Source organism: Oncorhynchus mykiss, chromosome 32 (genome assembly GCF_013265735.2).
Source record: "Oncorhynchus mykiss isolate Arlee chromosome 32, USDA_OmykA_1.1, whole genome shotgun sequence".
Lineage (NCBI taxonomy): Eukaryota > Metazoa > Chordata > Actinopteri > Salmoniformes > Salmonidae > Oncorhynchus > Oncorhynchus mykiss.
The window spans coordinates 35,740,709-35,884,375 of record NC_050572.1 but is presented as its reverse complement, the minus strand read 5'-3'; the positions used below and the strand labels follow the sequence as shown (position 1 = coordinate 35,884,375).

The following is a 143,667-nucleotide window of genomic DNA, read 5'->3' as shown; positions in this document are numbered from 1 at the left end:
GGCAGGAGAGGTAGCAACCGGAAGCGTAGTCGCATTTACATTTAAAGTTTGGGCTGCAGTTGTGTTCTAGTGTGATGGGTTAATTAATTTTGGAGTGTGTGTGGGCGCAGCGCATTTGCACCTCTTCATGTGGGAGAAAGACGTCGGTTTTGTGTGTTACGTTCTCGTGAATGACTTCACCTCCTCACCCTGCAGGCAGAGAACTCCTTACTCATTTCCTGGTCATAGAATTTCAAAAAAAAATGTCTTTGTATCTCCTCTCTCTCCCTTTGATAAGTGTCTGTCTGCCTGTCTGTGTGGAACCCCTAATGAGAAGTTATGGGCTAGGTGAGGCTTCAGCGACCGCCAAAATGAATTGAGTCATCAAGTGGCTTTTTCATGGCTGATGCCCTGCCACATAAGACGCTTTGTCAGTCAGTGATGAGAATTTTAATTGGTTAGCCTGGCTGGTTTATCATTGGGCTCGATGGGCACATATTTTATTATTCGCCGGTATAGTACTTTGAATTGATGTTTTTGGCCAAACCAACACACACACAGAAGACAAACGCACACACAGTCACAGGCTGTGACAAGCACGCGAAGACACAGGCACCCTTGGTTAATCAGGGGGCTCATTTTGAACAGAGGTCTCCACAGAAAAGTGTCTCTGAGCGAGAGAGGTGAAAACATGTCTTTCATCTGCATAAAAGGAGAGCAAATGTGAAGTTGTTCCCCTCAATCCCTCCTCCTCTCTCCCCTCAATCCCTCCTCCTCTCTCCTCTCAATCCCTCCTCCCCTCTCCCCTCAATCCCTTCTCCTCTCCCCCCTCAATCCCTCCTCATCTCTCCCCCCAATCCCTCCTCTCTCCTCTCAATCCCGTCTCCCCTCAATCCCTCCTCCTCTCTCCTCTCAATCCCTCCTCCTCTCTCTCCTCTCTCCTCTCAATCCCTCCTCCTCTTTCCCCTCAATCCCTCCTCCTCTCTCCTCTCAATCCCTCCTCCTCTCTCCTCTCAATCACTCCTCCTCTCCCCCCTCAATCCCTCCTCATCTCTCCCCCCAATCCCTCCTCTCTCCTCTCAATCCCGTCTCCTCTCTCCCCTCAATCCCTCCTCCTCTCTCCTCTCAATCCCTCCTCCTCTCTCCCCTCAAACCCTCCTCTCTCCACTCAATCCCTCATCCTCTCTTTCATTTTCTCCTCCTCACAACTGTTGAGATCTTCATTGTGCAACTAGCTGTCAAGGGTGTGTGTGGTGTGTGGGGTGTGTGTGTGTGTGTGTGTCTCCGGTGGTTTGTTGATGAGCTCAACTGTCTGTGTCACCCTCCTGCTGGTCTGTCAGACACAACAGTGACAGGCCTAACAGACAGCTGCCTCTCATCACTTAGCTCACACCCACCAAGGTCTAATACAACACAGAAGGAACACACACACACACCTCCCCACTTAGCCTCCACCCCCCCCCCCCGTCTCCCCGTCTCCCCGTCACATTGAGGTCTACTCTGAGCATTCCCGTGTGCGCTTGTGCAGTGTGCGTTCCCAATATACAGTCAGCGTATCCATCGCGTTGTGGCTGTCTTTCTCCTACAATCAGCACTTTATTCTCTCAAACTTCACTCTGCACTCCCCGTGAACTCATCCCCTCTCTAAACATATTTTGTGTCTGTTTGCTGTGTGTGTGTGTGTGTGTGTGTGTGTATGGGTGTGCGTGCGTGGCATTTCCCCTGACTGTGTCCTCTGTCAGGTTGTGTTGAGCTCTCTCGTCGTCTCCTCTGCCAAACCGTGGCGGCAGGCCTGCCTGTCCCGGTATGTGTGGATGTGAGCCCCGCCACAGGCTGCCTGGCTTACAGCAGGTGTCATAATACGGGACATTTGCGAAGACGGAGAAGCACAGGAGCAGCATCGCCCTGCACACAGCTACATTAAGAGATTTGGTTACTGGAGGACTGAGCTGTTTCATTATTCAGGAGCTAGTCTGTCCAACTCACTTACTGGGAAACTGGTCTGAGACCGACACATTTGAGAATGATTTTGGAAACGTGTGTTTTGGATGAATTTGGGTGGGTGGGGGGGGTAAACTTCATGTGCCTCTCTCGTTAACTCACTTTTCTGGCACCCGTCCATCCACCCACAGGCTTACATGTTCAATCATTCTGTCACTCTCCACTGGTTCTCAGTGTACACACACATTCAAACACAGGTGCATGCAAGCACACACATAATGTGCCCACACAGTCTATAATCATGCACTTTAGATGGAAATGTATCTGTGGCATATGTCTACTCTCCACTCTCACCCACCCTCTTCCCGTACAGCAGAATCCTATCTCATACACACACACACACACACACACACACACACACACAGAGGTTCATATGAATGAAAATGACCAACGATAATAGCCTCTATTTGCCGCCCAAATCCTCTGCAATATCTCCTCCTCCTTCCTCCCTCTCTTTCTTCCCCTTTCTCCTCCTTCCTTCATCCCTCTCTTTCTTCTCCTTCCTCTCTCTCTCTTTCTTCCCCTTCCTCTCTCTCTCTTTCTTCCCCTTCCTCCTCCTTCCTTCCTCCCTCTCTTTCTCCTCCTTCCTTCCCCTCTTTCTCCTCCTTCCTCCCTCTCTTTCTCCTCCTTCTCTCTATTTCTTCCCCGTTCCACTCTCTCTTTCTTCCCCTTCCTCCCTCTCTTTCTCTTCCTTCCTCCCCCTCTTTCTCTTCCTTCCTCCCTCTCTTTCTCCTCCTTCCTCCTTCCTCCTTCTCTCTCTTTCTTCCCCTTCCTCTCTCTCTCTTTCTTCCCCTTCCTCCCTCTCTTTCTTCCCCTTCCTCTCTCTCTCTTTCTTCCCCTTCCTCCCTCTCTTTCTTCCCCTTCCTCTCTCTCTCTCTTTCTTCCCCTTCCTCCCTCTCTTTCTTCCCCTTCCTCCCTCTCTTTCTTCCCCTTCCTCCCCCTCTTTCTTCCCCTTTCTCCTCCTTCCTCCTTCTCTCTCTTTCTTCCCCTTCCTCTCTCTCTCTTTCTTCCCCTTCCTCCCTCTCTTTCTTCCCCTTCCTCTCTCTCTCTTTCTTCCCCTTCCTCCCTCTCTTTCTTCCCCTTCCTCTCTCTCTCTTTCTTCCCCTTCCTCCCTCTCTTTCTTCCCCTTCCTCCCTCTCTTTCTTCCCCTTCCTCTCTCTCTCTTTCTTCCCCTTCCTCCTCCTTCCTTCCTCCCTCTCTTTCTCCTCCTTCCTCCCTCCTTCCCTTTCTTCCCCTTCCTCTCTCTCTTTCTTCCCCTCCCTCTCTCTCTTTCTTCCCCTTCCTCTCTCTCTCTTTCTTCCCCTTCCTCCCTCTCTTTCTTCCCCTCCCTCTCTTTCTTCCCCTCCCTCTCTCTTTCTTCCCCTCCCTCTCTTTCTTCCCCTCCCTCTCTTTCTTCCCCTTCCTCTCTCTCTCTTTCTTCCTCTTCCTCCCCCTCTTTCTTCCCCTTCCTCCCCCTCTTTCTTCCCCTTCCTGCCTCTCTTTCTTCCCCTTCCTCCCTCTCTTTCTTCCCCTTCCTCCCCCTCTTTCTCCTCTTTCCTCCCTCTCTCTTTTTCTTACCCTTCCTCTCCCCCTCTTTCTTCCCTTTCCTCCCCCGTCTTCCCGTTCCTCTCTCTCTCTTTCTTCCCCTTCCTCCCTCTTTTTCTTCCCCTCCCTCCCTCTCTTTCTTCTCCTTCCTCCCTCTCTCTCTTTCTTCTCCTTCCTCCCTCTCTCTCTTTCTTCCCCTTCCTCCCTCTCTTTCTTCCCCTCCCTCCCTCTCTTTCTTCTCCTTCCTCCCTCCCTCTCTTTCTTCTCCTTCCTCCCTCTCTCTCTTTCTTCTCTTTCCTCCCTCTCTCTCTTTCTTCCCCTTCCTCTCCCCCTCTTTCTTCCCCTTCATCCCTCTCTTTCTTCCCTTTCCTCCCCCCGTCTTCCCCTTCCTCTCTCTCTCTCTTTCTTCCCCTTCCTCCCTCTCTTTCTTCCCCTCCCTCCCTCTCTTTCTTCTCCTTCCTCCCTCTCTCTATTTCTTCCCTTTCCTCCCCCCGTCTTCCCCTTCCTCTCTCTCTCTTTCTTCCCCTTCCTCCCCCTCTTTCTTCCCCTCCCTCCCTCTCTTTCTTCTCCTTCCTCCCGCTCTCTCTTTCTTCTCCTTCCTCCCTCTCTCTCTTTCTTCCCCTTCCACTCTCTCTCTTTCTTCCCCTTCCACTCTCTCTCTCTTTCTTCCCCTTCCTCTTTCTCTTTCTTCCCCTTCCTCTTTCTCTTTCTTCCCCTTCCTCCCTCTCTTTCTTCCCCTTCCTCCCCCTCTTTCTCCTCCTTCCTCCCTCTCTCTCTTTCTTCCCCTTCCTCTCCCCCTCTTTCTTCCCCTTCCTCCCTCTCTTTCTTCCCCTTCCTCCCCCTCTTTCTCCTCCTTCCTCCCTCTCTCTCTTTCTTCCCCTTCCTCTCCCCCTCTTTCTTCCCCTTCCTCCCTCTCTTTCTTCCCTTTCCTCCCCCCGTCTTCCCCTTCCTCTCTCTCTCTTTCTTCCCCTTCCTCCCTCTCTTTCTTCCCCTTCCTCCCCCCGTCTTCCCCTTCCTCCCTCTCTTTCTTCCCCTTCCTATTTTGGGTAGCCATAGTACCTGTGTAATTGTGAGTTTTTTTATATCTGGGCCGGCGTGGGGCCTGCAGACAGACAGAATGCTGATAGGGCAGATTACACAGGGAGCGGGGGACATCCTGCCAGATAGCGTGCCTCCGCTGGTTTGGCTGATAGACCCAGATTAAAAGTGGGGGCCATTGCCAGATAGTGAGCCCTGGGAGGGGTGATGCACAACACAACATCATTATCGCGGTCTGTCTTTGTGGCTCACACAGATTCTGATTTAAGGCAAAGGGAGAGGGCTATTTTGATGGCAGGGTCTTCTTCAGGTGTTGAATGATTTGTGTTGTGTTGGATTTGGTGAATGTCGTGACTGTCACAGAGGCATTTTAGATGTAGGAGAATTGACACACACTCTACGGGTGGATTTACACACGCGGACACACACACACACACACAATGTAGTGGCATTCAGATCGCAGAAACATTTTTTAAAATTCTACCCTCTCCCCAAAGATGTGTTACTGTCCCCCAGTATCTTAGTGTTTATAGTGGCATTGTTCTGAGCTCATTTGCCTATGCCAAGCCTCCGGGAGACATACACACAAACATATATAAACACATAGGCAGTGCCGGAGATGCATCAGGCAGGGACGGAGATGCATTTGGGCAGGGTGCCGGAGATATATCAGGCAGGGTGCCGGAGATGCATCGGGCAGGGTGCCGGAGATGCATCGGGCAGGGTGCCGGAGATACATCGGGCAGGGTGCCGGAGATACATCGGGCAGGGTGCCGGAGATGCATTGGGCAGGGTTCCGGAGATGCATCGGGCAGGGTGCCGGAAATGCATCGGGCAGGGTGCCGGAGATGCATCGGGCAGGGTGCTGGAGATGCATCGGGCAGGGTGCCGGAGATGCAGGATGCCTCTAACACTACACTCCTTTCCTCCCCAAGTCCGTTTTAACCCAGCTTGTAGATGTTTAGAGTAATGCTGTACACTGTACTTACAGCCTGTTAACTTCCCTATCATGATTGGTTGATACCCGTTGGCTTAATCACTCAAGTCTTTTTTGTGTGTACGTACACACGCGCGCTCGTGAGCGAGAGACAAGTAGAACAAAGAAATCCCTGCATGCTAAGGTGGATGTATTCACTGCAGAGGCATAAACAAGGCTGTAGGGAAGTGCAGTCCCTGGAGAAAGAGACAGGGAGGGAGGGGGAGAGGGAGAGAGGGAGAGATTGATTCATACACACTCTCCTTCTCTGTGGTGGTGCTGAGGGACTACATCTCCACTGCCTGTCTTCAGGGATTGCGAGTAGCAGCGTAGTGCACCTTCACATCAAATCATCAATTCCCATTGTATTGGTCACATACACATGGTTAGCAGATGTTATTGCGAGTGTAGCGAAATGCTTGTGCTTCTAGATCCGACAGTGCAGCAGATTCTAACAGGTAATATCTAACAATTCCACAACAAAACCTAATACACACAATCTAGTAAAGGAATGGAATGAGAATATATAAATATAAAATATATGGATGAGCAGTGACAGAGCGGCTAAGATGCAATAGATAGTAAAGAATAGATAGTGAAGGATACATTATACAGTATATACATATGAGATGAGTAATGCGAGATATGCTAACATTCTTAAGGTGGCATTATTAAAGTGACTAGTGTTCCATTTATTAAAGTGGCCAATGATTTCAAGCCTGTAGGTAGGCAGCCCCATCTCTGTGCTAGTGGTGACTGTTTAACAATCTGATGGCCTTGAGATAGAAGCTGTTTTTCAATCTCTCGGTCCCAGCTGTAATGCACCTGTACTGACCTCGCGGTCCCAGCTGTAATGCACCTGTACTGACCTCGCCTTCTGGGTGGAAGCGGGGTGAACAGGTTGTGGCTCGGGTGGTTATTGACCTTGATTATCTTTTTTGCCTTCCTGTGACATTGGGTGTTGTAGGTGTCCTGCAGGGCAAGTAGTTTGCCCCCGGTAATGCGTTGTGAAGATCTCACTACCCTCTGTAGAGTCCTGCGGTTGTGGGCGGTGCAGTTGCCGTACCAGGCAGATTGTGCACCTGTAAAGTTAGTGAGGGTTTTCGGTGACAAGCCACATGCCAGCTGGTCTGCGCATGCTCCGAGGACGTGGCTAGGGATGCCGTCTGGGCCAGCAGCCTTGCGAGGGTTAACACGTTTAAATGTTTCACTCACGTTGGCCATGGAGAAGGAGAGCCCACTGTCTTTGGTAGCGGGCCGTGTCGGTGGCACTGTATTGTCCTCAAAACACGCAAAGAAGTTGTTTAATTTGTCTGGGAGAAAGACGTTGATGTCCGCAACGGGGCTGGTTTTCTTTTTGTAATCCGTGATTGTCTGTAGACCCTGCCACATATGTCTCGTGTTTGAGCCGTTGATTTGTGACTCCACTTTGTCTCTATAATGACACTTTGCTTGTTTTGATTGCCTTACGGTTTGTATTCGTTCATGTTTCCAGTCGCCTTGCCATGATTAAATGCGGTGGTACGTGCTTTCAGTTTTATGCAAATGCTGCCATCAATCCACAGTTTCTGGTTAGGGAAGGTGTTAATAGTCACAGTGCGTACAACATCTCCTATACACTTGCTGATAAACTCGCTTGCTAATAAACTCAGAACATATCCCAGTCCACGTGATCGAAGCAATCTTGAAGCCTGGAATCCGTTTGGTTAGACCAGCGTTGGATAGACCTAAGCACGGGCCCTTCCTGTTTAAGTTTCTGCCTATAGTAGGGAAGCAACAAGATGGAGTCATGGTCAAATTTGCCAAAAGGAGGGCGTGGGAGGGCCTTGTATGCATCGTGGAAGTTAGAGTAGCAGTGGTCGAGTGTGTTATTCGCTCATGTACTGCAATCGATATGCTGATATAATTAAGGTAGCTCTGTTTGCATAAAGTCCAGTGAAGTTTCTTGGTGGCCGTCTTGGTATCCGCTTGCGGGGGTATATACACGGCAGGGACGATAACCGAGGAGAGATCTGTTGGGAGGTAATACGGTCTGCATTTGATTGTGAGGAATTCTAGGTCAGGTGAACAAAAGGATTTGAGTTCTTGTATGTTGTTACAATTACACCATGAGTCGTTAATCGTGAAACATACACCCCTACCCTTCTTCTTACCAGAGAGATGTTTGTTCCTGTCGGCGCGATGCACTGAAAATCTGTTGGCTGTACGGACACTGACAGCATGTCCCCAGCTTGCCATGTCTCCGTGAAACAGAGTATGTTACAATCCCGGATATCTCTTTGGAAAGCAACTTTTGCCCTAATTTCGTTGACTTTGTTAACTAGGGACTAGACATTAGAGAGTAATATACTTGGAAGCGGTGGGTGGTGTGCGCGGATCCGAAGCCTCACTAGAAGACCGCTCCGGCACCCTCTGCTACGACGGCGTTGTTTTGAGTCGGCCTCTGGAATCAGCTCATGCCCTGGGAGGTGCAGACAAAGGATCAGCTTTGCGAAAGTCGTATTCCTAGTAGTAATGGTTGTGCTGGTAAGTTGTCGTCTCTCTGATATCCAATAGTTCTTCCTGGCTGTATGTAATAACACTTAAGGTTTTCTGGGCTAACAATATAAGAAATAATACATAAAAAATTAAATACTGCACAGTTTCCTAAGGACTTGAAGTGAAGCTGCCATCTCTATCGTCGCCATCTTATTCATGTTTGTTTGCAGCGTCAAGATGGAAGGCACGTGCAACTGTGGAACACGGAGGCCATTTTGTGCCAAATTGTATTAATTACCTGCAATAGAGCCGCCGCCACCACAACGTCTTCTTTGTTTTCACAATATAACATTTTTATACTGCAAGTTGGTTGGTTACGTGAGTATAGAATCCACGTGCAACTGTGGAGGCGGGAGCCATTTTGTGCCACTACCTACCTGTCGCATAGCTGTCTTTTTTTGTCATATTTATACTGCACCTTAGTGTACACCACCTGCGTAGACACCTGCCAGAACTGAGCCACCACACCACGTAGCTTCATTATCTTCCACACCTTGAAAAAATCTGTTAAAATGAAAGGGATTGGATCTGTTTGTCTGTCTTTCCCTCCATGTCATCTTGTGGATGCGATCTATGATGAGGCTGTTAAGGCTGTGGTGTTGCTCATCTGTCTGGCTAGCCATGGGGTTCGGGCCTTGATTACAGTGGAACCCTGAAGGCCATAACCTCAGTCTATTGCCTGTGGAAATGAGGCTTGGTCTGCCGCAGCCAATTCGGTCTCCTGTCAGCATCCATCTCCCTTTCAGACACACACACACACACACACACACACACACACACACTCTCCTCTCAGCATCAATTTCCTTTCATTCAAACAGGGTCAACCCCATGGACACACACCAGCTGCTTTCAGACTGGACGGGAAACTAGATATTAGAGTGCGTTTGTGTTTAGGTGTGTGTGGGGGGGGTCAGTGTGTGTGTGCCGGTGCAAGATGGAATGTGTGCGTCATTTTGTGTGTTTGGGATGTGCATTACTACGTTGGTCTATAGAACTACACCCCTGTCCTTTCCAAGTGTGTGTTTTCTTCACACTCTATATTTCTGTTTTTGCAACTACACTACCAGGGTGTGTAGTGTATTAATGTTCTCCCTTGGAGTGTGTTAGTGGTTTAATGTCCACCCTCAGAGTGTGTTAATGGTTTAATGTCCACCCTCGGAGTGTGTTAGTGGTTTAATGTCCACCCTCGGAGTGTGTTAGTGGTTTAATGTCCACCCTCGGAGTGTGTTAGTGGTTTAATGTTCTCCCTTGGAGTGTGTTAGTGGTTTAATGTCCACCCTCAGAGAGTCTTAGTGGTTTAATGTCCACCCTTGGAGAGTCTTAGTGGTTTAATGTCCACCCTTGGAGTGTGTTAGTGGTTTAATGTCCACCCTTGGAGAGTCTTAGTGGTTTAATATCAGCCCTTGGAGTGTGTTAGTGGTTTAATGTCCACCCTCGGAGTGTGTTAGTGGTTTAATGTTCTCCCTTGGAGTGTGTTAGTGGTTTAATGTCCACCCTCAGAGAGTCTTAGTGGTTTAATGTCAGTCCTTGGAGTGTGTTAGTGGTTTAATGTCCACCCTTGGAGAGTCTTAGTGGTTTAATGTCCACCCTTGGAGTGTGTTAGTGGTTTAATGTCCACCCTTGGAGAGTCTTAGTGGTTTAATGTCCACTCTTGGAGTGTGTTAGTGGTTTAATGTCCACGCTTGGAGAGTCTTAGTGGTTTAATGTCCACCCTTGGAGTGTGTTAGTGGTTTAATATCAGCCCTTGGAGTGTGTTAGTGGTTTAATGTCCACCCTTGGAGAGTCTTAGTGGTTTAATGTCCACTCTTGGAGTGTGTCAGTGGTTTAATGTCCACGCTTGGAGAGTCTTAGTGGTTTAATGTCCACCCTTGGAGAGTCTCAGTGGTTTAATGTCAGCCATTGGAGTGTGTTAGTGGTTTAATGTCCACCCTTGGAGTGTGTTAGTGGTTTAATGTCCACCCTTGGAGAGTCTTAGTGGTTTAATGTCCACTCTTGGAGTGTGTTAGTGGTTTAATGTCCACCCTTGGAGAGTCTTAGTGGTTTAATGTCCACCCTTGGAGTGTGTTAGTGGTTTAATGTCCACCCTTGGAGAGTCTCAGTGGTTTAATGTCAGCCATTGGAGTGTGTTAGTGGTTTAATGTCCACCCTTGGAGTGTGTTAGTGGTTTAATGTCCACCCTTGGAGAGTCTTAGTGGTTTAATGTCCACCCTTGGAATGTGTTAGTGGTTTAATGTCCAACCTTGGAGTGTGTTAGTGGTTTAATGTCTACCCTTGGAGTGTGTTAGTGGTTTAATGTCCACCCTTGGAGTGTGTTAGTGGTTTAATGTCCACCCTCGGAGTGTGTTAGTGGTTTAACGTCCACCCTCGAAGTGTGTTAGTGGTTAATGTTCTCCCTCGGAGTGTGTTAGTGGTTTAACGTCCACCCTCGAAGTGTGTTAGTGGTTAATGTTCTCCCTTGGTGTGTGTTAGTGGTTTAATGTCCACCCTCGGAGTGTGTTAGTGGTTTAATGTCCAGCCTCGAAGTGTGTTAGTGGTTAATGTTCTCCCTTGGTGTGTGTTAGTGGTTTAATGTCCACCCTCGGAGTGTGTTAGTGGTTTAATGTCCACCCTCGAAGTGTGTTAGTGGTTAATGTTCTCCCTTGGTGTGTGTTAGTGTTTTAATGTTCTCCAACCGGTACTACCGCCGCGTTTGGGTATGTGTCCGCAGCTATGATTCTTTCAGATGGAGTTACGCTGTGAGCCCGACCTCATGTGAGCCAGAGGTTTTAAGCAGTCAGTCTCCATGCATAATTCATCACAAAAGAACAGCAAACAATAGCTGAGCGTTTTAGAAGGCAGAGCAAGTTGACAGTGTGTTCTTGGTGTATCTAATACAGCACTTACTGCTTAAAGTAGTGCCTCTCCCTCTTTCTCTCTCTTCCCTGGTGCTATTGGTCTGTTTGTCCATTTGCCTGTTCGTGCCCGTCTCGGTCTGTGTGCCTGCTTATCTGTGTGTGTGTCTCACCATATCATGTATGCCGGTGTGTATATGTTTGTTTGCAATACAGTATACACTGAGTGTACAAAACATTAGGAACACCTGAGCTTGCCATGACAGACCGACCAGGTGAATCCTGGTGAAAGCTGTGATCCCGTATTGGTGTCACTTGTTAAAGCCACTTCAATCGGTGTGGATGAAGAGGAGGAGACGTGTTGAAAATTATTTTTAAGCCTTGAGACGATTGAGACTTGGATTGTGTATGTGTGCCATTCAGAGGGTGAATTGGTGAGACAAAACATGTAAGTGCCTTTGAACAGGGTATGGTATTGGTGTATCAAGAATGGTCCACCACCCAAAGGACATCCAGCCAACTTGACACAACTGTGGCAAGCATTGGAGTCAACATGGGCCAGCATCCCTGTGGAACGCTTTTGACACCTTGTCGAGTCCATGCCCCAATGAATGAATTGAGGCTGTTCTGAAGGCTCAAAGGGATACAACTCAATATTAGAAATGTTTTGTAGACTCTGTGTATATGTTCCTGTGTCTAAAGTTATTTACGTTCAGGTAATCTGTTAAATTATTGTACTGTAATCTGTTGAGGCACTTCTGGGTAGAGACGGCTGCCTTTTACTGAGATGAGAGTAGGTGGAGATGGATACACACATGCGTAAACACGACAATGTATGCTTGCACACACTGTAGAAATACACAAAACACACATGGCAATGCACTCCGATGATTTCTATCCGATGGTTTTCTGTCTTTTACCAGTCCATTTCACTCTTATTGTCTCATGATTGAGTTACTGCCCGTAGTTGTAATTGAACAGGCTGTGTGCAGCCCTCGTTAGCTGCCCGTAAGACACAGACCGATATCAATCAGGTATTCTTCTTTTGTTTCTAAAGAGGAGAGATCAAATTAAAGAAGGGAGGGATACTCAGAAAGACCAGGTCGGCCCTGGCTGTGATCCTCACTTCAGTACGGGTCCTACAGAAAAGGGAGTCTAAGGGGCACGGTCACATGACTTTGGAGCGGATGTGCGACGAACAGGTGTCCACATACTTCTGGTCATGTCGTGTATTGGTTTGATAGAAAGCCATTGTGTTTGTGAGGGGGAAAGGTGACGATCTCGGGAAGATAATAGAAGTGTAATAAGGAATGAGGACAGAAATTCAGACTTGTAAGAATTGACATGGATCTACATGGGAGAGAGTGAAAGAAAGAGATTTGCAAGTATTACCTCGTTAATGACTCCTTAATTATAGCTAGCAAAATATTGATTGTGGTAATGAAATAAGGCTTCAACCATAATGGTCTTTGACTGACAATGAGCAGCACGTTTTAAGGTTTAATTTGACCTTTATTTAACTAGACAAGTCAGATAAGAACAAATTCTTATTTACAATGGCGGCCTACCCCGGCCAAACCCAGACGACGCTGGGCCAATTGTGCGCCGCCCTACGGGACTCCCAATCACGGCCGGATGTGAAACAGCCTGGCTTCGAACCAGGGACTGTAGTGACGCCTCTTGCACTGAGATGCAGTTACTTTACCTCGTTAATGACGCCTTAATTATAGCTTGCCGAGTGGGCGGAGCTTTCAGCTCATCTGCGGTAACAAGGGACGTTTTCCTGCTCACTTCAGGTCATGTGGTAAAGTATTTCTCATAGAATGTGGAAAGGTATTTTTGCAGTCTTTACGTTCAGTGTTCCAACAGTACATGTACTGGATATTATTGAGTCAGAAGCAAGGGTTCTGAGGGCAGAGTCTCAGAGGGAGATAACATCTCCACCCACCCTCCAGCCATCAATAAATACAAAGATGTATCTTCGTCCAGATCTGTATGGAGACCCACTCCACTCACTGCTAACATCATAACCCTTTTATGACTTCAATGAAGTTGTCCCAGACAGAACTTTGACAAATGCATTTCATTATTTATTTTCTTGTCTCCCTTTCACCTTCTCTTTTTCTCACTAGCGCCCTCTCTTGTGAGTGAGTTTCGTGCGGAGAAGATTGAGCAGCGCAGCCTCACCCTGGTGTGGAGGGAACCTAGCTACCCCAACAGCAGCCGCACCGAGTACGAGATCAAGTACTACGAAAAGGTAACGCCGTCACCTCCGTCATATACGGTCACATTTCAACTGTCGTCATATTTGGTCAACTCCGACACTTGGAAAAACTCCATCGCCTTAGATTTTATCTCAAATCCGCTCTTTCGCGCAACGGCTCTTTCATGCAACGGCTCTTTCATGCGTTCACCCTACTCCACTCCGTCGCACTCCCTCTCAATTAAACTCGGTCACACTCTCAACTCGTCTCTTGGCCCTCTCCTTCTTTTAAGCCGTTTCTCTTTCCGTTACATTATTTTGCCCCCGCATTATCTCCCTCCATCACATCCCACTCTCGGGAGCACCATCCATCTCTCAAATCCACCATGTCCACTATTAATGGTCTCTCCACAGGGACTCTCATTGCGTCTGTCAGTCTATCTCGGTGTGCACTTTTCACTCTTCTCTTCTCTCCACACGTACGACAGCGTTAAAGAGCACGCACCTCCAAATCCTAATTTACCGCACGATGACGAGCAAACAGGGGCGCGCGCGCGCACACACTCGCACGCGTTCTAAGACATGCATGCAAGTCATGGGTGCTTTGGCTACCTTAAAGCTTCATGATGGTGATTGGCTAGTTCTCTCCATATACACTATGTTGCTTTGACGCTGACGGTTTATGCGCGTCACATCACTGCCACGCGTTAACCTTTAGAATCAAAGCCATTTTAAATCACGCAAGTCTGCTTTAAAATAGAGCCTATGTAAAAAATAAATAAAAAATTAATACAAAAATATATATACACACACACACACACACACACAGAGTACCAGTCAAAAGTTTGGACACCTACTCATTCAAGGGTTTTTCTTTATTCTTTACTATGTTCTACATTGAAGAATAATAATGAAGACATCAAAACACGTATGAACCCTGTAGTAACCAAAAAAAAAAAAAAAAATCGAGATATATTTTTAGATTCTTCAAATAGTCACCCTTTGCCTTGATGACAGCTTTGCACACTCTTAGCATTCTCTCAGCCAACTTCACCTGGAATGCTTTTCCAACAGTCTTGAAGGAGTTCCCACATATGTCTTGAAGTCTTGAAGGAGTTCCCACACATCTCAATTGGCTTGAGGTCAGGTGTTTGTGGAGGCCAGGTCATCTGATGAAACATCTCTCCTTTTTGGTCAAATAGCCCTTACGCAGCCTGGAGGTGTGTTGGGTCATTGTCCTGTTGAAAAACAAATGATAGTCCCACTAAGCACAAACCATATGGTATGGCGTATCGCTGCAGAATGCTGTGGTAGCTATGCTGGTTAAGTGTGCCTTGAATTCCAAATAAATCACTGACAGTGTCATCAGCAAAGCACCATCACACCCCCTCCTTGCTTCACGGTGGGAACTACACATGCAGAGATCATCCGTTCACATACAGTCCACAAAGACACGGTGGTTGGAACCAAAAATATAACATTTGGACTCATCAGACCAAAGGACAGATTTCCACTTGTCTAATGTCCATTGCTCGTGTTTCTTGGCCCAAGCAAGTCTCTTCTTATTATTGGTGTCCTTTAGTAGTTGTTTCTTTGTCTTCACTATTTTTCTACATTGTAGGTAATAGTAAAAATAAAGAAACCGCCTGGAATGAGTAAGTGTGTCCACACTTTTGTCTGGTACTGTAGATGTTTTATTGTCCCATACACCGGATAGGTGCAGTGAAATGTGTTGTTTAACAGGGTCAGTGCCTTGCTCAAGGGCACTGGCCCAATGCTCTCTGAGTGATCTTATGGCATGTATAGACCCCACTCATGATCATCAAAGAGGAAAAGTTCATTGCTAAAATCTAATCGTGTATGCCATTTTATCCGAAGCGACTTAGTCATGCGTGCGTGCATACATTTTACGGACATGCTAGGCCTGGGAATCTAACCCACTGTCCTGGCTTTGCGAGCGCCTTGCTCTACCCACTGAGCTCCAAATGACAATGTAACAAAATGTTTGTTTTTTTAAGTGTCTTGAAACAGAGCGTACACCCACTTGGTGCTTTCGTAGTTCCAACGTTCCTTCCTGCCACTCTCTCTCCTTCCTCATTCAGGAACAGAAGGACAAGAGCTACTCAACGGTCAAGACGGCCGCCACCCGCATCAGCGTCAACAACCTCAAGGCCGGCACCACCTACGTCTTCCTCATCCGCCCCTTCTCCACCCCGGCCCCCTCCTCCTCCCTCCTCTCCGCCTCTTCCTCCTCCTCTTCCTCCTCCCCCTCTCCCATCGACTACGGAGGCTACAGCGCTCCCCTGGAGCTGCAGACGCTTGGTGAATGTGAGTATGGCCATTCCTCGCTCCTTTTCCTCGACTATCTTGTTCCAACACCGCGAGGCAGCTTAGGATATGGTCGTGGCGGCGTCCGGCCAGCCCACACAATGATGGCCTCGTGTTTGCTAAAGACTGAGGTGTGTGTGTGGAGGGGCTCCGGGATTTTGAAATCAAGCCGTGAAATGGCTCTTCTTTTTGCTCTGTGATAGAGTGTCCCTTTATTGTCATCTGTTTGTGTGTGTGTGTGTGTGTGTGTGTGTGTGTGTGTGTGTGTGTGTGTGTATGTGTGTGTGTGTATTCTCCCATGTGCCTGCTCTTAAACAATATGTCCGTTCCAATCCACAGTGGCGCTGGCGTCCAGTGAGCAGAACCCAGTAATCATCATCGTGGTGGTGTCTGTGGCCGCCCTCATCATGCTGCTCTCTATGGGAGTGGGCCTGCTCCTCTGGAGAAGGTACACACACACACACACACACACACACACACACACACTCATACAGATACACACACACACACACACTCATACCGATACACACACACTCATACAGATATGCACAACGTGCACACACACACACTCATACTGATATACACAACGTGCACACACACACACACACACACACACACACACACACACACACACATACAAACAATCTGAAGAAAGTACACGCACACACAACACACACCGTACAAATGCACTCGTACTAGTAAACACAACATGCACGTACACACACAAACAATTACATCTGAAGAAGGTACACACACACACACACACATAATATGCACACACACACACACACACTTCTAAACACACACTCAGTCACTGCTCATGCCACTCCATCATAATCCTGATTACAATAATCCAATGGCGAGAAGCACTCTGCCTCAAAGCATGTAATCACATTGAGAAGAGCTGTAATGCATGCTCAATCAGCTGTGTTCAGAGCCAATGTAATATAGAGCATTAACAAGCGACATTAGACGGTCTATTGTCAATGCTGGGGTAGCCATGCTAAACGGTTGCATCGTTAAACTCGGGACATTTTCATGATTTCAATTTGACCTATCCTCTTAGGGTAACGTACGGTATACAGCTAAGTCATTTCAATAGAATTTGGCTTGCGCTCTTACTTTGTAACTCGTCGTTTTCTATACAATTATTTACAGTTGTCATGCACAATTGAGGACTTTGGTTACCAATGTAGTAACTACATGACATATGGGCAACTCCATAAGGTCATTGTGTCTCAGGCACACACACGTGACTTTTATTCAGGTCGGTGGAGCCATGGAAAGTGGTTTTCTGCTTGGCGTTCCATCTCTGTGCACTTTCACATCTGTTCAGGTCTATTGAAAAGAAGAAGAAGAAGACAACTCACACGACCACACACACTCCCCCGCACCCTCACACACGTGCCCCGGCGTGTTGGCATGCAGAACCACACTCCCACGCAGTCGCACACAATTACACACGGCCGCAATCAGATGTGACCCATTTGGTTAACTCTCTTATACAGAGCCATTCACAGTCGGTGTGTTTAACATGTCGCCTGAACCTTCACAAAATGTTAGTCTTCTCAGTAAGATAGGAACACGTGATGTGTACACACACACACACACACACACACACACACCCACAGCAGATCTATCACCCTGATCACCCTGATCTGATAGCATTGCTCCTTTCAGACAGTATATTTGTGTTCGAGGAACCGTCTATTTCCTTCTATTTGTCTCCTGCTCCACATGGATCTGGGAGATGGAAATGGATAAGATGGAGGGAGTGTGAAATGTCTCCCGTTCCTTCATTCACGCCAACACCATACGTTGAGGAGGAACTGTCAATCGGGCGCGCGCTTATTTCGCGTACCCATGAGCGCGCGCACACACACACACATAATATGCACACACACACACACACTTCTAAACACACACTCAGTCACTGCTCATGCCACTCCATCATAATCATCATAATCATATGTTGCACCTCGCGGGCGCAATCCCGCCCTCACACCGCCGTGCTTAATGAATCCTTTACACGCTCACCTAGACACGTACGGTACTTTATGGACGCGTGCCCACAGACACGTTTCAAGGACGCAATCCTGCGGACACGACGCCCTGTCCCGAATCCCTACCGGCGTGAACCGATTGTCCTTCATTGAGAATGGATCTATTATCTAACTGTTCATCCAGAACGCTCGCATCATTCGTCAGTCTATGAGAATATGGTTATCAGCCGTCTCTTTATGTCTCGACCACAGGCAAAGACAAATGGGTTGATACCTCAATTACCATGCTTCCTCGTTGGCAAATATGGCTGACCCCCCGACATCCCCGCGGGGCAACAGTTACAGATGACCTGCTCACTGAGACGTGTGCGCACACACACACACACACACACACACACACTCTGTCTGTCCACATAGATTATGTCCAATTGAATGAAATGGCCCTGTCAAATCAAGCGGTTTTAAATTGTTTGGAGTCGGCTAGATGTTTTGCCTAGGGGTCATATGGTGTATACATGAATATCCTCCATCACTCCTTCAAACACTCCCTCCTCCCCCTTCCTCTTAGAGACGAGTTATGGATACATTACTGGAACACACACACACACACACACACACACACACACATATATATATATAGTGGAGATTTTGTCATAGTCATGCACACACCGACACGTGCAGTTATTGCCATACTGCATATAAAAACGGATAGTTTCCTACTTTAATTTAGATAAGCATGAACAGACCGATGCATCACACACACACAGTGCGTTCTTGCTTGACAGAGTTTGATAGTGCCAAGGTTTCAGGGCAGCGGCAGCAGCCCCTAATCTCTCCAGGAAGCTCAGGCTTGGCTGGTCAGAGCACTGATTGTTTACCCTCTGCTGCCTCCGGACAGACACCGTTGGTCACACGGTCAGTTGAAAGGTTGGATCGAGGGAGAAAAAGAAAAAGTAGTATGGAAGGGAAGAAAGAACGATCAGCATAAGTGGAAGGCCCGTGACACAATCTCATACACAAGGGGTGTATGAGACGGAAGGAAGGAAAATAATCCCTTGTCTCGCTTGCTGCACGCCTGGTACACACCAGTGCACCACTACCACTATTTCCTCTTTTTGTTTTGCTCACTTCCTCCTTGCACACCTGACCAATAGTGCCCTATGTCCCTCACTCCCTCAGCTTGGCTCCCCCCTTTCCCTTTTTATGTCAGTACCTGTGAGGCTCTCTATGCTCTTCACAAGGTCAATCCCAGTACTCCCAGAATTTCCCACATGTTGGCAGACTACATGGCAGTCTAATGTGCTACTCACTGGAAGAGATGAGGTATTTTTGCCAATTAAATGTCAAGCCTAGTTTGCCAAACTCTTCGCTGTATCTCGGCTCTGGGTGAAAGCACCGTGCATACCTTCTGGTTTACTTCCAGCCTGTCCTATTACATCATTTGCACCTGTCCTGTAGCCAATGAGGAGAGAGGATGTGACTTAGCCCTGCCCCCTCCCCTTCTTCTCTTCTACCCAGCAGTCTCTCGCCCAGCTCCTCCAACATAGCTCCTACTAGCGTGGTGCTGCTCTCCACCTCCTTCTCCACTCTTCCTCCTCCTCCTCTTTCTCCCTACTGTCAGCTGTCAACCCCCAGGTACAGGCATGTCTGCACTCCTCCCCCGCTCCTCCCTCCTTCCTGTCATCCCTTTGTTTGGACCATTCCTCCTCTCTTTCACCCTCATTCTTTTCCTGCCTGACCCAGTCCCCCCCTCCCCCAGCCCCAGTCTAGACAAAGAGAGGATGACACAATGAAGCTGCCCCCTCCTCTCCTGGAGTGTGTACTTTAAGGTGTTGATGTGTATTGTCTCGGCATTGACTCCCTGTCAGCATCGAGGTTAAATAATCAAATAAAAAGGACCTTGGGCCTGGTTCCATTCGGACCCCTTCCCATTTGGTGTTCCCAGGTGGAAATGTATACACTACAGTGGAGGCTCCACTTGAAATGTTGGAGGGCTAGGTGGAGCTTACACCTGTCTGGGAGAGCTGCAGGTGTCGGGTCACAAATGGAAGCAGGCCGTTGTATGCCTTTTGCTCTCTTGCCCTATCTCTCTCTGCATGTGTCTGCTGGTTGATCCTGACAGATTGGCCCTATAGGCTTGCCTTATTTCCCCCACTCCTCTCTCTCTGGCCCTGCTGGTTAAGAGTCTGTATGTGTCAGGTGTCGTCCCCCCCCCCCCCCCCCCCCTCACACCACCACCACCAAACCGGTCTTTCCCATCACACCGTGTGCATGCACTGGTGATACGGCTTGACGTGCGTATTAACACATTTGAACAAGGACGCTCACACAGACCAGGCATGCACACACACGTGGACAGACACACACATTAACAAGCACACACACACGGCAGACAGCCAGACCACACTTACACGGACATGCCATCACACACTACAGACATATTGTACACACGAATGCACAGTTGCGAGCACACAAAAACAACGACGTGCATTCACAGACTCGTGTATATTGCACACCACAGGCGGCTGGTGGCACCTTAAATGGGGAGGACGGGCTCGTAGTAATGGCTGGAACGGAATAAATGCAATGGTATTAAACACATGGTTTCAATGTGTTGGACACCATTCCATTTACTCTGTTCAAGGCATTATTATGAGACGTCCCTCCCTTCACCAGCCTCCTGTGTTTATTATATATGTATGCACATATTTAGCCTTTAGCTCTGCCTGGCCCCGGTGTCTTTCTTTTGTGTCAAACTGGTGGTGAATTATGGACCACTCAGTCTCTGAATGCTTCCCTTCGACTCGAACTGTAACTTCAATCAAAGGCCTCTGTCCTCATCTTAATCCCTTATTATGCCTGCGTGCACGGTGGCCAATCAGAATGCTTGGCTCTGGCTGTCCCCATTCAGTTCTTAATGTCTCACTCTGGTGGTCTTAACCCTCCTGTTGTGCTCGTTTCATGTTAGTTCATTCTGTGTTCCCGGTCCAAAATGACCGCCCCGTTATAACTGATTATAGATCCATAATAATACATATATTATCACCTAATGTGTTAGATCTTTGTATCAACTTAAGTTCTTGTGAACATTACAAGTTTTGAACTTCTATTGGCTCTGTATGTCCTGTAGGCCTCATTGACCTGAACTCATACAACTTGTTTTTGAGTAAAAACATTTTTTTTAAAAGCATAATGTATGGATTATTTGAACTATAACAAATACTCAGATGAAACATGTTATGCTATTTATCACAGACTACTTCAATGTCAGTTTCCTGACCTCTCTCTCTCTCCTCACCAGTGTCATGATCAAAGATACGATCAAGAGCCTCACATGCAGTATATCGTTTGGTCATTGTGCTGCCACAGAATGAATTGTGAGCAAGGCCTCAAAAAGCTTGATATACCAGAGCTGCGAGAAAAGTTCTATATATTATTGAAACAATGTTGAGATTGTTTGTGAGAATTCCAACAGGTGTGGTTCCCGTGGGGGAAAGATTCTATTGGGGAAAGGTTCCCGTGGGGGAAAGTGTGTATTTATGCAGTGTGTGCCTGTGGAAATGTGCAAACTATGAGTGTTGAGTGTCCACTCAAACAAAGCAGGTTTGATTTCCACAGTAAGATGCCCAGTTTCAAAAGTGAGTTTTGTCCATCCAGTTCCACTGAGCAACAGGGGGGGGGGGGGGGGGGGGGGGGGGGCGCTCTACCATTGATCCAAGTTCCAATTCACTGATGTCCAGAAACCTATTCTCATTTCCAAGAGGGATTGAAGACTTGTATCCATCGATTTCTGCAACGTTAGTGATGTTTTACGTCTGTGTGGCTTTGTTTGCTCCCTCCCCGCAGACAATGTGGATACAGCAAGGCCAGTCAAGAGGGAGACGAAGAGCTCTACTTCCAATGTGAGTAACTGTGGCGACACACTCTCCCTCTCTGTGTGTGTGTGTGTGTTGAGTCTGCACTCTATGGATGGAGGAGGAGTCTGCTAGTGTGCTGTTGCCTGCATGCATGTGACCGAGAGAGATTACTTGTGAGGTATTAACTTGTGCGTGGCCATTAAGGCTTCATTCCGCGGGTGTGTTTAGGCTGCACTGAACACACCGCTCCAGTCCATTAGACGGTGTGTGAGGCGGGATGTGATGGAGAGAGATGGAAATAAATAGAGATGAGGGAGGGAGGAGGATGAGAGGGGGAATGAGGAGAAGGGAATTGATAGATGGAACAAAGGCAACGAGGGAGGAGTAAGAAGACAGAGAGTGGGGGCCCGTCAGATGATTTGCTGTCCCCCGAGAAGGAAGGGTTTGAATGTTTGTCGCAAACTTTTAGAGTTGCCCGTGTCTCTGTTTTTCCACCTATTTGAAGGGCTTTGTTTGACAGATTGTGGGCGGTTTGACATTTTTCGTGTGTGTGTGTGTGTGTGTGTGTGTGTGTGTGTGTGTGTGTGTGTGTGTGTGTGTGTGTGTGTGTAACACGCCATCAGTTGACGAGCTCACACACTTTCTCTCAGACGTGAACAAATGCAGACAGACATCTACACACACTAAAAGCGTGCACACGCTGACACACGTGCTCACTCCCCCACCTCCCCCTTGGTAACAATACATTTGCAGTCTCTCGGGAACCCCTCCAGCACAGTGTTTCCCTACCCTGGACCCCAAGTATCTCCAACAGTACTGTGGTCCTGGACAACACTGTTCTAGCATGCTGTCCTGTATGTTGCTGCCCATCTAACCCATCAGTTAGGACACGAAGCTGTTTCCTCCCCCATTGGTGGGTCTAATTACGTCTGTCTGTGTGCCTTCATGCGTGTGTATCTCTCGTGCAATCATGCAGTGTTTATATCCGTTCATTTCCCCCCCAATCGCTTGTGGCAAAGACATGGTTAACCCTGAAACGAATCAGCTACACAAGAAGCCCAATTAGGAAGGGAGAGAGAGAGAGGGAGAGAGAGGGAGAGAGAGGGAGAGATTGGGAGAGAGAGAGAGAGATGGGGAGAGAGAGAGAGGGGGGGGGGGGGGGGGGGGGAATGAATCAAAACTGGTGTTGGCCTGCTTTAATTAATGTTGTGTGGTTACAAAACCCATTGCTCTGGAAAAGAGGATATTCGATCCTTCCACTTAACACTGGCCAGCTGGAATGGAGAAGTTTTCATTTTCTCTGCCGTGTGTGTGTGTGTGTGTGTGTGTGTGTGTGTGTGTGTGTGTGTGTGTGTGTGTGTGTGTGTGTGTGTGATCAATAAGCTGTTATGAGACAGTGAGTCGAGACCTGGTCGATTTAGAGTTGTAATCACATTTCAGAACCAGTCTGGCCCAAAGGCTTCTGGGAAGGCCCGGCTTCTTAGGTAGAAGTAGGGCCTAAGTACCACTGGTTTTGAATCCTCAGAATAATTAAGTCCAATTTGGGGTTTATCCTGATCCTAGATCTGTTTCTGTTTCTATCTGTTTCCCAGAACTAGTCTTGTACTGCGGGGGTGACTGCGTAAGAGGTCAAAGATTAGGTATTGAAAAGCCCATTGGCTAGTGGCGACAGTGTCATGGGCCATAGTGGGCCACATAGTAGTTAAAGGCTGAGGGGCTAGTCAGGGTTGAATAGGGTTTAGAGACTAGTAATGGACTTACAAGGGAGCATGTTCAGATCAAATCATTTTAACTTTACACCTTTCATAATGGATTACAGGTTAGAAAGCAAGAGTTTACAAGACAGACATTTAGTGGGTTCACAGATACTTGTAGGATAGGAACTGAATATATATTTCTTTGTTGCAGGTAGAGTTTTTAGGTTGCCCTGTGAGGATAGAAACTGATAACAAAGTGACACTCTGAGGCCTTTTACCTCAGGATTTTCTCTTTCCTGACAATTATTTCCTGCCCTAGTTCCTAGTGAATATTCTTATTGTTTTTCCTCAGCAGTTCTGAAGTCATAAGAGACAAACCCCTTGAACTGAGCTACTGTCTCCAGGAAATGTGAGCTGCACAAATAAGACATACAGTGATGTGGTTTATTCCCTTTTTCCCCAAGTAGCACAATAGGTGAGAAGGTGGTGATGGGACAAACAAATTTTAAAACACACCATCCATACAGTGGTTGTCAAACGAAAGACTACACCGGATTGCCACTTATGTCGTGATGTATTTTGCGTGCCTTCAATGCGGTTTTGTGACTCACAAACAGGACTAGCGTGTGTAGTTTCTGTGGTGTTGTGGTAGATTGTTGCAGGTTGTAATCTTGCGTGACTTTCCGTGTCCCACAGTTAAGATCCCGACCCGGAGGACCTACATAGACCCAGAGACGTGTGAGGATCTGGTGCAGGCTGTCCTCACCTTTGCCAAAGAGCTCGACAACTCCAGCATCAAGATAGAGAGAATTGTCCACACAGGTACTGAGACAGTGCTTTGGCTTTTGTATACTCTCATATTATCTTTCTTTGTACTTCTCTCTCTTATCTTTGCCAATTTTCACTCCTCTATCTCCCCTCCCTGTTTGTCCTGTTTTTATTTCCTTCTCTCTCTCTCTCTCTCTGTCCTCATCTCTCTCTCTCCTTATCTCTCTCTCTCTCTCTCCTCATCTCTCTCTCTCTCTCTCTCCTCATCTCTCTCTCTCTCTCCTCATCTCTCTCTCTCTCTCTTTTCATCTCTCTCTCTCTCTCTCTCTCTCTCTCTCTCTCTCTCCTCATCTCTCTCTCTCTCCTCATCTCTCTCTCTCTCTCCTCATCTCTTACTCACCCCCACCTCTCTCTCTGATAAACCAGCACTGCAGTCCGCTATCTAACCCCGTCTCTGTGTCTCCACCTGCAGGTGACTTTGGGGAGGTGTGTCGTGGCTGTCTCAAGCTGCCCAGTAAGCGGGAGCTTCCGGTGGCCATCAAGACGCTGAGGGCCGGCTGCTCAGAGAAACAGAGGCGCTCCTTCCTCAGCGAGGCCGGGATACTGGGACAGTTTGACCACTCCAACATCGTCCGTCTGGAGGGGGTCATCACCAGCGGTGAGCTAGTTACCGAAATCTCAAACGAACCCTTAGCCTCTATGCATTTACACCTAGCTCCTTTTTACTATGCTTTATAGGGGGCAACTGTCTGGGGGGGGGGGGGGGGGGGCATTTACTGAACAGACTGCACAAACCCAAAAAGATTACTCATTGGCAGACGGACAGCAGTTGAATTCCAGCAGAGAAGGGAGAGGGGGGAAAAGGTTAATGGAGAAAGGTAGGTGAGGAGAGTTTCAGAGGGGTAATGTTTCAGAGGGGCAGATGAGGTAGAACCAGGGTTGAAAGGAATGGGACTGGTGCCTGCCTGCCTGAACACACACTGTGCACCGTACGACTGCAGCAGATGTGTTGGATACGGTAATTGGTGCTAGAGACACAGCAGGACTCTGAAACCCACTCTAATCTTCCCCGCCACCTTACACACAACTCACACGTGTGCATGCTCACACACCGGTGTGCATACACACTCATTCAAACTGTCGCACACCACACACACCGCCCTCGGATTGCAAATCACCCCACTAGCCCGCCATTCGACCCCCTTCCACCCCCACAGCCCACCTGTCAGCCCCCACCACCTCTCCCTCCATCAGAGGGCTCCAGCACTACAGAGAGGGTCATTAGAGAGACAGAGACGTGCGGCTAGCTAAACGTCCAGCAGGGGGCACCAGGGGGAGGTGGGGTAGGATACGGGGTAGTGTGTGGTAGGGGGGATCAGCAGGATAGTTGGCCTGGTAGGGAAGAGGTAGTCTTGTGGTGAAGCGTGATAGAGTAGTGAGCCAGAGTAATGATAGTGATTTAGTGAAGCGGTAGTTCTGTATGTTAGTGTTGCATGATAACGTATGATGTGGTAGAACAGAGTGATGGGGTAATGTCATGGTTTTAGTCCTGTCTGCCTCTCCTCCAGTCTGTCTGTTTGGGATAGAGGGTGCCTCAGGGAGGCTGATGGTGTCCATTTATAAGGCACTTAGATCACAGCCAGCAAGAGGTATGTGTGTGTGTGTGCGTGCTCAGTTTCCATGTTACTTTGCTCCATCTCTGTCTGACGTGTACACACACACATACACACACACACACACAGACACACACACACACACACACACACACACACACACTAGCTGGTCACTAAAGGGAGTCTTCTGCTTCGTGTCTTTCTAATGGAGCAGCATCCTTTTCTCCTCAGCTGGCTGCTCTCACCCTCACCATCTCTCCCTCACCATCTCTCCCTCCTTATCCCAGCACTCTTTCTGTCCCCTCTTCTTCTACTTTTTGTGTGTTCTTTCCCTCTCCCGTTCCCTCATTCCTACCCCAGTGCCGTCTCCTACTGTCTTCTCTTTTTCCCCCTCTCAGGTTTCTGTCTTCTCTCCCTTCACTATTTTGATACACTCTGGCCACCTGCACTCAGCGAGTGTGAGAAGTGTGTGTGTGTGTGTGTGTGTGGTGTCATTCAACTTGGTGTGACTGAGAGAGCAGCACACAGGCCATCCTGCTCCTCTCCAGTAGATGAAGAATGGCAGTGCATAATCACTGCTGCCCCCAAGCCAGCTGGACTATAATAATAACGTGTGTGTGTGTGTGTGTGTGTGTGTGTGTGTGTGTGTGTGTGTGTGTGTGTGTGTGTGTGTGTGTGTGTGTGTGTGTGTGTGTGTGTGTGTGTGTGTGTGTGTGTGTGTGTGTGTGTGTGTGTGTGTGTGTGTGTGTAGGTAACACCATGATGATTGTGTTGGAGAGCATGTCCAATGGGCCCCTGGACTCCTTCCTCAGGGTAAGAGTGTGTGCATACTGTAACAGTGTTTACCTCAGCATGACACCTGGTCTACTTTCCAAACGTCACAATAGATGGTTGGTATAAAATAAATCCCGAGGCATGTTGTGTATCCTTATAAATCCACATAACTAACCATCATGTCATTGAATCCTTCATAACGGAGTTTGTTCTCCGTCGGAACTGCAATGTATTATATTACATCTCTATGGTCCTCAACCCACTATCGACCCCCTCCTCCCCCCCTCCAGAAGCACGAGGGCCAGCTCTCCGTGCTCCAGTTGATGGACATGCTGGGGGGCGTGGCTTCTGGGATGAAGTACCTGACAGAGATGGGCTTCGTCCACCGCCGCCTGGCCGCCCACAAGGTACTGGTCAACGCCAGCCTGGGCTGCAAGGTGTCTGGCTTTAGACCCCTCCAAGAGGACAAGATGGAGGCCATCTACAGCACAATGGTGAGACTACTGACTGATATTCTATTACAAGTAAAAAAGTATATTACTAGATATATGTAGATTTTTAACTAGTACTATATATTACAATTATTATAATATTTTTTTTCTATTATATTACTACCTATAGTCTTTACTCTTCACCCATAGAGGTCATCTCCAGCACACTGGTGAAGGGACTGACTGATATTATATTACTACCTATAGTCTTTACTCTTCACCCATAGAGGTCATCTCCAGCACACTGGTGAAGGGACTGACTGATATTATATTACTACCTATAGTCTTTACTCTTGACCCATAGAGGTCATCTACACCACGCTGGTGAGACTACTGACTGATATGTACTGATATTAACATGGTTGAAAACCGTATTGTTTACAACCTTCTTTAGTCTCACTGTGAGAGGTAATACATACTGTATGTACTGGGATATGTACTATATTGTTTACATTGTTTACTACCTTGTTTAGTCTTTACCCATACAGACCACACTGGTGAGAGACCTGGCTGATATCTTCTCCTGTTAAATATATTACTCCTAATAAATACAAAAAATCTCATCTTGTAAAAAAATGCTATAAAAATCATACATTCAAATGACAATGACATCGTTAAAAGAAGGCCATTGAAGCCAGCGGGAGAGGTGAGGGCACGACAACGTCTATTCCCCCTCAGGAAACTAAAAAGATTTGGCATGGGTCCTACTTCTACAGCTGCAACATTGAGCGCATCCTGACTGGTTGCATCACTGCCTGGTACGGCAACTGCTTGGCCTCCGACCGCAAGGCACTACAGAGGGTAGTGCGAACGGCCCAGTACATCACCGGGGCTAAGCTGCCTGCCATCCAGGACCTCTATACCAGGCGGTGTCAAAGGAAGGCCCTAAAAATGTTCAAAGACTCCAACCACCCCAGGCATAGACGGTTCTCTCTGTCCCAGAGCACCAAGTCTAGGACCAAAAGCCCATATCAACAGCTTTTACCCCCAAGCCAAAAGACTCCTGAACAGCTAATCAAATGGCTACACAGACTATGCTCCCCCCGCCAACCCCTTTTTTACGCTGCTGCTACTCTCTGTTTATCATCTATGCATAGTCACTTTAATTCATCCTACATGTACATATTACCTCAAATAGCACGACTAACCGGTGCACCCGCACGTTGACTCTGTACCGGTACCACCACCTGTACATAGCCTCGCTACTGTAATTTTGTACTGTTTTTATTTATTTTTATTTACTTATCTATTGTTTACCTAATACCTGTGTTTTACTTAAACACTGCACTGTTGGTTAAGGGCTTGTAAGTAAGCATTTCACTGTAAGGTCTACACCTTTTGTATTCGGCGCACGTGACAAATAGACTTTGATATGATGTACGTGCAGTACCAGTCAAAAGTTTGGACACGTCTACTCATTCAAGAGTTTTTCTTTAGTTTGACTATTTTCTACATTGTAGAATAATAGTGAACACATCAAAACTATGAAATAACATACAGTGCCTTGCGAAAGTATTCGGCCCCCTTGAACTTTGCGACCTTTTGCCACATTTCAGGCTTCAAACATAAAGATATAAAACTGTATTTTTTTGTGAAGAATCAACAACAAGTGGGACACAATCATGAAGTGGAACGACATTTATTGGATATTTCAAACTTTTGTAACAAATCAAAAACTGAAAAATTGGGCGTGCAAAATTATTCAGCCCCCTTAAGTTAATACTTTGTAGCGCCACCTTTTGCTGCGATTACAGCTGTAAGTCGCTTGGGGTATGTCTCTATCAGTTTTGCACATCGAGAGACTGAAATTTTTTCCCATTCCTCCTTGCAAAACAGCTCGAGCTCAGTGAGGTTGGATGGAGAGCATTTGTGAACAGCAGTTTTCAGTTCTTTCCACAGATTCTCGATTGGATTCAGGTCTGGACTTTGACTTGGCCATTCTAACACCTGGATATGTTTATTTTTGAACCATTCCATTGTAGATTTTGCTTTATGTTTTGGATCATTGTCTTGTTGGAAGACAAATCTCCGTCCCAGTCTCAGGTCTTTTGCAGACTCCATCAGGTTAACTTCCAGAATGGTCCTGTATTTGGCTCCATCCATCTTCCCATCAATTTTAACCATCTTCACTGTCCCTGCTGAAGAAAAGCAGGCCCAAACCATGATGCTGCCACCACCATGTTTGACAGTGGGGATGGTGTGTTCAGCTGTGTTGCTTTTACGCCAAACATAACGTTTTGCATTGTTGCCAAAAAGTTCAATTTTGGTTTCATCTGACCAGAGCACCTTCTTCCACATGTTTGGTGTGTCTCCCAGGTGGCTTGTGGCAAACTTTAAACAACACTTTTTATGGATATCTTTAAGAAATGGCTTTCTTCTTGCCACTCTTCCATAAAGGCCAGATTTGTGCAATATACGACTGATTGTTGTCCTATGGACAGAGTCTCCCACCTCAGCTGTAGATCTCTGCAGTTCATCCAGAGTGATCATGGGCCTCTTGGCTGCATCTCTGATCAGTCTTCTCCTTGTATGAGCTGAAAGTTTAGAGGGACGGCCAGGTCTTGGTAGATTTGCAGTGGTCTGATGCTCCTTCCATTTCAATATTATCGCTTGCACAGTGCTCCATGGGATGTTTAAAGCTTGGGAAATATTTTTGTATCCAAATCCGGCTTTAGACTTCTTCACAACAGTATCTCGGACCTGCCTGGTGTGTTCCTTGTTCTTCATGATGCTCTCTGCGCTTTTAACGGACCTCTGAGACTATCACAGTGCAGGTGCATTTATACGGAGACTTGATTACACACAGGTGGATTGTATTTATCATCATTAGTCATTTAGGTCAACATTGGATCATTCAGAGATCCTCACTGAACTTCTGGAGAGAGTTTGCTGCACTGAAAGTAAAGGGGCTGAATAATTTTGCACGCCCAATTTTTCAGTTTTTGATTTGTTAAAAAAGTTTGAAATATCCAATAAATGTCGTTCCACTTCATGATTGTGTCCCACTTGTTGTTGATTCTTCACAAAAAAATACAGTTTTATATCTTTATGTTTGAAGCCTGAAATGTGGCAAAAGGTCGCAAAGTTCAAGGGGGCCGAATACTTTCGCAAGGCACTGTATATGGAATCATGTAGTAACCAAAAAAGTGTTAAACAAATCAATATATATTTTATATTTGAGATTCTTCAAAGTATCCTCCCTTTGCCTTGATGAAAGCTTTGCACACTCAAGGCATTCTCTCAACCAGCTTCGTGAGGAATGATTTTCCAACAGTCTTGAAGGAGTTCCCACATATGCTGAGCACTCGTTTGGCTGCTTCTCCTTCACTCTGTGGTCCAACTCATCCCAAACCATCTCAATTGGGTTGAGGTCAGGTGACTGTGGAGGCCAGGTCATCTGATGCAGCACAGCCTGGAGGTGTGTTTTGGGTCAGTGTCCTGTTGAAAACAAATGATAGTCCCACTAAACACAAACCAGATGGGATGGCGTATCGCTGCAGAATGCTGTGGTAGCCATGCTGGTTAAGTGTGCCATGAATTCTAAATAAATCGCAGACAGTGTCACCAGTAAAGCAACCCCACACCATCACACCTCCTCCTCCATGCTTCATGGTGGGAACCACACATGCGGAGATCATCCATTCACCTACTCTGCGTCTCACAAAGACACAGCGGTTGGAATAAAAAAATCTCAAATTTGGACTCATCAGACCAAAGGACATATTTCCACCCGTCTAATGTCCATTGCTCGTGTTTCTTGGCCCAAGCAAGTCTCTTCTTATTGGTGTCCTTTAGTAGTTTTTTTTTTTAACAATTCAACCATGAAGGCCTGATTGATGTAGTCTCCTCTGAACAGTTGATGTTGAGATGTGTTTGTTACTTGAACTCTGAAGGAGTTAACTCTGCTGCACAGTATAAATTCATTAGAGGTAACTCTGGGTCTTCCATTCCTGTGGCGGTCCTCATGAGAGCCAGTTTCATCATAGCGCTTGATGGTTTTTACGACTGCACTTGAAGAAACTTTAAAAGTGCTTGACATTTTCCGGATTGACTGACCTTCATGTCTTAAAGCAATGATGGACTGTCATTTCTCTTTGCATATTTTTATAATTTTTTATTTTTATTTAACCTTTATTTAACTAGGTAAGTCAGTTAAGAACATATTCTTATTTACATTTGAGCTGTTCTTGCCATAATATGGACTTGGTCTTTTACCTAATAGGGCTATCTTCTGTATACAGTTCCTACCTTGTCACAACACAACTGATTGACTCAAACAGATTAAGAAGGAAAGAAAATCTACAAATTAACTTTTAACAAGGCACACCTGTTAATCGAAATGCCTTCCAGGTGACAACCTCATGATGCTGGTTGAGAGAATGCCAAGAGTTTGCAAAGCTGTCACCAAGGCAAAGGGTGGTTACTTTAATGAAGCAAATATATAAAATATATGTTTTTTGGTTACTACATGATTCCAAATGTGTTATTTCGTAGTTTTGTTGTCTTCACTATTATTCTACAATGTAGAAAATAAAGAAAAACCCTTGAATAAGTAGGTGTGTCCAAACGTTAGACTGTTACTGTATGTGTTTGCATATCTAAGTATGATCATTTTATTTGTGGGCTGGGCATCCTGATGCATGACACAATAATCAAATAAATACATAGCAAATATATAATAATCATAGTGTAGTATGATGTTTAAATGTAGATTCTAGCATAGGCTACATGAAACATACTCATACAAGATGTCCAGTGTCAAGTGTGGAGTTGAACATGTGAATTGAAAATCTCTCTCTCTGTTTCGGACTGTCTCTCTCTCTCTCTCTCTCTCTCTCTCTCTCAGCATGCGGGGAAGAGTGTGGTGTTGTGGACAGCCCCAGAGGCCATCCAGTACCACCGTTACAGCTCAGCGTCTGACGTCTGGAGCTTTGGCATCGTCATGTGGGAGGTCATGTCCTACGGAGAGAGACCCTACTGGGACATGGGCAACCAGGACGTGAGTAGAGTGACTGTCTCTCTCTCTCCCTCTACACTCGACCTTCTCCTCTCTAGTCTCTTTATCCATCTCATCTCTGTAACTCATCTCTCTCTCTCCCTCTAAACTCGACCTTCTCCTCTCTAGTCTCTTTATCCAACTCATATCTCTCTCTCTCTCTACACTCAATCTTCTCTCCTCTCTAGTCTCTTTATCCATCTCATCTCTAACTCATCTCTCTCTCTCTACACTTGACCTTCTCCTCTCTAGTCTCTTTATCCAACTCATATCTCTCTCTCTCTACACTCGACCTTCTCCTCTCTAGTCTCTTTATCCAACTCATATCTCTCTCTCTACACTCGACCTTCTCCTCTCTAGTCTCTTTATCCAACTCATATCTCTCTCTACACTCAACCTTCTCCTCTCTAGTCTCTTTATCCAACTCATATCTCTCTCTCTCTACACTCAACATTCTCCTCATCTCATCTCTCTCTCGGTTGCTCACGCTCTCTATCTTTCTCTCTGTCTCTCTCTCATTCCCTTTGCTCTTTATCCACATGTGCATCTCTGTCCCCTCCCTCACCCCATTCCCTATGCTGTTTCCTTCTCTACCTATTCATCTCTCTCCTATACTTTATCTTCTCTTGTGCTAGCTCTCTCTCTCTCCCCGTCTTCTCTGTCCCCTCTAAAATGGTGCAAACTTTTTGACTTGGGCTAGCTCAGATCTTATTAGAGGGAAAGCCACGGGTGCTTCTCTAAAAAGTATCTTTGAGCTCTAAGTCCCCAGCATAAGTCCTCTCCGTGACCAATCCTGTTTCTCTTAAGGACACCATGTCGCTTTTTGGTGGCGGTCCCAAAGTGCCACCACGATCCCCGCTCTTAGAGGAAGCCTAAAATCCCGGCAGGAAGCGGCGCTCTCTTTAAGGAAATGTGAAATATAGCTATTTTAGGAGGGTGAGAAGATTTGTCCAATCGCTAGGACCCTGCCGCCGCCAGTTTGTGTCGATGAGGGCGTGTGTTTTGGTTCCCTTCTCCCCTCCCTCTCAATTTTTCAGAGGGATCGCTTATTTTTTTTTTAAAATTCTCGCTTTGGAAGAAAACCCCAAACTTCAGAAGAGTGCAGAAAATGTTGCGTAAGACTTTGTTGAAGAGAAAAGTGAGAGTGCTTTTGAGCCAAAATGCCTTTGATCCAAGGCCGCGTCATGAATGGCATTCAAAGGTATTAGAGTAGATAGAGGGTTAATCAGAGTTCACAAAGTTCACACTTAAGCCAACAGCTTGTTCACGCTAATACGCTGTCTGAATCTTTCCACTAATCCGAACGATAAAAAGGCAAAGTAGACGACCATGAAATGTTGAAATGAATTCCTATGAACCGTCCCTCAGCTAGGACATGAACCGGGACGGTGTATTACTAGCTTACCTTTTCAATATCCAGACTTTGTGTCTACCTCTATGTTCACAGTACTAAACTCTCCAAAAGAAATGTCAAAGGCCAAGCTGGCTGAGCCCTTGAGATATTAATGCATTAAACAAATACATAATTTCACCATTATCTCACGCAGCCCACACGCTGCCCTAACATGCCCTTTTCTTTTTAGCTCTGATTAAATGGAAAATGTCCGCCAATGAAGAAACACTTTAGGAACACTGTTTGGTTAAATCGGAGGTCAGGACAGAACTGAAGAGCACTGTGTTTTTAGGGAATGTGGAACATTTTCAACGTTTTTTTTTCTAAGAGCTTTTTCTAGGGAGCACAGTGTTAGAACACGGTGATTTAAAGGGTTTGAATATATGTTTTGAAGTTTTGCATTTAGAAGTCTTTATGGGGGATAAATCTGCTTGCTGGATTAGCGCTTTTGAAAGAACCTTTGAAGAAAGAGATTGTTTGGGTGTCGTTTTGTTGGCGGAGATCTCCTGAAGCCACTTTAGACTGAGATGGTGTCATCGCTCACTATCAACATTTCTCCCTGTAAAGTTAACACTCCTTTCTCTCCCGCCATCTCCTCTCCGTCTCGTCCAAGGTGATCAAAGCGATAGAGGATGGCTTCCGCCTGCCCGCCCCTATGAACTGTCCACCCCACCTCCACCAGCTGATGTTGGACTGTTGGCAGAAGGAGAGGACCGAGAGACCCACCTTCAGCCAGATCCACTCGGCTCTCAGCAAGAGCATCCGCAGCCCCAACGGCATCGGCTCCTCCACACTGGCACGCAGGTAGGACATAGGCCCCTGCAAACCATGCTTAACACGGGATAAACAAGGGTCAATATACAGGCTAACAGGCAACAGACTTTGCTAGCCAACATGGACTGGCATCGGTAAGGTTTGTTTATGTCGTCCAAGCAGGTCTCCCACTTCCCACTCAGTTTTGATATCAGAGTAGAAATACTACCGCTTATGGTAACAATAGACTCATGCATCCCTTCCTGAAATCTATCTCTGTCTCTCCCCTTCTATCCGTAGAACCCTCCCTCAGCTAGGAACCCTCCCTCTGGGCTCCTCCATCTCCCTGGCAGAGCGGACTCTTCCGTCGTTCCCCTCGTTTAACTCGGTAGGGGAGTGGTTGGATGCGGTGGACATGGGGCGCTACAAGGACAACTTCACCGCGGCAGGATACTGCTACCTGGAGTCTGTGGCCCGTATGACAGTCCAGTGAGTGGCTCTAAGTGTGCGGGCGGGAGGGAGGGAGGGAGAGAGGGAGAGAGGGAGAGAGGGAGAGAGGGAGAGAGAGAGAGGGAGAGAGAGAGAGAGAGAGAGAGAGAGAGAGAGAGAGTTGATGCACAAACAAGTATGTTGCTGGTGCATCTGAATATCATGAGTTGGTATAGTCTAACTGATATCTTTGTGCTGTGGTCGTTCTCCACAGAGATGTATTGAGTCTAGGCATCACCTCTCTGGAGCACCAGAAACAGATCCTGTCTGCCATCCAGACCCTTAGAGCCCAGGTCATCCAGATGCACGGCAGAGGGGTGCAGGTCTGACACACACATACACACACGTGCAAATGGACGGACGGATAGAAGGATTTTCACAGAGGAGCGACTCGTCTCTCATCCAGATGGACAACATGAAGTGGATAGAGAGATCGGCAGAGATATCGCCACACTGCACCCACTCACTCTTCCTCCTCCTCCCTCTCTCTAAGTCCTTGGGAGCGAGGCATCTTCCAGTCATGTGATCAGCGTACTTTGTCGAAAGTCATATGACTTTTGTCTGCACGCTGACCCAAATTGACTGGATGTCCGCTCTGACAACAGGCCCTGGATCAGTAGGTACAGAGACTTAAAACTACCCGGATAGAGAAGTACTGTCCACCTAAAATGTCTGGCACTGCTCTCAAAATATGGGGTAATTACATTTCCTTGATGGAGAAGAACTGTCCCCTCAAGCAGAGTGATACTCTACTGAACCACTTGTCTCAGAACTGAGGTTAAAACCACCCTGGTTGAGAAGTACTGTCCATTGCAGGGCTGCCCCTCTACCACTGGTCTCAGAACAGTGGGATAAGGCACTAATGGCGAAAGTTCTGTCTGTCGAACAGGGCTAAAATGATAAAACTGGTCTCAGTTCAATGGTTAAAACATTACTGTTCCGGCCGCTGAAGTGCGATCGAGTGACTGGTTCCCACAGTGTGGGCGGAGCCCAGGCCGTGTCAAGTCGTACGTCGCCCGACCAATCATGAGGCTGGAAAAAGACTTACCTTCAGAAGGAAACTACTGATTAAAAAACGAAAACTAGAAAACTGTAAATCGAAACAAAGGATTTCCGTGTGTTTGATTGATTGTTAATTTCTATTTAGTCTGTTACACAATTTGTCTTTTTTAAAAGTTTTTCCGTTAACCGTCTCTGCTCTCCCGGTGTTTTCTCAGTGTGTGGAATGGCTAATGTCCCTTAGCCGGGATGTCAGTGGTATCATGTAGCGTCTCGCTAATATATTTCTCCTGTCTAAAAAGCATTTTCCTTACATGGGTATATTGCACTGTTGAGAATAAAGGTCAAGTCTCAAGCTGACGTATCTGAAATGTATTCATATTTATATGTGTTTCCAGTTTACAGACTCTCACACAACCTGACGGGAAGAGGTTACGAGGGTCATACTTCATTTTTTTATTACTAAATAATTTGTGTCATTTTGTGTTTAAGGATGCTGCAAAGCACATGTCCTTTGGTGTCAAGCATATCCCTTCCTAGCCGTTCTGTTTCTTTTGATTACAGTGTGTATCATAAAGTTTTCTTTATTTTTTCTAGTTAGAGGGATTCTGTTACTGAATAAAGGTGTTCTGAACCAGAAGAAGATACTATGAAGAGGACTTACACTATAGTATGTTGACTTTTTTCTTCTCCAGACAGGGGTGTAGAATCATTTTGATACAGTCAACAAATCTACAGTAGTTGATATAGGACTTATACATTTTGAGTCCAGTGTCGCTGGATGTATGGTATCGATGTGTTGCAGTATTGCAGTATTTCAGAATGTCGTAGAGTGATCATGTATGTTTTTTTTCCGGGCCAGCAATTCAAGCTGTCATGCATAGGGCCCTGTGTTTTGGTTAATCATGTCACATGACCTGGATTTGAACCTTTTTGTTTAAAGCTTTTTCATCAAACTGTTCCTTTCTTTTTATGTCAGATGGTCCAAGCGCCATCCTCAGACAATTGCTTACATTTTTGGTCTAATTCTCATTTCTGGAAAATGCTTAAAATCAAGGTTAAGTGGTTAACCAAAACACAGGGCTATACATCATGGTTGTACACTTAACATGTTCTAAATGTTCCTACAAATCCCACAACCCCCCACTGTGCAGTCACAAGCCACTCCCATTTGTTATTATTATGTATTTTTCAAAACAGGTAACATTTAATCGTAGGTAACATGTTATGAGGCATTTTTTGATTTATATCATACTCTTGTAGCTCGCTGCAGTGCATTCGGAAAGTATTCAGACCCCTTCACTTCTTCCAAACTTTGTTACGTTACAGCCTTATTTTAAAATACTTTCTACAAAACTACAAATTTATAAAAAATGAAAAAGATACCATATTTACGCAAGTATACAGATCCTTTGCTATCAGACTTAAAATTGAACTCAGGTACACCCTGTTTCCACTGATCATTCTTGATGGTCCTACAACTTGATTGGGGTCCACCTGTGGTAAATTCAATTGATTGGACATGATTTGGAAAGTAACACACCTGCCTATATAAGGTCCCACAGTTGACAGTGCATGTCAGCAAAAACCGAGCCATGAGGTCGAAGGAATTGTCCATAGTCCTCCGAGAGAGGATTGTGTTGAGGCACAGATCTGGAGAAGGATACCAAAACATTTCTGCAGGATTGAAGGTCCCCAAGAACACAGTGGCCTCCATCATTCTTAAATGGAAAAAGTTTTTGAACCACCAAGATTCTTCCTAGAGCTGGCCGCCAAGCCAAACTGAGCAATCAGGGGAGAAGGGCCTTGGTCAGGGAGATGACCAAGAACCCGATGGTCACTGACCGAGCTCTGGAGTTCCTCTGTGGAGATGGGAGAAACTTCCAGAAGGACAACCATCTCTGCAGCACTCCACCAATCAGTGTCCAGACGGAAGCCACTCCTCAGTAAAAGGCACATGACAGCCCGCTTGGAGTTTGCCAAAAGGCACCTAAAGGACTCTGACCATGAGAAACAAGATTTTGTGGTCTGATGAAACCAAGATTGATCTCTTTGGCCTGATTACCAAGGGTCATGTCTGGAGGAAACCAGGCACCGCTCATCACCTGGCCAATACCATCCCTACGGTGAAGCATGGTGGTGGCAGCATCATGCTGTGGGGATGTTTTTCAGCGGCAGGGACTGGGAGACTAGTTAGGATTGAGGGAAAGATTGTGATGGAAAATGTTATGTTTGTGCTTTTCTAGTAACACATTTCTGTGTTCATGCAAGTGACTGACTGATTGAATGTGCCTGGGAGTAATCCTCACCATCAATATCTGCAATTTTTTAGTACTTCCAGAACCTTGTTTTGAGAATGAAAGGGATATCTCAGTTTCAAGGTCTCAGCTTGGAGAGAAGAGGCCTTGTGAGGTATTGGTCTGTCACATGCATGAACCAGTATTGGTCGGTCACATGCGCGAACCAAACGTTAATGATAAATTAATTATGAATGATGAATTGGCTAAATCATGCAAATGTAACTTGTCTGCATAAGCAGTATGAGATCTAACTGGACTGCCCCAACGGAGCTCACTTCAGACCGGTACTTTATTCATCTAGGTTTGACTGTGACCTCTCCAGCTTGCTGTTAATAAAACGATGATTCATTTAATATTGGCGTTCAGTGTCCCTGTGTAGAATTTCCACGACAAGATGAATGGAACAAAGTACAAGAGAGATCCTTGATGAAAACCTGCTTCAGAGCACTCAGAACCTCAGACTGGGGTGAAAGTTCACCTTTCAACAGGACAATGACCCTAAGCACACGCAGGAGTGGCTTCAGGACAAGTCTCTGAATGCCCTTGAGTGTCCCAGCCAGAGCTCTGGGCTTGAGCCCGATCGAACATTTCTGGAGAGACCTGAAATTAGCTGTGCAGCAACGCTCTCCATCCAACCTGACAGAGCTTGAGAGGATCTGCAGAGAAGAATGGGAGAAACTCCCCAAATACAGGTGTGCCAAGCTTGTAGCGTCATACCCAAGAAGACTCGAGGTTGTAATCGCTGCCAAAGGTGCTTCAACAAAGTACTGAGTAAAGGGTCTGAATACTTATGTAAATGTGATATTTCAGTTTTTTTTTTTTTACATTTGCAAAAAAATCAAAACCTGTTTTTCATTTGTCATAATGGGGTATTGTGTGTAGATTAATCAGGGGGGGGGGGGAGGACTATGCAATCAATTTTAGAATAAGGCTGTAACATAAAGTTTGGAAGAAGTGAAGGTGTCTGAATACTTTCCGAATGCACCGTCCACAATAGATGTTTTATTGGTTCAGTGCGGTTCATAAATGGCATCTTGTAATAGTATCTGGTATGAAAGGACTACCAGTACATTTTCTCTTTTCTTCCCCATGTATTCTCTCTCTCCCCCTCTCTCTGGAGCGATTTTGCCTCAACACCATATATAAACCCATATCATGTTCTGAAAAGATACTCCTATAGACTCACACACACACACACACACACACACACACATAGAAACAGTCTCAACAGCCCTGTATACAGACACCAAACTGGACCTTTTCAGCAAATCAGTCGTTGTTGTCCCCCCCCCCCCCCCCCCCCCCCCCCCCCCCTGTTTGCTCTACCATTACAAAATGTTTACTGTAAATATGTATTTGAAAATGCAATCTATTTTTTTAATTTGTTTGAAGAACAATGTGTTGAAAATATCTGCTCACTGTGTAGGGGTTTTATTGTTTGAATTTAGGGCCATTGCCAATCAACTTGGGTGTTTGGCATTTTAAAACAATTTTTTTTTATTTTTACCTGTTTAGAAAAACAGATGGCTGTTGCAATATTGACATGTGTTATTAAAAAATCTCCAATAAGAGCAAACATTGTCTGCGTATTTGGCGTGCTTCAGGCTCTGAGCTTGATCATCTGTTCATCCTTACCCATGTGCAATTCTGCTTCATTCCCCTTGTGAAAAGATGCAGTCAATCAGTTTACAGAAAACTCAACTCTTTCAGTTCACCTTTTGTTCTGTTCTTCTCAGCAAACATTCTGTTCACAGCCTTTGCCAATGACTCTCCGGATTGAATCAAGGCCTTCATTGAGAAAGAGCCCTGGAATTGTGCTCAGTTGTGAAGCCTCAATCTTGTTCTAAAGGAAGCTCCACCAAAGATGGTGGATAAATGAAGATGTCTTACTCAGGCCGTATACGATTGATAAAATTGGTCTCAGTTCCAGTCTACTGTGACACCAATCAAGCCCCCAAGGACTGGAATTGCTCATCCCTGGCTCAAGGGGTGGTTCTCCCATAGGCAGCAATGCGATAGCAGCTGGGTCTGGTCTGCTTTGTTCATTGACTGTCTCACTTCTTCCTTCTCTGGCTCCACTTCAAGGGCAGAACTAATGTGATTGGTTGGCTGAAAGCTATGGGCACAGCTTGAGGTGACACATCAGTCGGTGGACTTTACAGGTGAGTTAAATTTTTAAAAAGGCCTTATTGTTGGTTGCCAAGAACTCAACCAGAGAGGAAGAGGTGAGGCAAGAGGGATAACTTGGCCCAAACTCTGTCTTCTTGTTCAGCAGTCAATGAGTGTAAAATTTGGTTAACAAAAAATGTAATGGCTTATTTGCTTGAATAGACGTTTTGTAATTATTAGGTTGTTACAAGTGTACTGATATATAGGACACTTGACATCAAATTTGAAAAAGACCTTGCAGTGAAATGCTTACTTAGCCCTTAACCAACAATGCTTTAAAAAAAAAAGTTATGCAGTTCTCTACATTAGACACGTCATTCAAAACTAACAGGTCTTGTGATTACGTTCGGAAAACACTGCCATTCCAAATGCCACACTCATTGACCGATTACCCAGTGCTGACCTGTGGAAGCACTTATAGCTAATGTCTTCACTTAGACATCAGAGCTTGAGCACTATAAATAGGTTTCAGGTTGCCTTTCTTGGTTTGGACAACAATGGAGGCCAATTTTGGAGAGAGAGTTAGAAGGGGACGAGGAGGAGGGGGAGGAAAAGCTTATCTGTTTGTCTTCTGTACTTGTTAATATTCACCTCGAAATCTGTATAAAAATACAATGTTTTGAGAAAGAAACACATGTAATTCCCCCCCCCCCCCCCCTTGCATTTCTGTTTATAGTGTAATATGCATGCATACATACTGTATATATTTGTGTACATACATGTACGTGTGAGTGCCACGACAAACTGCTGTGGACTCCACTGCACACTGAACATGCAAAAGACACAAGATTAACTCAGCAAAAAAAGAAACGTGCTCTCACTGTCAACTGCGTTTATTTTCAGCAAACTTAACATGTGTAAATATTTGTATGAACATAAGATTCAACAACTGAGACATAAACTGAACAAGTTCCACAGACATGTGACTAACAGAAATTGAATAATGTGTCCCTGAACAAATGGGGGGGTCAAAATCAAAAGTAAAAGTCAGTATCTGGTGTGGCCACCAGCTGCATTAAGTACTGCAGTGCATCAGGATGAGCCTGCAGGGAGGGTACCATATGAGGGAGGAGGATGTCTTCTCTGTAACACCTAGCGTTGAGATTGACTTCAATGACAACAAGCTCAGTCTGATGATGCTGTGACACACCAACCCAGACCATGACGGACCCTCCACCTCCAAATCGATCCCGCTCCTGAGTACAGACCTCGGTGTAACGCTCATTCCTTCAACGATGAACGTGAATCTGACCATCATCCCTGGTGAGACAAAACCATGAGTGACGCTGGCCCCCACTGTTCAGGAGAATTGTGGTCTCTCGAACTCCGTAGCCAATGTGAGTAAGACTTTTAAGCGCGTTAACTCTCGCAAGATCCCCAGCTGCGTCCTCAGAGCATGCACAGACCAGCTGGCTGGAGAGTTTACGGACAAATTCAATCTCTCCCTATCCCAGTCTGTTGTCCCCACATGCTTCAAGATGTCCACAATTGTTCCTGTACCCAAATGACTATCACCCAGTAGAACTCACTTCTGTCATCATGAGAGGCTAGTCAAGGATCATATCCACCTTACCATACAACCTAGACCTCTTACAATATGCTTACCGCCCAAACATATCCATGAACAACACACTACCCTATCCCACCTGGACAAGAGGAATACCTATGTGAGAATGCTGTACATCGACTATACAGCTAAGCTTTCAGCACCCTAGTGCCCCCCAAGCTCATCACTAAGCTCTGGGCCATGGGTCTGAATTCATCCCTGTGCAACTGGGTCCTGAACTTCATGACAAGCTGACCCCAGGTGGTGAGGGTAGGCATCAACACCTCCGCCACGTTGACCTTCAACACGGGAACCCCCTAGGGGTGTGTGCTTAACCCCCTCCTGTACTCCCTGTTCACCAATGACTGTGTGGCGACGCACGACTCCAACTCAATAATCAAGTTTGCTGACGACATGACAGAGCCTTATCACCAACAACAACGAGACAGCGTACACAGAGGAGGTTAAAGCCCTGGCCGGGTGGTTCCAGGACAATAACCTTTCCCTCAACATCAACAAAACCAAGAGCTTGATTGTGGACTACAGGAGACCGATCAGAGAGCAAACCCCATCCACATAGACAGGGCCATAGTGGGGATGGTTAAAAGCTTCAAGTTTCTCTGCACACACATCACTGAGGACCTTAAATGGTCCCATCACATCGACACCGGGGTGTAGAAGACACAACAGTGCCTCTTAAACCTTAAATTTCGGCATGGCCCCTAAAAACCTCACAAACCTCCACAGATGCACTATTGAGAACATTCTGTTGGGCTACATCACTGCCTGGTACGGCAACTGCACCCTCCTCAACCACATAGCTCTTCAGGGGGTAGTGCGGTCAGCTTAAGGCACCACGGGAGCATTCTGCGTCTAAGGAAAGCCAGGAAGATCATTGCGGAGCTCAGCCACCCAGGCCATGGACTGTTCACTCTGCTACTGTCTGGCAGACGATACAGGTGCATCAGAGCCGTGACCTGGGGGCTTGGAAACCGCTTCTATCACCAGGCCATCAGACTGTTGAACAGCCGTCACTAGCCATCTTCCTGCCCGGTACTCTGTCCTACACATTAGAGACTTTTTGACACGCATACTCTCACTCACTCACTCACTCACACAAAATACAGACATGCTCACACACCTCATACACACATACAGAGTCCTGCACACATATACACTCACACACACATATTCACCCATACTCACAAACATACACACACAGCCAACGCTGCTGTCCCTTATAAACGCAGCAAAAAAATAAACAGCCCTTTTTCATGACCCTGTCTTTCAAAGATAATTTGTAAAACTCCAAATAACTTCACAGATCTCCATTGTAAAGGGTTTAAACACTGTTTCCCATGCTTGTTCAATGAACCATAAACAATTAATGAACATGCCCCTGTGGAACGGTCGTTAAAACACTAACAGTTTACAGATGGTAGGCAATTAAGGTCACAGTTATGAAAACTTAGGACACTAAAGAGGCCTTTCTACTAACTCTGAAACACACCAAAAAAAAGATGCCCAGGGTCCCTGCTCATCTGCGTGAACATGCCTGCAGATGTGGCCAGGGCAATAAATTGCTATGTCCGTACTGTGAGACGCCTAAGACAGCGCTACAGGGAGACAGGACAGACAGCTGATCATCCTCACAGTGGCAGACCACGTGTAACAACATCTGCACAGGATCGATACATCCGAACATCACACCTGCGGGACAGGTACAGGATGGCAACAACAACTGCCCGGGTTACACCAGGAACGCACAATCCCTCCATCAGGGCTCAGACTGTCCGCAATAGGCTTAGAGAGGCTAGACTGAGGGCTTGTAGGCCTGTTGTAAGGCAGGTCCTCACCAGACATCACCGGCAACAACGTCGCCTATGGGCATAAACCCACCGTCGCTGGACCAGACTGGACTGGCAAATGGGATCTCAATCCTATTGAGCACGTCTGGGACCTGTTGGATCAGAGGGTGAGGGCTAGGGCCATTCCCCCCAGAAATGTCCGGGAACTTGCAGGTGCCTTGGTGGAATTGTGGGGAAACATCTCACAGCAAGAACTGGCAAATCTGGTGCAGTCCATGAGGAGGAGATGCACTGCAGTACTTAATGCAGCTGGTGGCCACACCAAATACTGACTGTTACTTTTTATTTTTGACCCCCCCTTTGTTCAGGGACACATTATTCAATTTATGTTAGCCACATGTCTGTGGAACTTGTTCAGTTTATGTCTCAGTTGTTGAATCTTGTTATGTTCATGCAAATATTTACACATGTTAAGTTTGCTGAAAATAAATGCAGTTGACAGTGAGAGGACATTTCTTTTTTTGCTGAGTTTATATAGAGACATTAAATGATGGACACTTCATTTATCTTGTATACAGTTTTTCACACTGTGTATTTATATAGTGTATTATATAGTGTATTCTAAACCTCAATCCCCAAGCACTGACTTGCCAGGAAAAGTCAACAAGTAAGGAGAGAGAAGCAAGGAAGAGCCTTGGAAGGAAATTTAAAAAGAGGGAAAGAGAAAGAGCCACAGAGATTGAAAGAAAGAGCGAGTGAACAAAAAAGAGAGGGCGAGAGAGGAAGTGCCGTAGTCTTGAGTGACTCCCAGCTGTGCGTCGGTAAGGGACGCCTCTCTCTCACTCAGTAGATTAAAAAGTCCACATAAAGGAGAGAGAAGAGTCCACTTGCAGTTCAATGGTTGAAAGAAAGTGCGCAGGAGCTCAAATCGGCTTTGAGAAATTAATCCCTGTATTGTGGCTGGGCATAAACAAACAGGGGACAGTGTGTGGATCTGAGAGTGTGGGTGTACAGTGAGCTAAGGGCCACCCTGGCAATTCTAGGTGAAAATGTGCGCACACACTCGCTCACTGGGGAGGATAGAGACGTTGAGGCTTTAAAGAAAGTGTAAGAGAGAGAATGCTAAAGTATGGTTATTGGTTGGATAGATGTGAAAAATGAAGGAAATGAGGCAGAAAAAAGACTGAACTATCCTCCTGTACCTCCAGGGGGAAAAGACTGAACTATCCTCCTGTATCTCCAAGGAGAAAAGACTGAACTATCCTTCTGTATCTCCAAGGAGAAAAGACTGAACTATCCTCCTGTATCTCCAGGGAGAAAAGACTGAACTATCCTGTATCTCCAGGGAGAAAAGACTGAACTATCCTCCTGTACCTCCAGGGGGAAAAGACTGAACTATCCTCCTGTACCTCCAGGGGGAAAAGACTGAACTATCCTCCTGTATCTCCAAGGAGAAAAGACTGAACTGTCCTCCTGTATCTCCAAGGAGAAAAGACTGAACTATCCTCCTGTATCTCCAGGGAGAAAAGACTGAACTGTCCTCCTGTATCTCCAGGGAGAAAAGACTGAACTATCCTCCTGTATCTCCAAGGAGAAAAGACTGAACTGTCCTCCTGTATCTCCAGGGAGAAAAGACTGAACTGTCCTCCTGTATCTCCAGGGAGAAAATACTGAACTGTCCTCCTGTATCTCCAAGGAGAAAAGACTGAACTGTCCTCCTGTATCTCCAGGGGGAAAAGAGCAAGAACTTCACTTATTCCTAGAACACTTTATTCCTTTCACATCTCTTCTACTTCTTGCTCTCTTTTGTACAAGTACAGTGAATAACTAAGACGCATTATGGCCTGTAGTGCCTTGAACTGATCATGAAGCCCTCCTCATTCTCACTTTTTCTGATGGAAGAGACACCGTTCTCATCAAATCCTCTCTCTCTCTCTCACACACACACACACATCCCTCCCCAGTGTAACCCCCCTGCCTCTTTATCCAATTAGAGGTCACAAGTTCAGTCCTACTAAATCACAACTTTCCAGTGAGCTCAGATTAAACTCTGTGTGACCACCATGTGGCTTGGGAGCTCCCTCTCTCTCTCTCCTTATACTACAGTTATCACTCACTCACTCTCTGTCATTTGGTCAGGCAGTCAGTCAGTGTCTTTCCATCTGTGGATCTTCTTGGATCTATGCTTGTGTAGTAATTGCTTTATTTTACTCCCTACGCTCATCTCAGTCAATATCTCCATGCTTCATCTCTCCCTTCCTAATTCCATCCTTCTCTCCCAGAGCCAGGAAACAACCACAGAGCCAACAATCCCTTCATTCTCTCTACTCTATTTTTACTTCCTCATCATTGAGTGATCTTTCCTCTCATCCTGACAGATATGGGATTTAAAGAAGGGCCATCCTACGGTGTTTTTGTGCTCAATCTCACTCAGTGAAACAGCAGTGGAGAATTACATTAAACTGACATGTGTCATTCCACCCTTTGGTCAGAGAGGGTATTTGTTTGATTGACAGGAGGGAGTTGTGGCTGGGCTTGAAACACCATAGATGATAGAACACTAAGATGCTGTTTAGAAAGGTGTCTGACACTGCCTCTTGGTGGTGGAATTGTGTATTACTCACATTGCAAACATATTTTCTGCATGCCCTGTACAGTACCTTTGGAAAGTATTCAGACCCCTTGACTTTTTCCACATTTTGTTACGTTCCTGCCTTATTCTAAAGTGGATTGAATAAATTAAATCCTCATGTACACATAATGACAAAGCAAAAACAGTTGACATTTTTGCAAATTTGTTAAAAATAAAAAACAGAAATACCTTATTTACTTAAGTATTCAGACCCTTTCCTATGAGATCTGAAATTGAGCTCAGGTGCATCCTGTTTCCATTGATCATCCTTGAGATGTTTCTGCAACTTGATTGGTGTCCACCTGTGGTAAATTCAATTGATTGGACATTATTTGGAAAGGCACACACCTGTCTATATAAGGTCCCACAGTTGACAGTGTATGTCAGAGCAAAAACCAAGCCATGGGCTCTGAGACAGGATTGTGTCAAGGCACAGATCTGGGGAAGGGTACCAAAAAATGTCTGCAGCATTGAAGGTACCCAAGACCACAGTGGCCTTCATCATTCCTAAATTGATGAAGTTTTGAGCCAGCAAGACTCTTCCTAGAGATGGCCTGAGCAATAGGGGGAGAAGGGCCTTGGTCAGGGAAGTGACCAAGAACCCGGTGGTCACTGACAGAGCTCCAGAGTTCCTCTGTGGAGATGAGAGAACCTTCATGAAGGACAACCATCTCTGCAGAATTCCACCAATCAGGCTTTTATGGTAGAGTGGCCAGACGGAAGCCACTCCTCAGTAAAAGGCGCATAATAGCCCGCTTGGAGTTTGCCAAAAGGCACCTAAAGACTGACCATGAGAAACAAGATTCTCTGGTCTGATGAAACCAAGATTGAACACTTTGGCCTGAATGCCAAGTGTCACATCTGGAGAAAACCTGTTACTATCCCTATGGTGAAGCATGGCAGTGGCAGCTTCCTGCTGTGAGGATGTTTTTCTTTGGCAGGGACTGGGAGACTAGTCAGGATCGATGGCAAAGATGAACGGATGAACAATGATTAATTTAATATTTACTTTCAGTGTCCCTGTGTAGAATTTCCACAAGATGAAAGGAACAAAGTACAGAGAGATCCTTGATGAAAACCTGCTACAGAGCGCTCAGAACCTGACGGTTCACCTTCCAACAGGACAACAACCCTAAGCACACAGCCAAGACAACCCTGGAGTGGCTTTGGGACAAGTCTCTGAATGTCCTTGAGTGGTCCAGCCAGAGCCCCGGACTTGAACCCGATTGAACATCTCTGCAGAGACCTGAAAATAGCTGTGCAGCAAAGCTCCCCCATCCAACCTGACTGAGCTTGAGAGGATCTGCAGAGAAGAATGAGAGAAACTCCCCATATACAGGTGTGCCGAGCTTGTAGCGTCATACCAAAGAAGACTTGAGGGTGTAATAGCTGCCAAAGATGCTTCAACAAAGTACTGAGTAAAGGGTCATTTTTATAAATTTGTAAAACATTCTAAAAGCTTTGTTTTTGCTTCGTCATTATGGGGTATTGTGTGTAGATTGATTTTAATACATTTTAGAATAAGGCTGTAACGTAACAAACTGAAAAAAGTCAAAGGGCAACGTACTGAAGTACTTACTAAAGTAAAACTAAGCAATAAGGCCCAAGGGGGTGTGGTATATAGTCACCATTCCAGGCTACGGGCTGTTCTTAAGCGTGACGCCACACAGAGTGCCCGGATACAGCCCTAAGCTGTGGTATATTGGAAATATACCAAACACCCGAGTTGCTTTACTGCTAAACTGGTTACCAACGTAATTAGAGCAGTAAAAAGAAAGGTTTTGCCATACCCATGGTATACGGTCTGATATACCACAGCTTTCAGCCAATCAGCATTCAGGGCTCTAACCACCCAGTTTATAATTAAAATCATACAAGCAATCCAAACACTAACAAAAGGGGTGTTGCAATATGTTTAATAGTAGTTCCAAATGCCGGTTACAGGGAATGTGATTTGAGTAGTTCATCTAGACATTTATCATGAACCATCTTGCAACTTGCTACTAAAACATACTAACAACACAATTTAGATTGCTATGGAGTGTGACGTTTCGTCAGTTACTGCTTTGACATTGACTAGGCTATTAGTCTCTTTTTTCCCCCAAGAGGATATATTTTGGGATTGTCAATAATCTACAGTTCAAATCCCATTGCCTGATATTGTAGAGATTATATACCACACCTGTCTGAAATGGGTATCAGGGACACGAATTGAATTCCATGGGAGTAATGTCTGTCTCACGGAATCAATGCAGGCAAACAGTAATGTCCAGTTGTTTCTGACTACAGCATATTATGGCAACAAGAGAACATGAAAGACACTTGTATTTCTGTACTTTATTACTAGTACGACCAGAGCTTCATGTAGGCCTAGATCTGAAAGCCTACAGAGCCACAACCCCCTCCCCCAAACAGCGGTCCCAACTTCCGTCACACAAATTAAGACGTTCCCCAGAAAGAGATTACACGTAAGGAAAATAACTGAACAAAACAGCATATTTACTTTTAAAAACAGAATTGTCCAAATACCACAAATCTAAAATACATGGGCCGTAGTTACAACACACATTGAACTGGCACAACCACCACTATAGTGCAGACAAAGCTGTATTGATGAGACAGGCCAATAGATATAGCATTGACAATAACAGGCTCCCAAATGAGTTTCAAACATGCTATGCTTGACTATGAGGGGAAGGGTGTAGTTAGGGTTTATTCATTTTGGTCATATTTACAACCTTGACGTTATATAAATCACTATCATGGAAGACTAGAACATTCCCTTACTGCAGGCATTGAGCATCCCTGAGAAATAGTATCTCAAGATCATGCCTGACTGATTTAAGAATCAAAGATTTTAAGCGAAAAGAATGCAACGATAAACACCCTGATGCAGACTTGACAGATAAACATAACTATGTATTAAAATAGAAATATACAGACAGTAGTGTTAAAAAACATTTAAAAATGTGAATCTTGTACAACAACAAAAATGCTGGGACTTCACAACCGGCCGCGAGTCCCATTGGGCTGCGCACAATTGGCCCAGTGTCGTCCGGGTTAGGGGAGGGTTTAGCTGGGGGTGTTTTACTTGGCTCATCACACACTAGCGACTCCTTCGCCTCGGACGTTGGTCGAACAGTGTTTCCGCCGACACATTGGTGTAGCTGGCTTCCGGGTTAAGTGGGCAGGTGTTTAAGAAGCGCAGGTGATGTTTTGGAGGACGCGCGACTCGACCTTCACCTCTCCCGAGACTGTCGGGGAGTTGCAGCGATGAGACAAAGATCGAAATTGGGGAGAAAAATGCTGGGACTGAAGGTGCAGCGGTCACTCGGCTGTTTCACACAGCGTTGCGAGACGGTTCTGTGGAGAGCAATGTGAACATGAGTTTGATGTAACAGCTACTCAGCTTTTACAAAGAAAACCCATTTCAAACCAGCTAAATAAACATGGCTAATGTTAGGCAATCATACAAACATATATAAAGTGCTGTGAAAAAGCATTTGCCCCCTTTCTGATTCTCTATTTTTGCATATTGTTTACTGAATGTTAACGGATCTTCAACGAATATCAAATATTAGGTTAAGGGAACCTGAGCATACAAAGAAAAGAAAGAAGCAGCTCAGTGTGATGTTCTCCTGCAGAATTCATGGTTCCTTCTATTAAGGCAAGTCACCCAGGTCCCGAGGCAGCAAAGCTTCCTCAAACCATCCCACTACCACCACCATACTTGACTGTTGATGAGGTTCTTACTGTGAAATGCAGTGTTTGGTTTTCACCAGGCATAATGGGAACCATCTCATCCATAAAGTTGACTCAAGTTTGCCAAAACGCACCCGGGTGGGTGATCAAGACTTTTGGAAGAATGTTGTATGGACAGATGGGTCCCATTATGCCTGGCAAAAAACAAACACTGCATTCAAATCATATACGGGCTGCGTGGTGCGACTATAGGCTGTTGATTAGAGAAAGTAGCAAAAGAAGCTTGCGCTCTGGTCCTTGCCTCCAGGCTGCACAGCTGTTCTCTCATCAAGTGATCATATTTTACCCCATCAGACTTCTCCATTTAATCTTGTCTTTAATATGTCAAATTAGTTTCGATTTAGAATGGCCAGTTAATCAAATGAGCAAGGGAAGAAAACAGACGTCATCCACGCTCAAATAGTGAATAGAGGCAGCACGTTTTTATTCAGAGTTTTCAGGCCTGGGCTCATAAGCCTATGCATAAGCTCAGGTTGTTTTGAATGAATCATCACCTTGGAAAGCGTTGTCCATTTCCTTGTGTTAGGCTTTGAAACATCCACAAACATGTTTTACACTTTTTCAACCTGCTGCTGAACTTCTTTCTCCAAATTCATCACAGTGAGGTGATTTTAAAAGCATGATACTATTTTGATGATAAGCGTTTGATGTGATTTTCGATTTCATTTGCATTGATGTCAGAGCGGTTAGAGGGACAGCCCAGAGTACCAGGCCATTAACGACCCGATGTTTGTCAGGGTACTTACCAACACATGTCCTGAGTGCATGACTCAGTCACGTGCAATTTAACTGCTTTCATGACTGCCGGTGTGGTGGTAATACGGTGACCGCGACAGCCCTAGTGAAGACCATACCTGTAGCAGACGAATGCTCGTTATGGCCGTCTCATCCAGCTGTCCCAGGTCCACAGTGTCCATCTGACTGGCCAGCAGCTGAATGCTCTGGAACCAAAAACTCTAGGTCAGCAGATTAACCTTATCGACACACAGGAAGTGTGTCAATTTCACTGCACCTATCCGGTGTGTGACAATAAAACAATAATAATCAGGTTGACACATTTTACACAAGTAACATGAACACGCAAACAGTCAGAGGAGTTAGTGAGGGTATTTATCCAAGTCCGATGGTCACACATACTGTTCAGAAAGGACCAGTCTAAAACTGGAAGGCTGATGGCAGCCTGCTTACCACTCCGTTCCCCACAGGGACATTGATGACGATATCATTACCGCCTTCTGAGATAGGGGAGCCGTTGACAGAGATGCTGTACACCCTCTCCTTGTGGCGGGGTATCCTCGTCGCCGGGGTCTTGGGAAGCCTGAGGTATTTGACAACAAGTGAAGCAGTGTCCACTAGCACAGTGGTACCCAATGTTGCTTTGGGGGCCTTCGTATCCCGCCTGGAAAATGTAACTAGGGGAAAGACTGGAAAGACCGTTCTCTAACCACAAACCAGCTTTAGGAAACACTCGTTAAGGACAAACCCAACTAATCTCATTAAAAACAGAACATCACCCTCTGCCAGTTTACCAGGAGTCGAAGCGTGGTGTGATGAGGGGGGTAGGGCCCATCAGGGAGCTGTCCAGCATGTTCCTAGTAGAAGTGACCAGTGGCTTCCTACTGGTCCTGAACACAAGTGGCAAATGAATATCAGAAAGTTATTTGCATGCATACATCCATAAAACACACACCAACACATACAAAAATATTAGCAGATTTTGGCTGAGGAAAGGGTCTTACTTTTTGATGGAGGTGTTCTGCTTGCTGACTGACAGTGCTTTGGCCCTCTTTGACAGAGGTTTCCTAGTTGATTTACCCTGAGAATTGGAACATGTGGCAACAGTGCAGGTTTGAATTAAACATGGGCGGTACTAATACTGATATGGGCTATTGCTATAATTTGGAATAAAAATGTAAAAGCCTAAAGAAAGGAGGCTTTTGAGGACTACATTGAGTCTTCTGAAACTAAACACACGATAAGTCTCCCTAACCTTGCCAATGAATACATCACTAACCTTCTTCCCGCTGGCGATAATAGTGTTCTCCTCATCCTCTGAACTTGTCCTGACTTCACCGCTTTTCGACGTTACTGCAGTGGAGCAGAATAAGTTGAACATTCAGTGGGATCCCTTTCCGTTGCATTTCTCCCCAAGGCGAAGGTCGAGTCCCACCATGACCCACCTAACCGCGCTTCTTAACACCCGTCCACTTAACCCGAAAGCCAGCCGCACCAATGTGTCGGAGGAAACACTTTAACTGACGACCTAACCCGGGCGACGCTGGGCCAATTGTGCGGCGCCCTACGGGACTCCCGGTCACAGCCGGTTGTGATACAGCCTGGGATCGAACCCGGGTCTGTAGTGACACCTCAAGCACTGCAACTTTTAAAATTTAACCTTTATCTACCTAGGAAAGTCAGTTAAGAAATTATTATTTTACAATGACGGTCTACCCGGCCAAACCCTCCCCTAACCCGGCCAATTGTTGCGCTGCCCTATGGGACTCCCAATCACAGCCAGTTGTGATACAGGCCGGGATCAAACCCGGGTCAGTAGTGACGCCTCTAGCACTGAGAAGCAGTGCCTTTGACCGCTGCGCCACTCGGGAGGCCATCCAGTGGGATTCTAAAAAGAGTCAGACACATAACAACAGGTATGCAGTATAGCAAAGAGACTTGCCTTTTTTAGCAGTCTTGGGCAGAATAGTATGGACTTCAGCCATGATGCTCTCCACTTGTGCAGCCTCCTCTAATTTCTGGAAGAAGACAAATAGAGTGAACAGAGACTGTGTGGGTGGCACTTGATGTTGTGTCAAAACCATGGCCAGACTTAACTGACAGTTGATGAAATATTCCATTTTAATTTATACTGAACAAAAATATAAAACATTCAAAGTTTTTCCCATGTTTCATGAGCGGAAATAAAATACGATTTTCCATACGCACAAAAGGCTTCTAGAATTTTACACAAATGTTTACATCTGTTAGTGAGCATTTCTACTTGCCAAGATAATCCATCCACCTGATATGCCATACCTATCAAGAAGCTGATTAAACAGCATGATCATTACACAGGTGCACCTTGTGCCGGGGACAATAAAAAGCCACTAAAATGTGCAGTTGTGTACAGATGTCTCAAGTTGAGGAAGCGTGCAATTGGCATACTGACTGCAGGAATGTCCACCAGAGCTGATGACAGATAATTTAATGTTAATTTCTCTACCATAAGCCACCTCCAACATTGTTTTAAATTATTTAGCAATATGTCCAACCGGCCTCACAACTGCAGACCATGAGTAACCACTCTAGCCCAGGACCTCCACATCCGGCTTCTTCACCTGCGGATTAAACTGTGGGTTTACACAACCAAAGATTTTTCTTTCTCAGGGAAGCTCATCTGCGTGCTCGTCATCCTCACCAGGATCTTGACCTGACTGCAATCCGGCAACATAAACAACTTGAGTCGGCAAATGCTCACCTTCGATGGCCACTGGAGAGGTGTGCCCTTTACGGATTAATCCCGGTTCCAACTGTACCGGGAAAATGGCCGATGTCAATGTTGTGAACAAAGTGCCCCATGGTATCGGTGGGGTTGTGATATGGGCAGGCGTAAGCTAAGGACAACAAACACAATTGCATTTTAATTTTATTGGACAGAGATATGACGAGATCCTGGTGCCCATTGTCGTCCATGGCCTGCATACTCAGACATGTCACGCATTGAGCATGTTTGGGATGCTCTGGATCGACGTGTATGACAGCGTGTTCCAGTAACCGACAATATTCATTAACTTCGCACAGCCATTGAAGAGGTGTAAGACAACATTCCACAATCAACAGCTTGATTAACTATACGCAAAGGAGATGTCTTGCTGCATGAGGTAAATGGTGGTCACACTAGATACTGACTGGTTTTCTGATCCACGCCCTTGTTAGCAGTCAATCAGGAGATTAAGAGTCGACTCCCGTGGTGGTTTGTGCTCAGCCCTCTCTTTTCCCTGGATCAACACAGTTGAGTTTTTCCTTGTTGTTCAAGACCAATTCATTCGGGTGACGGCACCAAGTGTTAGCAGTTGATGTTACTCTTCAAAAACACAGACCAATGCAAATCAGGGGGAGAAAAATAGGTTCATTCAAAAAAGGACAAATCATAGATGTTATGCTGAGAAGTAGATGTTCATTCTCCCCTGTCCTGAGTGATTCTCTCCACAGAACAAAGGGACGGGATGTAGTTTTATAACCCAACCCTAGCCTGTGGTTGACCAATTAGAATTCCTTGCAATAGAACTGGGCCAATGGCCAAATAACAAGTATCCTGTTTCAGGCTCAATGCCTTGACAAATTCCTCCCATGTCTGACCCGTTAACCATTAACTCCCTATTACAGAAAAAACACTATTTCCATTGATACCGTTAGTACCAGAGGTGGGACCAAGTCATTGTTTTTCAAGTAAGTCTCAAGTCTTAGCACTCAAGTCCCAAGTCAAGACAGGCAAGTCCGAGTCAAGTCTCAAGTCCTAAACTTAGAGTCCTAAACAAGTCAATGTGCTCTTCACCAAATGTATTACCATTTCATATTTTTAACAAGAGTAATAGTTAGTATAAGATTTACGCAAATCATGAATGCTTTTAAAAATACCTATATACACACACACTGCTCAAAAAAATAAAGGGAACACTTAAACAACACAATGTAACTCCAAGTCAATCACACTTCTGTGAAATCAAACTGTCCACTTAGGAAGCAACACTGATTGACAATAAATTTCACATGCTGTTGTGCAAATGGAATAGACAACAGGTGGAAATTATAGGCAATTCGCAAGACACCCCCAATAAAGGAGTGGTTCTGCAGGTGGTAACCACAGACCACTTCTCAGTTCCTATGCTTCCTGGCTGATGTCTTGGTCACTTTTTGAATGCTGGCGGTGCTTTCACTCTAGTGGTAGCATGAGACGGAGTCTACAACCCACACTCAGGTAGTGCAGCTCATCCAGGATGGCACATCAATGCGAGCTGTGTCAAGAAGGTTTGCTGTGTCTGTCAGCGTAGTGTCCAGAGCATGGAGGCGCTACCAGGAGACAGGCCAGTACATCAGGAGACGTGGAGGAGGCCGTAGGAGGGCAACAACCCAGCAGCAGGACTGCTACCTCCGCCTTTGTGCAAGGAGGAGCAGGAGGAGCACTGCCAGGGCCCTGCAAAATGACCTCCAGCAGGCCACAAATATGAATGCTCAAACAGTCAGAAACAGACTCCATGAGGGTGGTATGAGGGCCCGACGGCCACAGGTGGGGGTTGAGCTTACAGCCCAACACTGTGCAGGACTTTTGGCATTTGCCAGAGAACACCAAGATTGGCAAAATCGCCACTGGCACCCTGTGCTCTTCACAGATGAAAGCAGGTTCACACTGAGCACGTGACAGACGTGACAGAGTCTGGAGACGCCGTGGAGAACGTTCTGCTGCCTGCAACATCCTCCAGCATGACCGGTTTGGCGGTGGGTCAGTCATTTCTTTGGGGGGCCACACAGCCCTCCATGTGCTCGCCAGAGGTAGCCTGACTGCCATTAGGTACCGAGATGAGATCCTCAGACCCCTTGTGAGACCATATGCTGGTGCGGTTGGCCCTGGGTTCCTCCTAATGCAAGACAATGCTAGACCTCATGTGGCTGGAGTGTGTCAGCAGTTCCTGCAAGAGGAAGGCATTGATGCTATGGACTGGCCCGCCCGTTCCCCAGACCTGAATCCAAGGGAGGAGATCCCTCAGGAGACCATCCGCCACCTCATCAAGAGCATGCCCAGGCGTTGTAGGGAGGTCATACAGGCACGTGGAGGCCACACACACTATTGAGCCTCAGTTTGACTTGATTTAAGGACATTACATCAAAGTTGGATCAGCCTGTAGTGTGGTTTTCCACTTTAATTTTGAGTGTCACTCCAAATCCAGACCTCCATGGGTTGATAAATTTGATTTCCATTGATCATTTGTGTGATTTTGTTGTCAGCACATTCAACTATGTAAAGAAAAAAGTATTTAATAATAATATTTCATTCATTCAAATCTAGGATGTGTTATTTTATAGTGTTCCCTTTATTTTTTTGAGCAGTGTATTTATTAATTTCCAAATAAACGTTATATTTCCATAGAAATACATGGGTAGCCATGAGAAAGCCCCCCCCCACCCCGAATAGTGATTGACTATGGAGGATCGCAATCGCCCAACCGTAACACACACATTCCCTCTCTGTGTGGTTACAGTAGGCTAACGTATGTCAATGGTTTTAGGAACAGCAGTACCATCAGGCAGGATTTAGGCTACCAACTGCCTAGCCAGTTGTAGCTCCATCTTGGGTGCAATGATCACGTTCCTGCACTGACTGACTGTGTGGAGGCTCATTGATTTAACGTTAAGTTATGCTACACTAGCAAAGTTATATATAGCTGTCGGCTATATTAGCCACGATTTACCATTCTTTGTGCAGCTTCAAATGTCGAACAAAGTTGGTTGTTGCGCCTCCGTCTGTAATTTTCTTCCCGCATGTCTTGCAAGTTGCAATCCATTTTTTTGGTTGATACACTGTCGTCTTTATATCCGAAAATAATCATTTAGGGTATCATCTTTCCAAGGGATCCATCTGAATTCACCCGCTGACGTTCCTCTGCACTACCATGCACAACTTTTTCTCAGCTAGCACAATTTGGTCATCATATTTGTGACTCGAGTCCACCTCTGGCTAGTACCCTCTTGACCGTTAGTACTCTGCGTTGTGTATTATTTTCTACAATTCTTACACCCCTACCTTTTTTTTAAAGGTACCTGTGACCAACAGATGCATATTTTGTATTCCCAGTCATGTGAACTCCATTGATCACGGCCTAACAAATTTATTTCAATTGACTGATTTCCTTATATGAACTGTAACTCAGTAAAATCTTCAATTGTTAAGTTTATATTTTGGTTCAGTGTAGAAAACTCACCTTGACATCCTCCACCGGTGACTTTGGTTTCTCTGACCCTGAGGGGATAAAGGAGACGTTTTATCTGACAAACGTACACAACATACGCTACATGACCAAAAGTACGTGGACACATACTCGAACATCTCATTCCAAAATCATGGGCATTAATATGGAGGAGGTCTCCCCTTTGCTGCAATAACAGCCCCCACTCTTCTGGGAAGGCTTTCCACTAGATGTTGGAACACTGCTGCGGGAACTTGCTTCCATTCAGTCACGAGAATTAGTGAGGTCGGGCAATTAGGCCCAACATTTTATCCCAAAGGTGTTCTATGTGGTTAAGTTCAGGGCTCTGTGCAGGCCAGTCAAGATCTTCCACACCGGTCTCAACAAACCATTTCTGTATGCACCTCGCTTTGTATACAGGGGCATTGTCATGCTGAAACAGAAAAGCACCTTCCCCAAACTGTTGCCACAAAGTTGGAAGGACAGAATCATCTGGAATGTCATTGTATGCTGTAGCTTTAAGATTTCCCTTCACTGGAACTAAGGGACCTAGCTCAAACCATTAAAAACAGCCCCAGACCAATATTCCTCCACCAAACGTTACAGTTGGCACTATGCATTCAGGCAGGTAGCATTCTCCTGGCATCCGCCAAACCCAGATTAGTCCATCGGACTGTCAGATTCTGAAGAGTGATTCATCACTCCAGAGAACGCGTTTCCACTACTCCAGAGTTAAATGGCGTTGTGCATGGTGAAATTAGGCTTATGTGCGGCTGCTCGGCCATGGAAACCCATTCCATGAAGCTTCCGATGAACATTTTTTGTGCGGACGCTGCTTCCAGAGGCAGTTTGGAACTCGGTAGTGAGATTTGCAACTGAGGAAAGACAATTTTTACGCGCTTCAGCGGGCCTGTTCTGAGCTTGTGTGGCCTACCACTGCACAGCTGAGCTGTTGTTGCTCCTATACGTTAACTTCACAATAACAACACTTACAGTTGACCTGGGCAGCTTTACCAGGGTAGAATTTTGACAACCTGACTTGTTGGAAAAGTTGCATCCTATGACACTGCCACGTTGAAAGACACTGAGCTCTTCAGTAAGGCCATTCTTCTGCCAATGTTTGTCAATGGAGATTGAAATCGAGCACACAGCCATGCACTTTATTTTAAGAATGTGAAAAGTCAGAATAAGAGTAGAGAGAATGATTTATTTCAGGTTTTATTTATTTCATCACATTCCAAGTGGGTCAGATATTTACATACACTCAATTAGTATTTGGTAGCATTGCCTTTAAATTGTTGAACTTGGGTCAAACGTTTTGGGTAGCCTACCACAAGCTTCCCACAATAAGTTGGGTGAATTTGGCCCACTCCTCCTGACAGAGCTGGTATGACAGTCAGGTTTATAGGCCTCCTTCCTTGCAGATGCTTTTTCAGTTACGCCTACAACTTTTCTATAGGATTAAGGTCAGAGCTTTGTGATGGCCACTCCAATACTTTGACTTTGTTGTCCTCAAGCCATTTTGCCACAACTTTGGAAGTATGCTTGGGGTCATTGTCCACTTGAAAGACCCATTTGCGACCAAGCTTTAACTTTCTGACTGATGTCTTGAATTGTTGCTTCAATATATCCACATCATTGTCCTTCCTCATGATGCCATCTATTTTGTGAAGTGCACCAGTCCCTCCTGCAGCAAAGAACCCCCACAACATGGTGCTACCACCCCCGTGTTTCACGGTTGGGATGGTGTTCTTCGGCTTGCAAGCCTCCCCCTTTTTCCTCAACCACTCCACAAATGTATTGTTTAACTATAGTTTTGGCAAGTTGGTTAGGACATCTACTTTGTGCATGACAAGTAATTCTTCCAACAATTGTTTACAGACAGATTATTTCACTTATAATTCACTGTATCAAAAGGTCAGAAGTTTACATACAGTAAGTTGACTGTGCCTTTAAACAGCTTGGAACATTTCAGGAAAGTATGTCATGGCTCTAGAAGCTTCTGATAGGTAAACCTCCAAATGACTCAAATTAGCCTGTGGATGTACAGTGCTCAAATAAATGAAGGGAACACTCAAATAACATCCTAGATCTGAATGAAATATTCTTATTAAATACCTTTTTCTTTACATAGTTGAATGTGCTGACAACAAAATCACACAAAAATGATCAATGGAAATCAAATTTATCAACCCATGGAGGTCTGGCTTTGGAGTCACACTCAAAATTAAAGTGGAAAACCACACTACAGGCTGATCCAACTTTGATGTAATGTCCTTAAAACAAGTCAAAATGAGGTTCAGTAGTGTGTGTGGCCTCCACGTGCCTGTATGACCTCCCAACAACGCCTGGGCATGCTCCTGATGAGGTGGCGGATGGTCTCCTGAGGGATCTCCTCCCAGACCTGGACTAAAGCATCCGCCAACTCCTGGACAGTCTGTGGTGCAATGTGGCGTTGGTGGATGGAGCGAGGCATGATGTCCCAGATGTGCTCAATTGGATTCAGGTCTGGGGAACGGGCGGGCCAGTCCATAGCATCAATGCCTTCCTCTTGCAGGAACTGCTGACACACTCCAGCCACATGAGGTCTAGCATTGTCTTGCATTAGGAGGAACCCAGGGCCAACCGCACCAGCATATGATCTCACAAGGGGTCTGAGGATCTCATCTCGGTACCTAATGGCAGTCAGGCTACCTCTGGCGAGCACATGGAGGGCTGTGCGGCCCCTCAAAGAAATGCCGCCCCACACCATGACTGAACCACCGCCAAACCGGTCATGCTGGATGTTGTTGCAGGCAGCAGAACGTTCTCTACGGCGTCTCCAGACTCTGTCACTTGCTCAGTGTGAACCTGCTTTCACCTGTGAAGAGCACAGGGCGCCAGTGGCGAATTTGCCAATCTTGGTGTTCTCTGGCAAATGCCAAACGCCCTGCGCAGTGTTGGGCTGTAAGCACAACCCCCGACCAAATCATCAGCCAGGAAGCATAGGAACTGAGAAGTGGTCTGTGGTTACCACCTGCAGAACCACTCCTTTATTGGGGGTGTCTTGCTAATTGCCTATAATTTCCACCTGTTGTCTATTCCATTTGCCCAACAGCATGTGAAATTTATTGTCAATAATTGTTGCTTCCTAAGTGGACAGTTTGATTTCACTGAAGTGTGATTGACTTGGAGTTACATTGTGTTGTTTAAGTGTTCCCTTTATTTTTTTGAGCAGTGTATCTCAAGGCCTACCTTCAAACTCAGTGCCTCTTTGTTTGACATCATGGAAAAATCTAAAGAAATCAGCCAAGATCTCAGGAAAAACAATTGTAGACCTCCACAAGTCTGGTTCATCCTTGGGAGCAATTTCCAAATGCCTGAAGGTACCACATTCATCTGTATAAACAATAGTACGCAAGTATAAACACCATGGGACCACACAGCCGTCACACCGCTCAGGCAGGAGACGCGTTCTGTCTCCTAGAGATGAACGTACTTCGGTGCGAAAAGTAAAAATCAATCCCAGAACAGTAGCAATGGACCTTGTGAAGATGCTGGAGGAAACAGGTACAAAAGTATCTATACCCACTGTAAAACGAGTCCAATATCGACATAACCTGAAAGGCCGCTCGGCAAGGAAGAAGCCACTGCTCCAAAACCGCCAAAAAAAAGCCAGACTATGGTTTGCAACTGCACATGGGACAAAGATTGTACTTTTTGGAGAAATGTCCTCTGGTCTGATGAAACAAAAATATTACTGTTTGGCCATAATAACCATTGTTATGTTTGTAGGAAAAAGGGGGAAGCTTGCAAGCCGAAGAACACCATCCCAACCGTGAAGCATGGGGGTGGCAGCATCATGTTGTGGGGGTGCTTTGCTGCAGGAGGGACTGGTGCACTTCACAAAATAGATGGCAACATGAGGAAGGACAATGATGTGGATATATTGAAGCAACATCTCAAGACATCAGTCAGGAAGTTAAAGCTTGGTCGCAAATGGGTGTTCCAAGTGGACAATGACCCCAAGCATACTTCCAAAGTTGTGGCAAAATGGCTTAAGGACAACAAAGTCAAAGTATTGGAGTGGCCTCAATCCTATAGACCAGCTCTGTCAACTTATTGTGGGAAGCTTGTGGAAGGCTACCAGAAACATTTGACCCAAGTTAAACAATTTAAAGTCAATGCTACCAAATACTAATTGAGTGTATGTAAACTTCTGACCCACTGGGAATGTGAAAGAAAGAAAGAACATTGTAAATAAATCACTCTACTATTATTCTGACATTTCACATTCTTAAAATAAAGTGGTGATCCTAACTGACCTAAGACAGGGACTTTTTACCAAGATTAAATGTCAGGTATTGTGAAAAACTGAGTTTAAATGTTTTTTGGCTAAGGTGTATGTAAACTTCCGACTTCAACTGTATGTGTGTGTGTGTGTGTGCGTGACACACAAAAAAAGTATCTCTAACCAACCTTTCCCATGTGGTTGTCATCAGGTGCATGAGTCTTCACCTAACTTACCACAATGCTCAAGCCAGTTCATCTGCCTCACTGCTTTAGGCAGCTTGATCACAGCCATGTTGAAGAAGTTGTCTGCATCTTTCAGGAGGCTGTTTGTCCTCTCCTTCAGCCTTTCAACTACAGTTTTCACTGAAAATAAAAACGTTAGTATAACTTCTCCAACCCCACGTTAACATTCACATAATGGCTAACAGCTAACTTGCATATACATGCTCTTTGTCTTTGGTCCATACCCTCACTGTCAAAATCTTCGAGAAAAGCCTCCAATTTGTCCAACTTGGGGTTTTTACGTTGTTTGGTCGTCTTCTTTGGTCGTCCCATTGTGACTCTGTGCATTGGTACCAACAGTAAATTGGTGCTTGGGATAGTCAAGCTGCTAAAATGTTGCTAGTAGTAACTAATGTTAGCTAGCCCTTTAACTATTCAGGCATCATGAGCTAGCTAACTTTACATGATTTAGCCAGATTGAAACTGCTCCGTTTCAAAAGTCCCTGTTTCACTTCAGATTTGAAATACATAAAATGCATTGGTATTCTAAACATTGAGGTTAACTGTTTGACATATTTAATTTCATTATGATTTACCCGGTGACGGTATTTTTTTCTTTCCTAGTTAGAAACGCAATTCTGCTGCTCCCTCTCTTTCCAGCTGGATAAATTTTAAAATGTCCACGCAGACGCAGAATGTGTCAGAGATCAGCCAATAAGGATACGCTTTACCTTGACGTCATTTTGGAACCATTTTTAACCTATCATTTCGAAGAACGTCCATGTTTAGATCACTTGACCGGAAATGTAATAAAATTAACGTGAGGAGGTACAAATGTTGACTGGAAAATTTAAGTGACAGTCATTTTTGAAGGGCATCGTCCGTTTTTAGATTAAGTTGAATGTTTTATTTATTTCGCTGTGTATCAGATTTATTCCAGCAAATAATTTCGTTGTCTTTTTTCACCAGCCACATGGCTTTCGCTGTTCTGAGTTGTAGGTGTGTTAACTAAACTAGCTAGCCAAATGTCGAAGTCTGTGTTATTTTCGATTTACCAAACATTAAAAAAATGTTTTCAAATCTTGGAGAACAATCAGAAAATATGGAATTCAGTTTTGGCTGAATGCAAGCCTTTAATGGTTTCACTTGGAAACCTCGAAGAGCAGTTGAGGGCGTTTCAAAAGGTCCAAATCGCCAACACCCCTCTTCACACCTTTCCTGATCTGCACCAGCGTCTTCACTTCAAGCTCATACAGGCAGTGGACATAGTTTTGGGAAAACTCACTGACAAAATGTAAGATAAATGGTAGCTCACTCCATAAACTCTTTAAAATAGTGCAGAGAAAGCTTGAACACATTTTTGAAACCAAAAATGACTCTCATATTTCTTACAGGTGTTCTCTCCAGTCTGTGCGAGATGCTATCAGTAATCAGGTGTCTGGTGCGTTCCAGTTGTATGAGCAGAATATAGGCAGCCTTGACCTAGCTACCTGCACCCATAGATCTGCAGTCGCTCCATCCATCGCTGACATGTTGGAGTGGCTTCAGGATGCGGAGCGTTACTATCGTCAACAGTATCCTTTCCTATGTCACTGTATTAATGTACCAGTACTAGGGGTGCGCAATACATTTTCATTGTGTGTGATCTATTGTGGGCATGCCTCTCGACTGCATACTGCTGAGGAAGGCTTGGAGCTGAAACGCATCAATTCAGTGTGTGGCATTACACATTTTGAAATCTACCATTTGGAAAAGGTCCTATTGTTGATTTGTGTGAGAAAGATAGTTTTCCTCATCTACATGTACAGGTTTCTGAGAAGAAAGAACTTGCTGCTGACACTGAGGGCTGATGACCTCTCCCTTCTGCAAACTGCTCCCAAGAGATGGGAGTCCCTGGAAACACCCAGTGGAGAGGAGAGCATATCAGGTAAACCTATCAATGGTGCTCTATTTTCTGTATATACAGTGCTTTCAGGAAGTATTCACACATCTTGACCTTTTTATAAATTTTGTTGTGATACAATGTGGGATAAAAATGTATGTAATTGTACTTTTTTTGTCAACGGTCTACACAAAATACTCTGTCAAAGACAAATAAATTATAAAATGAAATAAAAATACTTTATAGAAAATTAAACACTAATATATCTTCATTAGATAAGTATTAGACCCCCTGTTTCAATACATTTTATAATCATCTTTGGCAGCGATTGCAGATGTGAGTCTTTATGGGTAAGTCTCTGCATAGCAGTGAAAGTTAACATTATGTTTTCGAATGACATCCCCAAGAGGTAAAATATATAGTGAAAACAATAATGGTCCTAAAACGGAACCTTGAGGAACACCTAAATTTACAGTTGATTTGTCAGACAAACCATTCACAGAGACAAACTGATATCTTTCCGACAGATAAGATCTAAACCAGGCCAGAACTCGTCCGTGTAGACCAATTTGGGTTTCCAATCTCTCCAAAAGAATGTGGTGATCAATGGTATCAAAAGCAGCACTAAGGTCTAGGAGCACGAGGACAGATGCAGAGCATCGGTCTGATGCCATTAAAATGTCATTTACCACCTTCACAAGTGCAGTCTCAGTGCTATGATGGGGTCTAAAACCAGACTGAAGCATTTCGTATACATTGTTTGTCTTCGGGAAGGCAGTGAGTTGCTGCGCAACAGCCTTTTCTAAAATTTTTGAGAGGAATGGAAGATTCGATATAGGCCGATAGTTAAAAAAAAATATTTTCTGGGTCAAGGTTTTGCTTTTTCAAGAGAGGCTTTATTACTGCCACTTTTAGTGAGTTTGGTACACATCCGGTGGATAGAGAGCCGTTTTATTATGTTCAACATAGGAGGGCCAAGCACAGGAAGCAGCTCTTTCAGTAGTTTAGTTGGAATAGGGTCCAGTATGCGGCTTGAAGGTTTAGAGGCCATGATTATTTTCATCATTGTGTCAAGAGATAAAGTACTAAAACACTTGAGCGTCTCTCTTGATCCTAGGTGGTTGTTGATCATTGCTAGATAGTCATTTTCAAGTCTTGTCATAGATTTTCAAGCCAATTTTAGTCAAAACTGTAATTAGGCCACTCGGAACATTCAATGTCATCTTGGTAAGTAACTCCAGTGTATATTTGGCCTTGTGTTTTAGGGTATTGTCCTTCTGAAAGGGGAATTTGTCTCCCAGTGTCTGTTGGAATTTTTTTTACATCTAGGATTTTGCCTGTGCTTAGCTCTTTCTTTTTATCCCCCAAAAACCTTCCTAGTCCTTGCCGATGACAAGCATATCATAACATGATGCAGCCACCACCATGCTTGAAAATATGGAGAGTGGTACTCACTGATGTGTTATGTTGTTTGGGGCAAATCCAATACAACGCTTTCTATTCAGGACAAAAATATAATTTCTTCGCCACAGTTTTTGCAGTATTACTTTAGTGCCTTATTGCAAACAGGATGCATGTTTTGTATTATGTACAGGCTTCCTTCTTTTCACTGTCATTTATGTTAGTATTGTGGAGTAACTACAATGTTGCTGATCCATCCTCAGTTATCTCCTATCACAGCCATTAAACTCTTAACTGTTTTAAAGTCACCATTGGCCTCATGGTGAAATCCCTGAGTGGTTTCCTTCCTCTTTGGCGACTGAGTTAGGAAGGACGTCTATCTTTGTAGTGACTGGGTGGATCGATACACCATCCAAGTGTAGTTAATAACTGCACCATGCTCAAAGGGATATTTAATTTCTGTTTTTTTTTAACCAATCTACCAATCAGTGCCCTTCTTTGCGAGGCATTGGAAAATCTCCCTGGACTTTGTGGTTGAATCTGTGCTTGAAATTCCCAGCACGACTGAGGGACCTTACATATTGCGCACAGAGTCCATGCAAGTTATTATGTGACTTGTTAAGCACATTTTTACTTCTGAAGTTAAGACTTGTGATCACAAAAGGGTTGAATACTTATTGGCTCAAGACATATCAGCTTTTAATTTTTCATTAATTTGTAAACATTTCTAAAAACAATTCCTATTTGACATTATTGGGTGTTGAGTGACACAATCTCAATTTAATCCATTTTAAATTCAGTCTGAAACACAATGAAATGTGGAAAAAGTCTAGGGGTGTGAATACTTTCTGAAGGCACTGTAATTACCCTCACCGAATGTAATAAACTCATGTAGTTATTCTGCATACTCTTTCAGATACACTGTTTAAAGTGTCCTTTTTCATTGAGTCTCAGTGAAAGAGAACTACCAGGATGTCTGCAAGATGACTACCCGGTGGATGTGGTTGTCCACTTTCAGATGGTCTACAATAACAGGACTCCGTAATGGGTTGAAGAGTAAAAGAACAAACTGGGGTCAGGTTGATCTTGACTTGGATGTGTCAGCCCTGATCGGTGCAGAGCACCTGACTGGACTGGATGTGGACAAAGGAGAGGACTGAACAAGGCAGAGGACAGAGCGTCAGAATTGTAACAGAGCTCTGTTACCATTCTAGCTCAGGTCTTTGCTGTTGTATCACTGTTGACTTCGAAGCATTTTTTTTTTTATTGTGGACAAACATTTGAAATGTCATGGAGTATAATATGAGAAATAATAAATAGACAACTTTTGTTACACCTCTCTTGCTCCAACTATCTGTTTTATTCAGGATCCCATTTCCTCAGATCAAACGGTTGGCCCTTGCTAACCTGAAAGATAAAATTAATTTGACAGGAACTCCAACAGCCTATAGGAGGGCTAGATTGAGCCATCATTATATTACCCAAGGTCAGAGCAACAGGAACACATTTGGAGTTGTGCACAGCTTAACATTTAGCACAGATATGAGGCCCCCAATACTCTGGGCAAACAATGAAAAAATATCAGTTTGTCATGAACTAAACATATGTAAAAAAACACTCAAACACCCTTGGGAAAATCTGTTTATTCTTTTACAATTTTGACTTATTCAAACTCCATTACATAGTAAAATCTGTGAAGTAATTTAACAGACATCTGAGAAGAATTGTGAAAGAAATCAATCTTCACAACACAAGGCACACAAAACGAATATCTTAAAGATGTTTATGGTGATTGATGTCGTGTCTTCCAGGCATTCGCTGAAGTATTATGAGCTGTCTGTGCACTAATGCTATATATCACGGTGTAATAAATGTGTATTGTAGTCAATAAATACATTAGAATACAAATGAGGTGAATAATGATAGGCATAATGGAAAGTCTCTATGTAGAGATGAATATGTACAAATACATTTGAAAAATATTAGTTCCAATAAATAAAAATGCATCAGGTTCACAGTAAAAGAGTGAAAGATCACTGCAGAGCTTAGTAGAGCTTCAAATCCAATGCTTCCCATCTTCAAAACCTTCCAGGTCACAACTCCTCACCCCCACTCACAGTCCAAAAATGTTTTCCTTTGCCTGCCTTCTACTTCCTCTTCTCAACCTTGCTCCTTCCCATACTCCAATTCATACAATTATATTCACACATTTTCTCTGACTACACATATTCTTTCAGGGGCACGCTGTTAGAGGTGATAGGTTTCGGAGGATCAGGTGCGAGGGGGGAGGGGCGCAAGTTAGGAAAGCTTCGGCCCATGTATCCCCGGCGGTACTCCCCTCCTCCCCTCTCGATATGGGGGCAGGTGCTGCTCAGCACGGCCCCGCTGATTATCAGAATAACTGCGGATGCCCAACCCAGGTAGATCGCCTGGCCAAGCTCTCGCTTGTACATGACAGGCACGTTGGGGTTGTAGAAGTCCTGGACCACCGTGTTGGCGGTCCAGGAGACGGGCACCAGCACGCACAGGCCCGTCAGGATGAATAGCACGCCGCCGGAGAGGGCGATGCCCGCCTTGGCGCGACGATCGTCGCCAGCGCACGTGGTGCACTTCATGCCGCAGCAGGACACGGTGCAGGACAACCAGCCCAGGAAGATGGCCACACACATGAGGGCACGAGCTGCCTGGAGGTCCGGGGGCAGAGCCAGCATGGAGTCGTAGGTCTTGCACTGCATGTGGCCCGTGGTCTGATAGATGCAGCTCATCCAGATGCCCTCCCACTTGATCTCGGAGGTGAGGATGTTGCTGCCGATGAAGGCTGACACCTTCCACTGAGGCAAGGCCGTCACAGCAATGGCCATGACCCAACCTGTTACCGCACAGGTGAAGCTGATCAGCTGCATGCCTGTGTTGACCATGATGGCTGCTCTCGATGTCTTCTGACCACCTGAAACTGACCTTTAAAACACTTGTCTATGGCCTCTTTCTCACTTCAAGGCCCACTCCTTTGCTCCACCTGCTCTCTCTGTCTGGGCCTTTCACAATCCTGAATTTGAGTCACTCACTGTCCTGTCTTAAACTACCCTTCTCAAGCTTCTTATGTCTCTGTGTTTCTTTCCAACATCTAGTCAGATGTCTTCAACTCAGCGTTTTTCTACTTTTTCCCCCCCGGTGATAGTCTTCTCTTCCTCCACCACCATCCGTCACTCCTAGCTCTCTTACTTTCCCCCTCTTACAAACTGATGAATTATTGAAGAGTCAATAGCTGTGCAGCCGCTAGTGGCAGCTCACCTATTTTTGATTGATCGAGCTTCAGAAACGGCACCATCAGGCCTAGTGGGTTTGTGGCTAGGGTATAATTGATGTCATCCACTTCTGTCAGCAGCTCTGGCCCTCTAACTTCACACGCACCCAAGCGCTGAGCTGATCTAGGTGTAGCCTTACCTAGATACGTCAGGCTGATCAAATCTGATACTCGATTCGCTGGGAGTAAAAAACTGATACAGTCCTCTATGAGCAAAAAGGTCCACAGAAGATAAACAAAACATGAACCGATGTCTTGATAAAACACAAATAGGCCTTTGTCCATTTATGTCCTTTGTCCAAGTTCATCCTAAATTAGCCTCCAAATGAACCAAAGCTTGATGGTTGATGCCAAAGTTGTTTCACCGTTAAAGCTTAAAATGTGTTATGATGGTGTCTTAAAGAACACAGCCTTGGAGAGTGAAGAGGCATCTGCCGCTGGCGCCTGTTGAAGTGTCTTCGTCACAATGCTCACAAAGGGCTCAGAGCCTGCCGAGCCACTTCAGACTCGACGCAGGTTCAGCTTGCTGCCCTTCCCCCCCCTCCCCCACGCACGCAAACCCAAATGAGTCAGTCCAATCTGGGTGTTAGGGTATAGATAGCAGGCCAGACCACTTAGTCAAACTGCCAGGTAAGTGGAATAGTACGTCCGTCCCTCCCATCTTCAGAACAACCTCAGTTTTAGCGTCAACCTGTGAGAGCAACACCGTGTCTGGAAAAAGAAGGGGAACTCGACAGTACAGCGAGAGGGAGAGGGGGGTGTCTGTAGGCGGATCAATTAATACAAAGATAATCAAGGGGGCCTCTACAATGGGGCTTAAATGCTCTGCTTTGCGCTAAACGAGCTTTTACAACTCTGCTTTTTGTCTGGGGGTGCTGCAGTGAAAGGGAGAAATGGCAACAAAAAAAAAGGCTGCTAGGTGGAGTGACTGTTTGCGAGCAGAATGAATCAGACTACAAAGCAGAACACCCACGTGAGAAATACAGGTCAGGTGTAAGCATTCACTCTCCATCTAAGGGATGGAGAAAAGTGGTGTTGCCTAAACAAGTCTCCCTAAAATTTACTCACAAAAAATAAGTGCAGCGAGTGTCATTTTTCCATTGAGATCGTCTGTTTCTTCTCATTCAAGAGAGATTGAATCGATGTCTATGGTCACAAAGCACTGGTCTTCCATATCAAGGGCCAATATCCCATCTTGTGGATTATATCAATGGATTTACATTGTTAACGGTGTGACTGACAGAACAAATTCTTTATTTTGCTTATCAGCTGTTCGTTTCTGATCTCCTCGCTCACCACATCTCATTGAACCTTGGTGTGCTGATTAATTAAATAGTATGGTAACAAGATCTGCGGTTCGAGTTCCCTTTCTCGTGCGAGTGTGACCTCTCCTTGGCAACGGTGGTCATGACAACAGCACGGGACACAGGAAATGGAATAGGAGGGGCAGTGATACAAGAGAGGGGGAAAGGGGGAGGGAGGATGGGGATGCACAGGCTGTCCATTGTGAATGAGACATATTGGCCCATGGTACTGCATATGATGAATACCACATCGTAAATGAAGGCTATTGCGGAAATCCACCGGAATCATTAGCACACACGAAAGAATACATGAAAGTCTAAACAAATGTTCAAAACCCAAATATAAGTCGCCAGGTTTTCATTGATTTGTCCAGTTGGTGCTCCACACACACAGAACATGTTTGACGGAACAGGCAGTGCACACCCTAACACACACAATAGCAGTAATTGTTCAAGATGGACATCCCTGATTGTGTAATCATCTCCAAGATAGTTGTATCAGCTGACTACATTGTCCAAGTCAACAAATGCTGCCTTTAGATTTACAATTGATCTTTGGTACATGATAGTGGCTTTGTTATAAAATGACAGTGTCTTATCTTTTGTTAAGCTAAACTGAGTGAGGAGGGGGTTTTCAGGAGTCCCATCTCCTCAGACTATTTTTGCTCAGCCAGTAGACTGGCAAGTGACTTGTTCTGCTCATTGAGAGAATGATGCCATCTACTGACAGATTAATGTAGTACCTCTAGTTGTGATTGTGGACTAGTTCTATTATACTGTACATTAAATTCTCTACAGTGGCAGCCCTGTAATCACACAACTCATTTATTATACATTGTAAATGGAGCAGAAGACTAGCATTTGCCCTTTGTGTCATGTGTGGTGTTGGGGTAAAAAGCAATAAAGGAATGAAGAGAGGAAACACCAGCGTATGATATAGGCATAAAATACCAATTTATTACTTTGCACAATAACACAAATATTCCCTGCAGGCTAAAAAAAAATAAAAAATAATAATTCAACATGTCACATAGCAATACAGCGAGTGATTAGGCGCCTTTGTGGGAGGGGCCTGAGGAAGCCCCACCCCCTCCCCAGCAGGTCAGACAGGGTACCTTTCTATTGCTATTGGACAGTCACACAGCTCAGACCACTAGCAGAAAACAGCAGAGCTACACACCAGAATAAAGAAGAAAATTAAATTACACAATGTCAAATAACAAACCTGTAGTCATTATATCAAAGAGGAATTAAAAAATAAAATCATGCTCTCTTTCAAACGGGGCACAGAAAGAATGGTTCGTTAAAAAGGTTAAAAAGGAGGTATTCCTGTGGCCGTGGACACCTTGGGCCGAGGCCCCCCACAGAGAGGAAGTGCGCTTGTGTGGGTGGCCAGCAGGGTGGCGCCACGAGACAGGACAGCCCCAAGAGGCGTGGCAGGGGCACAAACCAGGAAGTGGAGGCCTAAATGGACGCTACACTGAAGCCTGTGCGGGGGCGAGAGAGTTCAAGTCTTTACCGGGCCCACTTTTGAAGAAAGTACCTCGTTTGTCTTCGGGCCACGACATAAAGGCTCGAACGCTCAGCCTCTAGTGGCCTGTGCCTCCGTTTTTTACTGACATTTGTGTAGGAATCTTTCAAATACGTCTCAATACGTCTCGAGGAGAGTGGACAATATTGCTAGCCTATAACAGTCTCACTAAATTCATAAACATTTACCATATTTTTTCCCCCTCCCGTCTCTTAATAAATATAATTCTAAAGAGATTTTTTTAGAGACAATACTCTGGCATGCAGGCGAGCAAAGTCTAAATGTTACCTTTTTTAATTGTTTATTCTCAGAGCCTAAAGAGCTAGTCCACTGAATGCACATTCCCACTGATTGATACAGGCAACAAAACTAGTTACAGAAACACAAACGGCGACAGAGAGCAGACCAACAGCCACGTCGACGAGAAGAATTAGAGCTTTTTCCTCATTCGAAAACTGGATTCTGGGTTAATATTGCTTTGCAATGATAATATGTTCAAAACTGGGGAGTCATCACCGCCTTTGGATCCCCTGCTAGGAGACCACACCCACATCCTGGACAATGCTCCAGTCTGGCCACACCCACAGGAACACACTCTGCAGACTACCACACCAGGCTGAATCAACGCAGCACCCTTGCCGCGTGGGAAAACTAGTGCACGTCTCCACTACAGCTTAGCCCCGCCCCTCAAACTTATTGCATGCAACGCCTGGACCGCCACCATGCTTCCCCTCCCATAGGCAAGCGCCCACGCCCTCGACAGGTAGGCGCTCAAAACTCATTCATAGCAAACCTGCTGCTTAACGTATGGTTTATTACAAAAGGGTTTCTCGCTGAGCCGACCCCCCCTGACGAGGCGTGCACGCCGCCGTCGACCCCCGTCCCATCCTCACCGCGAGTTATGCACAACCATACCCACGACTGTGGTTAAATTGGATCTTTAACCGCGGTCGTGACTGGTCAGGTGTCATTAGATCCAAGGGCAGTGCTTATGCTTTATGTTCATATCTGGTGTTCAAAACATTATTTCATTAAAAAATACCAGAAGTTTAGACTTGGATAGATATACTTGTTCAAATACACACAAACTATCATAGAAACACATTATGAAGTTCTAAAAATGTAACTCATTGCCTATTGCATACCTCTTTTTTTTACCACTGTCTGTCCCAGTTTCTTCCTAATGCCAGCTCTGATTGTCACCTTTCATCCATTCGAACCGAAACCCCCTGCTGCCAACAATACTCACCAGATGAGCACTGATGGTAGCCTCCTGTTTTACCAGTCAGGAGTAACGGTGATAGATCAACACAGATGTTCCCTACTGGAGAACACAGCCAAACCATTCCCTACCACCATAAACTACTACATAACTGAGGAGCAGAAGGGCGCATAAACTGATACACCTTGGGCCTCCCCCACACCGGAGGCCAGAATGCTACAAAGTGTCTAACTCTAAACCCAGCCACTGATCTCCTAACTACACATCTGGTTGCTGCCGGTTTGATAATTATCATAATCGTAGATAAGAACATTAACAACAACAATAAGAACAACATCAAATATACCAACTATGTCTGAACAATAGTTAAGATTAGCCACAAAAACAGTTTTATATTAAACTCTTACAAATTCTGCTTTTTGATTTGTATGTATAAATGCATAAAGGTAAGAGAAGAGTGCCCTCTGTTGCTTTACCTAGCGTCCCCGGTCAGTGCAATGAATTGGCCGGTAGCAAAGGAGACCCCAAAAGTTAAGTGAATGTGTTTTCCTGCTCTGAAAAATTCAGACGACTAGCGCCTTGCTAAAAAACAAGCTCCACCCCAACAATGTCATAACCGTTGAGACAAACAAGTTTAAGGGATGGATCCCCTTCCTCACACGGGGCACCAACTAAGACGGCTTAGCCCAATGCCGTAAACCCTCACGAAGCTCTCAACCATTCAATAGGTCCCATTGCCCAGTCAGCCACACCGGCTAAACCACGGTTGCTACTGCTACACATATACCCACCGGCCTCTGTGAAGCCTGTATAGTTCAATCTGTTCTATAGATGTAAATATTTATATATATGTAATGTGTGAATATAAAAACATCAAATCTGAGGCATTTACAGCAGTTATCTCCTTGATTTTCCCTTTACAATTCAGTGGCCTGCCATGAAACACACACACGCAAAGACACACACGCACACGTATATACACAAACACACTTATTCTTCACTAAAATGGGAGAAGAAAGAGTAATGGGTATGGATACCCAGGTGACCTCGCTTGTAAAAGACTGAAGAAAAGAAGAAAGGAAAAACATGATCATAAAAGGAAAAAAAATATATTCTCAAAAAAAGGTCCACCCCCACCCATGTTTCCACGCATACCCCCAATGACCCCACCAACCCAAGACCTTATGACAGGTTTTCACCCAAAGGGGCTTTGAGGTAAAAAGTAGACAGAGTCCTGCTTAGCTAGAGGAGCTGTCACTGACGATTGGCGTCAGTCCGCTCCATTGCTCAGTGTTACAAAAAAAGACAAAAAAAAGACATTCAAAAGGAAAAATAAAAAATAAAATGGCTCAACTTGTGTATGCGTGTATTTGCTTTCTCTGTACATTGGAAACCCCACGGTCTCTCAGTGCCGGATTGCTGGTAGAAGGCGGCTCAATCGGGAACGCCGGATGTCGTTTTTTCCCCGAAAAGGAAAATACTCCATTGGCACACTTCACTGGCTTCGAACCGCTTTGGTGCAGATCAAGATGCAAGAGAGAGATAGAGAGACTGGCAAAAAAAGAGAGAGAGACAGAGGAGAGAGAGAGAGAGAGAGAGAGAGAGAGAGAGAGAGAGAGAGAGAGAAGGGACAGAACTGCACCCATTGCTGGCGTGGCTCAGGCGAAGTACATGGTGTGCTGCGTATCATAGTGGATCTGGACTGCCTTGGCTAGGGCCAGGGGGTCCCGACCGTTACTCTGGCCCGACACGTGGCTGCCCTCCGCACTGCAGGACAGGACAAGAGAAAGGGGTCAGATACATGATAAAGTAACAGAAGCAAAAGCCCAACTGTTTGGATGCACCATTACAACTTACGGTCATGTTGAACTAAATCTACCAGAATGTATTTACATCAACATGCCAAACAAAAATGGTATATTAAGTAAAGCTAGATGCATTATATGTTGCAGATATAAATCTAACATATAGGGCAGCTAATACAGCCCATTAGTGTCTGTTCAGGCTAAAAGGACATTTCATATACAGTCCCCTGTGTAATTACTGGGACAGTGAAGCATGTTTTTTGATTTGAAATGATACAATGACTGAGGTTAAAGTGCAGACTGTCTGCTTTAATTTGAGGTTATATTCATCCATATCGGGTGACCCATTTAGAAATTACACCACTTTTTGTATGTAGTCCCCCCATTTTAGAAGACCAAAAGTACTGGGACAAACTCAACAAATTTGTTGGATGCACAGTATTTTGTGCCCAATATAAATGAATGGTAAATAATGTTGTCATTTTGGAGTCACTTTTATTGTAAATAAGAATAGAATGTTTCTAAACACTTCTACATTAATGTACATTAAAATTAACCATGATTACGGATCATCCTGAATGAATCATGAATAATGATGCGTGAGAAAGTTAGACACACAAATATCATACCCCCAAGACATGCTAACCTCTCACCATTACAATAAAGGGAGGTTAGCATTTTTGGGGTATGATATTTGTGTGTCTAACTTTCTCACTCATCATTATTCATGATTCATTCAGGATTATCCGTAATCATGGTAGAATCCACATTAATGTAGAAGTGTTTAGAAATGTATTATATATTGTTTTTTACAATAAAAGTGACTCCAAATTGATTAATACATTTACCATTCATTTATACTGGGCACAAAATACTCTGAAACGTATCCAAAAACAAACAGCAAGTGCAGCCAACAAATTTGTTGAGGTTGTCCCAGTACTTTTGGTCTCCTAAAATGGGGGGACTACATACAAAAAGTGGTGTAATTTCTAAATGGTTCACCCGATATGGATGAATATAACCTCAAATTAAAGCAGACAGTCTGCACTTTAACCTCAGTCATTGTATCATTTCAAATCCGAAGTGCTGAAGTACGAGCCAAAAGAAAACGGTCCCAATAACTACAGAGGGCACTGTATATCTGTGATACCCCTCACTATTCAGAACTTGTGCCTTGCCACTTTCCTCAGTACCTGTCGTGATCTTTGTCCACCAGGTGGTAGCGGGCGCGGAAAGCCACCAGCCGGGCGTAGTAGGCTGGCGCGGGGATGGAGACTGAGCGGGTGCAGCGGACGTAGGTGTGGCACAGCTGATAGGTGAGCAGCTGGAGCTCGTCGGCCGTGAAGCAGTTGTCGTCCCATAGGACATGGTAGTGGGAGGGCCGGCTGGTGCCCTGGATCCCAGCATGGCTGCACAGGTAGAAGTCAAACTCAGAGGGGTGGGTGATTGTGCTGTCCACCGTGGTTCCGGCTGGGACGTTGCCACTCTTTCCAACCTGTAGGGGGTGATAGTTGCGATTAAAGACACTGGATATGCTGGGGTGCAAGCTGAAGAGGTGCTAACTCGCTCTGCAACCCGTCTGTAACTTCGGCTGTGTCTAAATCATGAATCTAGTGAAATGTCAGCTCAGATATTACTCCAAAGATAGGAGTATTGAGAGATGCATTTAAAAAGTATTGAAACACTGCCAAAGGCCTGGTACAGATGTCGTTTTATCCACAAATGGTTTACAGGTGGGTAATCTGATCCTAGACCTGCGGTTAACTGTACCCTCTACATCAGGGATGTCAAACACAATTCCCAGAGGGCTGGGTGTCCTCGCCCCTCCCATGTACTTGATCGATCATTTGAAAAAGGTAATTGCTTAGGAAGTTCCCTCAAAAACCACAGACACAGCCCTCCAGGAATTGAGTTGACACCCCTGCTCTACATGGGTCTCCACTCACCCTCTCGGCCTTGTCTGAGCAGAAGAGGCGAGTGTGGTGGCGTTTCTGAACCACGATGTAGGTGATGCCCGGTCGGTAGTCCTCCTCCAAGCTGATACAGGCCTTCCTGATTGCTATCAGCTCCGGCCACGCCACCTACACACAGCCACCCACACAGACATAGAAACAGTGAGATTCAAAAAATGCATTGATATGATTCTCTGGTTGAGTCAAAGTTGGCTGCGTTTACACAGGTAGCCCAATTCTGATCTTTTGGCCATTGATCTGATCCAATTGGTCAAAAGACCAATAATTGAGCAAAAGATCAGAATCGGGCTGCCTGTGTAAACGCAGTGAGATGCTATATCCAGAGCACTGTGGCACAAATCACTAGGGACCAAACTTGTTCTCTTCTATCCTTTACATTATATCTCAAGTTGTAGAGACAGGGTTAATTGGAGAGGGAGATCCGCCTGGATATACTTTGAGTCAGTATTGAACCGTCAACGCCCAACACTGATAGGACACCATGGTTTTGCTGGGGTGCAAGGGGCCGCACCTTTTAAAGGGATAAGCAGCCACCGACTCAAAATGAGAAATCATAAAGCAATGTCATTCAACGGTCAATTCAGAACAGAGTCAAAACTTGAAAACCCACAAACCCTAATGAACCGAAACGACACGCATCAAACCCTCCCAGTCACCCCCTCCTCACCTGTTTCATTTGGCCCTCGGACACGCCGCCGCGATAATAGATGATGCGGGTGGGCTTGAAGCGCGTGGACTTGTAGAACTGGATCAGCAGCTCACGCACCATGTTGGTCAGGTCCTGGATGACCTCCTGGCTGTACAGCTGCTCCTGGGACAGGTCCTGGCGCGATGTCTGCACGCGCACCGTGGCACAGTAGCGGCTGGGGTGGCCGTCCATGCTGCCCACCACCGCCGCGATGGAGGGCTTCTTGCCGTCGCCGGCTGGAGGGTGAGTAACGTCCGCCCCCAGGAAGATGACAGGTTGCTGGAACACAGAGGGTCTGGAGGTAGGGAGAGGTTTACATTATTTACATGTTTTTTTTTAAATAAAGAGATGGCAATAAAATACATGTACGTGTGTGTGTGTGTGTGTGTGTGTGTGTGTATGAGTGTTGCTTTGCTCTTAGAGCAGAGGTATAAGTCTTCAGCATAATACATTTGAGAATTGATTGACATGTTATGGACATAACAGAATGTGGATAGGCAATTGTATGTTGTGTGGGTGTATTGTGCTTTCATTGATGATTAAGCAGTGGGCTGTTTTATTCACAGTTGTACTGCATCAGTGTTGCCTTTAGGCAATTTCTTCAAAGCCATGAAGGCTTGGAAGACCATTGTGAGAACAACATCACTTGTAGCGAGACACAATCTTGAGTATACCACATTGAACAAACACAAACGCAACATGTAAAGTGTTGGTTTCATGTGCTAAAATATATATATATTTTTAAATCAGACATTTTCCATACACACAAAGAGCTGATTTCTGGCAAATTTTGTGTACAGATTTGTTTATATCCCTTTTCGTGAGCATTTCTCCTTTGCCAAGATAATCCAGCCGCCTGACAAGTGTGGGATATGAAGAAGCTGATTCCCCTTGTGCTGTTCCCCTTGTGCTGGGGACAATAAAAGATGTCTCAAGTTGAGGAAGCGTGCAATTGGCATGCTGACTGCAGGAATGTCCACCAGAGCTGTTGCCAGAGAATTTAATGTTAATTTATCAACCATAAGCTGCATCCAACGTCATTTTTGAGAATTTAGCAGCATGTCCAACCAGTCTCACAACCGCAGACCACTTGTAACCCACACCAGCCCAGGACCTCCATAGCCAGCTTCTTCACCTGCAGGATCGTCTGAGGGGTGGTGGGGGTGCTGAGGAGTATTTGTCTGTAATAAAGCCCTTTTGTGGAGAAAAACTCATTTCTGATTGGCTCCCCATGGCCGCACCCCTGCCCAGTCATGTGAAATTACATAGATTAGGGCCTAATGAATTTATTTCAATTAACTGATTTCCTTATATGAATTGTAACTCTTTAAAATTGCATGTATGAGTATGTGTGTGTGTGTGTGTGTGGTTGCCACCTCTGATGGGGCACAAGGACGTTGTTGATGCCACCCAGTTTGGCGTTGATCTTGAGGCAGAGATTGGAGAGGGTTTGGGGGGACGTCTTCACCACGTTCTTCACCTGGACACACTGAGTGGCCATGCCCAGGAGAGTGTCTCCTACCCGCTTCACCTCCGCTGTGGCACCAGGACCATAGGGACACAGAAAAGTAATTGAGCTCTAATATTCTCAAATGCAAGAGTAGCTAGTAGATTGGTTCTCTTAACATTTTAAGCATGAATAGTGAACTAGTGTTCCTCAAGTGGAAATTGAGGGGGGTTTGCTCCCCTACCACCATTTTCAAGCCTTCCAATTATATTTTATCAAATATCTTATACAAATCCATAAGAGGAAATGCTTTTTTTTTTTTTAAAAGACACTAGGAAGAGACAGACAACCTACTTGAAGTTAGTTTGCCCTTCTTTCAACATAATAGATTTCCCCAAATAAAGAATAGATTTCCCAACTAAAGTAGTATGATTCTTACCGTAGACAGGGGTTTTGCCAGGCAGGATGACCACGATGAGCTGCAGTCCCACATAGGACATCTTCAGGTGTTTGAACATGGGTTCCACGCTGTCCGCTCCCTGGGCGTATTTACAGAAACACGGCTGTCCCTGGATGGGCATCCCCGCGTCCTTCGAGATCTTCCTCAGCTGGTCTGTGAAGCTCCTAGAAAACCATGAACAAACCTTCAGGGAATCTAGTCTAGAGCCAGAATACTGCATTCAAACTGTTGGACAATAAGTTGAAATTCTGTGGTCAAAATCCTAACTTAAGATATATTTGTGTAACTAGTATGCATACATCAAATGGGAGATGTACATCATATTTTGGATAAGCCCACATATCTTAAAAGTTTGGATTTGGCCCTAAATGAGTAATGATCACCACACAGACTAAGCAGGGCTATGGAGATTTGTGGGAATAGGAAAAGATGACAGATGACTCACTTGAGCAGGTCCTCTCTGCACTGTTTCTGTGGGGCGAAGCAGGCCACGGCCCACACCTTGATCTCGATCCCGGCGTAGAACTGCTTCCCCCGCATGTCCCACACGCCCTGGTTGGGCGTGGCCACCGTCTTATTCTGCGGAGAGAGTCCCTACGCTCTTAGTGAACCCCCCGGTTTAACCAGCCGACACAGCAGATACAACTCCCCAGCTTCCTGCCTGCACCACGCACATGGTGCAGGTAGAAGTTGCACCTTCCCAGTGATACAGGGTCAGATCTTTTTACATACAACTAATGGGGGTGATTAGGATGGGGGGGGGGGGGTAGGAGAATCTGACCCTAGATCTGTGGTTCGAGGCAACTTCTACCGTAAGATCCTATTACACACAGTTCATCCCATTGCAAGAAGCATGCAGGCAAAACCTCCACGTACTAGACCGCACAGGAGGCTTATTCAACAGGGCAGAACGTTCACGTATGGAATAGACACTGTACAATATAAGACGTGCCCAGAATTGTCTATTGTACAGATGAGCAAATACTTTACACTGTGATAAGACTGCAGGCTACCACCCTTCCAGTTATATCAACAACAAATTTTGCTGATACACACGTGTTATTCAATCCATTCCTACTAAAGCTAACTTAGATCGATGTACATCTATCCATCTATCTCTCAGGGTCCGTATCCACAAAGCGGATACTCAGAGTAGGAGTGTCACTGCTGCTCTACGCTTTTTAGTACATAATGAATACATGGACAGATCCTAGATCAGCACTCCTCCTCCGAGACACTCTGTGGACACGGACCCAGATGTTATCAAATCATTCTAGCTATGAATAGAAGTTCCTCCAGTGTTCAGGGCCCTTAGCATCCCTGCTTTAATTTAGCATTATATCGAGTTAGGCTACTTGCTCTTGTAACTATTGGGCAACCACATGCGATTCTCCAGCAAGCTATACATATAAAAAAATGCGCAGTTCAAGAAAGAAAAAGCCCTGAAGACTGAGGTGCCGATCCAGCATTGAATCACAGATTTCCACAGTAATTATAGGAACATACTGTATATTATAAACATCAGCATGATAAAACAGTGATGGAGTGACAAAACACAAGGACAGTCAGTCACTTGTCTCATCTCGAACCCATTAGTGCTACAACATAGCCATAGCAGTTAAAATGGCTGAAAGATGTGCCAGTCATACAAACGAATAGTATTGAGAAAAACATTTCAAAGGATGAAGACTCAATTACCCAGCAGTCCAAAACACTCAAGAAGAGACTGTAAAATGGGCCCAATAAAATGCATAGAAACCAGCAATTCCGTGCCAAAACTGTCAGTACATCTCTATTAAAGCCATTTCTGTGACCAAATGTTTTACAGTCCACATGGGGCCTACAAGAAGGTCTGTGATAGAGGTCTAACCGTACCAAACCTTATTACGCTATATAAAGACTGGACGGAACTCATTATGTAGAAACCAAGTATATAGCCTACATATAACAAACGCACATACACACAGCACAAGTCAAAAGTCTTGACACACACTCTTTCAAGGGTTTTTATTTTACAATGTAGAAAATAGTAAGAAATCGAAATATATTTTAAATTATTCAAATAGCCACGCTTTGCCTTGATGACAGCTTTGCACACTCTTAGCATTCTCTCAACCAGCTTAACATGGAATGCTTTTTCAACAGTCTTGGAGTTCCATTATATGCTGAGCACTTGTTGACTGCTTTTCCTTCATTCTGCGGTTCAACTCATCCCAAACCATCTCAATTGGGTTGAGGTCGGGTGATTGTGTAGGTCAGGTCATCTGATGCAGCACTCCATCACTCTTCTTCTTTGTCAAATAGCCTTTTACACAGCCTAGAAGTGTGTTGGGTCATTGTCCTGTTGAAAAACAACTGATAGTGGGACTAAGCACAAACCAGATGGGATGGCGTATCGCTGCAGAATGCTGTGGTAGCCATGCTGGTTAAGTGTGCCTTGAATTCTAAATAATTCACGACAGTGTCACCAGCAAAGCACCCCCAAACTATCACACCTCCATGCTTCACTGTGGGAACCACACATGCAGAGATCATCCGTTCACGTACTCCGAGTCTCACAAAGACACGGAGATCGGAACCAAAAATTTGGACTCATACCAAAGGGCAGATTTCCACCGGTCGAATGTCCAGTGCTCGTGTATTTCGTGTCTTCCTTTCCTGTGGTGGTCCTCATGAGAGCCAGTTTCATCATAGCGCTTGATGGTTTTTGAGACTGCACTTGAAGAAAGGTTTAAAATGTGGAAATGTTCTGTGTTGACTGACCTTCATGTCTTAAAGCAATGATGGACTGTCATTCTCTTTGCTTATTTGAGCTGTTTTTGCTATAATATATGGACTTGGTCTTTTACCAAATAGAGCTACCTTCTGTATACCACCCCTACCTTGTCACAACACAACTGATTGGCTCAAAAGTATTAAGAAGGAAATAAATTCCACAAATTCACTTTTAACAAGGCACACCTGTTGAAATGCATTCCAGGTGACTACCTCGTGAAGCTGGTTGAGAGAATGCCAAGAATGTGCAAAGCTGTCATCAAGGCAAAGGGTGGCGAAAAAAGGGGTCGGCAGGTAGCCTAGCGGTTAGAGCATTAACCGAAAGGTTGCTAGATCGAATCCCCGAGCTGACAAGGTAAAAAATCTGTCATTCTGCCCCTGAACAATGTTTCCTACGCCGTCATTGTAAATAAGAATTTGTTCTTAACTGACTTGCTTATTTAAATAAAGGTTAAATAAAACATTTTGAAGAATCGAATATACTTCTTTAACACTTTATTGGTCACTTCATAGTTCATGTCTTCACTATTATTCTACAATGTAGAAAATAGTCAAAATAAAGAAATCCTTGAATGAGTAGGTACAGTTGAAGTCGGAGGTTTAAGTCATTAAAACTCGTTTTCAACCACCCCACAAATTTCTTGTTAACAAACTATAGTTTTGGCAAGTCAGTTAGGACATCTACTTCGTGCATGACAAGTAATTTTTTTACAGACAGATTATAACAGATAATGCACTGTATCACAATTCCAGTGGCTCAGAAGTTTACATACATTTGGTTGACTGTGCCTTCAAATAGCTTGGAAAATTCCAGAAAATTAGGTCATGGCTTTAGAAGCTTCTGATAAACAATGTCAATTAGCCTGAGTCAATTGGAGGTGTACCTGTGGATGTACAGTGGGGCAAAAAAGTATTTAGTCAGCCACCAATTGTGCAAGCTCTCCCACTTAAAAAGGTGAGGCCTGTAATTTTCATCATAGGTACACTTCAACTATGACAGACAAGATGAGAAAAAAAAAATCCATAAAATCACATTGTAGGATTTTTAATGAATTTATTAGCAAATTATGGTGGAAAATAAGTATTTGGTCAATAACAAAAGGTTCTCAATACTTTGTTATATACCCTTTGTTGGCAATGACAGAGGTCAAACGTTTTCTGTAAGTCTTCACAAGGTTCTCACACTGTTAATGGTATTTTGTCCCATTCCTCCATGCAGATCTCCTCTAGAGCAGTGATGTTTTGGGGCTGTTGCTGGGCAACATGGACTTTCAACTCCCTCCAAAGATTTTCTATGGGTTTGAGATCTGGAGACTGGCTAGGCCACTCCAGGACCTTGAAATGCTTCTTACGAAGCCACTCCTTCGTTGCCCGGGCGGTGTGTTTGGGATCATTGTCATGCTGAAAGACCCAGCCACGTTTCATCTTCAATGCCCTTGCTGATGGAAGGAGGTTTTCACTCAAAATCTCACGATACATGGCCCCATTCATTCTTTCCTTAACACGGATCCGTCGTCCTGGTCCCTTTGCAGAAAAACAGCCCCAAAGCATGATGTATCCACCACCATGCTTTACAGTAGGTATGGTGTTCTTTGGATGCAACTCAGCATTCTTTGTCCTCCAAACAAGACGAGTTGAGTTTTTACCAAAAAGTTATATTTTCTATCGTGAGATTTTGAGTGAAAACCTCCTTCCATCAGCAAGGGCATTGAAGATGAAACATGGCTGGGTCGTTCAGCATGACAATGATCCCAAACACATCGCCTGGGCAACGAAGGAGTGGCTTCGTAAGAAGCATTTCAAGGTCCTGGAGTGGCCTAGCCAGTCTCCACATCTCAACCCCATATAAAATCTTTGGAGGGAGTTGAAAGTCCGTGTTGCCCAGCAACAGCCCCAAAACATCATTGCGCTAGAGGAGATCTGCATGGAGGAATGGGCCAAAATACCAGCAACAGTGATTGAAAAACTTTTTAAGACTTACAGAAAACATTTGACCTCTGTCATTACCAACAAATTATATATAACAAAGTATTGAGATAAATAAGTATTTGGTCAATAACAAAAGTTTTCCACCATAATTTGCAAATAAATTCATTAAAAAATCCTACAATGTGATTTTCTGGATTTTTTTTCTCATTTTGTCTGGCATAGTTGAAGTGTACCTATGATGAAAATTACAGGCCTCATCTTTTTAAGTGGGAGAACTTGCACAATTGGTGGCTGACTAAATACTTTTTTGCCCCACTGTATGTCAAGGCCTACCTTCAAACTCAGTGCCTCTTTGCTTGACATCATGGAAAAATCAAAAGAAATCAGCCTAGACCTCCACAAGTCTGGTTCATCCTTGGGAGCAATTTCCAAATGCCTGAAGGTACCACGTTCATCTGTTCAAACAATAGTACGCAAGTACAAACACCATGGGACCACACAGCCGTCACACAACTCAGGAAGGTGATGCGTTCTGTCGCCAAGAGATAAACGTACTTTTGTGCGAAAAGTGCAAATCAATTCCAGAACAACAGCAAAGGACCTTGTGAAGATGCTGGAGGAAACCGGTACAAAAGTATCTATATCCACAGTAAAATGAGCCCTATATCGACATAACCGGAAATGCCGCTCAGCAAGGAAAAAGCCACTGCTCCAAAACCGCTATAATAAAATCCAGACTACGGTTTGTAACTGCACATGGGGACAAAGATCGTACTTTTTGGAGAAATATCCTCTGGTCTGATGAAACAAAAATAGAACTGTTTGGCCATAATGACCATTGTTATCTTTGGAGGAAAAAGGGGGAGGCTTGCAAGCCAAAGAACACCATCCCAACCGTGAAGCATGGGGGTGGCAGCATCATGGTGTGGGGGTGCTTTACTGCAGGAGGGACTGGTGCACTTCACAAAAAATGGCATGTGTGGATATATTGAAGCAACATCTCAAGACATCAGTCAGGAAGTTAAAGCTTGGTCGCAAATGGATATTCCAAACGGACAATGACCCCAAGCATACTTCCAAAGTTGTGGCAAAATGGCTTGAGGACAACAAAGTCAAAGTATTGGAGTGGCCATCACAAAGCAGTGACTTAAATCCTATAGAAAATTTGTGGGCAGAACTGAAAAGGCGTGTGCGGGCAAGGAGGCAACAAACCTGACTCAGTTACACCAGCTCTGTCAGGAGGAATGGGCCAAAATTCCCCCAACTTATTGTGGGAAGTTTGTGGAAGGCTACCCAAAATGTTTGACCAAGGTTAAACAATTTAAAGACAATGCTACCAAATGCGAATTGAGTGTATGTCAACTTCTGACCCACTGGGAATGTGATGAAAGAAATAAAAGCTGAAATAAATAATTCTCTCTACTATTATTCTGACATTTCACATTATTAAAATAAAGTGGTGATCCTAACGGACCTAAAAAACAGGGAATTTTTACTAGGATTAAATGTCAGGAATTGTGAAAAACTGAGTTTAAATGTATTTGGCTAAGGTGTATGTAAACTTCCGACTTCACCTGTATGTCCAAACTTATGACTGCTACCACACACACAATATGCAATAATAAATGCCCTTGAGGGATGTTGGAAGGAATTTATTGCGGCAACTTCACGGAAGTTGGTGGCAAATTTGAGGCAAACTAAATAGTGTGCCACAAAATGTTGTCTGAAGTTTGCAAATGTTTGCCACTAGTGGTAATCCGCAGCAAACCTCTGGCAATAATAATATTTATTGCCACTATTGGCAAACAGCTAACCAGAGTTGTTTTTATTTTCTGGACAACAATTATCTCAAGATTCTATTTGAATCGGTGGCAAACCTGTGGCAACAATATGTATTGCTGCTAGTTGCAAACAGTTCACCAGAAGCCGTTTCTGGGGAACACATGAGTTCCAAGACCAGTAACCATTGACAACCAATCAGGGGTATTAGGAAAATCTGCTGGAAAATGGAAACCAAGCTACCTACCAAAGTGGTCTGGAATGAGTCCAACTTCATTAACCTTCCTAATAAACTTGAAAAGTGCTAGCTAATTGATGCCTAGTTAGCAGTGTCATGTTTTATGGGATAGAGTGAAAGGGTTGAGGCTGGTTAAATAAGGATTTTTAAGCCTCAAGACAATTGAGACATGGATTGTGTATGTGTGCCATTCGGAGGGTGAATGGGCAAGACAGAATATTGAAGTGCCTTTGAACGGGGTATGGTAGCAGGTGCCAGGAGCACCGGTTTGTGTCAGGAACTGCAACGCTGCTGGGTTTTTCACGCTCAACAGTTTACCGTGTGTATCAAGAATGGTCCACCACCCAAAGGACATCCAGCCAACTTGCTGGCCCATGTTGGAGTCAACACTTTCGACATCTTGTGGAGTCCATGCCCCAATTAATATTTGGAACGTTCTTAATGTTTTGTAGACTCAATGTATGTGTGCACCAGGTCAAGACTTCTTCAAGGCAATAATTCATTTTGGACAAATAATATGAACTGCTTTTGTTGCTTCTCTTCCACCCAAGTCTTATACACACCTGAGTCGGGGAGAAGAGACAACTGTCTCTTAAATGATGAAGTCCCCAGTCTAGATTGAATATCATAATTCATTGATTCGTTTTAAATCAGTTGTATTGAGGCTTGGCTGGAGAAAAAATCTTGAGGAACAGTTGGCCACACATTTAATGGTAGATTTAGTAGGCATAAGTCCCAGTTTATGCTAGTTACAATGTTTCTTTTTATAGCATTTATACAAGGCAGAAACATTGTTGAGAAGCATTGCAACATCAAGCCAATTTTGTCACAGCCGACCCCGTTTTTCCAAAGCCAAACCCGACCGACCATTAGCCTCAGTCTACTTTAAGATAGAAACTGTTATCAGTAATAAAACATTTTTGTGTCCTAATTTTGTTTTTGTGTTTGATTTCTTCAGTTCATGCATTCAACAAGCTTTGGATGAAGGACTTGCACAGAGCAGCCATCTCCAAAGTTCATTCAAAAAGGCAATAGTTCTGACCTGGTTTTGATTTAGTTCTTTAAATGTATTTAAATTTTGTTAATTGTAATTTAAACTTGCATTGGTTGAAAGATATTGCTCAGTTATCACTTGGCTCATGTAAATTCTGTAGTTGCCCCTTTAAATCCTAAGGTCAACATCCCCAGTGTTTACATCTCTCATGTAAATGTAGCTACATAAATATATTAAACTATTTGCTCTTTTCTTCATTAGCAAAGATGATTTATTTTTATCACCTAAGGCATTGAATACATGTCTAGTATATTTAGTATGTTAAGTTCAGTTCTCTGTGAGAAGCAAGTTCACTTAAAGTTAGACCTATGTGTAATTTGGTTTATGTAGATACAGTTCAATGTTAACACACAGTAACCAAAAACCTGATCTAATTTGCATAAAATGTTTGCAGCAATAAACATTCGCCACAAGTTTCCTAGAATTGTTTGCCAAAAATTCACAAGTTGCAACTGTTTGCATGTGAAAATACAAGCTTGGTGCCTACTTGCGGCAAATTGGCCAAAGGTATAACAACTGTTTGCCAGAAGACAGTTTTTTTCAGTAAGGGTTATTGAATTTAATTTAAATGTGCTGTGTGGCATGAAGTCTCATCCTCCTCCCCTTGAGTAGTCCACTCACTCTTTTCATTCACACACACACACACACGTATGGCCCATCCCTCCCATGAAACATTGACCCAGCCCAGTGCCCCAGTACTCACCCTGCCACAGTCCCGCCCAGTGTCGGTACTCACCCGGCCCCCATACTGCAGCATGGGCGCTGGGAGGACTCGGCCTGTCACCTCGGTCATGTCGTTGTGCACCACAATGCCAAACTCCTTCAGGTAGGGGTCGGGACCGCCCACCATGCTGTTGCTTTTGACCTGGGGGGGGGGCGTGAGAAAAGGTGGTGTGAAAGGAAGAAAGGGGTTAGGCAGGCAGAGAAGACTTTGCTTCCTGCTAGTGTCTGAAGTCGTTTTGTTGTTGTGAATCTATCATTTAGATTCCTACTGCAATCGACCGTTCACAATATCAGATCATCAATTAATTCATAAAGCCCTTTTAGCACAAAGTTACTTTACAGTAACCCGGCCCAGATTATATTTGGGGGGGTGGACATGGAATACTCAGTAAGGAAGCCATATGAGGCAAGAGATATGTGCAGACCTTTTCTGGACAACCACACCTCTTTAGAAAACAGTAACACAGATATTTGCAACTACTCAAAAGATCCAACAGTGCATTTTCCTTGCAAAAAACAAAACAAAATGGCTGCCTCAGACTACGGCACAAAGTTTCTAAACCCAGAGGTACAACGTCACGAGACTTCCGGGAACGCTTGCGAAACAGACCAGGCCAGGGTGTGGTGTTCAAGAAGTCAATGAGAAAACTTAAAATTAACAACTATGGAATAAATTCTCAAAAACTTAAAAGGTGCAACCTAGATTTGAGCCAATACCTCAAGTAGTTGAACATGTTATTACTCCAACCTCATGAAAGTGGCAAACTGACACGTTTTCATTTTCGTCAAAAATCAACTCTATATCGAAGGAGTGCCTTTGATTTGACGGCCTGCACAGGCTCAGTTCGGCACGAGATAACCGTTACCGCTATGACGTGTTTCTGGGCATGAGCTTAACTAGCCAACATCGCCATGACATCAACTACAACTGATTGGGGATTTCTATTAGAGATGCGGCTCCATACTGTACTGTCGGACTACGGCGCTCCACTTCCTGAGTTGCACTTCACACTCCCACCACCGAGGGTGCAAGTAATCACTCACCAGTCGGCTGATCTCCTCCTGCCTGTCGGGTGCAGAACGTGCTGTAGCTTTGATCATGGTGGAGGTCTGGTTATCTGTCAGCTTCTTGATGCAGCGCTGCCCGGCCACAATGTTGCAAACCTGTATACGGACAGAGAATAGTTAGTTACTGCCGATCACAGTAGTCAAGTAATGGAGAAACATGAAAAGGTTTGTTTCTATTGGACAAGTCCAGGTACTCGTTACCGTTTCAGTCCCTTTTCTTCCATTTGGTGCCTAATGACCTGAAGTAAGATGGAAACTAAAATCTGACCATGCCCAGGTCCACAACCCCTTTTTCCCCCCTACCCATCGGGTATGCACAGTTGCAATGAGTGTTGCCTTCATGCAATTTCGTTAAAGTCACGAAGGCTTGGAAAACCAGTGAGAGAAACATCACTTGCAACAATATCTTGAGTGCATTCTATACATACAGTGGGGTTTCATTTGTGGAGTGTGTGTGTGTCTGCGCGTTTTAGAGCCACCCTCTTACCTCCAGGGGTAGGTAGGTGTGCTTCTGTTCCTGCCCCACTTGTAGACAGGGCAGATGGGGGTATTTTAGCTGTAGGCTGTACTTCTGCTTGAAGTACTGAGCCACTGTACACTCCATGGCCTGGCCATTCTCCAGCTGTAAGGGGAACCTGAGCAATGGGCAGACATAATACATATTCATTGACCGTATGAATAAAACAAAAGAGCAAAAGGAAAGAGCACTGCGTCTCATCTTTGAATCAACATGATCTTGTATCAAGAGATAGATACGGTTTATATGTTTGGATAGGTTGATTAAAAATACATAAGATAAACTTCTGGAACGTGTAGCGACTAGCGCAGCACTTACGTTTGGTGGCTGGCAGGACGGCGTGTGACATTGCACACGCGATATTTCCTCTTCATCTGACCACAGTGGGTGACCTCGACTTTCAGACCTAAGAGCGAAAAGCATACGCATAGAAACACCCAGAAGAGCACATCACAAATAGGGCCAGAGAAAGAAGAGGAGGGAGATATAACCAGTGGAGTTTGAAACTGACATTTCGGGGCATCATTGAAAATCTTTGTAATTCAAAACATTTTAGCAGATCATTTTAGACAGTTTCATCTTTGACTGTTGGACAAGACTATGGTTTGCTCTTATATGAGGTGACGGGTTGCCTTCTCACATAGCCTAACTCTCACTTGAGATGGCTGTGCATAAGTGAAAACCTATTCACATCAATGCATGATTTACACCAGGAATGGGCAACTGGAAGAACTACGAGACAGGATTGTGTCGGGGCACAGATCTGGGGAAGGGTACCCCAAGACCACAGTGGACATCGTAAATAAGAATTTGCCTAGTTAAATAAAAAAAAATACAAATAGGAAGAGTCTTGATGGTTCCAAACTTCTTACATTTAAGAATGATGGAGGCCACTGTGGTCTTGGGGACCTTTCATGAAGCTGGTTAGGAGAATGCCAAGAGTGTGCAAAGCTGTCATCAAGACCAAGGGTGGCTACTTTGAAGAATCTCAAATATATTTTGATTTGTTTAACACTTTTTTGGTTACCACATGATTCCATGTGTTATTTCATAGTCTTGATTTCTTCACTATTATTCACCAAGAAAAATCCTTGAATGAGTAGGTGTTCCCCAACTTCTGACTGGTACTGTAGGCAACACTAAAATAACACATCCTAGATCTGAATGAATGAAATATTCTTATTAAATACTTTTTTCTTTACATAGATGAATGTGCTGACAACAAAATCACTCAAAAAATTATCAATGGAAATCAACTTTATCAACCCATGGAGGTCTGGATTTGGAGTCACACTCAAAATTAAAGTGGAAAACCACACTACAGGCTGATCCAACTATGATGTAATGTCCTTAAAACAAGTCAAAATGAGGCTCAGTAGTGTGTGGCCTCCACGTGCCTGTATGACCTCCCTACAACACCTGGGCATGCTCCTGATGAGGTGGCGGATGGTCTCCTGAGGGATCTCCTCCCAGACCTGGACTAAAGCATCCGCCAACTCCTGGACAGTCTGTGGTGAAACGTGGCATTGGTGGATGGAGCGAGATGTGATGTCCCAGATGCGCTCAATTGGATTCAGGTCTGGGGAACGGGCGGGCCAGTCCATAGCATCAATGCCTTCCTCTTGCAGGAACTGCTGACACACTCCAGCCACATGAGGTCTAGCATTGTCTTGTATTAGGAGGAACCCAGGGCCAACCGCACCAGCATATGGTCTCACAAGGGGTCTGAGGATCTCATCTCGGTACCTAATGGCAGTCAGGCTACCTCTGGCGAGCACATGGAGGGCTGTGCTGCCAACCCAAAAAAATGCCACCCCACACCATGACTGACCCGCCGCCAAACCGGTCATGCTGGAGGATGTTGCCAGCAGCAGAACGTTCTCCACAGCGCCTCCAGACTCTGTCACGTCTGTCACATGTGCTCAGTGTGAACCTGCTTTCATCTGTGAAGAGCACAGGGCGCCAGTGGCGAATTTACCAATCTTGGTGTTCTCTGGCAAATGCCAAACGTCCTGCACGGTGTTGGGCTTTAAGCACAACCCCCACCTGTGGACGTCGGGCCCTCATACCACCCTCATGGAGTCTGTTCCTGACCGTTTGAGCAGACACATGCACATTTGTGGTCTGCTGGAGGTCATTTTGCAGGGCTCTGGCAGTGCTCCTCCTTGCACAAAGGCGGAGGTAGCGGTCCTGCTGCTGGGTTGTTGCCCTCCTACGGCCTCCTCCACGTCTCCTGATGTACTGGCCTGTCTCCTGGTAGCGCCTCCATGCTCTGGACACTACGCCGACAGACACAGCAAACCTTCTTGCCACAGCTCACATTGATGTGCCATCCTGGATGAGCTGCACTACCTGAGCCACTTGTGTAGGTTGTGGACTCCATCTCATGCTACCACTAGAGTGAAAGCACCGCCAGCATTCAAAAGTGACCAAAACATCAGCCAGGAAGCATAGGAACTGAGAAGTGGTCTGTGGTCACCACCTGCAGAACCACTCCTTTTATTGGGGGTGTCTTGCTAATTGCCTATCATCTCCACCTATTGTCTATTCCATTTGCACAACAGCATGTGAAATTTATTGTCAATCAGTGTTGCTTCCTAAGTGGACAGTTTGATTTCACAGAAGTGTGATTGACTTGGAGTTACATTGTGTTGTTTAAGTGTTCCCTTTATTTTTTTGAGCAGTGTATATTTATTTGGGGTGGGACGGGGACTCAGTCAGGGTCTCAACTTACTGTTGACAGTGCAATTTAGAAATGTGGTTGTGTATCAGCATTCTCAATTAGACCATGTCAGCAAAAAAAAATATATATATTGTACGTTAGCTGGCCGTGAGACAATCTAAACTTGTAGTAAGCATCATCGAATTATCAACCGAGGTCGGGCCCATTGATTATGAAATATATTAAAATGCAAACATTTGCCTCCACCCTATGGCAAAATGTGTAGAATTGCAGGAAATGAGTTATAAAATTGCAAAATCTCTTAATCGTCCCATGGCAAAATGTATAGAATTTAGAGGTCGGCGATATGGGCAAATTATGATATCACGGCATAAGGATCAGCCCCTTTTTTCAAATTTTTGCCTAAAATGACATACCCACATCTAACTGCCTGTAGCAAGGATATGCATATTCTTGATACCATTTGAAAGGTAACACTTTGACGTTTGTGGAAATGTGAAATTAATGTTTTTTTAAGAGAGGTTCCATCTTTGAAATGCAAGAGAAAGGCCACAATGTATTATTCCAGTTTAGGAGGAATTTAGACTTTGGCCACTAGATGGCAGCAGTGTATACGCAACGTTTTAGACTGATCAAATGAACCATTGCATTTCTGTTCAAATTGTTATATCAAGTCTGCCCAAACGTGCCTAATTGGTTTATTAATCCATTGTCAAGTTCATAACGGTGCACTCTCCTCAAAACAATAGCATGGCATTATTTCACTGTAATAGCTACTGTAAATTGGGCACTGCAGTTAGATTACCAAGAATTTAATCTTTCTGCCGATATCAGATATGGCTATGTCCTGGGAAATGTTCTTGTTACTTACAACCTCATGTTAATCAGATTAGCGCACGTTAGCTCAACAGTCCCGTAGAGGTAAAACAAAAAAAATAATATGAGTTATAAATTTGCTTTATGAGTAGTGCGTGACCTTAGGGTGGCAACACATACATTTTAAGGGATTTTAGTGGGTCTTCATCCATTCTGATTGTTTTATTCAACTTCAACAACAAATAAATTGCCTAATTTCCACGTAGGGCTGCAGGACACGGGCAAACAATCTTGGCCGTATTTTTAACCAATTGTTGCAATTAGGAATTGACTTGCGATTTCGAGCAAAACACTTGGGTGAACTGTTCAAATCATGGAAATATAATGATTATGCTAATTCTACTTAGTTAGAATATAATAGTGGGAACTTTGAACAGTGTTTTTTGACATGACATTGAATTAAAATGCCAGGGAGGAGTTATTGTGACAAGGTAAGAACCAAAGTGCTTATAAGTGATTCCTAGGGGACCCTATAATCTTCGGCTGCATTGAATGTTCTCTCTTCGCTACTTCATGAAGCTAACAGAAATGCTTTGAGTATTCCTCTAACATACTGTTGCACAAACATGTTGATTCAAGTCTACACCGTCACTGGTATTATCAGGCTGTAATGTCTAAGTACGTTACCTCTGACTCAGCCAGCTAACTAACTAGCGATTAGCATCAGCGGCTAACCCGTTTTAGGCCCAATTTGCTAAGACAAACTAGCAGTTTGCAGATGTAAGAAAAAAAACTAATAATGTAATTATAGAACGCTAGTGGATTTATATTAGGAAGCAAAGTGAAAACAGCATCGTTGTCATCAACATCGTTGCATGTGCTTCATTGACCATGCTGACTGAACGCAAGTGTCTCATGGTCAAGGAACAACAAATGCGCTCCTTGAGTGGCGGGGCTAGGTGTGTGTCGAAATTGGCATGGCATGAAAAAGCGGAGAAAGATGACTCAAGTAGCGAACTATAGAAATGGACGTTACACACTGCATATCACATTTAACAAACCAAACATTCAAATATTGGTATATCGTAAAATATAGTATACCGCACAGCCCTAGCAGAATTGCAGGAAATGAACTTTAAAACATATTTTAGTTTTCTCTTCGCTGTCACGAAGGGGGCCGCTAGAATGTTTTGCTCGCAGGGTGTGTGCTGTGAGTGTGGGGTGGATACGCAGACCGACGAGCCACTGCGGTCCCTCAAGATGAGTTCTGTTATTTTGTGGCACCCACCCCCATCAAAGTTGCCCATCCCTGATTTACACAAAAGTTACACTAAGTTAAAGTCAAGCACGCATATCTCACGTTAGGATTCAGATTATGGGTGTACAGCACAGATGGGTGTCAATTCCATTTCAATTCATATACATTGAAATTCAAGTCAAGAGATACGAGTTAAAAGGGTCATTTATTGTCAGTAAAGACTTTTCACAATTTTCAAACTGGTTTCTCAATTCACTTCATGCATTGGAATGGACTTGACACGAGACCCTGAGATAAACTTCAGTGTAGTACAGTTCAGTTGTCTGGATGGGTGGATGCCGTCTAATAAGGCTCCGAAATGTCACACAATTTCCCTATGTAGTGTACTACTTTTGACTAGGGCTCAAAAGTAGTGCATCATACAGTGAAGAGAATGGTTGGTTGTTTAGCAACAAAACCGACACGTGCGCAACTATGGGGCAAAACAGAAGGGGTTGGCTTAGATTGTTGACAACATGTCAACTATATTTTGTCTCCAATATTAATTGAAAACAAATACATTTGCACAATTAGCACTTGTTGTCTCAAGAATACATCGTTAGAGTTGTTGGTTACCTGGCTAACAAAATTTTGCCATTCTAGCATAGACTTGGTATCAAACAAGACATGGTACCAAGAACAAGATAAAACTAGCGGAAACGAGCCACCTACAATCCCCCTTATTGCAGCTTCTTGTCATTGTTTCTAGCCATCTGGCAATCCAGAATCACAACACACACTTCTGCCCCATTGAAGCGTGCGCATTGGTTTCGTGACAGTGTCAGCCAACACGTTTATAGGGTGCCATTTCAGATGCAGCCTTGGTGTGTAGAAACATGGTAAAAACATTGGTCTGACCTGCAGGTCCCCACCCACCTCGGATCTCCTTGGTGAACTTGACGCGTTGGGAGTCGGTGAGTGGCTTGGTCTGCTCGTTGATGTTCTGGATGTCCAGCACCTCGCACATGAACTCGATCACAGGCTGGGCACGGTAGAAAGCGGTGGCAGAGACTGTGGGGGGGGACAAAGTGAGACAGATGTAAGGTTCACAACCAAAGCAAACATCAATACACGTTATATTACTCCAACACAAACACAGCCTGGGATTTTTAAATTATTGAGTCATTGTATTGACTACAGTCAGAAGATAACTAACACGGAACCCAAACCGGCTGCGCGCGTGCGCCATCGTGCGCTATCGTGCATACATTTATTTTTCCCCCCTAAACCAAACGCGATCGCGACACGCAGGTTAAAATATCAAAACAAACTCTGAACTTATGACATTAATTCGGGGACAGGTCGAAAAGCATTAAACATGTGTGGCAATTTAGCTAGTTAGCTTGCACTTGCTAGCTAATGTCAATTTGTCCTATTTAGCTAGCTTGCTGTTGCTAGCTAATTTGTCCTGGGATATAAACATTGAGTTGTTATTTTACCTGAACTGCACAAGGTCCTCTACTCCGACAATTCGGCCAACCGAATCGTTTCTAGTCATCTCTCCTCCTTCCAGGCTTTTTCATCTTTGAACTTATATGGTGATCGCATCTAAACTTTCATTGTATTACCACAACAAAGTTCGTCTTTCAATCACCCACGTGGGTATAACCAATGAGATGGCGGGACACGTGGGTACCTACTTCTATAAACCAATGAGGAGATGGGAGAGGCAGGACTTTCAGTGCGATCTGCGTCAGAAATAGGAATGACTTCTAGTTTAGCCCTTGTCGTCGCAGACGCTCGTTGGCTCGTGCGAGCGCAATAATTGAATAACATGGATTTCTACATTTATTTTGCAGCGCACGCGACTTGTCCGGTCTGGTCAGCATGTAAGGCTAACCTAAAGACACACAAAGGGCTCTTACCATCGATGTTGAGCATCATGTTCCACATGGCAGGACGGACCGACTGATGGAAGCCGAACCATACCTCCCTCCCTCCGCCCAGTGGGTGGTAGTAGCCCTCCGGAGGGGAAAAGAAGGAGCGCCCCACTGGAGTGTACCTGGAAACATCCACATGGAGAGTCAGTTAGAGAACTGGTTCAGTTAGAGGGATCACAATGTAGCAAAAAATGACAGACAAGATTATTCTGGAAGAGATCACTCTTCACCCCTCAGAATGACAACAGAAATTCCCTCTGGGAAAAATACTGTTACAGTATTCTACACCTCAAAGTATCTGCTTGATGTTCTTATGAAATTAGGTCATAGGCACAGAGTTATTTATTTGGAACTGTGTGTAGAAACTGGCCATAAAGTTATTCACTGTTTATATGGGCAAGACTATTTGATATAGGATGCCAAGATATAACAACGCAATGAATCCATGAACAACTGGTATTTTGCCACAGGAAGAGAGAGGTGTTATGGGGCCAAGTTATAGAAGCCGTGTACCTCATATGCCTAACCATAAACTTAAACCAACAAGCAAATGTGTGTACATAAATGTTCACATAATAGCCCATTTCGACATCGCAGGTTAGCCATATAGTGGGAACATTTACCTCATGGAAGGCAGGTGGCGGGTGATGACGTCCAAGGCCTGAACAGAGTCCTCGGGGACCTCGTTGTGGCCTGAAAGGGCCTCCAGGAGCATCTGCAGGCTCACCACCGACACCCACTGCAGCGACACCTTGAAGGTCTGGTCCTTCCCCTCCCCCGGTAGAGTCACCTCCAGATCCACCTAGAGGAGAGAGACAGAGGGCAGGGTGTTAGGGAATGGTTGCAAGGTCAGGAAAGCCACAAATAAAGACATTTGTGATATGCTCTGAGCTACACCGTCAGGTCCAAAATGATTGGCACCCTTGATAAAGAGCAAAAATGGACTGTCAAATAAATACAAATACTATGCTTTTTTATTATTTACCATTTTCTTTTGAAAAGTTTTATTTTATACATTTGCTCAGGTAACAGATTTTATTTAAGTACTTTTTTTTTTCTCTCTGAAAAAGACAGGGGTCAAAACTATTGGCACCCCTGTTTTCAATACCTCACCTTTTTCATTTGTATTTTTATTTAACCTTTACATACTGAGACCAAGGTCTCTTACAGATGAGCCCTGAATTACACACGTTAGAGAAAATACACACGTCAAAATATAAATAGCAGAAAGACAAACACGTTCAGAAAAAATATTAAAGTAAATGCGTTCATCAATAATATGGTCCTCAGCTTTCTGAATAACCCTAGAAGCCCATGAACATCAAAGTTAAGAACATTTTGAAGATTGTAAAAAAAGAAAGAAAAAAAAAAAGAAGAAATGTGCATTAGTAATGGCGTTAGGTACAGTGGGCTTTATAAATTAAAACATAACGTACCAACCTACGTGACATAAAAAAGAGAGCCAACCAACCTTCCGGTATAGAATGCAGTGGCGAGTACTGAAACTAGCACCCATAATAAAGCGCGGTGCGCTATAATAAACTGCATCTGACGGCTTTAATGACGTGGCAGCTGCATTAATATACTGTAGATTATGTCATAGTCCAGGACCGATAGGAACGTCTACTGATTCATCTGCTTTCTACCATTCAGCGAGAGGCAGGACCTATTTCTATAGAAGAATCCCATTTTTATTCACAGCTTCTTAACCAACCCATCAATATGCTTTTTAAAAAGACAGCTTTCATCTATCCAGATATTTGTAAGCAGGGACACAATCAATATGGACACCATCCAAAGTACATATCCTTAAATCAGACTTTTTTTACAATTATTTTTTAGGTGCTTTATCTGCATTCTGTATTAATTTCAAGTCAATTAAGTTTCTGTAATACAATGAAGGCAGACTTTAGTTCAGACAAAGTGTGGTCAACCCTGGGAGAAATAGCATACACAACAGTATTATCGGCATACAAGTGCAGGTGAACATTTTACAATGTTGTTCATGTCAACAGTAAAAAGTACAGGACCCAGAATTGCCCCCTGCGGGACTCATTTCGTAATATCCAGGAAACCAGATGTAACGCCGTCAGTAGATATACAGTGCCTTGCGAAAGTATTCGGCCCCCTTGAACTTTGCGACCTTTTGCCACATTTCAGGCTTCAAACATAAAGATATAAAACTGTATTTTTTTGTGAAGAATCAACAACAAGTGGGACACAATCATGAAGTGGAACGACATTTATTGGATATTTCAAACTTTTTTAACAAATCAAAAACTGAAAAATTGGGCGTGCAAAATTATTCAGCCCCCTTAAGTTAATACTTTGTAGCGCCACCTTTTGCTGCAATTACAGCTGTAAGTCGCTTGGGGTATGTCTCTATCAGTTTTGCACATCGAGAGACTGACATTTTTTCCCATTCCTCCTTGCAAAACAGCTCGAGCTCAGTGAGGTTGGATGGAGAGCATTTGTGAACAGCAGTTTTCAGTTCTTTCCACAGATTCTCGATTGGATTCAGGTCTGGACTTTGACTTGGCCATTCTAACACCTGGATATGTTTATTTTTGAACCATTCCATTGTAGATTTTGCTTTATGTTTTGGATCATTGTCTTGTTGGAAGACAAATCTCCGTCCCAGTCTCAGGTCTTTTGCAGACTCCATCAGGTTTTCTTCCAGAATGGTCCTGTATTTGGCTCCATCCATCTTCCCATCAATTTTAACCATCTTCCCTGTCCCTGCTGAAGAAAAGCAGGCCCAAACCATGATGCTGCCACCACCATGTTTGACAGTGGGGATGGTGTGTTCAGCTGTGTTGCTTTTACGCCAAACATAACGTTTTGCATTGTTGTCAAAAAGTTCCATTTTGGTTTCATCTGACCAGAGCACCTTCTTCCACATGTTTGGTGTGTCTCCCAGGTGGCTTGTGGCAAACTTTAAACAACACTTTTTATGGATATCTTTAAGAAATGGCTTTCTTCTTGCCACTCTTCCATAAAGGCCAGATTTGTGCAATATACGACTGATTGTTGTCCTATGGACAGAGTCTCCCACCTCAGCTGTAGATCTCTGCAGTTCATCCAGAGTGATCATGGGCCTCTTGGCTGCATCGCTGATCAGTCTTCTCCTTGTATGAACTGAAAGTTTAGAGGGACGGCCAGGTCTTGGTAGATTTGCAGTGGTCTGATACTCCTTCCATTTCAATATTATCGCTTGCACAGTGCTCCTTGGGATGTTTAAAGCTTGGGAAATCTTTTTGTAACCAAATCCGGCTTTAAACTTCTTCACAACAGTATCTCGGACCTGCCTGGTGTGTTCCTTGTTCTTCATGATGCTCTCTGCGCTTTTAACCGACCTCTGAGACTATCACAGTGCAGGTGCATTTATACGGAGACTTGATTACACACAGGTGGATTGTATTTATCATTAGTCATTTAGGTCAACATTGGATCATTCAGAGATCCTCACTGAACTTCTGGAGAGAGTTTGCTGCACTGAAAGTAAAGGGGCTGAATAATTTTGCACGCCCAATTTTTCAGTTTTTGATTTGTCAAAAAAGTTTGAAATATCCAATAAATGTCGTTCCACTTCATGATTGTGTCCCACTTGTTGATTCTTCACAAAAAAAATACAGTTTTATATCTTTATGTTTGAAGCCTGAAATGTGGCAAAAGGTCGCAAAGTTCAAGGGGGGCGAATACTTTCGCAAGGCACTGTACATGCAGCCAATTGAGGAAACCCTCTGAATTATCAGTGAGTGAGATTGGAGAACACATTGGAGAACCCTCTTCAATTCCAACCACCAACCGGTAAATGGGGTAAATGTATTAGTATAAAATAGATGTATATTTTTTGGAGCATACAATATATTTATTTTATACAGTCTTTTTTAATAAATCATTATTTAATAATGGTGGGCCTGACAGTATATCTAAAGAAACTGGTCAAGGCCTGGAATAAACAGATGCACATCGCGTTTTGGGCAAATGGATCCAGTGGTTCTGGATGCGACAGGAAAATCCCAAAAACCTTTCAAGAACTGACAGCGGTGCTGGGATGGAGAGAAAACCCATTACATCGTCGCTAAAACTAGAGGTACAATAGTATAGTTAAGACGGTTGCTTACCCTGTCTCTCCCGATGGGTAGTGGATGGGCCGTGTACATGTTCCTCTTCCCGTCGTAGCCCGGTTGTCGATCACCAAAGATCTGCATCTTGAAGTGGCGAACCATGGTGTCCACCACCTCCCTGTGAGAGAGGGGGAATCATGAGCTGGCCAGATAATGCATTCACATCGACTGTACTGCTTACAGTACTATAGTCTGGTCTTCACTGTCCCTTCCAATACATTATTCAAATAAACAACTTCCCACCCGCCCTGACGTTAAATACCCATTTTTATTTTCACAAGTACAACTCGCACTTGAGTTTGACTTATTTTGCTAACAAGTACACACTTCCATTCCCTCAACTCCCCTAAAAGCCTCCACCAAACACACAAACCCTCAAATGATCAACTTAAGACCTTGCTCTCTCTCCTTCCAATGAAAATTAATTTCTACCTTCTAGCTCCCCTCAAGAGAGAAATGTCTCTCCTTCCCCCTCTACATGTCCAGTTGTATTTACCGGTTGACCCTCCGAGGACGTTTCTCAGGCTTGATGTCGATATCGTAATGATAGACATCAATCTTGGGAATCTGCACCTGGAAGTGGTTTGCCAGCAGGCGGATGGGCTTCCCCACGGTGCCCATGCCAGGCCTCCGCGGGGGCTGGAAGAGGGAGGTGGGGGCCGACGGGCCTATAGGGGGGTCCAAACACAGAAACACACACTTTTGTTAATTGATACATTCATTTCAGCTGGTTCGTATTCACTAGGTACCAAACGGAAGAAAACAGAAACAGTGAGGGGGTACCTGAACTTGAAATGCTCGTTTTTGTTTGTGGTGCAAAATCTTTTTCTACGATGTGCTCTAATGAATAAGATCCTGTTAAAGTTACACTTTAAGAGGAAAGGAGAAGTAAGTAGTTAAGAGGCTTTTTGGTCTCAGACTAATTTGTTTTGGCAATGAGGCTAAGCAGCATGTTGACCACCGTGGGTGCAATTATTGGTTGGTAGCTAAGCTATTTCGACAGGACGCTCAGAAATTAATACAAACTGACCAACAAAAATTGCTGCATGCGTTTGCAGTTTCTTTTTTGCCCTTATTGTAGAATTGTTGGTCAATTTGCACAATCCATTTCTGAAATCTGTTCAATCACCTCCTTGCCACGGTTTCCCGCGTGAACTCCCTCTAACAGGTCACGACTACCCACCCACAACATCCATCACTCTGGCCTCCAACCCAGATAGGTCAACAGGAGGACAAAACAATGACCCGCAATTACACGCTGGCCCGCCCCAGCACCCCACCCCACCCCACTACAGCCAGACCATAGACTGGCGCACAGGGCCCGCCCCAGCACCCCACCCCACTACAGCCAGACCATAAACTGACGCACAGGGCCCGCCCCAGACAAAGAGCAGCGTGTCGGAGACAGACGGAGGGCAGCAGGGCCAGATGGGGGTCCGCAGAGACCGTCGGGATTACAGTTACACACTGAACAAACACTGCCTCCACACTCCTGTCTGATACAAGATGTGCTCATACAATTTGTGTATTTCCCAATGTTAAATGTGTAGGCCTAATATACCAAGCCCCAATACTGACTCACAGGCATGTGTCCTGAGCAATTCATCCAGCCAATGAAAATACAACAATTATTTGAGTGGATGTTTGGAAGTGGGATGCACCACTGTATTGTATACTTGTGTCTTACATTTAAATTTGTGTTAAAATAATAGATGATAAAATAGGGGGAACTATCCAATTTCAACTACTCGGTACGTATAAAAACAAAATGTAAAAAAAGAATTAGGCCTACACATTCAAGATGCAGTGCATGTAGAGAGGGAAAGGGAAGAGTTGAGCTTCTCATGATTGAAGGCTGGGTGTAAGAGGGAATGGGATGCTTACTGCTTTTGTCAACTGACAACAAGGGGGCTGCGGGGGTCCTGAACCTGATGCACCGCCACGCTCCAGTTAGCAAGTGAAGCCCAAGGGGGAGCAATCAGGACCCTCTCTGTGCTTCCTAAAAAATTTTTTTTAAAACACGCTCCCTGCATGCCCTCATCCCCCCTAAACACCCCCCTCCCTAATCCTCCATATCCCAGTAAATTACTGCCATGGGAGCAACAAAAGCCCCGGGGCGGCATGGTGTGTTCATACGTGTGTGCTGTAGGTGAGGTTCAGAAAGAGGGATCCCAGCGGTAGCAGTCAGGTTGGGTCACCCTGACTCACCCACTTTCACCAAAAACAGCACTGGCTCTATATATAGCCCCCTCAGCTGCTGCCTCAGGGCAGTTGAGAGGGGTTGTCAGTGTGTGGAATGCTTGGACCCCTCCCCAAACCTACACCACGTACCTCTCTGCCACCCCCCCTAATGAGGGTGTCTCAATGGTACCTCAACTATGGGTTCAAGCCTGCAGCAGCAACCTGAAGGGCCTGGCTGATTGTAATATATGTAGTGCATGTGACAATCAAGCCCACTGTCCACGCAAATGAATGCATTGTACATGGCCACGATGTAGCGGCTTCACTGTGATTCTTAGGCAATTTAAGTCAATCTCAAAGCCAAGCGGTTACCGTGACTGCACTGCACCAAAGGAGAACGCTATCAGATAAAGCAGACCACCACAATTACATTTGTGGGGAAATAATGATTTTTCCGCTGGTTATTTGATAAAATGTGATTAAATGACTGAGCATAAGACTTAAAAATGAGGAGCACTGGTTGTTGGTCTATTAACTGAATCATCATTCACATTTTAAGGTGATTTATGTAGTAAATAAAAGGTGTAGTACGTAAAATTCCTTAAGAGTCTAACAGTCTGGCCAATAGTACCTTGCAGTTGGGAGACCAAGGAAAAGGCACTAGGGTTAGGTTCATGGTCGTAACAGATACAAAACCTTCTTCAGTCATGATTTATATTTACTGGCTAGGCAAAGCTGCTACGGGCCACCGGTCAACATATAAGCCTACTACCATAAAGCATACATTTTTGTTTTACTCTAGTGCAAGTGAGAGATGGGGGTGTGGGGGGGGGGGGGGGTATTTGACAGGAAATACAGTATGGGTGATATTGAGGGGAGGTCATTGTGTTTACACTTAGGCCTCTAGCTTGTGTAGCGTGTGACGTGAGAATGGGGCTTAACCTGCAGACAGGATGCACTGTGCTGATGAGTCAGTAATGACATTGACTGTGAGGGACATGCAGTCACCTGTAAATCACCTGGACTACACAGTGGAAAATAGAAGGGCCTGTTGTGAGTGGCCTGGAGACTGCTGGGGGCACATCAGCCATTCATAACCAAAAGACACAGGCGATAGCTAGTGGCCAGCTAGGCCTGTGTGTCTTGTAGATGAAACTGCCTAGGCCCATACTATGGGTCAACTAAGGTTAGTCTACTGAAAACACTAATCTGCTGTCGTTAATTTATGTCCTACATTCCTTTGATTATGGTCATTTTTATGGATCATGCGACATTAAAACTAATTTCCACCGGGAAGACAATTACATTTTCTACCTATACAAGCGTTCATGTACTGTATGTGATGCTGCTGCTCAGGGAGCTACAGCTGATAAGGAGGTTATTTGGGTGGACTGTGTTGCAATGATTTCTTGAAAGACCGTCACTTGGTCTTTTTGATATTTTGTCATAGACAACAGTAAGCAGAATGCCAGCTGTGAACAAAAAGCCATGGATTTGCATTAGCGGAGGAAGGGGAGGACCATCCTTTTAACAAAATTTCATAAAAAATTCAAATGCAAAACATTTAAAAAGTTATCCTTTCTAGAGAAAACTATATTAAATATATTCACGGCACCAAATTATTTATTAAAATACACTATTTTTAAAGAAGGTCTACAGTAGCCTCAACAGCACTCTGAGGTAGCACCGTGGTGTAGCCGGAGGACAACTAGCTTCCATCCTCCTCTGGGTACACTGACTTCAATACAAAAGCTAAGAGGCTCATGGTTCTCACTCCCTTCCAAAGACTTACACAGTAATTATGACAACTTCCGGAGGACGTCCTCCAACCTATCAGAGCTCTTGCAGCATGAACTGACATGTTGTCCACCCAATCAAAGGACCAGATAATTAATATAGTACTGAAAGCATAAGCTACAGCTAGCTAGAACTGCATAACATCACTTTTAGTTTCACTTAGCTAGCAAATGCACCTAGCTAGTTTAGCCTACTCAAACAGAGGAATACTATGTTAGCTAGCTGGTTATGACTATCCAATACAACACTGGAACGCTTCCAAGTCAAAGTAAGCTTTTGGTTTTATTCGTTTATTGACACCGGGGCCAGCCGGTGTAAGTGCTAAACTGCTTACTGACTATACACAAATGTTTACTAACACGTTAGTTATATTAACTGGGTTGACTATTTCATTACTTTAGCTAATATGGTGACAATGATGTAGACTGTGTAGCAGTTATGATATGGTTGGGCCTTAGAAAGGTTTTTTCGCCTGGTCACATACAGCTGATGTGTTGTGCATTGAAGTCCATAAGTGAAGGGAAAAGGTAAGAGAAGAGCACATAGATGCTAGAAGGAATACAATGTGGATGCTATGAAAGCGAAGTGTTTATGCATGATCAGGGGTATATTGATTCCACCGATTCTGTTGAAAAACGTTTCTTAAAATGGAAGCAAACGAAACGGGATAAACATACATGAAATTGTCCAATAGAAACTCTTGTTTGCAACTGTTGGGACGAATGTTCACCCATGTGAAAGGCAGTATTGAATGTGTCACTGAGCAACGTCAAATTTGTCTCTCAACCTGTGTGCACCTACATTGTAAACTTTCATAGGCTAGGTTGTAGAAATGTCATGATGGGTAAAAGGACATTTTGAGTATCATGTAGTAGCTTCAAGCTATCGCTGTAACATTGAACTGAGTGAATGGAATATGAATGACAGCCATCCAATATGGTGTAATAGAAATCAGGTCAAGCTCATTAAAAAAAAAAAATATATATATATATGTCCTCCCTCATCTTAAAACGGCACAGACCGCCACTGGGTTGCATACTAAACTAGTAGGCGCTATATAACAGGGAGGAAGATTACATGGCTAGAACTGGGGTTAAAACAACCATTGAAGCCTTCCATAATACCAATCATCAGAGCAAGGAAAACAGCGCATCTCTGTCTCAGTCTGTGTAGCCCATGTAGCTGATGCTGTCAGCAAAAGAGTATGACATGCAGCATTTGATTGATTGATGCCAGCAAGCATCTGGCCTCCCTTTATTAAAAAAAAATCAAAATAATTTTAATTAGCCAATCAGCGTTGAGCTGAGCTCAAGTGTGGGTTGTGTCCTGGTGCAGCAAAACACCTCTCAACGGAGCAAGTTTGGATTTGGCTTCACACCAATCAAAAGCAAAACGTCATTGTCAGATCTGTTTCAGGTCTGCTCGGGTAGTTTTCCTGTAGTAGATAGCTTGCTAAATCAACCCTTTCCTAAGACATGGATGAGATGGGTATTTGGCCTTTTTTTTTTTTTTTAACTTAATTCTCTGTATAGGCTAATGATTATGATGGCGATTCTGTTCTTACCATAAATGCATTTATTGTGCCACTGGCCTGAGACGATTTAAGTTCAATATGTAGCCTTGTAGGCTCACTTTAACAAGCTAGCCGCTACAGGATTGGTAGCTAACGTAGGCTAATGTGATTAGCATGAGGTTGTAAGTAACAAGAACATTTCCCAGGACATAGACAGGAAGCTTAAATTCTTGTTAATCTAACTGCAGTGTCCAATTTACAGTAGCTAGTACAGCAAAACCATGCTATTGTTTGAGAGTGCACAGTTATTAACTTAAATGGATTAATAAACCAATTAGGCACATTTGGGCAGACTTGATACAACATTTTGAACAGAAATGCAATGGTTCATTGGATCAGTCTAAAACTTTGCACATACACTGCTGCCAGCTAGAGGCCTAAGTCTAAATTGCGCCTGCGCTGGAACAATACCTTTGTCTTTCTCTTGCATTTCAAAGACAATACAAAAAAATACAAAAAAGCATGTTTTTTATTTCTATTACCAGATCTTATGTTATATTCTCCTACATTCATTTCACATTTCCACAAACGTCAAAGTGTTACCTTTCAAATGGTATCAAGAATATGCATATCCTTGCTTCAGGTCCTGAGCTACAGGGAGTAAGATTTGGATTGAAAAAAAGGGTTTGATCCTTTAATCAACTTATCTGGTTCATTGTTGCCCATGTAATGAAGTTAGGCTAGCAAGCATCTTAGCTAGGTAGCCTTATGACTAAATAAAAACTAAATATGTACTGTATGACAGAGCCATAGACAGTTTTGCCAACATGAAAGAGAGGAGGACGGCATTGGCGTTCAACAAGACCACAAGTAGGCCACGTTTAAAAAAATAATGTTTTAATTGGGTGCGCATGCACACAGAATCAGTACCATGCACAGCCACATGATATTTAGGAACATTGATTGGATTCAATTGTTTTTGGCATCTTTAAGTATGTTTTCAATGAGCATAAATAGTCTTGTTGATTTGATGATGTTATAAAAGTAAGTTAAAATGGTGCTGCAATAGCTGAGGCAGTGATCTTGTTGTCTTTCTGCAGGCTTACGGTATCTCTGTGATTCTAAAATCAGTAGTTGTTTAGTAAACTGTCAAAAATATGATTTTGCTTGACCATGCTGTAGGTCATGACCATGCTGTGTGACATGCAATATCGTCTGTGGATTTCACCGGACAGATGGTGCTCTTCGGTTTTGTGATGAAACAAACGTGTAGTTGAATTTACTCTGCCACTATATTTTTGTTATCTCGGCCTTATTGTATATTTCAGTGACGTATGAACAAATGGGTTATAGAGCAAAAACCCAATTATCACAACATAGGTTGTAATATGGCTTTTTTTAAATTGTAATATTGACTTGGCTTCCCCTGTGACTTTACCCACACTGCTTGCTACTGCCTAGTGACATTTTACCTTAGCATGGAAATGGTTAAAACACAGGAAAATTAGAAGAATTGATAGGCATGTGGCAGTAAACTGATGGCATGAGTGCTGCATTGCTGGTGACAATTGTTTCTATATCAGGCGACAAAGAGGTGATCACTTGGTAATCCCATATAATAAAGACAGGAATTCTCACCAGCTGCAGGAAAGTTAGTTGTATATCAGGTGTGAAAAAGATTCATAGATCAATTGTCAATTGCAGCATTATTAAGGCATCTAGCGTGCGTGATATCCTGAACTCAACTATGGTCATGGAGTATGGCGATGGCTTGCAAGTTCGATCGATAAATAGTAGTACGCATTCTACTCAAGGCAGGCTCCATTCCATGCATGCACGAGTGCACGTTGATTTCCTCCCAGGCACGGGCAGGCGACGGTGGCGCGCAAACCGCCGAGTACTGACAGAAATGCTAGAGAGCCTAAAAAACACATTTAAATGTATTATTGCCACCAAACAGTCGATTATATTGAAATATTTCAGCGTGAACAAAGACATGATGACAGTATTGTGATGTTAGCGACTGTACCTCGATGCGTTCAATAGGTAGAAAGGACAGTACGAACGAGACGCCAGAGTTCCCTTCCCTACTGTCGATTGTACAATTACTTATTACTAGGCTTCATATTTTAACATTTTCTGATGCTATATTGGCTTGAGGGCATACCTATTTCAACTGGAATCATTTTAAACGTATCATGATGCTGAATAAATAGCGTGTTTGATGAAACGATGGGCTAGATAACAACAGACATCGTAAACACACGACACGGAAGGAAGGTCTTGGTTAAATCCCCCCCACATTCACACAATGCCATCCAACCATCGTCTGGAGCTGCGGTCTTCAGATATAAAAGCAGCAGCCGAGAAACAAAAACAAATCACTCGATTTGTCTTATATAACATGTGCTTATCAGGCTGTAGAAGTCACGGGCAGAACCTTATCTCCGTTGTATTAATATGCCACTCACGTTGGGCCTGATATGCTTGTTTGTTTTTTCTCTGTCGCCGAGGCCTAACTACAACCACGGTTCCCAGTTGCGCAATGAATAGGCGCACACACCCCCGATATGGGCTTCTCATATCATCCTCTTACCGGGTCCGAGCGCTTCCATGGCCGAGGGCTCTCTCTCCGTCTCTGTCCCGGCCTGGCGGCTCCGTACCGACACTGAAATTGGGGGCGGTATTGCGACGCTGAGGGGGGGCTAATTTAAGAAAGGGAATATAATGCGTAGATGTCCAGAGGTGTTGTGGATGCGTTGTCTTCTGAGTGATTTAACACATATCCTGTGGATTTGGAAATGAGCATGCGCGAGGTGATATAAAATAACTCTGCGCTTGCGCAAAGTGAATTACAGCAGTAGCAAAAGAGCACCACACATGGCCACTTATGGTTAGTACACTACTCATACCTTTTACTGTAAATGTGACTCATTCATACAATAGGCTACTTACTACATCATAGTACAGTGCTTACGTAGTAGCTGTATTTCACTTGTTTGTTATTAGACTATAAATGATCATGTCATCCCCTATCTCCAGATAATCTTGCTACATTTCCCTTTATATAATAACCATCATGTCGAAGTGCACTTGGAGTCACGCGATAATATGGTGTGTGGTTCTCCCACTACGACTCCAGAAACCATACAGTTTATTGGGCTACAGATTAAATAAATTATGATGAATTTCGGAGGATGGTGAAAGTGAACGGTGATGAGCTTGATGCTGCTTTCCAATATATATATAGGGTCTGATTCTGGTGACATGATGATCGATGCTTGCCTGCCTTTTGACAAATACAAATATTATCGATTTTAAACATAATAATCTCATCAAGACCAGAATAAACACATGCACTACTTAACAGAACAGTTTTTGTGACAAATGCAATGGAAACATACTGAATTTTAGATGTTTATTCGGTACATGAAAACTTAAACGAAATAGTACATTTTGTGTGCACTACATCATCAGGTACTAACTTTTATCTGCAACAAGACAATTTGGTAGAAACACAAACTCTGGTGGGAAAATTCGCATATTTTCTTTATTCGGATCATAGAATATTCGCATGAACTGGCCTTCCTTGATTTTTGTAGTGGAGTGGGTGGACATATCTGGTCAGCTGTGGCACATAGATTTACCAATCAAAAGCTTTCCCTCGGTCATTGCCAAACTTACAATCCAATGATTGGGTGATGGTGGACATCAATTTTGAGTATCATCCAATAGAAAAGCACAACGACAATGACTGACAGATGTAAGGATAGACTTTCGTTGTCAGCGCGCGAAACATAAAAAAAGTATTAATTCAGAACAAGCGGGAGGGAGGGAGAGAAAGGTAGCTAGCTAGCTAAATTCGAATCAATAGACACAATTTAATAACATTAACCATACAACATTTTACACGGATATTTGTGCCTTATGTTTGGAAATAATTTAAAACGGTACAGAAGTTTTGGTTTCCCGATTTTAATGAAGCTTCACTGCGAATAAAGTCAAGATGTGTCTGGTGGTCCATCAACAACAGGTAAGAATTTATATTTTCTAATTGACAAGCAGCTAAGTTAACTACTTTCGCTAGCTGCATACCAATACATTGCTTAATTAGTTAAACGTTTAGCTAGTTACGTTCATTTATTTGGGGGATTGAGTCCGCCATAACCCATGCCAGTAAACTCGCTAACAAGCTAACGTTAACTAGCTACCTGGATTGTTGCTGATTGAGTTGGATTAACTAGCTAACGTTACTGTTAACTAACTGGCGAACAACCATCGTCCGGCTTTGGCTAGTTAAGTTTGTCTAAGTTTTGAAAGATTTGTTTGTTCGTCATTTTCACAGGGTAACACTGTCACTGATTGACTGTGGGTAATGAACAGGCCGGTGTTAACTGTTGATTGTTCTAGACAGTTTCCTAGGCTAGGTGTGACATTAACCACGGAATGTCCGGCTGGCAAACGTAACCGTATGCTCTTTGTGGCAGCTGAGAGAGAAGGCGCCGCAAGCACCACAGCCATTTCGGCGACCCAACATTGAACAGAGATGCAAGTTAATTTACCTAAAATTTGCAATCGTGTTTTTCATGTTTCAATTGTCAAAGTTTTTAAAATCAGTCAACTGTATGTCTTGTCACTGGGCATGAAGAAGACAGACCATGGTTTTGTAGGAAAGACTGCCATGGTTCCATCTAACATCAACATGAGGGGAATTTGTTGTTGTTTTCCCCCCCTATCCAGGCAGTGGAGCTCCCTGCTGAGGTCTCAGTAGCTGAGAGTGATTCAGACAGCGGGATGGGCTCACCGGAGGAGATGCAAATGGCTTCTGAGATGATTGGCAATACTGTTGACCTGCAAGGTACAGTGACACAACAAAGAAGATTGATCAGTACCGTAGCAGACTACCTGACCAGACCTGTTAATGTAAATATACAGCGCTGGGCCATTTGCTCTGTGATGAGAAACAATGAATAGTCTTTGACTTTAGACTATCAATGCAAACTGCAGTACTTGACAATTCAACCACCAATGCAAACTAAAGTACTTACTTTAATAGGAAATAGTTTGCATTGTGATGCAACGAGAATACCACCTATACCGCATTAGTCATTAAGATGGCTTGTAATATTTTTCCCAGATTCGGATGATGACATGACAGTAAACAGGCGGTCCCATTGTCGTAAGGCCTTGAGAGACAGTGACTGCGAGGAGGTGCATGAGATGGCAGAGGCTCTGGTCCTATCAGCATCCAGTGGAGATGAGATGGAGACTGCTGAGAAAGAGGTCAAAAAGGCTAAATTAGAGAGCAAGAAGATATCCCGGATAGCCCCTGTCGACAGTGATGAAAGCACGACAGAGGATGAGGAAGAGCTGGTAAGAAAGGCTGTGAAACTGAAGAAGGAAGGGAAGAAAAGGGAGAAGAGCCAGCGACACCAAGAGAAGAAAGAAAAGGACAGCAAGGCTCTGGAGTGGCAGAAGAAGAGAGGGAGACTTGAGGAGGTAAGAGAGATTGAGGGACAGAAAAATAAGTGACTGTAAAATAAAGAATTTTGAGACAAATTAAAGACTTGTTATCCCCATCACTCTCTGTTTTGTAGGAGACCCCTTTGCCCCGTACTCTGAATGACAGCGCTTGTCTCCTTGTTAACAATGACCTGTATGATGCTGGTCTGGATGATGATGAAGAGGAAGAGTCTCTGGATGCCATCAGAGCAGCAGTAAAACAAAAAGCCAAGATGCACAAAGTAAGAGCAATATTTAAGTCATCTCAGTATCTGTAGGTGTGAGGTCACTAAAAAGCAAACGTACTCCCAAAAGAAATCCCCTAGAATAGTGGTTTGAGAGTTAATTTAAGTTTATGGCTAGTCTTACTTAGCTTTCTCTGTACATTAAGTCAGTGGTTTGTGTGCTATGCAGGTAGAAGATCCACTGTATTCTGTGTCAGAACTATGCTCTGTATCTTTCCCTAAGGAGCCTTTATTTGACGAGGAGGGAGATGAAGAGGCTGGACCGAAACAGCGTCCCCAGGAAAGGAAGGCAGCTCGAGCCGGCAAAGAGGCCATGAAGCAGCTGCACAGTGAGACCCAGAGGCTTGTCCGTGGTCAGTTTGTATTCACATTCATTTTACAATGGTGTCTGTAGTGTGTTGTGTTCCACAATGCTTTGTCTCTACATGACTTGCTACACACTTGTCCTTAGTGGCTTCTATTGTCCAACCCAGTGTCTTGTAACGTGTTCTTAATTCCTTTGCAGAATCCACATGCGGGCTGCCCTATCACATGCCTGAGCCCAAGAGCATCGACCAGTTCTTCAAGAGGAGAGCCCGACCTGAAGGTTCTGCTATGGCACTACTCAAGTAAGTAGACATTTTTCTACCTGGATTTCTTTTTTACTTGTAATAGTTCAGAAATGGTAGCGAAAACTATGCTCATCTGGTTTTGTCCGACGCATTTAAAGTGGCAATCTGCGATTACATTAATTATAGATATATACATGCATACTAGAGGTCGACCGATTATGATTTTTCAACGCCGATACCGATTGTTGCAAACTCTTGGCATTCTCTCGTACCTCCTTTTCCTATAGTCCACAATCAGCTCATTTGTCTTGCTTACATTGAGAAAGAGCGAGGTTGTTTTCCTGGCACCACACTGGCAGGATCTCTGACCTTCCTATAGGCTGTCTCATCTTTGTTGGTGATCAGGCCAACCACTGTTTTGCCGTCAGCAAACTTAATGATGGTGTTGGAGTCACGTTTTGCCACGCTGTCGTGGGTGAACAGGGAGTGGATTAAGCACACACCCCTGAGGCGCCCCCGTGTTCAGGATCAACATAGCAGATGTGTTGCTTTCCCTTACCACCAAGGGGGTGGCCTGTCAGGAAATCCAGGATCCAGTTGCAGAGGGATGTGTTTAGTTCCATGGTCCTTAACTTAGTGATGAGCTTTGTGGGCACTTGTTGAATGCTGAGCTGTTGTCAATGAACAGCATTCTCTCATAGGTATTCCTTGTGTCCAGGTGGTAAATGGCAGTGTGTAGTGCGATTGAGATTGCATCAACACCATCATCTGTTGGGGCGGTATGCAAATTGGAGTGGGTATAGGGTTTCTGGGATGATGATGTTGCTGTGAGCCACGACCAGCCTTTCAAAGCACTTCATAGCTACTGACGTGAGTGCTACGGGGTGGTAGTCATTTAGGCAGGTTGCCTTCGCTATCTTGGGCACAGGGACTGGTGGTCTGTTTGAAATATGTTGGTATTAGACTTAATCAGGGACATGTTGAAAATGTCAGTGAAGACACTAGCACTCTGCGCATGCTTTGAGTACACGTCCTGGTAATCCGTCTGGCCCTGCGGCTTTGTGAATGTTTCTGTTTAAAGGTCTTGCTCATCGGCTACGGAGAGTGTGATCACAGTCGTCCAGAATAGCTGGTGCTCTCATGCATGCTTCAGTGTTGCTTGCCTCAATGCGTGCGTAAAAGGCATTTAGGTTGTCTGGAAGGCTTGTGTCACTGGACAGCTTGCGACTGGGGTTTCCCTTTGTAGTCTGTAATAGTTTAAGCCTTGCCACATCCAGCGAGCGTCTCAGCCGGTGTAGTAGGATTCGATCTTAGTCCTGTATTGATGCTTTACCTGTTTGATGGTTCGTCAGAGGGCATAACGGGATTTCTTATAAGCTTCCGGGTTAGAGTCCCGCTCCTTGAAAGCGGAAGCTCTAGCCTTTAGCTCGGTTCGGACGTTGCCTGTTGTCCATGGTTTCTGGTTGGGAAATGTATGTAGGTTCACTGTGGGGAGGTAATATACTCCTCAATGCAATTGGATGAATCCAGGAACATACTCCAGTCTGCTCTGCTAGCAAAACAGTCCTGCGTCGTCTGACCACTTCTGTATTGATGGAGTCACTGGTACTTTCTGCTTTAGTTTTTGCTTGTACGCAGGAATCAGGAGGATAGAATTATGGTCAGTTTTGCCAAATGGAAGGCGAGGGAGTGCATTGTATGCGTCTTTGTGTGTGGAGTAAAGGTGGTCTAGAGGTTTTGTTTTTCTCCCTCTGGTTACACGTGTTACCCTGCATTAAAGTTGGAAATAAGAGCCGCACACTCTAGGAGCTCAGATGCAAAAATGTCATTACCAACGTTTCGACAGCCAAGCTGTCTTCATCAGGGTATAATCACAAACACTGCGGGATGACTCGTTTATATAGTGTCAAAAGACACAGGTGTCTGTAATCATGGCCAAGAGTGGCCTAATATCATTGGTTAATAATCAAATATTAAATTGTCATACAAAGAACAGCATACAAACAACAAATGGATAGCATACGATCATAGATTAATTTGACTACACAAGCTTAAAAACAATTACAATGGGAAAGTCACAATCACAAGAATGGCTTCGGATCAAAGTCTACGTTGAGACCGAAGGGCGCAAGGGTCTTTAAATTAAAGATCCAGGCAGCCTCTCGTTTTAACAATACATTATCAAGGTCACCCTTTCTCCTAGGGAGGGAGCACATAACACCTTTTATTGGGATCGATTTCCCTGTTTGTGGGTGTTTGAAGGATCTACATTTATAAGTGCCATTGCATTGAGCACAGCCATTACATTTGTAATTTCCATCCAGTAGGGGCGCAAATAGAAGTTGTTCAGGAATATCTTGGGGTGGTAAATCAGTGTGTGTTTCTTTTTCTTCTAGATCACCCTGCATTAAAGTCCCTGGCCACTAGGCGCGCCGCTTCCTTGTGAGCATTTTCTTGTTTGCTTATGGCCGTATAGAGTTGATTGAGTGTGGTCTTAGTGCCAGCATCGGTTTGTGGTGGTAAATAGACTGCTACGAATAATTTTGATGTCAAGTCTCTTGGTAGTTAATGTGGTCTACAGCTTATCATGAGCTATTATACCTCAGGTGTGAAATACCCTGAGTCTTGTTTAATATTAGACATCGCGCACCAGCAGTTATTGACAAATGAATCACACCCCGCCCCTTGTCTTACCAGATGTCGCTGCTCTGTCCTGCCGAAAAACTGAGAAGTTAGTCAGCTCTATATTATTCGTGACATCGTTCAGCCAAGTCTCAAAGTAACATAAGATATTCGTTTTTTATGTCCCATTGGTAGAATAGTCTTAATTGTAGATCGTCCAGTTTGTTTCCACAATCCGAGACAGGATTGTCGAGGCACAGATCTGGGGAAGGGTACCAAAACATTTCTGCATCATTGAATGTCCCCAAGAACACAGTGGCCTTCTTAATTGAAAGAAGTTTGGAACCACTAAGACTCTTCCTAGAGCTGGCTGCTTGGCCAAACTGAGTAATCGGGGGAGAAGGGCCTTGATCAGGGAGATGGCCAAGAACCTGATGGTCACTCTGACTGAGCTCCAGAGTTCCTCTGTGGAGATGGGAGAACCTTCCAAAAGTACAACCATCTCTGCAGCACTACAGAAATCAGGCCTTTTTGGTAGATTGGCCAGACGGAAGCCACTCAGCCTGCTTGGAGTTTGCCTAAAGACTCTCAGACCAAGACAACGCAGGAGTGGCTTCGGGACAAGCCCGATCGAACATGTCTGGAGGGACCAGAAAATAGCTGTGCAGCAACACTCCTCATCCAATATGACAACGCTTGGGATCTGGATCTGCAGAGAAGAATGGGAGAAACTCCCCAAATACAGATGTGCAAAGCTTGTAGCGTCATACCCAAGAAGACTCGAGGCTGTAATTGCTGCCAAAGGTGCTTCCACAAAAAAACAGAGTAAAGGGTCTGAGTACTTATGTAATATTTCAGGCTTTTTAAAAATAATTAACTTGTTTTTGCTTTGTCATTACGGGGATTGTGTGTAGATACATTTGTAGAATAAGACTAATGTAACAATGTGGAAGGTCAAGTGGTCTGGTTACTTTCTGAAGGTGCTTTATACCTATTGATTCTTTAAGAATATTACTTATGAATGCCTCGTGCTTAGTTTAACTGTCATACCCTATCAGAACCCAAAATCTCTGTATAGCCTCAAAACATAGTTTTAGCCATTTTATATAGGTGGTTGTGATGGTGGGGGGGGTCGATACCATTATATATTGCAGTATTATTTTGGATATTGTATCGATACTTTGACTCCAAGTGTCGATTTGCAAAAAATATATATATTTTGCTGGGTAGCGTTTGCTAGCGCTATTCGGCTGTAGTTGTGCCTAAACGCCTGTATTTTTCCCCATGTAGCTTTTTCTTTATCTACTTTTTAAATTGTTAGCCAACATGTTTTCAGCCCTTATTTCCGTGACTGATCAAAACTAATTTTCTCATATGCCCAGTATCAAATCGCAATACATATATTTTCGGCACCAACAGTAAGTATTGTGAGGTCCCTGGCAATTCCCGTCCTAATAGGTGGTCAGTCCTTGCATCCATAGATCTGTCGTTGCATTACGTTGAGCCCAATCCCTCAACCTTTTACCAAAACTTTGATGGGGTTTCCGTTTTATTGTTTGAACAGCATATTGCTCCTTTAAGGATATAACCCTTCTCCCCCCCCCCCCCCCCCCCCCCTGTAAAGGTCTGCCAAGTATCAGGACTTGATAAAGGAGGCAACCCCAGCACCACCTCCCCCAGACCCACCCAAGGAGCCCCAACAGCCCCCAGACTCCCTGGACCCACACTCAACCCAGGCTCTTTCCCAGCTACCGGCCACCACCTCCACACACCAGGAGAACCAGAGCAGGGCAGGTGAGACCTCTTCAACCCCGGATTCCGACGACGGTGAATCCCCACTGGCTGCCATTATGCAGGGGGCCAATATTTTTTTACGTTTGGATAGTGCTGAAATGGCACCACCAGAATTTATGGAGGCTGAACCACTGGAGCAGAACCAGGCAGAGGCCTCCGTCTCCCAAGCCCAGGAGATGGAGGCGAAAGCAGGGGATGTGGATGTAACTCAGCCCCTACCTGCTCCGGCCAGTGTGGAGCCCGTAGCTCCACCAGTCCCCAAACCCAAGAAGGACAGGCTTGCCAGACTGAGGGAGTTGGGGGTAGAGCCTCCGCCGGTCTCCAAACTGTGTGCTGATGATGGGTCCTTCGATCTGGAGCCCCCTCGGGTTAACCCAGGTGAGAGCACAACAAAAAATATTCACCTCTGCAATGTCAACTCTAGCACAATATTTCCCATATGGTGGGTTGGGGTTTAAAGCCTTGTGTTTAGATGTATGCTGTTGTCAATTGTATGTGCTGGACAAAAGGATCTTGGTGGGACAACTTAAGCCACTGCTTTAGCACACTTTATTGTGGCAAAATAGGGTGAGCTTGAATGAATTGAGGTGAGAAGTAACCCAGTCAAGTTGGTTATGTATCTGTAGTTAAACTGTTTGTTTTCCCCTTAGGCGTAGAGGCGCTGAAGGAGCGGTACCTACGTCACGTCCAGCCCGTGGCCCGGCCCAGAGGGGAACGCACTGTGCAGCTCAGCGTCATCCGTAAAGACAGCAGCGAGGTGCTCCACCAAGACTTTGTAACCACCACCATCAAGGAAGGGGAGGAGGAGGCTGCACACACCGCGCCTGGTATGGGCATGGTACCGTTCATCACACCATCTCACACACACCGTCTCTCTAAACCTCCACACACTCTACAGAGGTAACTGCACTGCATCCCATATGATTCATAGTAAGCCAGGTTCCTGAAATATTTCCAACAGTCTTCGCTTCTGTCCTCCAGCTACATGAGTCTTTCCTAACCAGTCCTGTGTTCCCTCTGTCCTCAGGTGAGAAGCTGACCAACCTGAAGACCCGTCTGCAGCAAGCCATGGCTGTAAAGAGACAGGAGGATAGAGAACGGAAGGCTGCCCTCTATCGCCTAGACAACGAGGACTGTGGCGAGGACGAGGAGGAAGAGGAAATGACGGATTCCGAGGGGGAAGAGGTAAGAGTGGATCGTCCGCGTTGACGTTCCACAGCCAGTGTGCTTTCCGTAGTCTTTTCAAGGTGGTGCTCGAAGATGGGAACCGAAACATTCAAGACCAAAACCTTTAAATGTTTCACTTAGTGAGGGTTAATGGACCAGGAAAGGGGAGCCGGGCATGTCCAATGACTTGTAAAGGAAACATGAAGTAGTTGTGGTTAAGAGTTTGTCTCAACTTGTTTTTGTCACTCCATAGGGTGTAGATGAGCTACTGGGGGGTGGCGAGGAAGAGGATCAGGATGAAGATGAGGGCAGTGTGGCCCAGAGGAGTGTAAGGAGCCCCTCCCCGTCAAGGTTAAAGTGTCCCTCTCCCCCACCAGACCTGCCCAACACAGAAGGAACCCTCATGCTGTTTGCCAACAGCTCCTGCTCGCGCACCGGGTACGTGTGTGGTGCTGATATCCGGGAGTCTCAGTCATGTACAGGGGCTGACAGTACGTGGCCTTCAGATTGCAGGCCAGCATAAGACAAAGGCAACGTAGCTAGCGAGGTACTGCTCTGTTTCAGCGGTCATGGGGAGCTTGCAGAGAGCAAGGTACCACATATCTGAATCCTTCTCAAACGTGATTGGTGGATTCAAATAATGTAAATGTGTGTACGCCAGTGTTAATTCCGTCAGCAAAAATGTGACAAATTTTCGTGAAACACCTATTTTTCTGTGGCAATTGACTAGATTTTATTATTTATTTTCACAAAAACGAGATGAAATTATCTCTGTGACAAATCTGTGTAGTAAATGGACTGGATAAGAGTCTTTAGAGTTTGAGAGCTTTTCAGTGATGAAAACAATATTAGCTGCACAGATGCGCAGTTCTGTTCAGCAATGGGAAGGACGTGCCACACCTGGCACAAACAGCGTACATCAGCTGGTTAGCTGCAGGGCTGCAAGCGATGCGCATGGGCAGACAGGCTCCAGCTCCACCTCCGATTATACACATCGTGCAGGCAACTTTCTTCTAGTTATCTACCCTCTGGTTAAGAAACACAAGCTGCTTAATGAAATTATTAACAATTTGCAGCGTTAAGTTTAACAGTAAAACAACATTCTAGCTATGCTTTTCTCTCCAAGGAGTGTCTGGGTTCATATTGTCATGAAGGTCCTGGAATTTCAAAATGGTATTTTCCAGGCCTGGGGGGGATAGAATAGAAAAAGATACAATCCAAAACGTTTTAGAAAAGTCATGGAAATGTAATTACATTTCTGTTCATGTAATTTATTAAGGCACAGTTTTAAAATATTTTATCAGTCAAATAAAAATCAACGTATCATTCCCGATCGGACGGCTCAATGTCTGCGGGTTTTCGCTCCTCCCTTGTACTCCTCCCTTGTACTTGATTGATGAAGTGATGTCACAAGTTAGTAAGGAACTCCCCTCACCTGGTAGTCTAGGACTCAATTGAAAAGAAAAACCTGCAGACACTTAGGCCCTCCATGGAATGAGTTTGACACCCCTGCTTTAGGGGCTGTCTGTCTGTGTGCATCACCTGCATGTGTGCGAGACGAGCGTGTCGTTCAAGGAGAGGGTCAGAGGCCTAGCCTATAATACGATAGGGAACAGGCTAATAACTCGGTAGCAAGTTCAAAACATATATTGTACCCTCTAGTTAACTGTGTAGCTATTATTAGTATGTGTTCATGTTTTTGTCACGTCCCCCCCCCCCCCCCCCCCCCCCTCACAATGTCACACACTTGCGAATAAGGCCATACAAAGTTGATTTAACATCTGGACCGATTCATATGATTAATTTAAACAATTATTTTGGATGAAATTAACTACTCACTTCGCAATTATATTAGTTGGAATAACATTACCAATAGCCTATATGCAAGCATTTGGTGGCACAGAAAAAGGGATAGCAAACTATTTATTGATTACACTGACTGGGTAAATAACTTTTAGTTGATGTGGACCCAGTGACTCCGACTTGAGCACTGAGACTGGAACTTCAGCAATAGGGACTTGTGACTCGATTCGGATGTGGCTGTTAAACGTTAATAAACATGCTAATGAAGCGACTGAGTGCTGCTCTTTCGCTCTCTGCGCCTGATAATTATTACATGGCCAGATAAATATGATGTATTCTTATGTTTGTCATATGTCTGCTGTTGGCAGAGAGTAGGATGTTATGCAGGAAAATATTTTGGTTGGACAGGGCTATGTGTGTTTACGCACATGGAATTCTGATTCATGTTTACTGTAGGTTAACGAAGCAATACTAGACTAACTACAGTCATTATTACAATTACAAATGTGAGTAAGACTTATAATGTAGTCAAAATGACTGACGAGACTACATGTAGAAAAGGAATGCAGAAAATGAACACGGGTGTAAATGTATGTGCTCAGTGAGTTCGTATCGGTGTTATCTGTCCCAAGTTGTTGACGTTTTAGTCTATCACAGAGATGGTGTAAAGAGGACAGAGCCTGGTGGTCAAGACAGTTACACAAAGATGGGTGAGCAGAGACATCTCATAAACATCTTTCAAGTGAATTGTCACAACTGTGCTACTTCAGAAAATACTCTCATCCTTGATGGAATCTGTTGTCTTTTTTTCCAGTGTAAATTTTTTTTTTAAACGACCATAGTTCAATTTTAATTGACATTCTATGTGTCTTTCCCGCTACAGAGGAGGAATATTCTCTGTCCCTGGCCAAGGACAACAGTCACAACAGTAGTTTTGAGCTGCAGGGCTCCATGCTGCCCTCCTACCAGCCTGTCAACTGCAGCACCACAGGAGGCAGGGGTCTGTCAGCCAGCACCTTCCGCTCCCCCTCACCCTGCTTCTTCCGACCCAGCTTCCTGGGATCTGCCTCCAAGGTAAGACACTGACAGTTTAGAAGGGTTGATGACATGTATGACTAGGACCCGGTGTTTTCCGTACCACTGTATGACAGTATAAAAGTGTCAGGAGAGAGCCAGTCACAACCAAACAGACCCCAGTATGTGTGTCTCCCGGTAATGCATGCGTTACGTGACAATTTAAGCAGGGGTGATGGAGAGATTTTGACAGGGGTTGCGGGACCTCCTGTGCGTGTGCATTATATATATTTTTTTATGAGCATAATAGTATTTGTCGTGTCATTTCGCTGTAGAATTGTATTACCCTTTTAATGTGGCATGAACACAACCAGGCGTGCTGATGAACCATGTTTTTATGTGAGTAAAGTCATACCGCATAGAGTTTGTACGGTCATGAAAATCCTGGAGAAGTCATGGTATTTTAAAATGCTGTTTTCCAGGCCTGGAAAAGTTTTGGATAATGATCAAATCCAAAAGGTTTTGTAGAATGAATTTAATTTCTGTTAATGTAGATTATTTTTAGGCACAGTTTAAATATTTTGTCAATCAAATAAAAATCTACATATCAGCCAGGATCAGCGTGACACTTAAGAGCGTCTGTTTGCGGCCGTCACCTGCACGTGTGCAAGACAATTGGGACGTTGCTTAAGGAGAGAGCGACAGTCGGACATTGCTACAGCAGCAGGTAGGCCTAGCCTATAAAATATGATCGAGGACAGACTAATAACTAGGTAGACAATTCAAGAATATCTTGTACCCTCTAGTTAGCTGCTTAGCTATTTTTCGCATGTATTAATGTTTGAGTCATGTCCCCATAAACTCTCCACACTTGTGATTAAGGTCACACAAAGTTTTTTTGGAACAATTAGCTTTTTTTGTAATTTAAACAATTTTACAAAACTAGCAGTTCACTTCGCCATTGTATTAGTTGTGAATCGAATCATGTAGTAATTTGTGAATCACAAACAATTTATTTTAGGAAAACATATTTGATGTAGCCTTTTGAAATATGTGGCTTCAACTGGTTTTGTAGATACTTTGTAACTCAATAGATGCTAGTCAGCCTGCAAAGTAACCTCAGAAGTGTTAACTAAAATAAATATGACTAAACTCGAAAAGGTACATTTCCTGAAAGAATTGTGGGCTTGCTTCACAGAATAAAGACATTTCTAGCCTACCAGAGCCATTTGATCTTTGATGTATAACATTGCATATATATCAAGGTTGGTCTACCATCCTCCAGGAGAGCTAATGTTTGTGCAGGCTTTTATTCCAGTCCCCCTCTCTAACAAACCACGTAAGAAATTAGCTGCTCAACTGGACCTTGATGAACTCTGTTTTGAGCAGGGCTTGATCAAAAGCCTGCATACCCAGTAGCTCTCCAGACTAAGGGTTGACCACATGTTTTAAACTCTTGCCTAACAGGTATTCTACTTTGGGTGGGTTAAGTGCCTTGCACAACGACAGGAGTTGGTACTTGGGATCAGAAAGCAGCATCCCAGTGTCCATACCACAAAACATATACTTTTTATACGTACATAAAAGTAAGCGCCAATTGTTGTGGTCATGCCGCCAACCGTTGGTCATGGAAATTTGGTTAAGGCATGAAAAAGTAATTAAATTCCATTTGTCAAAAATGTGTACTAAGCCTGTGTACTGCAGCGCCAGCTGTGCCACCAGAGACTCTGGGTTCGCGCCCAGGCTCTGTCGCAACCGGCCGCGACCGGGAGGTCCGTGGGGCGACGCACAATTGGCCTAGCGTCGTCCGGGTTAGGGAGGGTTTGGCCGGTAGGGATATCCTTGACTCATCGCGCACCAGCGACTCCTGTGGCGGGCCGGGTTCAGTGCACGCTAACCAAGGTTGCCAGGTGCACGGTGTTTCCTTAAACACATTGGTGCGGCTGGCTTCCGGGTTGGATGCGTGCTGTGTTAAGAAGCAGTGCGGCTTGGTTGGGTTGTGTATCGGAGGACGCATGACTTTCAACCTTCGTCTCTTCCAAGCCCGTACGGGAGTTGTAGCGATGAGACAAGATGGTAGCTACTAAAACAATTGGATACCACGAAATTGGGGAGAAAGGGGGGTGAAATTCACAACAAAAAAAAATCTTCACATAATCACTAGTTAACTACACATGGTTGACGATATTACTAGTTTATCTAGCATGTCCTGCGTTGCCTATAATCGATGCGGTGCCTGTTAATTTCTCATCGAATCACAGCCTACCTTGCCAAACAGGTGATGATTTAGCACTGTCGTTGCACCAAACCTAACCATAAATATCAATGCCTTTCTTTAAAATCAATACACAAGTATATATTTTTAAACCTGTATATTTAGTTAATGTTTCCTGCTAACATGAATTTCATTTAATTAGGGAAATTGTGTCACTTCTCTTGCGTTCCGTGCAAGCAGTAAAGGGTATATGCAGCAGTTTGGGCCGCCTGGCTCGTTGCGAACTGTGTGAAGTCCATTTATTCCTAACAAAGACTGTAATTAATTTGCCAATATTGTAGAGAATTATGACATAACATTGAAGGTTATACAATGTAACAGCAATATTTACACTTAAAGATGCCTGAAAGAATAAATGTTTTGTTTTCGAAATGAATATTAATGACCAAAGGCTCGTATTTCTGTGTGTTAAGTTATAATTAAGTCTATGATTTGATAGAGCAGTCTGACTGAGCGACGGTAGGCAGCAGCAGGCTCGTAAGCATTCATTCAAACAGCACTTTCATGCGTTTTGCCAGCAGCTCTTCGCAATGCTTCAAGTATTGAGCTGTTTATGACTTCAAGCCTATCAACTCCCGAGATTATGCTGGTGTAACCGATGTGAAATGGCTAGCTAGTTAGCGAGGAGAGGGACTGAAGCTATACTGTTACAATGGCAATACTATTGCACTTTTACATTCTTCTCCCACACTTTGTTTTTGCATTATTTAAACCATTATTTAAGCCTTTATGCGCCAATATTGATATAATAACCATATCAACGTAAACTTGGGAGTCACACGACGATATGGTGTGTGGTCCTCCCACAACAACTCAGGAAACTATGCAGTTTATTAAGCTACAGATGAAATGTTATGAAGAATTTGGCAGGGTGGGGGAAATGCACTATGAGCTTCATACTGCTTTCCAATAAATATCGAGGGTCTTCGATGCTTGACTGCTGTTTTGACAAATCTAAATCATTATCCTTTATAGGCTAATCTCATCATGTAGACAAGCCTACCTGCACTGTATCTGCGAGAGGATGGCTAGAGCACACATGCCAAGACCAGAGTAAACACATCTAGCTATTTAACGCAACAGTTTTTTTTTGACAACTATCAGTCGAGTTGAAAATGCGCAGGAAACACATTGAACTATAGATTTTTATTCGGTACATGAGTACTTAAAGCTGCTATATGTCACTTTTTGGGGGTGGGTGACCTGATCAAAGTCACATAGAATTGAGTGACAGATCTGTAATTCTCATTGAAAGCAAGTCTAAGTGGTAGATCTGTCCTATGTTTCCCATTCTCAGGTTTAGTATCTTACGTACACCAGCTGAAAATATAATATTTTTTGTTATTAAGAGGATATTTCACAGCGGTTTAGATGGTACAATGATTCTCTACACTATACTTGCTTGTTTTGTCTCACAAACTGAAATTAGGCAAATGAATTTTAGCAACCAGGAAATGGCAGAGCGATTTCTGCATATAGCACCTTTAAGCAAAAAAAATAAAATAATTTTGACCACACAGGTTTTTATCTGCAACAAGTCCGTTTGGTTGAAACACTGCTGGTGAGAATTAGCATTTTCTTTATATTATACAAATTGTAGAATATTTGCATTGAAATCAAATCTAGCTACTGCCAAACAAGCCACTTCAAAAAGTAGCCTACCTGCGCACGTTTGATCCACTCTACAATGATTCCAGCATCTAACAGTTGGGTGTTTTAATAGCTGTCGCCGCCATTTGATGAATGGAAAGCGACGGCTATTAAATCACCCAACTGTAATGTAGGGCTGGGCTGTATAACGTATTTTACGATATACTGGTATTGACGCATGGACCGGGTTGGGTTTTTACTTTACCGTCTATAACGGTATTTGAATGTTTGGTTTGTTGAATGTGATATGCTGTGTGTGATGTCCATTTTTATAGTTTACTTCGCTACTTGAATCATCACTCACTCCATGCCGCTTTCCACACAGACCTAGCCCTGCCCCATCACGCAAGGAGCTCATTTGTTGGTCTTCGACCACGAGACACTTGCGTTTCAGTCTGCATGGTCAATGCAGCACATGTCATGACAATGATGCTGTTTTCAGTTTGCTGCTTAATATAAATCCACTAGCGTTCTATAATGACATTATTAGTTTGTTTCTGACGTCTACAAACTAGTTTGTCTTTCCTTAGTAAGTTGGGTGCAAAACTTGTTAGCCGCTAATGCTAATTGTTAGTTAGCTGAGTCAGAGCAAACGTGCATATCAAATCAAATTTTATTTGTCACATACACATGGTTAGCAGATGTTAATGCGAGTGTAGCGAAATGCTTGTGCTTCTAGTTCCGACAATGCAGTAATAACAAGTAATCTAACTAACAATTCCAAAACTACTGTCTTGTACACAGTGTAAGGGGATAAAGAATATGTACATAAGGATATATGAATGAGTGATGGTACAGAACGGCATAGGCAAGATACAGTAGATGGTATCGAGTACAGTATGTACAAATGAGATGAGTATGTAAACAGTGGCATAGTTTAAAGTGGCTAGTGATACATGTATTACATAAGGATACAGTCGATGATATAGAGTACAGTATATACGTATGCATATGAGATGAATAATGTAGGGTAAGTAACATTATATAAGGTAGCATTGTTTAAAGTGACTAGTGATATATTTACATTTCCCATCAATTCCCATTATTAAAGTGGCTGGAGTTGAGTCAGTGTGTTGGCAGCAGCCACTCAGTGTTAGTGGTGGCTGTTTAACAGTCTGATGGCCTTGAGATAAGCTGTTTTTCAGTCTCTCGGTCCCAGCTTTGATGCACCTGTACTGACCTCGCCTTCTGGATGATAGCGGGGTGAACAGGCAGTGGCTCGGGTGGTTGATGTCCTTGATGATCTTTATGGCCTTCCTGTGACATCGGGTGGTGTAGGTGTCCTGGAGGGCAGGTAGTTTGCCCCCGGTGATGCGTTGTGCAGACCTCACTACCCTCTGGAGAGCCTTACGGTTGAGGGCGGTGCAGTTGCCATACCAGGCGGTGATACAGCCCGCCAGGATCGTCTAAATTGTGCATCTCTAGAAGTTTGTGTGCTTTTGGTGACAAGCCGAATTTCTTCAGCCTCCTGAGGTTGAAGAGGCGCTGCTGCGCCTTCTTCATGATGCTGTCTGTGTGAGTGGACCAATTCAGTTTGTCTGTGATGTGTATGCCGAGGAACTTAACTTGCTACCCTCTCCACTACTGTTCCATCGATGTGGATAGGGGGGGTGTTCCATTTGCTGTTTCCTGAAGTCCACAATCATCTCCTTAGTTTTGTTGACGTTGAGTGTGAGGTTATTTTCCTGACACCAGCATAGCTATAATACCAGTGACGGTGTAGACTTAAATCAGCATGTTTGTGCAACTGTCTTTTTAAATCATAGAGGAATACACGGCGCATGAATGTTAGCTACTAAGAGAACATTCAATGTAGCCTTGGAATCACTTATCAACACTTAGGGTAGGAACCAATCACAATAACTCTTCCCTGGCATTTTCATTCGTTTTCATGTCAAGCAACACTATTCAAAGTGGACGTGTAGGGACCGGAGCGAAAATGCAATATCCTAATTCTAAAACAGCAGGTTTTTTTTGCCCCCCTGCAAAATGTTCAAATGACATCATTAGTTTCAAGGAAGTGAAAACTATCCATCATGAATCTAAGATTTCAGTTCGTCTTGGATGCATATTTTATGTGGTTGAAATAGCCTATTGTCAGCTGACAAGACTGCATGTTTACACAGTCCCTAACCGTGCATACACATTCTCTCAAGATGCTGAAATAAATAAATCTGATTTTTCCACTCCTATTCCCAGAGACAAAATTAGCATATGGTGTATTTACTGCAAGAAATACTATTATTAGGCTACCTGTGAGTTATAGACCAACAGTCATTGTCCGTATTTCAGTTTCTACATTAAGCTAAAACTTCTGTGTCAAAACATACATTTTTGGTTCAGACTTCCGCATCCTACTTCGGCAAGTCTCTGAATTCAAGTTGCACAGACATGCTTATCTCCAGTTAGAGTTGAATCCTTGATGAAGAGGAAGAAAGGATGACTCCTTTGCTGAGATTCATCCCCAGCGTCTCATCCCTCTCTTTCTCCGTCCCACAGAGTTCAGGCAAACTCTCCGAGCCCTCCCTCTCGCTGCCCGTGGAGGACTCCCAGGACCTGTACACTCCCCACTCCCCCGGTGAGTCTTCTGGACCCCTGGGGGCCCCGTCTCAGGGATGCTTCTCTGTGGAGGACTCCCAGCTCTTGGATGCCGACGGCTTCCTCAATGTGGGGCCCCGCACCGGCCCCCTGCGCTCCCACAAGAGACAGCTCCTACTCGACAGCCTGGATGAGAACGCTATGGATGCTAACATGGGGGAGCTGTTAGGAATGTGCTCTGGGGGGTTCGGGACGGCCAGAGAGGGCAGCGTGGGGGGTCTTGGGGCCTCTCAGGAATTGTTAGGGCTGTGTTCGGGAGTGTTCCCTACCACACAGAAGGGGGGAGTGAAAGAGAGGAAGCGAGAGGGAGGGCTAGGGGCAACGCAAGAGGATGAGCTGCTGGGGCTCTGTTCGGGAGTGTTCACTAGCGCACAGGCTGAAAGGGAGAAGGAAGGAGCGGAAGGGAGGAAGAGGGAGGAGGAGAAGATGGAGTTGGAAATGGACCGAGACAATGACATGGATCAGCTGCTCGGCCTCTGCTCTGGGAAGTTTACTACTCAAGGTAAGAGTGTCTGTCTGTGTGATTGGGTATATAAGGGGGTAGTATACAGGTGTGATGTTTTGGTTCCATTTCTTAATCTTTCTCTCCATATAGGTGTCTCCCCCTTGCGATCCAACTCGAGCCCCACCCCACACTCTTCAACCGCTGAAGACGGGTAAAAAGCGCAAGCCTAACATCTGATAAATAATTTCCCCTCTGCGTGTCAGTTTATTCAATTGAGTAACAGAGTACCATCTTACACTTCTACTAACCAACTGATATTCTCAGGCTGTAGATTCAAATATTGATCCCTGTAAAGGCTAAATGCAATTTGTGGTGTTTCAGTAGTAAGAAGCGGGTGGAGGAGGAGGAAGACGATTGCGAGTTTCGGCTTCTGTCAGACGTGGAGAGCCAGAGTGAGCAAGTAAGACACTTGAGCGTGTGCGTTCGCTTGCATCAACGATGTATAGCCTGAACAGGTGAACTAACTCCTTCCTTCCAGCAGGATGATGAGGAGGATGGAGAGAACGAGGTAGAAGAGGAGAGGGAGGCTGTGTTTGCACCCCATCAAGGAAAGAAGAAAATGTAACTAGAGGCAGAACTTCCTGAATCATGAACTTACCAACACACAGCTGTGGGGTTTCCTTGATGAGAGAGCCTATTAAAGGATGTGAGAGCAGTCAAAGGCAGCATTTCCCAGAGAAGCCATTAAAGCCCACGCTGCATACAACAGTCATTTAGGACTGTTTGCTTGTGCAATGAGGGTACGACATTGATTCTCTTTAAACGGAGAAGGCAGTAAACGCCAAGCTGCATACACCATCTGTCATTTTGTCTCTACATTCACCTATAACTTAGTCCAGTGGTATTCAGTCGGGGTCGGCGAACTGCATTGGGGTCACCCCATTTTGATTTGATTTTTTTTTTAGCGATTTTTTTTATTTATTTTAGAACAGAACACTTTCTTTGTTTTGATTTTCAACTTTTTTTTACAGAAATTGAGAGTAAAAATTGTGCTATACAAACTGACAAATTGCATTTTATTAAATGTATTGGGTTCTTTTCATTTTGATAAGAGATGAAAATGTGAGTATTTGTTGATGTAAAAGTTGAAATTCAGTTTTTTTTAAAGTGGCTATTCGATTCAGGGTGGGTGTTGAGAAATTCTGCCAACTGAATAAGTTTCAGTACTCTACTGTCTTAGTCTGTCTATAGTTTTTAGGTCTTTGAGTAGGTGCCCATACCTTATCAGGTATGCACACTCGTCACTATTAACCGTTTTGATTTCAAAATGGGGCATCCAGGTGAGTCGTGTAGATCCCAAGAGAAAAAGGTTTGGGTTCGGGGAGGTATGTTTCTAATATCGAAATGATTGACTGATCCCAGAATGCATCCCTCAGCATCCTACAATGAGAATATCAGAGTTCAGAGCGTGGTGTCATATCAGAATGACTGCTCCATCCAATATCACGTGTGAACTTTGATCAGCAGCCCAGCCCGCACCCCCTAACCAGCCATTAGCTTTAGGCATAAGTTAGCCTACTGTCCGTCCACTCTCCATCAGTTTAAAATGTAGTTTCCAGGAGGATAGTTTAAGCCCACTTTGGATTCATGTCCGGGTGTGTGTGTTCCCCTCCAGGCGCATAACAGAGTTTGTGGACTCTGAGGCTGAGCTCTCAGGAAGTGACGTGGGCAGTGAGGATGAGGATGACGGTGACAATGAATATGAGGAAGAGGAGCTGCTGGACGAACTGCCTTCTGATGAAGAGCTGCAGGACCAGGTCAACAAGATCCACATGTAAGTGCTGACAGAACATTCTAAATACCTCAACAAAACAATCAGAATAACTTCTATAGCATTACTATTACTGCTATTTGGTTAAGAAAAGCAATGCACAATGTGCGTTACCTTTATAGGTAGTGTTTAGTAGGGGGGTCATTGGATATCCAATCATAGGATATCTGTGTGAAATGTTTACCCTAAAGCTTGCTTGAATCCGCTCGTCTACAGGAAACAGGTCCTTGACGACGACAAGCGGCGACTGAGGCTGTACCAGGAGCGTTACCTCGCCGACGGGGACCTGCACTCAGACGGCCCGGGCCGAGCTCGCCGCTTCCGCTGGAAGAACATCGGTGAGTGAGTGTGTGCCAATAGGTGTTCTTCTAAGACTGATTATAATACTTTTCTATCCCACAAGCTTTAATCAATGGTCGGGGATAGCCCAGTGCAGACTGTCAACAAAGTCAGTTGGATGCAGTTCATCATTATTATTACAAGCGATAGGTTCAGTACTCTTAACTGCATTCTGTCAGAAATTAATCAAATGTATTTAATCTGATGAGAAAGTAGGCTGGATCTCTTTTGAAGTCTTGTAGATCAATGCATTGCACTGCTTTTTTAAGAACATTTTATAAAGCCCTCCTGCATAAATTTCCTCAGTACCTTACTTCATTGTTAACTTCTAGACAGACGTATGAGATACTAAACCCGGTCTCAGAGATGGCTAACTCTGGAGATCCATTCGAGATCTGCTTTTAGTTTTTATTTCTCCTCCTTCCGTGTTGGAAGGATATGATCTCAATACACTTCATAATTGGTGCCTCTAGGGCATTTCAGACTGATGTTAGGGTATCTTTTTACTGAAAAATGCGTTTTTATGATTTGTGTATAATGTGTATTTTCATATTGCACTAAACACGGCTCATCTGGAAAAGAGACCTTTGTAACAACATTGACTCTGGCAAATAAAGGTTAAATACCTTATTTTTTTAGATTGTGTGTGTGGTGCTTTTCTTCCATAGATGATGGCTTTGACATGGATGGCATGGGGGTGGAGGGGGAGGAAGAGGAGGAGGAAGAAGAGCTGGACCAGGCAGAGCTGCAGAGGAGGAAAGAGAGGCTGGAAAGGGAGCACTGGCTACGAGAACAGGTTTGTATAGCATATGGGAGTGTATCGAACACTTGGTGTGTGTCATTCTACTCTGTCAGGGGAAACTGGTGTATTCACTAGGAACCAAACGAGGAGGGACCTAGCTGAATTTGTCCAATAGAAACTCTCGTATTCGTTGCACAACTTTTTCAGTTTTTTTTTTCAGTTTTTCAGAAGGTTTGTACTGGTGATTACACCCCTGGTCTGTTTTCTATGTAGTGTGCGTTTATGTGTGGTGTATTGTGTCCAACTCCCCTCTGTCCTTCTAGGCCGACGCTAAGGCTAAGAAAGAGGAGGACGAGGAAGAGGGGGACCAAATTGGAGAGGAGGACAGCCAGTTCATGAAGCTCGCCAAGAAACTGACTGCCAAGAAACTACAGAAGAAAGGTGAGCTGATATGGAATGAGAGAGATAAGGAATGACTGCACATTTCTCATTTTTGAAGTGCTCCTGTTTTTAACCCTTCTCCATCACAATCCCTCCATCTCTTCTTTTCCAGAGCTGCCTCTTGCACCCCAGGCGGAGAGAACCCCAGTTCAGAACCCCTTCCAGAGACCCTCTCAACCCACCATGGTCACTACCTTCCTCATACTAGTAATCACCCTCTCTAGTGTGACACTGTTGTGTAATCTGCTCCTCCTAAGAATCTTTACTAGATGACTCTGACCATTTGACCTCTATTCAACCTTTGAACCCCGACCTTAGGTGAAGAGGGGCTCGTTGCTCAGCCAGCCCCGCTCGGTGCTGCAGAAGCTGGCCTGCATCTCTGAGGGGAACCCTCTAGCCCCCCGCAACACCCGAGGGTTCGTCTTCCAAAGCCTGTCGCCAGAGAAAGAGGCCTCTGCTGCGGAGGCCCCTAAAAAACAGGCAGGTCCAACCATAGAGAGAGAATGGAGTTTTATATGTAATCCTGTGTGCCCAACACGCATAGGCGGATGAGGGTGCTTGTTGGTCAGTGTTGTAAACAAATGATCATTTATCTTTTAGAAAGCCTCCCTATCCACTCCCATCCATTCCACATTTTTAAGAACACGTGGTTTCTTCTGTAGAACTTGTGCCAGTTTAGTCATTGCTGTGCTCGTTTTGCTAGTTGTCATGTTGGAGCCTGTAGTGTTGTACTGATATTAGACCATAGGGTGGCGACAAAGGCCATAGCTGTCTGTTTCACTGCTCGCTCTTATCCGTACTTACTCAGCTTTAAGCTGAATGTGTACAACGTTACATAATCCAAACTAGATCTGTATGGAATATGTATTTCTATATGATTGTATACAGTGAGTGTCCATGAGACTGACCAGGCGAGTCCAGGTGAAGGCTATGATCCCTTATTTGTTAAATCTACTTCAGTCACAAGTAAAAAATAAACATTAAAAAAACAATTGAGACATGGATTGTGTATGTGTGCCATTCAGAGGGTGAATGGGCAAGACAAAAGATTGAAGTGCCGTTGAACAGGGTATGGTGGTAGGTGCCAGGTGCACCGGTTTGTGTCAAGAACTGCTACGCTGCTGGGTTTCTCACGCTCAACAGTTTTCTGTCTATACCAAGAATGGTCCACCATCCAAAGGACATCCAGCCAACTTGACACAACTGTGAGAAGCATTGGAGTCAACACAGGCCAGCATCACTGTGGAACACTTTCAACACCTTGTGAAGTCCATGCCCTGACGCATTGAGGCTGTTCTGAGGGTTAAAGGGGGTGAAACTTAATATTAGGAATTGTGTTCCTAATGTTTTGTACATTCTATGTATATCATCTCTGAACCGATCAGGGAAGCAGCATGAAACATGAAATTCCAATTTGTCTCAGGACATTGTCTTTTTTTTAAATTGGCTCTAATTTTTATTAGTCATAATGACATTTAATGATAATTACAGTAAAATGTGACAGATCCTGTTAACCGTGTTAAGACTCTGTTGGGGAGTTCTGTTTTAAACTGAGGCCTAATTGATCTTTAAATAGCTGTAGTACTTCTCAGAGCCGTACAGTAGATCTACAGACCTCAACAAACACAGCTGGGCGTGTAGAATTGTAATGGGACTCCATGCCGAGACCAAAATAATTACTTTCTAATAAGAAATGAAGAGTCCCTAAATGGAAATGTTATCGTAATGGGACATTTGCTGCTAACGTGGTGGAGAGTTTGTTGACAAGCTTGGTGCATCTCTGCTCGGTTCTGGTCTATTATTTTAGCAACAGGAGTCATTTCTCATATTTCACTCCGAATATCTTTATTTTGCAGATGAAGAAGCGGGGACAAATAGAGGTTTTGGCCCCGGCTGCTAAGCGGCCATGTCGGGGAGAAGACACACCAGCAGCGAAAGGACCCCAAAGAAGTATCTTCTGTTACCTGGAGAACTGAGGTGCCCAACATTGTGCCTGTTGTGCCAATCACACTCACAATCACGCTACCACAACATTCACACTTTCTCCCAGGGCCACATTGGCTCTTTTGGACAGCACTTGACTGACTTTGTGTCCTGAATTATTATTATTTTTATATCATGTAAATAGAATGGGTTAGATGTTTTATTTTTTTTTGGGGGGGGGGGAATTACATTTATTGTAAGTTTGTGAAATTAAATCATATTTTAACACATGCTTTTGTTTTTGAGTTTTTTTTCCCCCTCTTTTACTCAGACAGGCAGGTTTATTCCACATTTTGTTTTTAGTCTGAAATCAAAATGAAGGGGGGGGGGAAATCTCACCCATCTACACACACTACACCATAATGACAAGGTGAAAATAGTGTTTGCTAATTTATTAGAAAATGAAATACAGTTCTCATTTACATGTTTTCACACCCCTGAGTCAATACGTTAGAATCACTTTGGCAGCAATTATACTGTAACTGTCTTTCTGGGTAAGTTTTTAAGAGCTTTCTACACCTGGATTATACAATATTTTCAGAATTCTTCAAGCTCTGTCAAATTGGTTGTTGATCATAACTAGGCAACTGTTTTCATGTCTTGCCCAAGATTTTCAAGCCAATTTAAGTCCAAACTGTAGATCGGCCCATCGGGGACATTCACGGCCTTCATGGTAAGCTATTCCAGTGTAGATTTGGCCTTGTGTTTTAGGGTATTGTCCTACTGAAAGGTGACTTCATCTCCCAGTGTCTGGTGTAAGCAGACTGAACCGGGTTTTGCACTAGGATTTTTCCTTTGCTTAACTCTATTATTCCTGAAAAACACCCCAGTCCTTAACGATTACAAGCATAACCATAACATGATGCAGCCACCACTATGCTTGAAAATATGGAGAGTGGTACTTCATAATGTTTGGTGCAAATCCAAAACACTTGGTTTTCAGGAAAAAATGCTTGTTGTTTTGCCCAAATCTTGCTGTTTTGCATTGTTGCAATCAGGATGCATGTTTTTGTATTTTTTTAATTCCGTACAGGTTTCCTTTTCACTCTGTCATTTAGGTTAATGTTGTGGCTGAACCACAATGTTGATCCATCCTTAGTTTTCTCATCACAGCCATTAATTGTTTTAAAGTCACTATTGGCCTCATGTTGAAATCCTTAAACGTTATCCTTCCTCTCCGACAACTGAGTTAGGACACGTATCTTTCTAGTGACTGGGTGTATTGATACACCATCCAAAGTATAATTAATAACGTCACCATGCTCAAACGGCTATTCAGTGTCTGGTTTTTAAAAATGTTTTTTATCGATAGGTTCCCTTTTTTTTGCAAGCCATTGGAAAATCACCCTGGTCTTTGGTTGAATCTTTTTGAAATCCACTGCTCCACTGGGGTACAGGGATGAGGTCATTCAACAACCATGTTCAACACTGCCTGCACACAATAAGTCCATAGAACGTACGTGACTAAAGAATGTTTACTTCTGAATGCCAGGCTTGCCGTGACAAAGGGGTTGAATACTTTTGAATAATTCTTTGCTGACATTGGGGTACAGTGGAGGAAAAGTAAAGATACATTTTAATACACTGAACAAAAATATAAACGCAACAATTTTGATGATTTGACTGAGTTACAATTCATATAAGGAAATCAGTCAATTGAAATAAATGTGTCTGGCCCTAATCTATAGATTTTTACATGACTGGGAAAACAAATATGCATATGTTGGTCACACACACACACACACACACACACACTTAAAAAAAAAAGGTATGTGATCTATATATATATATATATATATATATATATATATATATATATATATATATATATATATATATATATTATTAAAAGGGGTGTGGATCCGAACCATTTAGTGTCTGGTATAACAATGGCACCACCCTCGTCGCATGGCACTACAGAGGGATGTGAGGACAGCCCAGTACATCACTAAGCCGAGCTCCCTGCCATCCAGAACCTATATCAGGCGGTGCGAAAAGAAGGCCCGGGGAAATCGTCCAAGACCCCCACCCACCCAAGCCATAGCCTATTTTCTCTGCTGCCGCACGGGAAGAGGTACCGCTGCATCAAGTGTGACACCAACGGGCTCTTGAACAGCTTCTATCCCCAAGCAACACGACTTATTAATAGCTACACAGACTGAGTTTACCTTCTATCGTTATTGACCTTTTGTTTCTATGCACACACAAACACAATCATTTGCTCAAACGAAATATGCACATTTTGTACAGGTGTGTAGTCAGTATAAATGTATGTAGTTCTGTCCTTGAGCTGTTCTTGTCTATTGATGTTCCGTATTGTCATTCTGTATTATGTTATGTGTGGACCCCAGGTAGAGGAGCTGCTGCTTCTGCAACAGCTAATGGGGGGACCCTAATAAAATACCACTTGCACACAAGCTGCTGCTACTCTTATATCCTGTTGCCGAGTCACCTTTCCCCTACACATGTATCTTTGCACATGTAAATATGGTATTGGACCTGACTTTATAAATATTTCCTGTATATAGTATGCTCATGTATTTCTTCTTGTGCTTTTTTTCTGGTATTACATTGTTATTGATATTTGTGTTCTTGGGTTGAGTTTGCAATTTTGCATTTTACTGTACTTGTGCATGTGACATTAACTTGAAACTTGATCCATATCTGCCTCATGCAGCGTGACATCTCCTTCGCATAGAGTTTATCAATCAGGCTGTTGATTGTGGAATGTTGTACCAATCTTCAATGGCTGTGCGAAGTTCCTGGATATTGGCAGGAACTGGAACACGCTGTGGTACACCGAGCCAGAGCACCCCAAACTGGCTCAATGGGTGACGTCTGGTGAGTATGCAGGCTATGGAAGAACTGGGACATTTTCAGCTTCCAGGAATTGTTTACAGATCCTTGTGACATGGGGCTGTGCTTTATAATGCTGAAACATGAGGTGATGGCGGCAGATGAATGGCACGATAACGGGCCTCAGGATCTCGTCACGGGTTCTATGCGCATTCAAATTGCCATGGATAAAATGCTTTTGTGTTCGTTGTCCGTACCATAACCCCACTGTCACCATGGGGCACTCTGTTCACAACTTTGACATCATGCAACCGCTCGTCCATACAACGCCATACACTCTATCTGTCCGGTACAGTTGAAACCGGGATTCATCCATGAAGAGCACACTCCTCCAGCGTGCCAGTAGCCATCGAAGGTGAGCATTTGCTCACTGAAGTTGGTTACGACGCCAAACTGCAGTCAGGTCGCAACCATGGTGAGGGCGACGAGTACTAAGATGAGCTTCCCTGAGATGATTTCTGACAGTTTGTGCAGAAATTCTTCGGTTGTGCAAACCCACAGTTTCATCAGCTGTCCGGGTGGCTGGTTGGACGTACTGCCAAATTATAACGTTGGAGGCGGTTTATGGTAAAGAAAAACAACATTAAATTATCTGGCGACAGCTCTGTTGCACAATCCTGCAGCCAGCATGCTAATTGCCCGATCCCTCAACTTGAGACATTTGTGGTGGTGTGTAACAAAACTGAACATTTTATTGTCCCCGGCACAAGGTGCACCTGTGTAATTATGCTGTTAAATGTATTTTATTTAACCTTTTATTTTTAACCAACGCTCTAACCACTACTCTAACCCCTAAGCTTCTTGATATTCCACACCTGTCAGGTGGATGGATTATCATTTAGTGCGGTCTTAGTACCAGCATTGGTTTATGGTGGTAAATAGACATCTACGACGAATATATATGAAAACTCTCTTGGTAGATATTGTGGTCTACAGCTTATCATGAGATACTCTACCTCAGGCGAGCAAAACCTTGAGACTTCCTTAGATATCGTGCACCAGCTGTTGTTTACAAATATACACCCTTTGTCTTACCAGAGGCTGCTGTTCTGTCCTGCCGATATAATGTATAACCCGCCAGCTGTATGTTATTCATGTAGTCGTTCAGCCGCGACTCGGTGAAACTTAAGATATTTCCCTTTTTAATGTCCTGTTGGTAGGATATACGTGCTTGTAGTTTGTCCATTTTATTATTCAGTGATTGTACGTTGGCCAATAGTACCGATGGCAAAGGCAGATTAGCCACTCGTCGCCGGATCTTTACAAGGCACCCCACAATCTCCTTCCGCGATATCTCCGTCTTTTCCTCCTGCGAATGACGGGGATGAGGGCCTGGTCGGGTGTCCTAGAGTAAATCATAAGAGACGGTAGCAGCAACATTATGTACAAAATAAGTTACAAGCAATGCGGAAAAAAACAAACAAAATAGCAAGGTTAGTTAAGAGCCCATAAAACGGCAGCCATCCCCTCCAGTGCCTTCATCGCCTGTTCAGCCTCATTGTTGGAAAAGAGCAACGTTATACTGCTGTTTATCTTCTGCCATCCTAAGCCTTCATAAAGCATTGCCTGTAAGTACAAATCATTTCTAAGATGTTCATATTTTAGTATTGTAAATATTTTCTACAGGTAATGTTTTAATTATTTTTTTAAGTAAATCGATTACATGTATTATTTTAATTTTATTTAACCTTTATTTAAATAGGCAAGTCAGTTAAGAACAAATTCTTTGAGGCCTACCAAAAGGCAAAAGACCTGCGGGGACAGGGGTTGTGGGATTAAAAATTAAAAATAAATAACAGAAATATAGGACAAAACACAAATTCCTTCACTCACCTGCCTGTTAAGTGCTGTTCTGCAGCTAGCTTCTCTCTACATGTGAGTTCTCTTCACACTTAAGTTATCTTACATGAAAATGTAGATACTAATCCTGTTTAGAACAATATTCAAGCAGGATACGTACATTTTCTATGTACAGTGTTGGTCAAGTATTGTATTGTTCACAATGCAACTCTATTCACTCTTATGTATTTATATTGCCTTTAAGTCTGAGCTGCTCCAATAATTTTGTTTTTCTTTGTTGTTACAGCTTTATACCATTTCAACTGTAAAACAGGAGGTTTATGGAAAGCCTGTCCCTGACTCTGGTTCAGTTCTTGATTGGAGTTTGGCTTGCTGTCAAATTATGGTTGTATACACCTTAAGGAGGACAGTACAGTCAAAAGGCACAGCTACTATGGCAGTGGATCGATACACAGTATTACAGAACCTGCAACATGGAAGCTAAAGGAAAACAAGACGACCAATGTTCCCAGGTCAGTTCCAGAACGGGATCGTCAAGATCATCAGTTGCTGAGCCTGTGCAAGGGCAGAGGAAGCACGCACCCGTGCATCATTCGCTGACAGAGAAGCTTAGATCAAGATAGAAAAAGCTACATTTGAAGCGGAGTTAGACGCATTAAACCTTCATAGAGAGGCAGCCGCAGCACTGGCTCAGGCCGAGATCTGGGAGGCAGCAATAGAGCTACAGGATGAGGGGCTCCGCAATGAAATTAGCGACCCACTAACATCAAAGGACATTGCTGAACGCACAGGCGAATTACGTCAGGGAGCAGGCGAATTACGTCAGGGAGCAGGCGAATTACGTCAGGGAGCAGGCTAAGCCGTCAGGGAGCAGGCTAGGCTACATACTAGCTGTCCTTCCTTGCCAAGCCTAGAACAAGCATATGATGACAGTAGGTCATCAGCCCCATAGTGGAACAACTCTCCCACAGCCTTCAGGAAAGATGGATTTCCCATGGTTCAAGGTACAAAAATGAAAACAACCATTGCTTTCCTTCATTCTCCTTCTTCACAAAGTTCATATGCGATGAGCTTTGCCCTTTCTAATAAGTGGACCTGCGAGAAGCGAGTACCCAGCCATGAGGAACACAAGAACCCCTATGGAAGTTGCCACCACTGCTGACCCCAACACAGTAACCACAGAAAAGAATATCCACAATAAACCACATCCACTCAGAAAGGCTTCAGAGCCAAAATCATTGATGAGCGAAAAGGGAATATGCTTCAAGGGCTGTACTTCATCCTCCCACCTGGCAAAAGACTGCACCATACCATTGAAATGTAAAGAGTGTGAAGTGAATGGCACAGCAATGCATCCAAGCCCTGGACCCTACAGCCCTCTGGCTCTATGTCAGAGAACAGCGGGGAGGATGAAGGAAACCCGACCACTGCACCCGCAATCAGCTCCCAAAGCTTCCGTTCATGCTCAAAAATGTGCCTTGTGAGAGTATACCCCAAGGGGCAGCGTGAAAGCCCTGTCAAGCTGTATGCTATACTAGACGACCAGAGCAACCGCTCATTGGCAAGATCGGACTTCTTCAATCGGTTCAGTATTCTGGGCAACCCATCTCCCTACTCTCTGAGGACCTGCGCTGGAGTCATGGAAACGGCAGGAAGAAAGGCGGACAGCTTCCAGATCGAGGCAGTGAATGGAGGGGTTAGCCTAGCCCTTCCTTCAATCATCGAGTGCAGTGAGACCCTCAATAACAGATGAGAAATACCAACCCTAGAGGTGGCCCATCACACCGCCCACCTCAAGTCTGTGTCCACCCACATTCCAGAGCTCTATCAAAGTGCCCAGATCCTTCTGTTGCTTGGGAGAGACATTGTCAGAGTGCATAAAGTGAGGCAAAATATCAATGGATCACACAATGCCCATTTTGCTCAGAGACTCGACTTAGATTCGGTCCTGGTGTGTAAAGTATACCTGGGAAATGCACACAAGCCAATCAAGAACAGCTTCAAAACTAATGTGACACTCCCTGTCAGAGCTGTATTCATCTAAAAGAAAAGGTGAGCTAAGGCGGGGAGCAACAGGATGGTTTCTCCCATACATTCAAGGAAAGCCATATTCACAAAGCAGCTGAAGGCAAACTTGGACACACATTGTTTGACAGGCCAGAGAACGACAACAAGACAGCTCTCTCCATTGAGAACACAAGTCTTTTTAAAGACTACGGACAAAGAGATCTACAAAGACAAGACACACAGATGGGTAGCTCCTCTCCCCTTCAGACCCGAACAACCGTTCACAGGCGCTCACCTGTCTAAGCCTTAGATGAAAGAGTAGTTTGTCACCTTCATGGAGAAGATATTTGTAAACAACCATGCAGAGCCAGCACCCTCCCTCAACAACATGCTGCTCACAGGCCCAGACCTAAACAACAGTCTTCTGGGAGTTCTCATCCGCTTCAGGAAAGCACCTGTAGCAATAACGGCAGATATCCAACAGATGTTTAGTTGTGAGAGAAGATCACAGAAACTACCTGAGATTATTATGGTACAGAGTCATTGACATCACAAAAGACATCATCGAGTACATGATGTAGGGCCATGTCTTCGGCAACAGCCCATCTTCTGATGTCGCCATCTACGGGCTCAGGCGAACCGCTCAAGAAGGTGAGCAAGACCATGGAGCAGACACTCGACAGTTAGTGGAGAGACATTTACTATGCATGCAGCACAGTCTTGGTTTATGGGAAAAAGCAACAGACACCTTCAACTGCGGAGTATCAGTCAGCAGTCAACCATTCACACAACGTGGAGTCCTGTCAACGGTAAACAGCCTCGTCGACCCTCTCAGCCTGGTAGCTCAAGAACCATACAGGGCAGAGCCATAATGCGGTAACTCTCCTCAGACACTTGTAATTGGGATTTACCACTCCCTGAAAAAAAGCTGAAAGAATGGGAAGCATGGAGGGATTCACTACAGAATCAGAAGCAGCTCCGTATCCCATGCACTAACACTAAGAACACCCTCTCAAAGGCAAAATGCACAGAGCTAAACTCAGCAACAAAAAAAGAAAATGTCCTCTCACTGTCAGCTGCGTTTATTTTCAGCCAACTTAACATGTGTAAATATTTGTATGAACATAACAAGATTCAACAACTGAGACATAAACTGAACAAGTTCCACAGACATTGAATAATGTGTCCCTGAACAAAGGGGGGGTCGAAATCAAAAGTAACAGTCAGTATCTGGTGTGGCCATCAGCTATATTAAGGACTGCAGTGCATCTCCTCCTCATGGACTGCACCAGATTTGCCAATTCTTGCTGTGAGATGTTACCCCACTCTTCCACCAAGGCACCTGCAAGTTCTCGGACATTTCTGGGGGGAACGGCCCCCACCCTCTGATCCAACAGGTCCCAGACGTGCTCAATGTGATTGAGATCCGGGCTCTTTGCTGGCCATGGCAGAACACTGACATTCCTGTCTTGCAGGAAATCATGCACAGAACGAACAGTATGGCTGGTGGCATTGTCATGCTGGAGGGTCATGTCAGGATGAGCCTGCAGGAAGGGTACCACATGAGGGAGGAGGATGTCTTCCCTGTAATGCACAGCGTTGAGATTGCCTGCAATGACAACAAGCTCAGTCCGATGATGCTGTGACACACAGCCCCAGACAATGACGGACCCTCCACCTCCAAATCATTCCCGCTCCAGAGTACAGGCCTCGGTGTAACGCTCATTCCTTCTACGATAAACGCGAATCCGACCATCACCCCTGGTGAGACAAAACTCTGACGACTCAGTGAAGAGCACTTTTTGCCAGTCCTGTCGGATCCAGCAACGGTGGGTTTATGCCCATAGGCGATGTTGTTGCCGATGATATCTGGTGAGGACCTGCCTTATAACAGGCCTACGAGCCCTCAGTCCAGCCTCTCTCAGCCAATTGCGGACAGTCTGAGCACTGATGGAGGGATTGTGCGTTCCTGGTGTAACTCGGGCAGTTGTTGCCATCCTATACCTGTCCCGCAGGTGTGATGTTCGGATGTACCGATCCTGTGCATGTGTTGTTACACGTGGTCTGCCACTGTGAGGATGATCAGCTGTCCTATCTCCTTGTAGCGCTGTCTTAGGCGTCTCACAGTACAGACATTGCAGTTTATTGCCCTGGCCACATCTGCAGTCTTCATGCCTCCTTGCAACATGCCTAAGGCATGTTCACACAGATGAACAGGGACCCTGGGCACCTTTCTTTTTGTGTTTTTCAGAGTCAGTAGAAAGGCCTCTTTAGGGTCCTAAGTTTTCATAACTGTGACCTTAATTGCCTACCGTCTGTAAACTGTTAATGTTTTAACGACCGTTCCACAGGGGCATGTTCATTAATTGTTTATGGTTCATTGAACAAGCATGGGAAACAGTGTTTAAACCCTTTACAATGGAGATCTGTGAAGTTATTTGAATTTTTACGATTTGTCTTTTTATTTTACCTTTATTTTTTGAAAGACAGGGTCCTGAAAGCGGGATGTTTCTTTTTTTGCTGAGTGTATGTGGGTTTTCAGATGCTTCCAACAAAGCCATTGGTGCATCGACATACATCGGAGCCACTGATGAAGATGAACCAAGTGGAGTGGGCTTTGTTTTGCAAAAAGCCAAGTTAACCCTTCAATCTGAGTCTGCCATACCCCGCCTTGAACTATGTGGAGCAGTGTTGACAGTAGAATACTATGGGGTATTGTGTTTAGGCCAGTGACAAAATAATCACTCAATTTAATCCATTTTGAATTCAGGCTGTAACACAACAAAATCTGGAAAAAGTCAAGGGGTGTGAACACATTCTGAAGGCACTATATCTAATATGGCAAAAGTGAAGGCACTATAAGAAATATGGCACAAGTCATAGCAGCCAAGTCAAAATTAGAAATTGATGAACAGAACTATAGAACATCACGTAACTATGCAATTAAATTGAATCGAAAGAAAAAAAAGTGAATTTACAACGATTATTTTATTGATTGTAAAAATGATTCTAAAAAGGTATGGAATACAGTTAAGGGCTTACTTGGTACATCTATCTCATCATGCCCATCTAGTGTGGAGGTTGACGGGAGAATAATAACAAAACCAGTTGATATTGCCAATCATTTTGCAGATTTTTTTATACAGAAAATTAAATTACTGAGTAACAATGTAGACCAACATTCTTCCAAACAAGCTATTGTCCAATGGATTGATGATCATATTATGAGCAACAAGATCTGCTCTTTTAGTCTGCAAACTGTGTCAGTGGAGGTGTTAAACCTATTGAAGTAATTACCTGATGGTAAATCTACAGGTTATAGTCTTATGGACAATGTTTTGCTTTGCTGTGCTGCTCCCCAGATTGCAGTTCCTCTGAGATACATATTTAATTGGTCACTGGAAAAGGGGATGTTTGCAAATGTTTGGAAGCATGCGAAACTGTGACCTATTCCGAAAGACAGCAAAGAACCCATTACCCCTGCCAATAGTCGTCCAATTAGTCTACTTCCTACACTCAGTAAGATATTGGAGGGTATTGTGAGTAGACAAATGTGGGAGTGCATGGAAAAGAATGATCTGATTACAGCCAATCAGCATGCTTATCACAAAAACCATTCCACTACCACTGCATTGGTTGACATTACTGACCAGTGGCTCAATGCTATGGATAATGGCAAATTTGTAGGTGTACTATTTTTAGATTTCAGTGCAGCATTTGATTTAGGGATCATTAAATAATTTTGACAAAATGAATGCATTATGTTTTTAAGGAGGTAGCATTGAATTGGGTGACAGGAAACAGTCCACCTATATCAATGGTTAATTTTCTTCCCCTCAAGTGTTAAACTGTGGAATACCACAGGGCAGCTGCCTTGGGCCACTTCTTTATTTAATATATACCAACGACCTTCACTATGCCTTAGTTGAAACTCAAGCTACTATATTTGCAGATGATACTACAATTTATGCAGCAAGACAATCGGTTCAACAGGTACAGCAGGCTTTACAAGGAGATTTGGAGAATATCAGGAAGTGGGTTTGCCAAAACAAACTTGTTTTAAACACCAAGAAAACCAAAGTTATGTTGGTCTGTTCAACTAGGAAAAGGCCAAAACAGCATGGGATACAATTAAGTATGGGAGGAGTACAAATTGAAGAAGTGGCAGAAACCAAACTATTGTGAGTGCAGCTAGACAACTGGTTATCATGGTCATCTCAAATAACTAATCTATGTACAAAAAAAATATTAAAACAGCATGCATAATCAGAAGGATAGCTAAATATTTACCGGGAAAAATTATTCAGCAAATAACACAAGCATTAATTGAGAGTCAGGTGAACTACTGTTCGGTGGTCTGGGGAAATACATCATCAAGTGAAGTTAGGAGGCTGCAGAATGCACAGAATAAAGCAGCAAGGATTGTTTTAAGGTGGAGATATGGTTCTTCTGTTGCAGTCATGCGCAGTGTTCTTGGTTGGTCATCAATCGACAAGATAATTGGAAAAAAAACATGCTTATTTTATTTCATAATATACATAATTTAAAACGGCCAAGTTCTCTTCACAACGGTATTCAGTTGGTAAGAGACAGACATTCCGTAAATACTAGGAATAGATTGTCCAACATCTATGGGTTATCCAGACAGAAAAGAGAAATAGGCAAAAGAACATTTCAATTTAGAGCAATAAAGAAATGGAAAAATTAACTGAGCAAACTAGAAACCTTTCAATATATAAATGTAAAGATTATTTTTAAAACAATTTAAATATAATACCTAGAAATGTTGTGGGACTATAGTAGATGAAGAATCAATATTTTTTAGATTGAGTATTTATTGGGTCATTATGCTAGTATATTATGTATGTTTGTAGTAGTGTGTTATATGTGAAAATGTGTTTGTATTATAAATTGTATTTTAATGTTTAAGGACTCTTGGAAGATTAGTCCAAATGGGGACTAAAAGAGATCCAAATCAAATATCTGACTTTGAAGGACTGAATCCTAGTTGGGAAAATGTCCACTCAGCACTAAGTTTTTGTGCAGATTTTGCATTGATGTCAATATAATTGTGTGAAAATGTAAGTAACATACTTATAACATACTTAAATGTGTCCCTAAATGTCACTGTCTCTCTCTCCCTCTCGCTCTCTGCACCTTCATTTTGATCAGTCTTACCTTAGCTTCAGAATAGAATATAATATCAGTTGACTGACCTCAACCTGACTGAATCAAGACTGTTACCTATAGATCTCAGTCCCTTAGAAGTTACACCCATCCTCTGTTGACCTCTCTAGGCTCAGAGAGGACCACTCTTGGTCCAGAGTTAAGATAATTGCAGTTTATAACCTAATGATTATGATAAGTGGCTAATAATAAGGCCCCATTAGGAGTACTTTTAATGACCGCTTTTATCTCTCCATCTCATTAGTCCATGGTGATTTAGCAGCAGGTCTCGGGGTTAGGGGCTGCAGGAAAGCTCATTACACACCATTAGGAGCAGGCACAGGGGCTGGAGTGAACCCCATGTATACCCTCTTAGCTTTAGGCTGAGACTTAATCCTGGTTTTGTTTATTCAATCATAACATTTGAAAGACGGGGAAGGTTATGTGAATTATATTAATCGGGCCTGACCGACCACAATATCTAGAGGACAAAGCCGTTTTATTTTACTTCCAACCAA

At 44.1% G+C, this 143,667-nt stretch overlaps 7 protein-coding genes and 1 non-coding gene across 24 annotated transcripts in view; 4 read left to right on the top strand and 4 right to left on the bottom strand.

Moving 5' to 3' along the window:
- LOC110487605 (ephrin type-A receptor 7-like) overlaps nt 1–36,818 on the top strand; it is a 173,652-nt gene extending 136,834 nt beyond the window's left edge. The window contains exons 6-17 of the mRNA XM_036971408.1: nt 13,020–13,144; nt 15,193–15,418; nt 15,758–15,866; nt 21,268–21,323; nt 23,672–23,797; nt 24,216–24,401; nt 26,108–26,169; nt 26,421–26,624; nt 31,468–31,620; nt 33,624–33,814; nt 34,064–34,252; nt 34,467–36,818. Coding sequence (XP_036827303.1) covers nt 13,020–13,144; nt 15,193–15,418; nt 15,758–15,866; nt 21,268–21,323; nt 23,672–23,797; nt 24,216–24,401; nt 26,108–26,169; nt 26,421–26,624; nt 31,468–31,620; nt 33,624–33,814; nt 34,064–34,252; nt 34,467–34,581 — 1,742 coding nt within the window. The 3' untranslated portion in view covers nt 34,582–36,818. The remainder of the gene's footprint in view (nt 1–13,019; nt 13,145–15,192; nt 15,419–15,757; nt 15,867–21,267; nt 21,324–23,671; nt 23,798–24,215; nt 24,402–26,107; nt 26,170–26,420; nt 26,625–31,467; nt 31,621–33,623; nt 33,815–34,063; nt 34,253–34,466) is intronic.
- A 10,787-nt stretch (nt 36,819–47,605) lies between these two features.
- On the bottom strand, nt 47,606–61,641 carry LOC110489309 (borealin). Of its 2 annotated transcripts, XM_021562023.2 has the most exons (11): nt 61,518–61,641; nt 61,167–61,261; nt 60,934–61,062; nt 56,443–56,480; nt 52,146–52,221; nt 51,483–51,556; nt 51,208–51,284; nt 50,998–51,093; nt 50,657–50,786; nt 50,323–50,409; nt 47,606–49,069 (listed from the first exon to the last, which is right to left on the bottom strand). In XM_021562023.2, exons 2-11 carry the CDS (start codon nt 61,252–61,254, stop codon nt 49,034–49,036), a joined length of 831 nt encoding a protein of 276 aa, XP_021417698.1. In that variant the 5' UTR covers nt 61,255–61,261; nt 61,518–61,641; the 3' UTR covers nt 47,606–49,033. The 2 variants fall into 2 exon arrangements, with proteins under 2 accessions (XP_021417698.1, XP_021417697.1); XM_021562022.2 differs by having other exon boundaries at nt 61,167–61,624.
- A 55-nt stretch (nt 61,642–61,696) lies between these two features.
- Nucleotides 61,697–65,539, top strand: c19h1orf109 (c19h1orf109 homolog (H. sapiens)). Its single transcript, XM_021562050.2, has 4 exons — nt 61,697–62,215; nt 62,316–62,495; nt 62,730–62,848; nt 65,121–65,539. The coding sequence occupies exons 1-4, from the start codon at nt 61,947–61,949 to the stop codon at nt 65,159–65,161; spliced, it is 609 nt and encodes a 202-aa protein (XP_021417725.2). The 5' UTR covers nt 61,697–61,946; the 3' UTR covers nt 65,162–65,539.
- Nucleotides 65,540–65,679: 140 nt separating this feature from the next.
- On the bottom strand, nt 65,680–68,568 carry LOC110489318 (claudin-9-like). Its single transcript, XM_021562043.2, has one exon. It carries the CDS (start codon nt 67,120–67,122, stop codon nt 66,424–66,426), a length of 699 nt encoding a protein of 232 aa, XP_021417718.1. The 5' UTR covers nt 67,123–68,568; the 3' UTR covers nt 65,680–66,423.
- A 1,174-nt stretch (nt 68,569–69,742) lies between these two features.
- ago4 (argonaute RISC component 4) lies at nt 69,743–107,128 on the bottom strand. 9 transcript variants are annotated; one of them, XM_036971771.1, is made up of 17 exons: nt 106,915–107,128; nt 99,324–99,507; nt 98,825–98,945; nt 95,321–95,499; nt 94,683–94,819; nt 93,676–93,828; nt 88,340–88,427; nt 87,992–88,139; nt 87,481–87,600; nt 86,417–86,578; nt 78,384–78,532; nt 77,918–78,102; nt 77,408–77,567; nt 76,011–76,326; nt 75,317–75,451; nt 74,564–74,865; nt 69,743–73,332 (listed from the first exon to the last, which is right to left on the bottom strand). In XM_036971771.1, exons 1-17 carry the CDS (start codon nt 106,931–106,933, stop codon nt 73,224–73,226), a joined length of 2,667 nt encoding a protein of 888 aa, XP_036827666.1. In that variant the 5' UTR covers nt 106,934–107,128; the 3' UTR covers nt 69,743–73,223. The 9 variants fall into 9 exon arrangements, with proteins under 9 accessions (XP_036827666.1, XP_036827668.1, XP_036827671.1 ...); XM_036971773.1 differs by having other exon boundaries at nt 78,384–78,517; XM_036971776.1 differs by having other exon boundaries at nt 86,450–86,578.
- LOC118946548 lies at nt 76,599–76,682 on the bottom strand. The gene has a single exon (XR_005041419.1). It is a non-coding gene; the product is annotated as a small nucleolar RNA SNORD35 (small nucleolar RNA).
- A 975-nt stretch (nt 107,129–108,103) lies between the features above and the next one.
- On the top strand, nt 108,104–131,550 carry LOC110489257 (claspin). Of its 8 annotated transcripts, none has more exons than XM_021561911.2 (24): nt 108,105–108,351; nt 108,806–108,866; nt 109,059–109,176; nt 109,456–109,817; nt 109,916–110,062; nt 110,289–110,418; nt 110,571–110,673; nt 114,863–115,410; nt 115,683–115,859; nt 116,060–116,217; nt 116,453–116,637; nt 118,660–118,712; nt 118,886–119,076; nt 125,441–126,041; nt 126,135–126,195; nt 126,366–126,444; nt 126,523–126,605; nt 127,660–127,818; nt 128,032–128,153; nt 128,823–128,950; nt 129,220–129,337; nt 129,450–129,523; nt 129,656–129,817; nt 131,194–131,550. In XM_021561911.2, exons 3-24 carry the CDS (start codon nt 109,113–109,115, stop codon nt 131,311–131,313), a joined length of 3,825 nt encoding a protein of 1,274 aa, XP_021417586.2. In that variant the 5' UTR covers nt 108,105–108,351; nt 108,806–108,866; nt 109,059–109,112; the 3' UTR covers nt 131,314–131,550. The 8 variants fall into 8 exon arrangements, with proteins under 8 accessions (XP_036827100.1, XP_021417586.2, XP_036827101.1 ...); XM_036971206.1 differs by having other exon boundaries at nt 108,733–108,866; XM_021561908.2 differs by having other exon boundaries at nt 108,729–108,866.
- Nucleotides 131,551–143,436: 11,886 nt separating this feature from the next.
- Nucleotides 143,437–143,667, top strand: part of LOC110489305 — a 5,637-nt gene continuing 5,406 nt past the window's right edge. Inside the window, exon 1 of the mRNA XM_036971649.1 lies at nt 143,437–143,667. This exon is cut by the window's right edge and continues 83 nt beyond it. The gene's annotated coding sequence lies outside the window, so the exon portion shown is untranslated.

Bases quoted from the DNA above. Each gene is read 5' to 3' on its own strand.
- LOC110489257 (XM_036971202.1), top strand. From the start codon at position 108,325: ATGTGTCTGGTGGTCCATCAACAACAG. The intron at 126,606-127,659 runs GTAACTAGAGGC...GTTCCCCTCCAG, and splicing joins CATCAAGGAAAGAAGAAAAT to GCGCATAACAGAGTTTGTGG. The intron at 128,951-129,219 runs GTTTGTATAGCA...CTGTCCTTCTAG, and splicing joins AGCACTGGCTACGAGAACAG to GCCGACGCTAAGGCTAAGAA.
- LOC110489318 (XM_021562043.2), bottom strand. From the start codon at position 67,122: ATGGTCAACACAGGCATGCAGCTGATCAGCTTCACCTGTGCGGTAACA.
- LOC110489309 (XM_021562022.2), bottom strand. From the start codon at position 61,269: ATGCACAGAGTCACAATGGGACGACCAAAGAAGACGACCAAACAACGT. The intron at 56,481-60,933 runs GTAAGTTAGGTG...TTATCCCCTCAG, and splicing joins GAACTGGCTTGAGCATTGTG to GGTCAGAGAAACCAAAGTCA. The intron at 50,410-50,656 runs GTAAGCAGGCTG...TTTTGGTTCCAG, and splicing joins TCCCTGTGGGGAACGGAGTG to AGCATTCAGCTGCTGGCCAG.
- ago4 (XM_036971771.1), bottom strand. The intron at 95,500-98,824 runs GTAAGCAACCGT...TCTCTCCTCTAG, and splicing joins TACCCATCGGGAGAGACAGG to GTGGATCTGGAGGTGACTCT. The intron at 87,601-87,991 runs GTAAGAGGGTGG...GTCCGTATACAG, and splicing joins ACACCTACCTACCCCTGGAG to GTTTGCAACATTGTGGCCGG.
- c19h1orf109 (XM_021562050.2), top strand. From the start codon at position 61,947: ATGTCGAAGTCTGTGTTATTTTCGATTTACCAAACATTAAAAAAATGT. The intron at 62,496-62,729 runs GTATCCTTTCCT...CTACATGTACAG, and splicing joins GAGCGTTACTATCGTCAACA to GTTTCTGAGAAGAAAGAACT. The intron at 62,849-65,120 runs GTAAACCTATCA...ATACTCTTTCAG, and splicing joins TGGAGAGGAGAGCATATCAG to ATACACTGTTTAAAGTGTCC.